This window comes from Magnolia sinica, chromosome 2 (assembly GCF_029962835.1).
Source record: "Magnolia sinica isolate HGM2019 chromosome 2, MsV1, whole genome shotgun sequence".
Lineage (NCBI taxonomy): Eukaryota > Viridiplantae > Streptophyta > Magnoliopsida > Magnoliales > Magnoliaceae > Magnolia > Magnolia sinica.
Window position 1 is genome coordinate 116,931,874 of NC_080574.1, and position 144,179 is coordinate 117,076,052.

The following is a 144,179-nucleotide window of genomic DNA, read 5'->3' on the forward strand; positions in this document are numbered from 1 at the left end:
AATAGGCAGCATCAGTGTACTTGGGTTTGATTGAAGGACTAGTTTTTCCATTCCATCATCATTTATTATCAATGTTTTAATTTTGTGTACTCTAGTAGACCGGAATGGTCCAGAAGCATGCACTCAAAACATGTTACTGGTCCAACTGTTCTACTTGTGGAGCCTAACTTACAACGACCACTGCGAAATGGTAATATCCTAAATAACTAATTGTTGGGCATCTAATGAGCAATTTAAATAAGACCAGTCAGTGGTAAGAATTCATCAAACTATTGTCTATTGATCGATGATTATTTTCGCTCAATTCATAAAATTGTATGATGGTCACTTATCTACAATGGATCCCACAATTTGAACGGTTTGATTTGAGTTTCATATAAGCTGCATCTAAAATTATGAGTGCAGGAGATGAACTTGATGAACTTGTCACACTCCACTAAAATACCAAAATCCTGACCAAACGGGAAGAGATGATGAGATACAATGGCTTTTTCAGAAATTATGTCACAATCAAATTTTCACCCACCGATATTAGAATGTATACCTATGCACCTTTTTACATGCGCACTCACGTGCATCTTTGCACACTTGTCCTGGGCATAAAATCTGAACTGGCTATGTGATGCGGAACCCCATGATCCTCACGAGAACCAACTCCCACCCTGATCTAAAACTCTAGTGGGCCGTAATAAAGAGAGAAGAAATCAAGGGAGAACACTATTTCCTTTTTTCATGGTTCATCAGAGTTTTGGATCAGGGTGGAAGTTGGGCTCAAAGGTTTCATGAGGTGCCGCATCATGTGGACGGTTCAGACTCTATGCTTGTATCAAGTGTTATAAGTTGCCTCGATTTCCCATGATAAGCCTGATGGTGAGCATTTCATCGAGTTGCCTCGCCAACATCCTTTCTCTGCCTCCCCAAACTCGCTTTACCAAACTACTACTATGTTGTCGGGGTGCTTATACGACCAAAATACCCTGCCTCATAATTTGCATCCTTTGTATTCACTTGCACCCAGCAAAACGTTTGAAATCATGTATATCAAAATATTCATTCTTTCCATTTATTTTCTTTATTAAATCTCTATTGAATCTCCATATATTATCATTGTACATTTGCCATCTTCCATCCTACTTAGGGTTAAGTTCATTGCCCTAAACTGGATGCATCCATAAACATATAATCTGAAAGGCTTTTCTCTGTAAATCATGTTTCACTTCAATGCACTCTTCTTCTTCTTCTTTAACACAGATTTCACTGATACGGCGGCTATGAGAAGTGAGGATATTTAAAATCTGAAGAATTTACGTAGAACTCGGGCGATTCCAACCGAGAAGTCAGCAAAATACTTGCTCAAATTCACCGGAATTTAAGTAACTCATGAATTTCTCAGTCAAATTTTCTGAGTTCTTAGTCAATTTAATAAATTTCTTGTTCATTTTCATGAAGTTCTCGGCCAATTTCACTCATTTTGCGGTCAATTTTGTGAATTTCTCGCTCAATTTCAATAAGTTGTCACTCAATTTCGATAAGTTTCTAATCAATTTCATAAACTTCTCGGTCATATTTGTGAAGTTCTTGGTCAATTTCACGAAGTTTCGCGGTCAATTTCATGAAGTTCCCGGTCAATTTAATGAGTTTCACAGTCAATTTAATGAGTTTCATAGTTAATTTCATGCACTTTTCAGTCAATTTCACGCAGTTATCCATCAACTTCAAGAAGTTCACAGTCAATTTCACAAAGTTTCGCGGTCAATTTTACCAAGTTCCTGTCAATTTAATGAATTTCTCGGTCAATTTCACGTAGTTATTGGTCAATTTCAAGAAGTTCGCGGTAAATTTCATCAAGTTTCGCGGTCAATTTCACAAAGTTCATAGTCAATTTAGTGAATTTCTCGGTCAATTTCATGCACTTCTCAATCAATTTCATACAGTTATCCATCAACTTCAAGAAGTTTGCGGTCAATTTTCATAAAGTTCTCGGTCAATTTAGTGAATTTTCCGGTCAATTTCATTGAGTTCTCGGTCAAATTCAACCGCTTAGAACTCAATTTCAATTAGTTTTCGGTCATTTTTGTTACGTTATCGGTCAATTTCACTAAGTTATTAGTCATTTTCAATAAGTTATCAGTCAATTTGGTGGTCGCTAAAATGCACTGATAAGTCAGCCATATTGACCGAGAACTTCATGAACTCTCTGTAATTGAATGATTGAGAACTTAGAAAATTTGACCAATAAGTCGGTCATATTTGACCTAGTACACTGGTGAATTTCCTACCACTCGGTCAATTCTACCTTATACGTGTGAACAGTAAACGAGTTATATCTTATGTGTATTGTGTTTGTTTTCAGAAAAATGGCTTCGAAAATCATCCTATGCTTATATGGTGGGGAGTTACTAAGCGAAAACAATCGATACACGTACAAGGGTGGAAAGTCGAAAACTATTGTTGTTAGCGTCGAGACTACGTATGAAGAGCTTTTATCTAAAATGTACAAGATTGTGAATAGTATAACAAAGGATTATGATATTAGGTTGAAAACATTGTACCCTTGCTCAAACCAATCAATCCCTTCTACTAAAATTGAAGACGACGAAGATGTGAGAGTATTCTTAGCAGAAGCATCCAGATAAATACATTCTTTTAATCATTGAGACGATGGAGCACGTTAATGAGACAATACTCAAAGACCTCGTGGCTTACAGTGGTGTCGAACATGACGCCCTAATAGTTGGAAGTTTGGGTGAGGAACATGCTGTGAAATATGAATATATGGCATCACCTTCACAAGTCCTCTAAGCAACACTCCACTACTCGAGTTAGTTCAGACATCAAACTTCATGACTGGTCAAGCGAGCTGAGCAGGTGACCTTATGCTCAGAAGTGAATATACGGCATCACCTTCATCTACAAGAGTAGATTTGCCTTCATCATCCAACACCAAATATGTATGGGGAAGCGACATTCCACTGCCCGAGCAGGCTCGAACATCAGACTTCATCACCGATCAAGTCATTGTGCCTTTTGAGGATACTGCATTCACCAATGCAGACCAGTCACTGTATTCATATCCATTGGATGATCCGATTGATATAGCCATTGGCCAAACGTTTAAGGATAAGAGCCTGTGTCAGTATGTTTTGAGCAAATTTACAATTATCAACAACTTCCAATACAGGGTATTATACTCATCACCCAAGAAATTCACCGTGGCGTGTTTCGAAGATAAGTGTGAATGGAGGGTACACGCATCTAGGGTGAATGATACAGGAATATTCAAGATAAGGACTTACATGTCGATACATATATGTGGCATGTCATATATGGACAGTGATCACTAGCAAGCAAACAGTAAGCTAGCCAGTGAACTAGTTGTCAGTCACATTGAGCAACGCCTAGGATTAAGGCCAGGGGACATTATCTTCGCAATGCAAGAGAAGTATAATATTCTTATTAGTTATAAGAAGGCATGGCGCGCTAAGGAGATCGCAATCAACTGCGTAATGGGGTCTTATGAAGACTCTTACAACAAACTGTTGATGTACTTGCAGCTGCGGAGAGCAAACACGGGGACGGTGACTGTCGTACTTGTTAATCCATAGACAAGCAGGTTCGAGATATGTTTTGTTGCACTCGGATAGTGCGTTAGAAGTTTTTAAATATCTCTGCGAAGGGTCTTGTCCATTGATGGCATGCATCTAAAAGGTAAGTGGAAGGGTGTTCTGTTCGTTGCTACAGCCTTGGATGGTGACAATCATATTTTTCCAGCAGCTTTTGGTATCGCAGAATCAGAGAACAGTAGCAGTTGGAACTGATTCCTTACCCACCTTCACTGTACATTAGGGGATATACCTAGTCTTGTGATCATATCAGACTAATATAAAGGTCTAATGAAAGAATTTTCCTAGGTCTTCTAAAATGCAATCCATGGCTACTGCGCCTACCATATATACCAAAACTTGGTGGACATGTTTAAAGACAAGTCGTTAGAAATCTACTATTGGTGAGCTGTAAAGACTTATAAGAAGGCTGAGTTCAAAAAGTTAATGCATGATATCGAACTTGCCAACTCCCCAGTACATTCATGGCTGAGAGAAATAAGGTACGAAAGGTGGGCATTTTCGTACTTTACAGGAAAAATATTCAACTTGGTCACTATAAAGATATCTAAGTGCGTTAATGCTCTATTCAAAGATGCACGAGAATACCCCGTGACTATATTATAGAGACGGTTAAATTTAAAATTCAAGAACTATTGTATAAGAGAAGAGAATCTTCATCATCATTTGTATGATCGTTGACACTGTGGGCCGAGAAACAATTAAATGAACTCATACCGAAGGCGTGAGATGTTCGTTGCCATGTAATTTCTCGCAATGAATACTATGTGGTGGGAGACTACAATGATACTATTAAGCTCGGTGAGCTTTCCTATATATGTTGCAAGTTTGACGTAAAAGGATTCCCTTATTTTCATGTTCTTTCAGCCTGTATAAACTATAATCTTCCTCATTATTCCTATTGTTCCCCATTGTACACGACGATTCCATGCACCTAGTACGTGATAAGAGCCAATGGAAAATATCACCTAAATTCAGGGAGTATTGTACGAGAATTAAGCTCCTATGATAGAGGAGGTTAGTAGGAAGACCGAAAAAGGTAAGAATTCTTTCCCGTGGAGAGGAATAAAAAAGGTAAAATACAAAAGATGCAAACAAACAGGGCATAATCATTGAAGTTGCAAATTTCCATTACCTTTGGAATAATGTAATTTGTAATGTGATAGTAAATGATATACATTGAATACGTTTATTATATTTTTTGAAATTGAGGTTTTACTATTACAATTCAGACTTTGAAAGAATAGTAATATCATGAAAAGGGATACTGACCCTGTAACACCCGGCCTAATCGGAGTAGTGTTCTGAGGCGTCTATGTATGAATTGATGCCGGACCGTACGATTTGATCACACGTGTGGATTTATTATCGATAAATTAATCCGGATTAAGCTACTAATGCGATTGAATCCAATTGCGTTCGGGCCGAACACGGGACGTAGAGCCGGTCAACCCTATTGTACTTGGTGACTGTCTATACGAGCCATACACCGCCCAAGGAAGGACAGAAATTTTCAAAACTTGGGGAGGCCATAGGCCTCACTAGGCTTGTGGTCCATTGCGGACGACAGACTCAGACAACACCCAAAAATGAACAAATCGCGTCGTCCAATCGACACTTGTAAAATGCAAGTCGCCCTAACTTTGGAACAAAAATCTGGAATTTTAAAGCAATTGGCCCTGCTACTTGAGTCAGTGAGTTAAGGCATTTTACCCGTCGGATTTCTTCTAAACTTACACCAAAGGCTGAAGATATATTCCTACACCCGTCCTCAAAATCTGACCCTTGATCGAGAATCGATAACTATTGATCGTAAACCGGACCATTGCGATAAAACCCTGCGTCCGTTTGCCATCAATCTTTACCCAGCCTTTCATCAGGCCATAGGGCACCTGTCCATGAATTAGATGGGCCAGGGGGCCGTCGGGGCAACCCCAACAGCTTGAAATAGGTCCCACAAGGCCGTTTTAAGAAATTAACGAAACCCAGGGCCAACTGATATAATTTCAGGGTATAAAACCCTTAAACCCCCTCTCTCACTCACTCCCACATAAATTCAATAGTTGAGAGAGAGAGAGAGAGGAGAGAGAAGAGACAAAAAGAGAGGGAGAGAGTGGTGTGTGGGTGCATGTTGTACTTGGGGACTGGAATTCCCCACACATTCATCTCCACATTGTGGGAAATCCTAACCCAATCACCATAGGGACAAGCTACGTCTGATCCAAGGTAAAATATGAACTCCCACCCATCTCTCCCTAGCTATAAACCACATGCATGCACCTTACCGCGAAATTCATATGACGTAGGGTTCCGACACATCAAGTTTACGGACCCGACGACGCTAGAGCGACTCCAAGGACCTCCAATCGACAATAGGTGCGGACCATTACCTTTAGGTGAACGATTATCGTGCATAGCATAGGTCATAGTGGATTTGGGTGGTGTATGAATATGCATGTTGCTGAAGTTTAGGCATTTCTTGACTTAGAACATTTGTGTATGATTTCCCTAAAATTGGGAGAGGGATTTAGGTCCCGAGAATTTCCTGATGTGTGGATTGTTAATTTATTGGTCCATTTAGGAAATTACGTATGCAATTCTCCAAAAATGTTGCCGATTTAGTATCTTGAACTTCACCACATGCAATTGCTAGGTGTAGATTGGGTGAATTGTTGTTTACATGTTGAAATGCTAAAATTGTTGCACTTGACAACAGTTATATTACTGAATTGTATGTTAAATGTTGGCATATATAAATTGAATTGATGTGAGTGGGTGTATTGTGACACCCCAAACTCGGAAACCGGGCTCACAAAATTCTCGATCGTCGAATCCGGCGTCGACAGCCTCCGTAGTACCCCATTCTCGGCTCCCGGCACCCATACACCAAGTTCCGATCCTAGGATCCTACAAAGAGGATTCAAATATGATTTTGATTCTGTACAAGCATAACCGTAAGCATAACCCATGAACAATAACCACAAGAACACCATCACAAAATCCATTATAATCAAAAACTTTAGGTACAAGGCGTATAAAAGGGAAAATACAATATAATGAAAGTAACAAAAACTTCAGAAGCTCGGTTGCACGCTCCAACTGCGGCAAGACTATGGTTGCGTCCTGGTGTCACCTGCACACATCAATCGTGCATAAGCTTATAGAAAGCTTAGAAGGTGGTGTAAGTGTGTGCGCAATATGAGCGTGCTCAGAATGCAAGGTTAGAGTAATGCGGAATCATGTTGATGAGTACATGAATGCAATCAGCCATACCAAGGCTATGCGGTGCAAGATATGAGTACTATCGGCCATAACACGGCCATACGATGCGAGATGCAACTCAAGCATGCCAATCCTTATCATATATTAGTACAGTTCTCATTTTGGATAATTACCGGGGTCTAGTACACTCTATGCCAGCTTGCTGCTCCTATCCGAACGCACAACTGGGAGAGTGGAAGAGACCTCACTATCTGTCTGCCAATATCAGGCCCGACTTGTAGATAGCGGACCTATTCCTCAAGCTGGTCAAACTCAACCTAGAAATTGTCCCCTCACTCAGGTGGGTAAGGTCACACCCCTTTCCAATCCACCACGATACAGTGAGAGACGCGGCCTACTGGTATACGACCCTCACGCGCTCGTATATCCACTCGGTCTCGACGTTGGAGTCATCCTTTGGTATTATCGAGTTTAGAAATTTTCACCCAGGGACATCTATGTTGCCCCGATGCTAAAAACAGTATTTTCGGTATCCAATCCAACCACCCACGATGTGTTTGTGGAGGCTATGGCCCTGATGTCGCTAGGACATACAATAATCACAATCACACAAATGTCAGTGCATGAATACCCTACCAGACATGCAACAATCATGCGCGTACCACGTGCTCATGTAGGGCAACTCCGCCTATCAGGGAGCCCATAAACAATCCACCCATAAGCATATGCTATGATCAGTCACTCCTCATATCAGGCATACATATGATGCGTATGATCATGAATCATGGATCTATACTAAACATGTTATATGGTGATGGGCTCTATCCATAACGAAGATGGGCCTAGACGGCCTACACACTACAAGTATGGGCCTATCAATGGGCTTTAGGGAGAGTGACAATGCGGACATTTAACCAACATTATCCTTACAATGTGGACGTCAAACCATTATTGCTTCCAAGGCATAGCCCGCTATAAAGGTCAACACATAAACCATGGTGGAATCACGTTATAATGGGCCTCATGTACATCCCATTGGGCCTCGACCCATGGGCCTCCAATACATCAAATGGGCCTCATGTACATGGGTCTTGTATATATTAAGATGGGCCCCAACGAATGGCCACAACTACATCAAGATGGGCCTAATCACATGGGCCTTATATCCGTCAAGTGGGCCGCACCAGTGGGCCTTGAATACGTCACAATGGACCCTCATATGGCAAGTGGGCCACATCACATGGGCCACACATATATCAAATGGGCCACACCCAAATGTAAGTGGTGATAATAATTTCCACTATTAAAATTCCCAAGGCCCGCCATAACATTTATTTCCCATCCAATCTGATCATAAGGTCCCAAAGGATGTCAATGGTAGCCGTTCAATCCTCACCGCACAGTGTGGTCCACTTGATAAATAAATCTGTCTTAATTTTGTCTCAAGCCTTAAAATTATTATTATTATTATTATTATTTATTTTCTTTTTTTAAATGGTTGGATGGTTTGGATGAAACTCATGCATCATGGTGGATCCCAAAGGGATGGAAAGGATGGACGGCATAGATGAGGTACATATCTCATGGTGGGGCCCACACTGATGGAAGATGTGGATTAAAATACATACATCAGTGGGTCCCATGTGGGGCCCAACATAGTGTTTATTTGCATCCAACCTATTTAGGAGGTCACATGGACCAGGGGCCCACCATAATGTTTATTTGCATCCAACCTGTTTATGAGGTCACACGGACTAGGGGCCCACCATAATGTTTATTTTCCTCCAATCTATTCATAAGGTCACGTGGACCTTTGGCCCACCGAAATATTTATCTACCATCCAAACTGTTCATAAGGTCACGTGGACCTGGATTGAGGAAAAATAAATTTCATATGCACGATGTCGATGATCGACACTCATCATGGTGGGGCCCACGGCTGGGACCGTGGGTCCCTGCTAGGCCGTTAGTCCGTCAGGTGCAGGCGCTGCCTTCTTTTTTTAAAAAAATCAGGTTTTCCTGTGGTTTTTCACAGGTGGGGCCCCCATCAAGGAAATCCGACCCAACCATTGAATCGTGCGGCTTAAGATCGACCAAATGAGTCCAATATGCGGCCTGTTTTTGGCGAGTAAAAGGATCCAGGTGGTTTTCAACGGTAGACACCACCATTTCCTATGGTATAGCCCGCCAAAAAATGGGATCAGCTTCATTTTTAGGCTCAACGCCTAAAATAAGCTGGGGAACGGAATGGATGGCTTGGATTATATACAAACATCAAGGTGGGGCCTACATGAGTGGCCCACCCCAAAAGTACTTTTTTTTGTTAGCTTGTAAGTACACACCCCTGTCAGTACACGCACTCCATGTTAGCCACGTGACTGCATGGATATAAAACAAGCACCATGGTGGGCTCCACGCACTGCCATGGTGGGGTCCACGTGGCGGCCCACCAAGGTTTGGATCAACTGATGTTTGTATTTTCCTTCATCCATGCTTGGACAGCAAGGTGGGCTCCACCAGTGGGTTGTAGTGTGGTCCACTAAATGGACAGCGTGGATGCAATATATATATCATTGGGTGGGCCATCAACAATGAAAGTGTGTGTGAGAGAGAGAGAGAGTAATAGAGAGAGACAGTGATGGAAAGGAGGGACCCCGCCACTATGGGCCCTCCATTGATACAACACATACATCAAAATGGGTCCCATCAACAAGTGGGCCCTCAAATCATGAAATAAATGGTAGAAACTCAAAGATCACCCACCTCTAGGCCTTCTCCTTGCTCCCTTAGGCTCCTAAGCTCCTTGCCTTCATCTTTGATGGAGGTTGATGGGGTTTTGATGGTGGGGATGAGAGATGAGAGGGTGGGCCACACTTGGCTTGGGAGAGAGTGTTGGACGTTGGAAATTTTGGGTTGCTTGGGAGATTTGAGAAATGAGAGAGAGAGTGAGGTGATGGGAATGATATGGATGGGGTGATGTAAGGAAGGAGATGGGAGGGTATGGTTTAGTTTGATTTTTTTGTAAAAGAGGTATGGTTGTGGTTGAAATTTTGTAAAGGGGAATGGTGAGGGGAGAGAGAGAGTTGACTTATGGGAAAGGAGGGATGGGTTGATGTACTTGAGGTATGGTTGTACTTGACATTGATTGATTGATTGATTGATGGGACATGTTGTAAAGATTCCCTCAAAATTCGTAACGCGTGGCGTTTCTTCAGAACGAACGCTGGCCCATATCTCCTGGCCTGGGCATCGGTTCAGTGCGTGAGTCGCAGCGTTGGAACCGCGGTGACGGTGTGGTTGCTATGATACAAGTTTCGATTCGAGCCGACTTCGGTAGGCGGGACCTGGCTTAGGATCATGCGCAAACATTGGATACGGGTCGAGGATTGCCGGAATTCGACCGAAAAGACCGTGGAAGCCAACGAAATGGTACGGACTAGGATACGGGCCTTACATGTATGGCTGTCCATTTTGCTGAATTGCTAGGATATTTTGAACTTGATCTCCTTTACTACTGATTTTGTAAAACTGATTTCTTCCTATGTAGATGTTTTGGTGGAATCTAGTGTATTGATGTCTATATTGTCGGGATTCTGAAACATGCTTGTCACTTGTTAAACTCGTCCTTAAAATTGTTGAACTCATGCTATCTACTTGTGCACATACCCCTTATGGATTAGTGTAAGACCCGTATCCTAGCTCGTACCGTTCTATAGGCTTCCTCAGTCCTCCCGGTCGAATTTCGGTGACCCGCGATCTGTTATCGACGTTTGTGCGCGATCTTGAGACGTATCTCGTATATCAGAGTCAGCTCGACCCGAAACTTATACCCTAGTGACCGCGCCGTCGCCACGGTTCCAACACCGTGTCTCACGCGCCGAGGCGATACCCGGGCCAGGGGATGTGGGCCCGCGTTCAATTAGAGGAAAACGCCGCGAGTTGTGAATTCTGAGAGAATCTCTACAATGTCTTATCAACTAATTAATTAAGTGTACACCATCTCTCAAGTACATCACTCATACCCCATGCCACCTCACCCCTCTTACAAGTCAACTCTCTCTCTCTCCCCACCTATACCTCCTTTACATAATTTTCAACCCAACCTATGCCTTTCCATTCCCATGCCTTACAATAACCATTCCACCCATCTCTCTCTCTTATACCTCTCTCTCTCTCTCTCATCTCTCTCTCTCTCTCTCTCTCTCTCTCTCTCATTTTCCTCCCAAGCAACCCACGTCCAATGCTCCATGAGAGAGCTAGGTGTGACCCACCTTCCTATCTCCCATCCTCACCCTTCAAAACCGATCTTGACCGTTGAATCATGTCCCATTGGAGCTATGATGAGGAGGAGCCCAAGAAGAAGCAAAAGGTGGGTGTTCTTAACCTTATATCGTGATTTTGTTGTAGGGCCCACTTATGGTGTGACCCACTTAATGTATGCTTTATATTGGGTGTAGGGAGGGCCCATAGTGGCGGGGTCCCTCCCCTTCACGCGTCTTTCTCTCTCTCTCTCCCTCTCCTTTATTTTATGGCGATGATAAAGCCTTGTGGCCCACCCGAAGGAACCCCACCATAAAATATGTGTTTTATTTGGGCCATCGGCCAAATGGGCCTACACCGATGGTGAAATCTTGCTACAGCGTGAGTGTGGTGGTATGTGTGTGTGGTGAAGACGTTGTAGCAGGCAGCGTCCAGTTACTTTAGTAGAGAGGGGAGTGTGGGACCCACAACAGGCCCCACTCATGATGCTTGTATTTAATCCACATCGTCCATCCCATTTTTTAGTTCATTTTAGGCGTTGAGCTGAAGAATGAAGCTGATCCAAAACTCTAGTAGGCCACACCGACTAGAACATTATTTAATAGTTAAAATTTATTAGGACCTGCTGTGATTTTCTGTGCGTTGAAAAATATCCAATATTGGGCTCGTTTGGTCTGTCTTGAGTCGAAAAATCCAATGGCTGGGGTGGATTTTGCTGATACGGGCCCCACCTAGGAAAATCCGTAAGAAAACTAATTTTCAAACCAAAAAAAACAAATCTATCAGCAACAGCAAACGTTGCTGCTGCTGCGCTGTGGACGAGCGGGCAGGGACCACGGGTCCCAGCCGTGGGCCCCACCGTGATGTGTGGGAATATCAACACTGTGCATTTTTATGGGGCCCCTTAGGGCAGTGGGCCCTCCAAAAATCAGCCGTATGTAAAACTCAGGTGATCCACACTACAGGGAACAATGGGATTGAACGACTGCCATTGAAACCCTTTTTGGGTTGTCACATAAGTTTTGAATCGATATGAAATTTGTTTTTCGTCTGCATCTAGGTCCGTGTGACCTTATTAAAAGATTGGATGGTAGATAAACGTTATGGTGGGCCCCACATGGGACCCGCCTATTGATTAGAAGCAGATTGGTTGGCGTACCTCACACCAGCAGGCGGTTGGTGTGATTGACGCAACAAGTTCTGGTGGGCCACACCTTGATGTACGTGGTGTAGTCCAGCAGATCTAGACGGTGGGCCACACCTTAATGTATTTATTATATCCACATCGTCCATCCCTGGACAGTGGGTACCCACCATGATGTATGCATTATAGGTCCAGCCATCCATCTGCTTTACCATGTGGGACGGTGGGTCCCAGCAGCATAGCTGCTGTACTGACGTCAGTCAGTGGGTTTGATCTGAGTTATGCGTTTTATTCAAACGTCCATCCATTTGGTAGGAGTGGCCCACCAGGATCCGCGCTTCGCTCACTTTTGAGACGGCAGCTGGGGCCCACGTTATGTACGTATTTCATCCACACCGTCCATAACATTTGGACGGTGCTGGATCGTGGTTGGACGATGCTGTGGACACTTGATGATGTATGTTTCATATCCGCACCGTCTAGCGTGTTTGGACAGTACTGTTAGTGTTTAGACAGTGCTGACAAATGTTTAGACAGTGTTGGATAATGTTTGGATGGTGGTGATTTACCTGGCAATGTTTGGACAGTGCTGATCCTCATTAGTGGGCCATATGCCCTATAGAATGATAATGTACAGTGATACACATGTTACACCTACCACCATTGAAATAATTTTTGGTGTGGTCCAAGTCCACTTGAGGCCCATTGGTGCGGCCCATCCATGGGACTCATCATGATGTATTTTTGGCCCATGTGTGAGGCCTACCTATTTGTATTTTTGGCCCACGTAATGGGGCCCACTTGTGTTGTATTTGAAGCCCATATGATGAGGCCTGCCTTAATGTATTTATGACCCATCCACGAGGCCCACCTCGATAGATTTGTAGCCCGTCCATAAGGCCCGACGTATTGCATATGAGGCCCATGTAATGCGGCCCACTTGATGGCTCATGTGGTGTATTTGAGGGACCATATGCTGGGCCCACCTGCTATATGTTTGTGGCCTCTTATCGAGGCCCACCTTGATGTGTATTACTGCGGCCCATTGATGCAGCCCACTTGTGATATATGAGGCCCATCGGTGTGGCCCATCATAAGGCCCATCATGATATATCTTTAGCCCATGAGCAGGGCCCACCCATTGCTTATTTATGGCCCATCGATGAGGCCCACTTGATGTATGTTGAGACCCATGGGTTGTAGCCTTTGTGATGCATTTGAGGCCCATGGGTCGTGGCCCTTGGTGTTGTATATTGGGCCCACATATGCGGCCCACCATGATGTATGTATTGTATATCTATGTTGTCCATTCGTGTGGCCCACCGTGTTGTATGCATTGTATATCTATGCCGTCCATTTGTGCGGCCCGCAGTGATGTATTTGTGGCCCATATGATGAGGCCCAATGTGGTATATTTGCAGCCCATTGAGGAGGCCCATTGTGATATATCCAGGGTCCATGGGACGTGGTCCATCCGATGTATATAGGCCCATGTGATGCAGCCCATATGATGTATATTTAGCCCATGAGACGCGACCCATTATATAGTTTGAGGCCCATTGTGGTGCATTTGAGGGCTAGGCTATGGAGCCCACTATGATGTATGTTAGACCCATGTGAAAAGCCCATTGTGATGTGTATTAAGCTCTTGAGTGAGGCCTATGGTATTGTATATTTGGCCCTTGAGTGAGGCCATGGGTCTACTATATGTTAGGCTCTATGAGGGCCATTCCTTGGGGGCAATGTTGGTTAAACGTCTACATTGTCGAGGCCGATTGTCGATACCGGTTATTGATACTGATTATGAGTATGTGACAGCATAACATCATGATACATGCCCATACGCATCATCTGCATGTTTATTGTGAGATGTGATTGATCATTGCATACGTCATAATACAGATGGTTTATGGGACTCCCTGATAGGTGGAGTTATCCCACATGAGCGCACGATATACGCAGGATTAATACATGACTGAACTACATGACTCATGCATCTTGTATTGTGTGATAGTGATTACTATACACCCTAATAACATCAGGGTTGTGACCTCCACAGGTATATCGTGGGTGACTAGATGGGACATCGAAAATATTTGGTTCAAGCATTTGGGCACTTTGGATATTTGTGGGTGGAAGTCCCTAAACCTTTGAGGCCAGGAGACACCCCAACATCGAGACCGAGTGAATACATGAGAGCCCGAGTGCCGAATACTAGGAGGCCGCGTCTTCCATTGTATTGTGGTCGGTTGGGAGGGGGTGTGGCCTTACCTGCCTGAGGGTAGGGGGCATAGCTAGGCTGAGTTTGACTAGCTGGTAAATGGGTCTGCTATCGACGTGCTGGGTAGATATTGGCTGACTACTGACCAGGCGGATAGTGAGTTCTCTTCCACTTGCATGGCCGCGCGTCAGTGGACGGCGATTTGTATGTAGAGTGTACTAGACCCCAATGATGATCCCAGAGATGTACAGTACTGATTTATGGAGCAGGAGCTGCATACTCATTCATTCATTCACTATCCACTCAGGCTGGTGGTGCGCAACTATTTGTTACGTGTACCTTCGCAATGGCTAGGATTTCGGTTGGGGCGAGCGACTAACCTGAGATCATGAGTTTATCATATTGAGTTTGACTATCCAAATTTAGGTATATGACTGGTTTGGATAGAAGTCCTTGTGGTGGACCCCGTAGCTTATGATACTACGTACTATCATCCCGACTTCACACTCCAGCATAGTCATTCCATTCGCACCGCATATTGTATTACATCCGCGGCATATAACATTTTGAGTTACCGTGTTTCTACATTTATATGGTCTAGATACGACTGACGATATTCGTAAACTCATCAGGAATTGTATATTGCATTGTATCCTCGGCATTTAATATTTGGCTCCTTATAACTCCTCATTTGCGTAGCTAATTTGTATTGAGTACTCTGATATTATTTGACTTATGGATTGTCAGTATTTCCACTTACTCTGATATCGTATGATTCATGATCTTACCAATATTTCTGATATTGTATGATTTTGGCATTATATTGAATACTTGGCACCTATCTTATGCACACACTTACACTACTCTCTAAGCTTTCTATAAGCTTATGCACGATAGATGAGTGCAGGTGATGTTAGGTTGTAGCAGCATGGAGCTTGGAGCATGTAGCTGACTTCTGGAGCTTTGATTTTGACATATGTATTTCCTTTTCAGTATTGTACTCAAATTATATTAGTGGATATGTGGTGATGATGTTGTTCTTATGATTTGGGTATACTTGTGGTTATGCTTCTTATGAGACAAATTCATGTTGAAAATCCTCCTTGTAGGATCCCAGGATTGGAATTTGGCGTGTGAGCGCCAAAGTCGAGAATGGGGTACTACGGAGGCTGTCGGCACCAGATTCGGCGATCGAAATTCTTGCGAATCCGATTTTCAGGTTTGGGGCATGACAATCGGTTAACTAATCGAAACCCCTTTTTGGGCAACCTTTCCGTTGGGTTAACCCACTGGCTAGTCTGGCCCGACTAGCCGAACCGCGAATTGTCGGCCGTAGTTAGACTACACGAGACGTTGTTCTCAGGTCGTACAGTATATAGTTCGTCTCGTGGGGGTATACTATCCCACTGGTTGGCCATCCTTATATGTTAACAATAATTGTACATGCTTGATTGAATCTAAGATACCCTGTGACCCTTGCACCTACTGATAACCATGATTTGTGGCCCATAAGACTCATGAGCCGGGGATGGTGGTATGGGACACTATACCCATGCTGTCGGCCTACGCTGGGGTGACGAGCCTCCCCATAGTGACTAGTGAGTACCAAAGACTTGTGAGCCGGGGATGATGGTATGGGAAACTCTGCCCGAGTTGTCGGCCTATGCTAGGGTGACGACCTCCCCATAGTGACCGCGAGCAGGACTTTAAAGTCCTAACTATTTTCATATGAGCTTGAAAGTTATGGGAATGACGAACCCACAAGGGCTAAGGATCACGAGAGTCATACGACCACGACCATAAGAGCCGCGTGATCGGATTAGGGCAATGTTCCATCGGGGAATCTTGGTTTCCCCAACTTGTGGATGAATGAACCTAATTAATCAACTCTGCTAACATGTGCACTACATGCATTGACTACTTTTGTGATTTGGCAATCGTGATCGCTTGTGGGAGTGTTGGTTCGCGAACGTTAGATGGTGTCACAAGAGGGAGTGTTGTGGTGAGAGGTATGCATCATTTCATTCAATCATGCATTGCATTAACCAGAGTATATAAGGTTCTGTGAATGTATGCTTTCCACTAAATTTACCCATGTGTATGATAATTTGTGTAACTTACTATTAATGGTATCACTGAGTTAGCTACTCACTCTCACTTTGGGACGGTGTTTTAAAACACCAAACAGAATCTCTCATAGATGTAGGGACAACGGAGCAGGATGTGCTGGAGGATACCGGTGAGGAGTGAGCATACTTCTAGACTTTCGGCGGATCTTACTAGTTCGGTTGGCGATCGCAGGATTGGGCCAGGGCCTTAGTCTTTTTGGGGTTATATGTATGGATGAGACTAGATCCCTGATTGGATATCGTTTTGGATATTTCAGATTTATGCTTAGATATTTACATTATTAGCAGCACTTAACTTTTCCGAATGAATTGTTGTTACTCTACGCTTGGTTTAATTCACCATTGTCCATAAGATACTTTATATACAATTACACACGAGGCTAGTTAGGGCATACGTGACACCTGGGAACTCAGGAGCCAAGTTCCTACTTAGCCCTTGAATTTCGGGCCGTTACAACTTGGTATCAGAGCATGGTTCGGATTAAGCTAAGCCTAGGGTGCCGGGTCTATCGTGATGCCTTTCAGACTTAGGAGGGAGCGATTGAACTTAGAGATATTAATAGGATCCCAAGATCATGCCATTTGGCAAGTCCAAAAACTGAATGCTAGCCTAGGGTTTGCGAATTAAAAATCCTAGGCTACTCAAAGTGATCCAAATCACTTCTAATTAGAAAGTCCGAATACTTGAATCGACCCGACCTCATGCAATCCCAACTGTCTAGTGTACAGGTCCGACGGTCTTACCTGACGTAGGATCCCCTTGAATTCTTGTTGGAGCGAGGCGGAACATCTCCGCCTCGAATCTAAAGGATTTCAGGCCCACCTTGGTTAACACTTAGAGGGTTCTTTGAGCCTGAGAGATCCTCACCAATGCGATGAAGCGATCTTTGGGCCGCGATGAGCAGACCCGATGATCGGGGGCCTAACAAGTACATAGAAGGGGGCCAACGAGGCCCTACGAGCTTCAAAAGGAGACCCGAGGGTGGCAAGCCATCGCTAGATTGGTGGCACACCATCAGACCCACCAGAGATTGGCGGTGGCACCGCTAGATCGGCGGCACGCCACCGCTGGGACCAAAAGACGGCACCACCGCTGCTGACTTGGCGGCGCACCACCAGTCCTACAGGCATGTGGGGCCCTCCCACATGTGGGGACCCCCTCTATTCCATTTTCACCCCTTTAAAATCTTGGGGACCCCTCCCCGAAGCCATTTCCTACCTCCTAAACCTCTCATAAACCCTTCTTCTCTTTCAAATCTCTATTTTCAAGCTCCTCAACCCATCTCTTTGCTTGCATGCACCACCTCCAACCTCTTTTAACCCCCAATCACCCCAAATCATCTTTGCACCCACTTAATCTTCACCATTTAAGCACAGACCCTCTCCACTAAGGGACCCACAACCCACATTTCCCCAAACCCATCACCTAGTGATCATTCTCACTAAGAGCTTTCATCCCATGACTTTTTTCAGGGTAGTAACATCCATCTTTTCCATCTCCATGCTCTTATTGCTCGCAGGGAAGAAATGGGCGGCCCCTGACGAAGCCGGGTCTAGCTGAGAGAGAAGATCTAAGAAAAAGCTAGACACCGATATGGGCCCAATCACCGAACGAAGGTCGAAATGAGATCTTGATCCCCTAGCCTCGCCTGCGAGATTGGCATCGCCGGGCATCGAGTACAGTTAGTTTAGATACCGTAAGTTCATTTTTAAGGCGCACGTGGACGAAAAACTATTTGGCGAACATTAACTCCTCGACTACCTTCTCAAGAATGGTTAGGGCCCGATGTCCAAAGGGAAGTATCGAGCTAATGTGGGTCTAGTGTGGACCTTTTATGGGCGCCTGCGGAAGCCTTCTCTCGAGCCGCTTGGATTCTCTGTGAGTCTTGGTAGACAGGAGGCTCGCATCGACGTGGATATAATTGTGCGCATCCTCGGGGTAGAGCGCGGAGTCGTTCATGCCAGTGAGGATAACATGTCACTTATGTGGCCAACTAAGGGACCGCTACACTTGCCACTTATGTGGCCAACTTGTTGAGTGGAGGCGTGATAACAACATCAAGTCGACATACCTGATCCTTGACTATCGCTTACTCCACCATATTTGCACTTACAACATGTATCAGAAGTCGAGTAACTGCACAGAATTCAACCGGTTCACTGAATTATCCCGCCACACCCCCCGGATAGTTGTTGATGAAGAAACATGTTCACACCCCAAGTATAGGGTTGTGATGCAGTAAAAAACTCTGTAAGACCTAGGTCGAATCCACAGGGACTGAACCTTGTACGTAATCTTAAAATACGTAATCTTAAAATAACTCAAAGTAGAACTAGGATAAGATGAAATCTAAATCAGAGAAAATTAGGAGAATAATTATGAATAGATTAATTAAAAACTAATAAAAATAAAGGTGGGAACTAGGGTGCAAGGATCCACTTGTAGCAATTGGGAAGCTACCTTACATTGATTCAAGGACACAATTGGAATCAGAGTCCTATCCTATCCAATTAGTAGGAAGAGATTTGTCAGATCTCCGAACTTCTCATGGATCTAATCATCAACAGATAAGAGTGGTTAAGAGTTGGAAGTGATTCCGTCACCTAACCATGCCCAGGAGACTATGACAAACAAGAGCAATTTACCAATCTCACAGGCAATCAGAAGAGAATTGTGAAAGTTAGGAAGGATTTTGTCACCCTACCATACCCATGGGACAATGGTGACCAATAGCACTGCCTAATTTCACAATCTCAATTCAAGAAGAAGATACTCAAAGCAATCGCAGATCCATTGTAATTTGAGTCACAATAAACCATTAAAAACTAAAAATATTCCTTCATAATCAAACTAGAATCCAAGAGAGTTCAATAAACATGAATTAAAGCAAAGCAATCATCCTAATCATGCTACAAGCTTCACCTCTTAGCCCTAGCTAAGAGGTTTAACCTATCATAGGCATGGACTAAATCTCATAAAAAAAAGGAAGGAAAAACCGAAGAAGGAAGAAGGATGGAGGGTGTGTCGACCGTCTCCACGTCTCTCTCTCTCTCTCTCTCTCTCTCTCTCTCTCTCTCTCTCTCCACGCCCCCAAGGTGCCTCCATGGCTGCCCAAGATGATTTCTCTCCCTTTTTTATCTCCTTTATATAGGTATGAAGGGGGTCAGTTTGTGGCTGGAGTCGGTGGGAAGGAGTTATGCAGCCAGCAATTACAAACCACGTGCGCATCGACAGTGAAACGTAAAAAATCTACGTTTAGATCCTGTTTTTGGCAAGAGGTGCATTAAAAAAACTAGTTTCTCTCCTTGGTTAGGGTCTTAGCCCTCTGGTGCATCGACTGAACGGTTTAGATCACCCAACTGATCAATGATTGTGGCCCACAACTCCCCGCAAATCCCAGACACGTCCGGACGTCCGTTTTAGAAAGCTATTACGTTGACGTGTTCAGTGGGACCTACAGTGATGTTTTCGGTGAAATCCATCACGTTCATTGAATACCTGATGAAATTTCAGTCGAAAAGGAGTAGTTTTGGTCAAGTTTTGGTGCGGTCCACTGTATAAAATCAATTCGTCATCCATCTTACGTTTGATGGCTGGGAACATGCGATCGTATGCATTAGGCCAAAATATTTTCATGCGTACGGTTTTCCCTACTCCCTAAATCTAATGGATGGTTCAGAACGTAGATTGGAACGATCGTATTGGGCCACTACACACCCCAGCGTCATACAGCGCTGGACGTTTCTAAAAGCTCCTTTAAAAAAAAAAAAGAATCGGTCAGCGCATGCTGACCAATCTTGTGGTTTTTTGGTGCATGGCTGGTGCATTCGCACTGTGCATATGCGCACCCTTAAGTGGGGTCCACTGTGACGTTTATGAGAAATTCGATCCGTCCATCCTCTCTCTCATCCGATTTAAGGGGTTAAGACCAAAATTAAAGCATATTTAGATACAAGGTGGGGCCCAGATTAGTATTTTAGGGGCTAATTTGTTTGTTGGGACCCTTTCACAGTGATCTAAGGGCTAAATTTTGACGTGTACGGTTAATGTAGGGTCCTCAGGCCAAATATAAAGTTTCGAGCCAAACAGGTGGTGAGAACCCTATCATCTTACATTCTGGATGGCTGTCAGACCCTTTTAATTTCAATCACGTAATTTTCTCGAATCTCTGGTAAGTAAATTCTTCGATCTCGGTCCTCTAAGCTCCATCTCTCACCTTGGTATTTTTTAGCATTAAATCCATGCTTTTAGCACCCTTTCTCAATCCAAGTTTCTAAATTCACCTTGCAATAAAAATACGATTAAAATAGAATGTTGAGCATTATCATGTACGTAAAATCAGGTAATTACTGGGGTCTAATATGCAATATTCGATCCTCAACATAACCCCCAACCAGCATTTTGCTAGTCCCGAGTAAAGTATGCGAAAAATAAGTTGAGAATACAGGATAATTTCTATAAACTCGAGTGTATTTTGTAAAATAATCCAAATACTAGAATTCTAAGATTCATGAATGTTGGGTATTACTTTCTCCTGGACTCAAGCACCCAGTAAACTTCATAGTCAAGTTCAAGGTATTAATCCACCAATTAGAAAACTTCTAAACATTAAGATCCATGGGTGTATAGTGTAATCTCGGCTTATCATCATTATGATTCACTTCTCTATTTCATGATATCATTAGTAACCAATAAGAGAATTCATGACAATCAAAACTTAAACCAAAACTTGCCTCACAGATCATCCTTTCATTCTACTAATCCTTTGATTTTTTTCCATTAAAATAACGCCAAGGAGGGGAATTAAATCCTCACCTATAAGAAGCAAACCTATGGTGAAGACTATTCGCCCAACCTTTTTCGAATGTTAACCTTGGAGAATCGAACCTTCACCTATAGGGAGCAAACCTATGATGATGACCATTTGCCCAACCCTTTCAATCCTTCTTTATAAACATGATAGTAAAATTTCTCAGGCTGGTTCCTTCATGCTTAGTGACTACCAGGTTGATAATTCAATATCGAACTAAAGCTTTAATGTGTAAGCTAGGCGTGATGTGTGAAATATCAATGTTTAGAACTTCTAATCATGAATTAATAATTCGAACTTACTGTGAAATCTAACAAATGGTTGAATCCAAGAGTGATAAATTATCAACATTATGTATCTTATAATTCTAAATGAAATATGGCCGTCAAAATCACCTCGACTTCACAAGAATTTTCAGAAAAACAACAATTTTTACTCAAGACTAAGAAAATACTGTTTAGGCGACCTAATCTCCCATCCCCAACCTCAAATCTACATTATCCTCAATGTAAAAGAAAAAGCATGCAATGCACATGGGATAATGAAAGTAAAAGAAAAGTGATGGAAAAATAGTACCTGATAAGGAAATTGAACGGCCTTTCCAAAGAGATATCAGCGTGAGAGCGGGTCAACACAAGAGTGAAACTAACGAAAACAACCTATCCTAAAACAACTTAGAAAGCAAACTAACCTAATGGCATAAAGCTAACTATCCTAGAACGGCATAAAGCAAACTACCCTAGTCCTATGAAAGCAGGGGAAAAGTTACTCGGTCATGCCGTAAGGTTTCTCCTCTGGTCAATATCGTGATAAATTTCTCAGTAGGTTTCTCAACAGGATCATCCAAAAACCCTTTTTACAATAGGCTTGGATGCCATGGAGCATGACTTTCCAGATAAATTTATATACCTCATCAAAAATTTATCGTTGATTCGCCTGAGGTATCTAAAGGATATATGATTCACCTGTGATAGAAAAAGTTTCAGAGTTAGTATCTCATGGTGAATCAAGATTACAGGTAGATAAAATTCAGAAAATTTTTCAAGAAGTGATGTATTCTCAACACATTCCGAAGTTTCAGACTTCGGTTCCATTGTCAGCTCCTCCTCCTTTAATCGTAAACATTCAAGATTTAGGGAAGTAGGGATTCAGAGTAAGGGTTCTCTCGGTTAGTAACGACTACCGAGATATTCTCTTCTGAGGCATCCACTATTTCTTTGATCATAGGTTCGTTTGAATGTGGAAAGTGTGCCAAGCAATCATCCAAAGAGTTGAAAAATTACACATTGAAATCTGTAATGAAACGCTCAAGGACTCCATCGTCTTTAAAAGTAGATGGAGGTACGCTCTCTTGCTCCAGCCTTACACAGACAGATTGAGGGTCAGTAGACGAAGTATTGATGTAAGGACTCTGTTCAATGAAGTTACTCAGAAGAGGCATTGAATCGTCAAAACTTGATAGCTCAGATGGTGGCCTTAACTGTGTGGTTTCAAATTCCAAAGTCAGATCGAGCGACTCGTCTATCTACCGAATCACATAATCATTCAATTCAGGAGAGTGGTCCAAACATGTCTCACAAGAGTTAGAAGGTTTAGGTAGAAGCGGTTCGTTCTCCAAGTTAAAATTAGTAATGTCAGATTGGTAGAGTAAATCACTATGGTTGACAACTTTCTGAACTTCTTAATCATTGATATGGGCCAAACTTGAGATTTAATCTCAATACTCATCATCATCCAATTCAGTGCAGTATACACTTGGGATGGGATCACATTCCTCACATTATTTTTTTAAATTGGGTTGAGGTTTGAATAAACTAACATCTTCCTCATCATTAAAATCAGGTATGTCATGTGAGTGAAGTGTGTTAATATCATTGTATTTGAAAGACACCCACATCTCTTGATCGTTCCTTTCGACCGTCATCGAGATCGACTCATCAGGGAATTAAACCATATGCTCATTAATACAATCCAACTCTTCATTCCAAATTCCAGAGTTTTCCAAAAGCGAGTTAGGGTCACTTTCCTCGCATTGTATTTCTGGATCGGGTTGAAGCTGGTATGAACTAGCCTCTTCCTCCTCATTAAGATACGACTGATGCTCTTGAATGGCGGTTTCAATCGCCTTTAATGATTTTATCATATGTACGATTACTTGTGTGACATATTCGTTGAATTGTTCTTAAGCAGCTATGTATTTTTGAATTGACTCCTCTTGGATTATTTCCGGTTGAGTCTCATAAGTAGGGAATCCAAGGGAGTAGTCGTTAAAATCAATTGGCGGTTCATCTCTCCAATGTTGATGTTTCTATTGATCATAGTCATATGGGTAATAAGGCGGGAGTTGATACGCATCATCATTCCAATAATCACGTAATATTTTCTTAACTCGTGGAATGCAATTATTTTCTAGCTGATAATCACCGAAGGACTTCTTAATCGGTGGAGCATCATATTTCGATTGGTTGAAGAAATTTTCAGAAAATATTTAAGGCATAAGCTGTTTCCCATCATAATCATCATACATCAAAAAACTTTCCTAAGATTTCTTGGCTATCTCAGTATACACACGTTCCAACTCTTGCATGGTAAAACCCTAACTCTGAATCTAATTCTAAAAATAAAAGAAAAACATTCCTACAGCAACATGGAAGGTAAGAGGATAAGTTAGAAAGAAGTTACCAGATTAGAGATTCCTAAGTTAAAACCTGAAAAATAAAACAAAACAGGTCAGTTTCTAAAAATAGAAAATGTTTAAAAGAAGGTTCTAAACCTAGAATTAGAAAGTAAGTTAACTTCTAAAAATAAAAGAAATCCTAGAATTAAGACTAGAAAAACCCTAATCTTAATCTAATTCTAAAACTAGTTAATCTCAGAAAAACGTAACTGTCAGTCCTCGGCAACAGCGCCAAAAACTTGTTCACACCCCAAGTATAGGGTTGTGATGTAGTAATAAACTCGGTAATACTGAGGTCGAATCCACAGGGACTGAACCTTGTACGTAATCTAAAAATAACTCGAACTAGAACTAGGATAAGATGAAATCTAAATCAGGAAAAATTAAGAGAATAATTATGAATAGATTAATTAAAAACTAATAAAAATAAAGGTTGGAACTAGGGTGCCAAGGAGCCACTTGTAGCAATTGGGAAGCTACCTTGCATTGATTCAAGGACACAATTGGAATCAGAGTCCCATCCTATCCAATTGGTAGGAAGAGATTTGTCAGATCTCTGAACTTTTCATGGATCTAATCATCAACAGATAAGAGTGGTGAAGAGTTGAAAGTGATTCCGTCACCTAACCATGCTCAGGAGACTATGGCAAACAATAACAATTTACCAATCTCACAGCCAATCATAAGAAAATTGTGAAAGTTAGGAAGGATTCCGTCACCCTACCATGCCCATGGGACGATGGTGACCAACAGGACTGCCTAATTTCACAATCTCAATTCAGGAAGAAGATACTCAAAGCAATCGCAGATCCATTATAATTTGAGTCACAACAAATCATTAAAAACTAAAAATATTCTTTTATAATCAAACTAGAATTCAGGAGAGTTCAATACACATGAATTAAAGCAAAGCAACCATCATAATTACGCTACAAGCTTCACCTCTTAGCCCTAGCTAAGAGGTTTAGCCTATCACAGACATGGTGTCACGCCCCAAACTCGAAAACCGATCTCACAAAATTTTGATCACCGAATCTGGTGTCGACAGCCTCCATAGTACCCCATTCTTGGCTCCCAGAGCACATACTCCAGATTCCGATCATGGGATTCTACAAGGAGGATTTTTCAACCTACATTTATCTCGTAATAAGCATAACCACAAGTATACCCAAATCACAAAGGCAACATCATCATCATCACATATCTACTAATATAAACAGTTGAATACAATGCTGAAGAGGAAATACATATATATTGAAAATTAAAGCTCCAGAAGATTGTTGTATGCTCTAAGCTCAACGTTGCTACAACCTAACGCCATTTGCACGCATCTATCGTGCATAAGCTTATAGAAAGCTTAGAGGGTGGTGTAAGCGTGTGCACAAGGTAAGTGTCAAGTATTCAATACAATGCCATAATTATACAATATCGAAAATGCTAGCAAGATCATGAATCATACCATTAAGAGTAAACAGAAACATGTTGGCAAGTTCATAAATACCATCAGCCTTATCCAGGCTATGCGATGCTAAAATATAAACTAATAACACATACCAGGGAAGCAATGTAAATCAGTTATGCAATGCGGAGACATAATAAGCCAAATATTAGATGCCGAGGATGCAATGCAATATGCGGTGCGAATGAAATGACCATGTAGGAGTGTGAAGTCGGGATGATAGTACGTAGTATCGCAGGCTATAGGGTCCATCACAAGAGACTTCTATCCAAACCAGTCCCATACCTAATTTGGATAGTCAGACTCAATGTGGTAAACTCCTAATCTCATGTTAGTCGCGCCCCCCAACCGAAATCCTGGCCATTACGAAGGTACACATAACAAATAGTTACGCACCACCAACCGGAGTTGATAGTGAATAAGTGAATGAATGAGTATGCAACTCCTCTCAATAAGTTCACATATCAGTACTGTACATCTCTGGGATCATCACCGGGATTTATTACACTCTACGCCAGCTTGCCGTCCCTATCCGAGCGCACAACTAGGTAAGTGGAAGAGACCTCACTATCCACCTGCTAATATCGGGCCCGACTCGTCGATAGCGGACCCATTCCTCAAGCTGGTCAAACTTAACCTAGATATTGCCCACTCACTCAGGTGGGTAAGGTCACACTCCCTCTCAACCAACCATGACATAGTGGGAGACGCGTCCTACAGGTATATATATAGCCCTCATGCGCTCATATATATCCACTTGGTTTAAACATTGGGGCGTCCTCTGGTACCAAGAGGGTTTAGAAATTTTCACCCAGGGCTATTTATGGCGGCTTGATGCTAGTAATAGATTTTTGATGTCCCATCTGGCCATTCACGATATGCCTGTGGAGGCTATGGCCTTGATATCGTTAGGGTGTATAGTAATCACAACACACAATGCAAGATGCATGAGTCATACAAACTAGTCATGCATCAATGTTACGCATACCGTGTGCTCATGTGAGACAATCTCCGCCTATCAGGAAGTCTCATAACAACATGCCCAATAACATATGCAATTGTCAACTACATCTCATAACAAACATGCAGATGATGCATATGAGCATGTATCATGATGCTATACTGTCACATACTCATAATCGGTATCAAGAATCGGCCTCAATAATTAGAATAGGCCTCAACAATCGGAATCGGCCTCGATAATCAGAATTGACCTCGATAATCGAAATCTGCCTCGATAATCAGAATTGACTTCAACAATCAGAATCAGCCTCGATAATCGGCCTCGTCAATTGAAATCAGCCTCAGCAATCAAAATCAGCCTCGATAATCGTAATCGGCCTCGATAATTGGAATCGACCTCGATATCACACACTCATAATCGGTATCGGTAACTAGCATCGATAATCAACATCAATAATCGATCTCGATAATTGGTCTCGATAATCAGCCTTGACAATTGGCCTCGATATCACATACTCATAATCACTATCGGTAACCAGCATTGATAATCAACATCAATAATCAGCCTCGATAATCAGAATTGACCTAACAAAGGGTCTAAGGGAAGGTCACAATGTGGACATTTAACCATCATCGCCCATCAATGTGAACATTTAACCAACATTGCTCCCAAGGCATGGCCATCAAAAACATTATTACATACATCATGGTGGAATCTCACATCGCAATGGGCCTCATATACACCACATTCGGCCCACATAAATGCCTCACTTACGTCTCATTGGGCCTCACTTATGGTCCTTATATATATTACATTGGGCCTCAACCCGTGGGCCTCAAATACAACAAGTGGGTTGCATCAATGGGCCGCACCAATGGGCCTCATATACATCAAGTGGACCGCATTAATGGGCCTCACATACACAACATGTGCGCCTACACATGGGCCTCAAATACATAACATGTGGGCCCTACACATGGGTCTTATATGCATCAAATGGGCCATGTATCTGGGCCTCGAATACATCAAATGGGTCATGCGTCATGGGCCAAAAATATGTCTCAATGCGCCTTACTAAATGGGTCGGAAATACATCAAAATGGGCCTCATCATATGGGCCTCAAATACATCACTATGGGCCTTGTCACATGGGCCATAAATGCATCACAATGAGCTTCATCGTCTAGGCCTCATATACATCAAGTGGGTCATATCAATGGGCCGCACTAATGGGCCTTATATACTTATCAGGTGGGCTCCATCACATGGTCCTCAAATGCACAATAGGTGGGCCCCACATAGGCAGCAAATGGGCCACGACATATGGGCAGCGTGGATATAACATACATCACGATGGGTCCCACTGTCCAAACAGGCCTAATGCACATCAGCACTGTCCAAACATTGTCCATGTACATCAGCACCGTCCAAACATTGTCCAGCACCGTCCAGCACAATCTGGATGGTGTGGATGAAATAATACATCATGGCAGTCCCATGTTAGCAAAACAAGTGGACAGCTTGGAGAAATACATGCATCACGGTGGACCCTTGAGATGGACGGCTGGAATGAAGCACATGCATCAAGGTGGGGTCTGCGTCCCTGGATAGATGGGCAGAATGGACATAGAGTAAATACATCAAGGTGGGACCCTATTTGCTACCAAAATAGATGAACGACTTGGATCAAAACACAGCTCAAAGTGGGTACCCACCGTCTAGACCTGCTGGACGGTGCAGGTAAAACCCATACATTAAGGTGGCCCCCACAGCATTTACTGACATCAACACATTAGCTAGGTAGTTGGTGTGAGGTACACTAGCCAATCCATCCAGCAGGTAGGTCCCACATGAGGCCCACCATATAACACAATATAGAATATTATATTATCATTATAATTATATTTATATAGCTGTAGTCTAGCGTTGAGCGTCCAGGTAGGCTGGATGGACGTCCTAGACATTATACAAATGTCAAGGTGGGGTCCACACGTCACATCACATGCATCACGTGGTTTCCACGTGTGTGGGGCCCACGCTACTGGGCAGCATAGATAAAACCCTTAGATCACGTGTGGGCCCCACAATGGACGGTGTGCATCAACACACATCACAATGGGATTTCCATTGCACCGTCCAGACATCTCTGGATGGTGGGGATATAAAATACATGTATAAAGGTGGGTCCCACCCACACGTGTGGGGTGGGCCACGCCCTAACAAATGGACGGGGTGGATACCAAACACATATCTCCTGATGGACCTACAGAACTTGTAGTGTCAATCTAACAGCTAGGAGGGCTGCTGGCCCATCGTCCAGGCCTGGATGTCCATTTGACGGATGGTTTGGATGGGTGCCTCGTCCAGGTGGCCCATGTTCAGGTAAAATGGATGGATGGTATGGATATACTCATACCTCAAGGTGGGACCTAAAACTTGCTGGCGTCAATATGGCAGCAATCTGCTACTCATCCAACAGATGGACGGAGCTGATAAAAAGCATGGTGGGTTCCACCCATCTCTGATGGATGGTGGTGATACACTACATCATGGTGCGTCCCACTTGAACGAACGGTGTGAATAAATTACATATAATATGGTGGGTCCACGTGTTAAGCTGATATTTATGATTTCCCTTCATCCAGATCGGGCAGTGGGGCTGACCCAATGGCTAGACGGTCTGAATCATGCATGCACATAATAGGTGGGCCACACCGACAAGGAAGGAGAGAGAGAGAGAGAGAGAGAGAGAGAGAGAGAGAAATTGGATGGTGGAGGGACCCCACCACTATGGGCCTCTCTATATAATGCATATATCCAGATGGGTCCCACCATATGTGAGCCCTCAAATCATAAAATCAAATAATAAAATCACCCACCTTTGATCTCATCTTTCTTCTTCCGCCAACGTGTCCTAGAGCTCCAAGGAATGTGATTCAATGGTGGAGATGATCTTTGGATGGTGGGATTGGGTGGTAGGGAGGTGGGCCACACTAGCTTCTCATCTCCTTAGAAAACCATGGACATTGGGTTGCTTGGGAGAATGAGAGAGAGAGAGATAAAAGAGAGAGGGTTGTAAGAGAGAGAGATGGGTGAGTGAAGGGTGTGAGATGAGTGATGGGTGATGGATGTGTACTTGGTTGTAAGAGAGAGTTGGCTTTGGGGAGGGTGGTTGTGATGAGAGTGATGGGTGTTCTTGACATTTGATGGGATTGATGGGATATATTCTCTTGGGATTTACAATGCGTGGTGTTTTCCTCGAACTGAATGCGGGCACACATCTCCTGGCCCAGGTATTGCCTCGGCTTGCGAGACACGGCGTCAGAACCGCGGTGATGGCATGGCCGTAAGGATATAAGTCTTGTGTCGAGACAACTCAGATTGATAGGATGCGACTCAGGGTCGCACGCAAATGTCGATTACAAATCAAGGATTACCGAAATTCGACCAGGAGGACCGCGGAAGCCTATGAAATGGTACGGGCTAAGATACGGGTCTCACACATGGACTAAATCTCATAAAAAAGGAAGGAAAAACTAAAGAAGAAGAAGGAAGAAGGATGGAGGGTGCGTTGGCCGTCTCCACGTCTCTCTCTCCACGCCCCCAAGGTGCCTCCATGGCTGCCCAAGATGATTTCTCTCTCTTTTTTTCTCCTTTATATAGGTATGAAGGGGGTCAGTTAGTGGGAAGGAGCTATGCAGCCAGCAATTACAAACCACGTGCACAGCGACAGTAAAATGCAAAAAATCTGCGTTTGGATCCTGTTTTTGGCAAGAGGTGCATTAAAAAAAACTAGTTTCTCTCCTTAGTTAGGGTCTTGGCCCTCTGGTGCATTGACTGAATGGTTTAGATCACCCAACTAATCAACGATCGTGGCCCCACAACTCCCTGCAAATCCCGGACACATCCAGACGTCCGTTTTAGAAAGCTATTACGCTAACGTGTTCGGTGGGCCTTATAGTGATGTTATTGGTGAAATCCACCCCGTTCATTAGATTCTTGGTGAAATTTTAGTCGGAAAGGAGTGGTTTTGGTTGAGTTTTGGTGCGGTCCACTGTATAAAATCAATTCGCCGTTCATCCTGTGTTTGACGGCTGGGAACATGCGATCGTATGCATGAGGCCAAAATATTTTCATGGGTACGGTTTTCCCTACGCCTTAGATCGAATGGACGGTTCAGATTGTCCATTAAAACGATTGTGGTGGGCCACTACACAGCCTAACGTCGAACAGCACTGGACGTTTCTAAAAACTATTTTTTTTTTTAAAAAAAAGAATCGGTCAGCGCACGCTGACTGGTCTTATGGTTTTATTGTGCGTGGCTGGTGCGTACACACTGTGCATATGCGCACCCTTAAGTGAGGTCCACTGTGATGTTTATGAGAAATTCGATCCGTCCATCCTCTCTCTCATTCGATTTAAGGGGTTGAGACCAAAATTAAAGCATATCCAAATAAAAGGTGGGCCGTAGATTAGTATTTTAGGGGCTGATCTGTCCGTTGGGCCACTTCCACAGTGATCTAAGGGCTAAATTTCCATGTGTATGGTTAATTTAGGGTTCTCAGGTTAGATATAAAGTTTCGAGCCAAACGGATGGTGGGAACCCTGTGATCTTGCATTCTGGATGACTGTCAGGCCCTTCTAACTTCAATCACGAGATTCTCTCGGATCTCTGGCATGTAAATTCTTCGATCTCGGTCCTCTAAGCTCCGTCCCTTGCCTTAGTATTTTTTAGCATTAAATCCATGCTTTTTGTGCCCTTTTTCAGTCCAAGCTCCTAAATTCACCTTGCAACAAAAATACGATTAAAATAAGACGTTAAGCATTATCATGTACGTAAAATCAGGTAATTACTGGGGTCTAATATGCAATATTCGACTCTCAACATGACCTAGTTGAGGCGCTTTGCTGAAGGACTAAGAGCCAGTATTCGCACCAAGATATGCTGTGCGAATATATGTACCTATGCCGAGCTAGTAGAGATGTCTTTGCGATCGGAACAGGATGGAGAGTGGGTCTCCCGAGCACGCCTCCAAGCTGATTCTTGAGGTAGGTCAGGAGGATAGTCTTCTTCCTCCTCATGAAGGAAGCCACGCTCGAGCTCGCCTCCTCACCATACACCTCCTTCGCCCACATATTCCCAACCCGATCGTATCTATGGGTACTGCAAGAGAGTAGGTCATTCAAAGGCCTTTTGCTTCTCTAGGATGAGGGACCATGGGTAAGCACCCCCTCAGCGTATCAACTGACCACCCTAACAAGCGTTTCCTATTTCCTCTCAGTGAGCCTCAGGTCTGGCCCAGTAGTCTCATAGGTCATCGACACCTCAGAATAGGTCGCCGCCATGGCCCACGCACTAGTCCAACAGACCGCAATAAGCTTGTGTGCACGCGCTAGCAGCAGAAGGCATGGATGTAGCCACGACCGTGCCCTTAGCATTTGAAGTGACAGCCCACATTCGAGGTATCCCTATTTTTCTTCTTGTGGACACTGGGTCCACAACGTCGTTCATATCATGCACAACTGTCAAGCATCTAGGGCTACCCACCACTTCCATGTCAGAAGTGAGGATCATAACAGCAACCAGAACTTTCACTAAAGCTACATTAGTGTGCCGAGGTTGCCCCATTGACTTGGGGGGAAAGAGGATACGTATGGACCTTACAGTCATGAGGGTCTTCCACTATGATGTCATTTTGGGCATGAATTGGCTCTCCACCATGAGAGCCAAGATTGATTGTGAAAACTGGAGATGACGATCCATAAAGTCGATAGCTCATCCTTTACATTCCCAGTTCAGGTTAGCTATCCACAACGAGTCCTATGTTATGCTTCATTAGAAGAGGGCAGTGAAGAACTTTCATTAACATGCACGCCCATTGTTTGGGACTACGTTGTTGTGTTCAAGCACATACTGGGACTCCCTCACCGAAGGGAGATTGATTTCACCATAGATTTGGTGCCGAGCACCACGCCCATCTCCCTTCCAATTTACCATATGCCTCTACATGAAATGGAGAAACTTTGAATCCAGATCAACGATCTACTAGACTCGAGTTTCATTCGACCAAGTATGTCACCATGGGGAACCCCAGTCATGTTTGTGAGGAAGAAAGACGGTACCTTACAATTATGTATTAATTACCAAAGATTGAACCAAGTCACTATGAGGAATAAATACCCTCTGCCTAGAATTGATGACCTATTCGATCAATTGAGAGGTGCCCAATACTTCTCGAATATTGACTTACAATCTGGATACCATCAACTACAGGTTAGGGCAGAAGATGTACCGAAAATGACATTCAGAACCAGCTTTAGACACTATGAGTTTCTAGTCATGCCTTTAGACTCACGAATGCGCCAGCTGTGTTCATGGAGTTAATGAACAGAGTTTTCAGACCCTTCCTATACCGGTTCGTCATCGTATTCATAGATGACATCCTAATATACTCTAAAGGTCATAGGGAACATGATGAACACTTGCGAGTAGTCTTGAAAATGCTCAAGCGGAACAAGTTACTCGCTCAATTTCGAAAGTGTGACTTCTGGAAGGAGGAAGTTAAATTCTTGGGCCACATGGTGTCTGAGGAAGGCATCTCCATGAACCTCGCTAAAGTGGCAGTGGTACAAGATTGGAAACGACTAGGCTTAGTTACTAAAGTCAGGAGTTTCCTGGGATTGGCGGGATATTACTGCCGGTTCATCAAGGATTTCTCGAAGATATCCTGACCTTTGTCCTAGCTCACTAGGAAGGATCTCAAGTTCTCCTGGAATAAAAAGGCAAAAGCGGCCTTCTTAGAATTGAAGGAGAAGTTGACCTCAGCTCTGGTACTCATTTTGCCTGAGCAAGGGGTCAAATACACTATCTACACAGATGCGTCCCGTGTGGGACTGGGTTGCGTCCTTATGCAGAAGGACAAGGTCATTACCTATGCCTCTCGGCAATTGAGAAAACATGAAGAGAATTACCCTACCCACGACCTTGAATTGGTGGCAGTTATTTTCGCATTAAAGTTATGGAGACACTACCTCTATGAGGAGGAATTTGAGCTCTTCTGCGATTATAAGAGTCTCAAATACATCTTTACCTAGAGAAACCTGAATATGAGACAACGTCATTGGATGGAGACATTGAAAGATTTTAAGTTTAAAGTCTCCTATCATCCTGACAAAGCCAATTTAGTGGCCGATGCATTGAGCTGAAAGAAGGCAGTGGAATTTGCAGGTCCATTGATGGTGGGAGAGTGGAGCATGGTGGAGTTTGTACGGGATTTTGAATTAAAATTGATGATGAAAGAACCGTATGAGGTCATCGCTCATGTTCACTCTCAGCCGATGATCGATAGTCAGATTATCGAGACCCAAAGGGGCAATGAATTGCTAAGAAAGATAGAAAATTTGCAAAAGTCTGGAGTGACTCAGAATGGAGGATCAGCTCTGATAGTGGCCTACGATTCCAAGGTTGCCTTTGTGTCCCAAACTACTCGGATTGAAATAAGAATTGTTAAATGATGCCCATAACTCCAAATTAGCGATGCATCTAGGGAGCACCAAAATGTATCGGGACCTTAAGCGGAATTATTGGTGGGATAACACGAAGAGGGAAATGGCCGACTACATGTCTTGATGCCTCACATGTCAGCAAGTCAAAGCCGAGCATCGCCAACCACTAGGCCTCTTGCAGCCCATGCCTCTTGTCGAATGGAAATGGGACTTTATATCTATGGACTTCATTTTGGGTTTGCACGAGACAAAGAAAGGACATAATTCAATTTGGGTGATTGTGGACCGATTGACAAAATCGGCTCATTTCCTTCTGATTTGAGCTTCTTACTTAGTCGACGATTTAGCCAGACTATATATTAAGAAAATAATATGGCTCCATGGCGTTCCTTTGGAGATCGTGTCAAATCGAGATATACGTTTCACTTCGATGTTCTGAACCTGAATACAGGAAGCTATGGGAGTAAAGTTGAAGTTCAGCACTACCTTCCACCCATAGATAGATGGGCAAACAGAACGAGTAAATCAGATAGTAAAAGATATGATGAGAGCATGTGCACTGGATTTACTAGATAGTTGGGATGAGCGCCTTCTTTATGCCGAGTTCATATACAACAATAGCTTTTAAGCTAGCATCGGTATGGCGCCTTATGAGGCTTTATTTGGGCGCCCATGTCGAACTCCTCATTGTTGAGTAGAGATTGGTGAGAAGAGCCTAATAGGGCCTGACTTGGTACGGACAACCATCAAGAAGATTGAAATCATTAGGAGTCATCTATTAATGGCCCAAAGTAGGCAGAAGAGCTATGCGAATACGAGACGAAGGGACCTGGAATTTGAAGCAGGAGACCATGTGTTTCTAAGAATTTCACCAATGAAAGGAGTCCTATGCTTTGGCAAAAAAGAGAAACTCGCCCTGCAATATATTAGGCCTTTCTGAATCTTTGATTGCATAGGGCCGATCACATATCGCTTGGCCTTACCCACTCCACTTGCCAGAATGCACAATGTATTCCACGTTTCCATGCTTAAGAAGTACGCCCCCGACCCTACTCACATCATCCAGTGGGAGCACATAGAGCTCAAGGATAACGCCATGTATATCCTCAAACCCACGTGAATTTTAGACAGGAAGGAGCAGGTGTTGCGGAACAAGGTGATCACGTTAGTTAACGTGTTATGGACGCATCACGGGGAAGAAGCAGCCATCTTGGAGACAGAAGCCAAAATCCACAAGCACTACCCAAACCTGCTCAAGCAATATGAACAGATACAAATTTTGAGGACAAAATTTATTTATAAGGGGGGTAGATTGTAACACCCGGCCCAATCGGAATAGTGTCCTGAGGTGTTTACGTGTGAATTGACATAGGACCGTACGATTCGATCGCACGTGTGGATTTATTACCGATAAATTAATCCAGATTAAGCTACTAATGCGATTGAATCCAATTACGTTCGAGCCGAACATGGGCCGTAGAGCTGGTCAGCCCTATTGTACTTAGCGACTGTCTGTATAGTCATACACCGCCCAAGGAAGGACACAAAATTCTAAAACTTGGGGAGGCCATGGGCTTCACTAGGCTTGTGGTCCATTGTGGATGACAGACTCGGACGACACCCGAAAATGGAAAAATCGAGTCGTCTAGTCAGCACTTGTAAAATGCAAGTCACCCTAACTTTGGAATAAAAATCTAAAATTTTAAAGCAATTGGCCCTGTTGCTTAAGTCAGTGAGTTAGGACATTTCAGCCGTCGGATTTCTTCCAAACTTACGCCAAAGGCTGAAGATATTTTCCTACACTCGTCCACAAAACCCGACCCTTGATCGAGAATCGGTGACCATTGATCGCAAACCGGACCATTGCGATAAAACCCCGCATTCATTTGCCATCAAACTTTATCCAACCTTTCATCAGGCCATGGGGCACCTATTCCATGAATTAGATGAGCCAGGGGGCCGTCAGGGCAGCTCCAAGAGCCTGAAATATTTCCCATAAGGCTGTTTAAAGAAATTAATGGAACTCAGGGCCAACTGATCTAATTTCAAGGTATAAAACCCTTAAACCCCCTCTCTCACTCACTCCCACAGAATTTCAGTAGCTAAGAGAGAGAGAGAGGAGAGAAAGAAAGAGGGAGAGAGTGGTGTGTGGGTACATGTTGTGCTTGGGGACCAGAATTCCCCACACATTCATCTCCACATTATCGGAAATCCCGACCCAATCACCGTAGGAATGAGCTACGTCCGATCCAAGGTAAAATATGAACTCTCATCTATCTCTCCCTAGCTATAAACCACATGGATGCACCTTACCGTGAAATTCATATGACGTAGGATTTCGGCACGTCAAGTTTACGGACCCGACGACACTAGAGCAACTCTAAGGACCTCCAATCAACAATAGGTGTGGACCATTACCAGGTGGACGATTATCGTGCCTAACGTAGACAATAATGGATTTGGGTGGTGTATGAATATACATGTTGCTGAATTTTAGGCATTTCTTGACTTAAAACATTTGTGTAGGATTTTCGTAAAATTGGGAGAGGGATTTAGGTCCCGAGAATTTTCTGATGTGTGAATTGTTGATTTGTTGGTCCATTTAGGAAATTACGTATGCAATTCTCCAAAAATGTTGCCGATTTGGTATCTTAAACTTCACCACATGCAATTGCTAGGCATAAATTTGGTGAATTGTTGTCTACATGTTGAAATGCTGAAATTGTTGCACTTGACTACCGCTATATTAATGAATTGTATGTTGAATGTTGGCACATGTAAATTGAATTGAAGTGAGTGGGTGTATGGCTGTCCATTTTGCTAATTTGATGGGATATGTTGAACTTGATCTCCTTTACTGCTGATTTTGTAAAACTGATTTCTTCCCATGCAGTTGTTTTGGTGGAATCTAGTGTATTGATGTCTATATTGTCGAGATTCTGAAACATGCTTGTCACTTGTTGAACTTGTCCTTAAAATTGTTGAACTCATGCTATCTACTTGTGCACATACCCCTTATGGATCGGCTAACTAACCGGAACCCCTTTTTGGGCAACCTTTCCATTGGGTTAACCCACGGGCAAGTCTAGCTCGACTAGCCGAACCACGAATTGTCGGCCGTAGTTAGACTACACGAGACATTGTTCTCATGACGTACAGTCTGTAGTTCATCTCGTGGGGGCATACTAGCCCACTGGTTGGCCATCCTTGTTTGTTAACCATGGTTGTACTCGCCTGATTGAATCTAAGGTACCCTCTGAGCCTTGCACCCATTGGTAACCATAATTTGCGGCCCACAAGACTCATGAGCTGGAGATGGTGGTATGAGACAATATGCCTGTGCTGTTGGGTTACACTAGAGTGACGAGCCTCCTCGTAATGACCAGTGAGCACCAAAGACTCATGAGCCGGGGATAATGGTATGGGACACTATGCCCGAGCTGTTAGCCTATAATGGGGTGACGACCTCCCCGTAGTGACTGCGAGCAAGACTCTAAAGTCTTAACTATTTTCGTATGAGTTTAAAAGTTATAGGAATGATGAACCCACAAGGGGTAAGGATCACAAGAGCAATACGACCACGGCCATTAGAGCCACATGATCGGATTAGGGCAATGTTCCATCGGGGAATCTTAGTTTCCCCAACCTGCTAGATGAATGAACCTATCAGCTAACATGTGCACTACATGCATTGGCTACTTTTGTGATTTGATAGTTGTGGTCGCTTATGGGAGTGTTGGTTCGCAAACATTAGATGGTTTTGCAAGCGGGAGTGTTGTGGTGAGCGGCATGCATCATTTCATTCAATCATGCATTACATAAACTAGAGTATCTAGGGTTCTGTGAATGTATGTTTTCCACTAAATTTACTCTTGTGTATGATAATTCGTGTAACTTACTGTTAGTGGTGCCACTGAGTTAGCTACTCACTCCCACTTTGGGACGATGTTTTAAAATACCAACCAGAACCTGTCATAGATGCAGGGACAATGGAGCAAGATGCGCTGGAGGATGCCGGTGAGGTGCGAGCATACTTCCAGACTTTTGACGGATCTTACTAGTTCGGTTGGCGATCGTGTGATTGGACTAGGGCCCTAGTCTTTTTGGGGTTATATGTATGGATGGGACTAGATCCCTGATTGGATATCGTTTTGGATATTTCATATTTATGCTTAGATGTTTACATTATTAGTAGCACTTAACTTTCTCGCATGAATTGTTGTTACTCTATGCTTAGTTTAATTCTCCATTGCCCATAGGATGCTTTATATACAATTATATATAAGGCCAGTTAGGGCATACGTGGCACTCGGGAATTCGGGAGTCGAGTTCCTACTACTTAGCCCTTGAATTTTGGGGTGTTACAGACCCTGAATATGATCGAAATGAATATGGTTAGTTCACTCAGTTATCGATCAGCTTACATACAATTTATACGCCTCTTCCATATCCATCACAACTCTCAATTGGCTTAATATATGATTAGCACGAGTTCATAGTTAATTAGCATGAGTTATCGATAAAGTGCAAACCTCCATTTCAAGCAGTCTCAATTTAAATACCAAAATAGTAAAGTGATTTGCTAACATCAACGAAAGAGTCTATTACACCATTATTGGTCAATTTCACTTAGTTATCGATGAATTTTACTAAGTTATCAGTGAACTTCACTTACTTCGTGGTCAACTTCACTCACTTCGCGGTCAATTGCAATCACTTTGCGCTCAATTTCACTCACTTCACAGTGAATTTCAGTCACTTCCCGGTGAACTTCACTCACTTCACGTTGAATTTTAGTCACTTTGCAGTCAATTTCAATCACTCCGCGATTAATTTCATTCACTTCGCGATGAACTTCACTCACGTTGCTGTTAACTTCACTCACTTCACGGTTAACTTCACTCACTTCGCGGTCAATTTCACTCAGGTCGCAGCGAACTTCACGCACTTCTCAGTCAATTTCACTCGGTTCGTGGTGAACTTCAATAAGTTCATAGTCAATTTCACTCACTTCGCGGAGAACTTCACTCACTTCACGGTCAATTTCACTCACTTTACGGTTAAATTCAATCACTTCATGGTCAATTTCAATCACTTCACAGTCATTTTCACTCACTTCGTGGTCAATTTTCCTAACTTCTTGGTCAAGATCACTCACTTCGTGGTCAATTTCACTCACTTCGTGGCTAATTTCACTCACTTTGTGGTCAATTTTAATCACTTCGCGGTCAATTTCACTCACTTCACGGTCAATATCACTTCATTCGCGTGAATTTCATCATCATCATCATCATCTAAGCCTTATCCCAATTAATTGGAATCATGGCCCTTACATAAGGATGGAAAAGAGGTGGATACCATGATGAAGAGTTGAGTTTTCTTGCTAGCTAGTCATTAACACTAATTAGCCTCAACAAAACTTCACCCTTTTGTTTCAAATCAAACATTTAAATCCCAAACCTTTTGCACTTAGAACTTTAGGATTTTGTGAAGGTATGGGAATTCAATACAGAAAGGATTGGATTTTATGGTAGGAGACAGGAACAAAAAGGATTGGTGACTACTAACTACTCATAAGTAAAATCGTGTTAAATACATTCCAAACATGTCACAAGTTCAACTCTCCTCCTCGGCATAACCCGATACATCATCATAAAAACACGAGACACTCATGCAATTTAGGTAACCCAAAAACATTTTCATTATGGCTAAAAAGACTTTTAATACACAAGTCACCACATCACTTGCAAACAGTTAAAGAAATTGAGTGTTGCTTACAAAAGAGAATATTACGTCCTAACTAATACGTGCATGAACCATTACATGTCAGAAAGTGGAAATAAGTCTAATTACTTCAAGTAAACATACGAGTGACTATCAATCAAATAGTAGGCCCCTCTTCCATATTCATCACAACTCCTTACTGTTTGACCGAGTTCGGTGAGGGAGGGGGCGCTCTCTCCTTTTGCACACAGCACAACACATCCTTTAACGTGCAGTGCATATTCCGCATCTTGTGCAACAGGTAGTGTTGATTCTTCTTAATCTCGGTCATACTAGCCTCGAGCGCCCTTAAACACTCCACTACGCCTGGAGGTGCAAGCGCCACCTCTTCACCTCCCTGGAATGGGGCTCCCGGCTCATCTGCATCCTCATCCTCTTCATCTTTAACTTATTCTCCTTTATCACCCTCTTCTACTTCTTCAGCTTAATCTTCTTCATCACCGTCTTCTTCTTTTTCTTCTTCATCTATCTCATCCCCAAATTCTTCCAACTGTTGCCTCTCTTGCTTGAGGCCACATTCCATGCGGGTTAATGTGTCTTCGGTTATCACCCTTTCTGACTCAATGGGGCCGCTAGATCCCTTGAACCCATACTATCAGGCTATCTTACAAATTAGGCAGCCAAATGGGAGGCCCAATTTACCTCTGTTTCACTTTGTGGCCTTCACTATCAGGTAAGGGACAATTGAGGGCAAGCACACATCCTCCCTACGCCCTACCTTGTACATTATCTCTGACATGTAGATGGAAATCTCCATACGGTTTCCCGTCCTTGGATATACATTATATGTGAAAATGTAGTGCAACAATCGGTAAATTGGTATCATGCTTGAGTTTTGGATACTACTACTTCTCTTGCACTCAACGAGTTCGCTGCACAAGCTCATGCTAAGTTCATTCATGTACTACCGCGTGTTCAAGGCCTTAGTGGTGATATAGACCATTGCCCATGGCATGCCAAGTATGTCTGCAATGGCTTTTACGTCAATGTGTCATACTTGGTCTTCGTATGAAATGTTAAATCCCAGTGGATTGAGATTTGGGTTGTTGATTCGAGAGTAGAAGAACCTTACATCATGCGCATTGGCTCGATAGTTGCCTTCAAAAGCTGGTCCCTAACTGGCGTGCAAGAGTTGAACTAGCATGTCGTTCTCGCCAAACAACTTGTCCCCCACCGTGGCTTCGAAGACGACTTTTTGACCCCAATATCGATGATTGCTTGCCTACAAGTGCAGAGGTTCGTAAGTAATATCCCGTGAATACAGGGTCGATCCCATCGGGAGATGAATTGTGAGAAGAAGAAAATCAAATGCAAAACAAACTAAGTAATAAAAACTAAATTGATGATTTGATTTTGGGAGTTTTGAATATATGAAATTCAATTAATTTGAAAACAACATCCAAGCTTCAAATTTCTAGACATGTTAATGTTCCAAAATCATAATAACTTAGATAACACAATTAGGATCTGAGCACTATGGTCGGCTTAATTGGAAAATAAAATATTTTAAATAAATTATATAAAAGATTAGAAAATCATAGATTTCCACCATTGATATATATATTCTCAAGCACTAGTGATTTTAAACATTCAATATCCATGAGATAATGAATCAAAGAAATGTAGCAGGTTGAGAACCTCTCCTATCTAGGAAATTTAATTGATCCAGGGTAAGCCTATCCATCAATGTGGATCTTATATGATAGAAACATATGAATCTCACATTACGATAAAAAAAAAACCTAAATAATAGATAATATGCATACACCATTCTTCTCATCCTTGAAATAATCAATCATCATAAATATGAAAACATTAAACCGATGTGCTTCTCTTCTAACTTGGGCTAGATGGAACTTAGAAAAACATAACTAGAATAGAAAAAGAAAGTAACAAAAAAGAAATAAATATAAATAGAAAAGATCTAAAAGAAAAAAATAATTTATAAAACTTTAATAAAATTGAAAACCCTCTAAAAACCCTAAATCTTGCTCTTTAATGCTTTGAATGATACTTGTGAATGCCTTGGGAAGCCCTATTTATAAGTGGGGAACTCCAACTTTCGTACAAAGTTAGAAAACTCTAGCTACCATCTCAAATTTACGTAGTTTTTTAAAATAGACTTCATGCTACGCAGTTTGTTAAAATAGACTTCATACTACGCAGTTTTTCAAAATAGACTTCAGAGTTTTAGAATACACTTTTTTAGGACGATTTTAAGATTCTTCACTTCAAATCTTCAATTCTTTTCATTTCTCACTTGGTTTTCTTGGATCTTTGGCATGTGAATTCTTCAATCCTGGTCTCCTAAGATCCATCCCTTGCCTTGGTGATTCTTAACTATCAAATCCATGTTTTTAGCACCCTTTTTCAATTCAAGCTCTTAAATTCACCTTGCAACACATATATGAGTAAAATAGAACATTAAGCTGATTCATGTTCATAAAACAAAGATATAAATGGGGAAAATTATGCATTATTTGAGTCTTAACAATTGATCCGCATCCAAAGGCCCCGCATCTCGATCATTAGCTTTCTTTGTTCTCCTTTCACGACGTTGTGGTGAAAGGCTTGCTGCATTGTCATTGGCCATCCTAACACTTCTTCGAATACATGGTGATAAAGGGCTCACTTCATTGTCAGCATCCATCCTCACCCTTTTTTCAATCCATGGTGATGAAGGGATCTCTTCATTGTCATTGTCTCTCCTCGACCTTGTTTCACGGCTCACCGCTTTCTTCCCCATTAAAGAAAGAATCACGGGGATGGAAAATAATGAGGAAAAGATTGTAATAAAGGTGTTGTGAAAGAAGGGTTTAGAAGAAGAAAATGGGTTTTATAAAGAAGGGTTTGGAAGAAGAAGTTGGATTTTAGAAAGAAGGGTTTGGAAGAAGGAAGATGGGTTGTGAAAGAAGTGTTTGGAGGAAGAAAAATGTTGTGAAAGAGCAGTTTGGAGGAAGAGAGAGGATTTTAGAAAGATGGGTTTGGAAGAGGGGTTGGAACAGGGGTTTGTGAGAGAATGGTGGAAGAGAAATGTTGTGAAAGAGGGGTTTGGAGGAAGAGAAAGGGTTTTAGAAAGATGGGTTTGGAAGATAGTTTGGAAGAGGGGTTTGTGAGAGAATGGTGTTAGAAAATGTGAAAAATGAGTTTAAGTAGACTTTAGATGGGACCCACCCAACAAATAGAGTGGATGTTACAAAGGTGGCGGCGGCACTGTCGCTTGGGCTCCCCGCATGTGGCGGCACTACAACAAACTAAGCGAGATTGACCATGAACTGAGTGAAATTGACCGTGAACTTAGTGAGATTAACCACGAACTAACTGAAATTGACCACGAACTAAGTGAAATTGACCATGAACTAATTGAAATTGACCAGAGACTAAGTGAAATTGATAGGGAACTAAGTGAAATTGACCGATATCTGCTTGAAATTGATATCTTGAACTAAGTTAAATTGACCGCGAACATCGTGAAATTGACTAAAGACTCGGTTAAATTGATCGTGAACATTGTGAAATTGACCGCAAAGTGAGTGAAATGATCGAGAACTCGCTTAAGTTTGTGAAATTGACCGATAACTGAGTGAAATTTACCGCAAACTTAGTGAAATTAACCGATAACTGAGTAAAATTGACCAATAAGTGAGTGAAATTGACCGAGAACTTGCCTAAGTAGTTATCAGTCAATTTCCGCAAGTTCTCGGTCAACAGATATCAATTTCAAGCAGTTATTGGTCAATTTGACTTGGTTCTCAGTCAATTTCACACAGTTCTCGGTCAAGATGTCAATTTCAAGCATTCCTCGGTCAATTTCACTTTGTCCTCGGTCAATTTCAATCAGTTCGCGGTCAATTTAACTCAGTTTGTAGTCAATTTAACTCAGTCCGCGGTCACTTTAACTTAGTTTGTGGTCAATTTAACTTAGTTTGCGGTCAATTTCAGTCAGTCCTCGATCTATTTCACTCAGTCTTCGTTCAATTTCACTTCGGTCTTCGTTCTTTTATTTTTTTTAAAAAAAAAGGCTTAATCTGGGCCATTTGAGCATTGAATTTGCCTCATTTTTTGGGTCATGCCCTAAAATGTTTAAATAAAATAACTGGATTGTGGATGGTGTGGATATATCATATAAAATACAGTAGGGTCCACATAATGAAGTCAAAACTTTGAAATATACCAGTCATTCGTAGCTTCTTTGATGGGGGCACCATTTTCATCCTATCTTGGGTAGGCAAAACTAAAAAATGACGTATGTGGCAAGTGTATTCTCGAGTAAAAAAAGAAATAGAACAAAATGAGGGTTTTACTGCTAGGGTGGACAATCACAAAAATGAGAGAAGAAATCAGAAAATGAGGGTCTTACTGCTATGGTGACAATCACAAAGAGGAGAGAAGAAATCAGAAAATGGGAGTTTTACTACTAGGGTGGACAATCACAAAAAGGAGAGAAGAAATTAGAAAATTGAGGTTTTACTGCTAAGGTTAAACCATGTGAGGATAACAATAGCTTTCAGAAATTGTGTTTCTGATAAAGTAGAGGCATTTTGGTCCGGTAAAAATGCGCCCGTACAGCAAGGTAATAGTTTGGTAAAGTAAGTTTAGAGGGGTAGAGAAAGGACGATGGCTTAAAGGTGAGGCATATAGCCAGAAAAAACTTGTGTGTGTGTGTGTAGATAGATAGATAGATATATATATATATATATATATATATATATATATATATATATATATAGAGAGAGAGAGAGAGAGAGAGAGAGAGAGAGAGAGGGAGAGGGATGCTCACCTAAGCACCTTCTTACGGAGCACCTTTGCATACACGTTGTGGGCAGGGAATCTGAACAGTCTATGTGTTGTGACACCCCTTGAAACTCTATGGGCCTAACTTTTAACCTTATAAAAATCTCTGGTGGGCCATGGAAAAAGAAAACAATTTTCTCCTTGCTCTGTATTTCTCTTTGTTGTGGCTCACTAGAGTTTTGGATCAGGCTCAAAATTGAGCCCATAAAGTTTTAAGGGGTGCCGCATAACATGGACTGTTCAAATTCTGTGCCCATGACATGTGTGCAAAGGTAAAGGTGCTCACGGGTGCTCATGTAAGAAGGTGAGCGGGTGAGCATTCCTCTCTCTATATACACCAGAACTTTTTCAAAACTCATCCACGTGATGTGGGCCAAAAAAGCTGATCCAAAATTTTGGTGGGCCAAGGAAAAAGGAAACAGTTTCTTTCCTCTCTCTCTCTCTCTCTATCTCTCTCTCCATGGCCCACCAAAGTTTTGGATAAGAGTAAGAGTCACGCCCGGGGTTTTATGAGGTGTTGCATCACATGGAGGTTATCGATTCTACTATCCTTCGAACTCCATCAAGATTATTAAGACTGAGAATGTCAAATTAGTCATTTCGGGCCACATTGGTATGAATCATGCAGTTGAGCTTGTAGTCACTGCAAATCACCACAATGAACCTCTTATATAGCCCACCAAGGAAATGAAAGTCATACTCAAGAGAGTGAGCCATTAAGAAGATTTGAAAGAGAAATGAGTCATGCGATTCCAAATGATTACATCGTATATCTGCAAGAGCATGAATGGAAAATGATCCTGAATTCTTTATATAAGCCAAACAAAGTGCCAGCCATTCTCGTTGGATTGATATTATGAATGATGAGTTAAAATCTATGAAGGATAATAAAGTATAAGATCTTGTTAAGTTACTCAAAGGAATAAAGCCGATTAGTTGTAAATAGGTATTTAAAACCAAACGAGACTCCCAGAGTAATGTCGAAATATATAAAGCCAGACTTGTTGTTGAGGGTTTTAACCAACATGAAACCATTAATTTTAAGGAGACCTTCTCACAAGTATTTAAGAAAGACTCATTCAGGATCATAATAGCTCTTGTGGCTCATATGGATTTAGAGATACCTCAGATGGATATAAAGACTACGTTTCTCAATGTAGATCTAAACGAGAACGCATATATGTTGAAATTTGAAGGTTTTACAACCGATGGCTTAGAGCGTATGGTTTGTAAACTAAAGAAATCCATTTATGGGTTGAAAAGGCATCACAACGGTAGTACCTGAAGTTTCATAAAGTGATTTCCTCATATGGCTTTGTACAAAACATTACAGATGAATGCACCTACGTTAAAATCAGTGAAGTTCTTCATATTGGTTTTGTATGTTGATGATATTCTGTTGGATAGCAATAACGTAAGAATATTAAGAGATACCAAGAAATTTATATCTCAAAAGTTTGAGATAAAGGATCTTAGTGATGCCTCTTATGTGATCAATATTGAGATCGTGACAAATTACGCGAGCTGCTTAACCCGTCATAGAGAGCCTATATTGATAGGGTACTCGAAAGGTATGGAATGCAAAACGGTGTTTTTAGATAATCACCCATTATAAAGGGTGATAAATTTGGGCAGTTCTATTGTCTTAAGAATGATTTGGAAAGGAATCGAATGAAGAATCTTCCATATGCATCAGTAGTATGGAGTATCATATATGATCAAGTCTGCACATGATCGGATATTGTTTTTGTCATTGGATTGTTTGGCAGGTATCTATCTGATCCAGGAATGCAGCATTGGATAGTTGCGAAGAAGGTGTTGCACTACCTGCAAAGAACAAAGGACTTCAGACTTACATACAGAAGGTCTGATCATTTAGATTTGGTTGGATACTCAGACACAGATTATGCTGGCTGCGTTAATACAAAGAAATCCACTTCAAGCTACATCTTCGTGATGGTTAGTGGGGCTGTGTCTTAGAAAAGCGTGAAAAATCATTCACAACCTCATCCACCATGGAAGATAAGTTCATATCATGTCATGAAGCATCAAATCGGGCACTGTGGTTACAAAGTTTTTTCTCAGGTTTGCGTGTATTAGAGCATATCCCGAAACTATTGAGAATCTTTTATGATAAATCAGTTGTGGTTTCCTTCTCTGGAAACAATAAGCATTCATTAAGGTCGAAGTATATCAACATCAAGTATTTTATTGTGAAGAAAAAAGTTCAGAATTGTCTAGTATATATAAAGTTCATTGGCACTAAGCATATGATTATGGATCCGCTCACTAAAGGGCTCCCTATCATGCCATTTCAGGAGCATGTAACATTTATGGGAGTCATTGATCCTACAGATATATTTAGTTAGTGGGAGTTGAGCATGTTTATTTTCATAGACATTAAAGAAATCTCATTAATAAAATTTTGGTGATTTTGATATAAAGTTAGTTTTTGCTTCTCTCTATATATCTGAGTAAGCAAAATTAAAGTTATGTCTCATTAAAGACATTTGAAAGCTCCAGAACCTTTTATGGATAGACACATATCATCACATTATGTATGTAATCCTTATATCATACTTCCTAGTTCATGATATATGTCATTAAGACTGGTAGTATTTGTGATCATGCTTAGTCTTACTTCATCAAGATTAAATGTTGTGATGGCTACCGCGATTCGATACTAGTGGTCTTGATGGACCAGGTTGTAATAGGCTGCCTGTATTATCCAACAATTATATTGGTTAACCATTTGGTTGTTTTTTTTAATATTAAAACATTTTTTCAAAATTAATCATTGACATGGATTAATGTAGCTCAAGTGGGAGAATGTAAGAATTCTATAAGGCGAACTTTATTGATCGACAATCTAGATTTCCCTAAGGGTTAGATAGTGTTATCAGGCATACCAGTGGACCCCACTTAGTTGTGATTCATCTAAAATCGTGTCAGGAGTGGTGAGTTACAATATGCACAGTGTTCTAGTTGAACTAGGATACTCAAATTCGTGTGGAGCTTGTAGGGAGAGGAATTTCAATGAGTTTCAAACTCCTCAACCCTCTAAGCTATATAAATAAGGTTGAGTCCCCAAGCCTATATACAATTGAAGCTTTTCATCTCATCATAGTGCTTCTCTAAGGGTGTAAGGTGAGGAAGATTACGGACATTTCCTACGACTATAACTTCTCAATTAGGTATGCCTCTTATACAGTTTATTTGATCTCCATATTCGATGCATAGCACGGTCCTTTGCAATTCCGCATATGTATTACAATAAAATCATCGAATATTTATCATTGTTACCCATCCACCAATGTAATGGTCATATAATTAAATAAGCATGATTATTTAACTGTCTGCTTACAATCCATCACAATATGCTATAAGTATGAAAGTTTTAATCCTATCTCTTAGGCGGTTCATCCGGGCCCACGCCAAAGAACTAGAGAGCATGATGTAAAGACATGAGATGGACTTGGATTAGCTGCTACCCCTCCTAGTATCGATCAGGAAGGAGCAAGGGCTCTGAGGGACAACCATGATGTATGAATTTTATCCACACCCTCCACCCATTTTAGCAAATTATTTTAGTATATAAGCCAAAAAATGAGACAAATCCAAGGCTCAGGTGGACCACACTATAGGAAGCAGCAATAATAATGAAACTCTCCATTGAAACCTTCCCAGGCTTACCATGACGGTTAATTGCCATCCAACCTGCTCATAAAGTAACATAGACATGAATGAAGGGAAAATACAAATATTAGCCTGATCCAAAACCTCCGTGGAGACAGCCCATAGATGACGATGGCCCCTTTAACTCGGACTGGTCACACCTCAATAGGAGGGTTCTTAAATCCTTGATGTGGACATGAATTCCCAGAGAACGCTAGTAAAGCTGAAGGTACATCTATAGTACTTTCCACCATATCAATAATACACATGGCAATCTATGATTAGAACAGTGATCAAGTGGACCACGACATCGTGAATTGTGGTCAAAAGGTATTATCAATCAACCTTACTACTGATTATTTTTTCTCTTGACTTTTTTCAGTGGTCCATTTGCATAAAATGATATGACAGCTGGACTCGTCGGATAGTGCAAAATCTTTTGATAAAATCATATAACTAATAAAATTCTAGCAGCCTGGTGTAAGTAGAGATGGTAGAAATGGGCCAAAAATCATCCATGGCCATGTCTCTCTCAAAGGAAAACAGAACTTTTTGTCTAGAAAGCTTGATAAAGATAAGTTTACTGGTGGGTGGGTCCCACGTGATTTTTTCTTCATGTGTTTGAATTTTAATTTCAAGGAGGATTGAGATATGAGAGAGATCCTTGTGATATAGATAAGTCTCACTTATGTCACTCTCATATCTCTTACTTTATATTTTAAAAAAAAGTGAAGTATTCGCTTGCAATCATTTCTTATTCGATAGAATAAAAGGAAAAATATCTATTTCCCTTTTGGTTAGCCTTTAAACAACATAAATCATGGATCATAACTCAGAACCTATATTAACCGTAGAATTAAATGAGTGATTCTATAGTAATTAGGTGGACTGCTAGATGTAGACAGTCTCTTTTTCAATTTTGTACGGAGGTCGTAAATGCTGTCTTCCAGTGGGCCCACCAATCTGGGCCATTCAACAAAATGGACCATTAAAAAAAGAGCTCCTACCCATAATTGGCTATTTTAGTTATGGCCATTTTCATGGTGAAAGATGAGTGGACTGGATCTCACATAGGCCTTCAAAACATTTTTTTTACCCTTTTAGTAGGGAACCATTTAAATGAGCCTTTTTTAATTGATGAAAAATGCTAATGTGTTGCATGATGTAGAAAAGTTCTATGCAGTTTAGGCGCTCACAGTAATGATGTGATGATCTAGACCATTGCTCAAGTGAGCTACTGCATGGATCAGTTACGGGTAGAAAAATACATCAATATAGCTTACTTTACATAGCAGATGATGTGAATTTAGGTGGACCACAGCTTTAACAGTTCCTTGAATAAGTCATGTATTGGATAGATGAGACAATTCACTTACCATGACTTTTAGGACATGGCCTGTCTACTTGATGGCCCACCTCAATAGCTACCATCACCACATGTTTGCCACCATAAATGCTTTACATGAGGGCTGTGAATGGGGGAGCGGATTAGGTGAGACCCCAGATCCACGACGTGGGTGGGACCCCTGACTGTGGGCCCCACTGTAATGTATGTGACAATATCCACTCGTCCATCCGTATGGAAAGCTCGTTTTGATGCAAAAAATGTAGTTACAAATCTCAGATGGACTATAATTCAGGAAAGAGTGGTGATTGACTGTTAAAAACTTCTTGTGAGCCACAGAAGCTTTGGATCAAGATGATATTTGTGTTGTCTCTTCATCCAGGTGTTTTTGACCTTATCAACGGGTTAGATGGAAAGTAAACATCCCAATGGAATCCATACAGTTTTTAATGGTGGAGATTCAATCATTACTGTTTTATGTGGTGTTGTCTACTTAAGATAATTTGAGTCAGTTTCATTTTTTGGTTCATATACTAAAACGAGCTTTCAAAATGGTTGGATGGTGTGGATTTAAGGAACATACATCACTGCGAGCCCCACAGACAAGGGTCCCACCCACCTTGGTGAATCCGCTCACGTCAATGGGTATTGAGACTTGCGTGTACTCGTCTCGATGGGCCCAACTCGACATTAATGACTCTGGATTTTTATTTTATTTTTTATTAATCCGTCAAGAAATTCATCCGGGTTCGGGTTTTGTCTTTTGGGGGCATTCAAGTTCATAGGTGTTGTCCATCAACTAGTACCATTTAAATTGAGAGTGAGAGGGAGTGGCTCTCCAATCCAACTAGTTGGACCACAAAGCAAGGTCCGCCAGCCAGATAGCTTCCAACCTATTTAGTGCAAGAAACATCCAACCCTTTCAATAGATTGGCTCCACCGTGAAGATCACCTAGTGCAAAAATCAGACCTATCTATTCATCAGGTGGACTACACTATAAAAAAATGTCTTGCCATTGATAAAAAATAAAATACAAGTTTGCTCTGCTGATATATCCATAAGGTGGTCTTTATAATAGGGCTACCCTATTGGACTGGTTGGATGTTTCATACACATGAAAAGTTCTAAGCTATTGTTAGGTAGACTGTAACTCAGCTAACTGGATGAACTTTGAGGTCTTCCCACACACACAAACAAAAGTATCTACTGATTATTCAAGCGACAGAATAAATTTCCGAAGGGGTCGTCTGGATGCCTGTACAGTCTTAGGTTTCAAAGGGATTAAGGTAATCCGATTACGGAGACTGTTTGGATGCATGTACTTACTTGTAAAGACTTTGTAGGTTATAAACATATTATAACTCTTAGTTGTAATCTAAAACCTAGAAAAAGCAAGTTTCACATTGCAGGTGAAGTCTTTATAATTAAAAAGACTTTATAATTAAAAAGACATTATACATAATAAAATATAATAATTAATATACGCTCGTGGTATGTGAGGCCCACCGTAATGTATATGGTTCATCCAATCTATATATCAGGTGCTTTCTTTGATGCTCTCCCATAGGCCTTAAAAACTACTTTCTTTTTCTTTTTCTTTTTTCTTTTTTAATAATTATCAAATGGATCACACGTAAAAAATAATAAAAATAAATTCAGATTGCTTTTTGGTGCCCACTGTGATGGGTGGAGGACATCCAATCCATCTAGTATATGCATGCTTTAATGATCTCTTAGGGCTCCTAAAAAAAAGTCAAGTCTTTGGCTCTATAATTCGGATTAAGTTTATCGTTGAATGAACTGCATTGCTGATATTGACTTCAAAAAAGAAATGGGAGGTACAATTAGTTATTAAATTTATAAATTTTGGAAGGTTTATTGCGCAACCTCTATGGTATGAATACCTACTTTATCCATTGTAAACACTTAACAAGCTAGGAAAAAATATAATTTGTTTACATGTAAACAGATTACCACTTAAGAACCAAATAGAATAGCATATAAATTGTTTACACCTGAAACTCTTTTCAGGTGTAATATGTTTACAACTTAAAACTTTACCGACATCCAAATGACCCCTAAGCCATATGTGAATGAGAGAGCCCATTTACATATCATGCATGTGTCTAAGTGGCACATATGTGTGCAATCCAAATTCACTCATCAAGTGGGCCTGACCATGTAAATGCCCGTATTTGATCCAAACTCAACCAGAAACCTAGATGGAAATACCTGATGAATTCCCAACAGGTACCCAAAATTGGTTCCGATCTCCAAGAATGAGACTCGGACTTGATTACTGTAGGATCACTGAGTCCGCACACTAGAGGATCCGACATAACTCAACAAATGTAAATATGACCCCACCATATAACTGTCACATGCATACCATGTAAAAAATCGTAGCGGGTCCATTATCTCCACAGCATTAATTGAGGGGTAGCACAAGGGATTTATATGGCATACCAGAGTCAGCCATTAATATGGCATACTTGAGTTAGCCATTAACACTGAGATGAAGCTCCACTAGAGAAGATGGTATTGACTCCTTTCTCGATTTTTCTGCTCCTAATCACCACTGATCGATGGGGCTTTCAAAATTTTTGGAACCGGTGAGAGGAGTGGGGATCGATGCTAACTTTATATCAACTAACGAGTGGTGGAGAAGTCTAGCCCATCCCTAACTCTCCATGGAAGCCTTCTCTCCCACAATTCTCTGTGAAAGAGAGAGACCATTACTAGTTAGGACTCTTAAGAAAATGGTTGTATGATTCTCTAAAAGTCTACCAAAGTTTGTACACGTCCCTCTTCTATGGGCCTTACCTTTTGACTATCTAAATCCAATTAATCAACCGTAGGAAGCCAACGAATCCGCCCGATCACTTAAACCTCGAGTTTAGTCTCGTGATTTGTTCATTTAGGGTCAAAATCTATCTGACTTATCACTAATTAATCAAGACAGCCACAACTAAATAACGACCTACGAACATTCGAAATAACTAGGGGCCGGATCTTAATTAACAAACCAAACTGACCCAGTTACTCCTTTAGCCTAAGAACTAACGGTTTAGAGTGATTAGAATTGAATTGTCATTTCTGCTAATTGCGAATAGGCCACACTATGAACTTAGTCAATCTAAACCTTAATCATCGGGCATAAGAAATCTTGATATCCAATTCATTCCAAAAATGCCCCGATTTTCTAAATAAGCTTTAGACTGTTCGTTAGTAGGCCATTAAACCTAAGACTTTAGAAAGATGTTCGTCTTAGTGGACTAGACGTCCATTATGGGACATGGAGCAAAGATTGCGTCTCGAATCACTCAACTTGAACTCACAAGAATAGTGCATGAGATGTGTGAATGTTTCTTATATTAATTAAGAACTTAAGTTAATTGTTTGTATCTGGTTTTTTTCAAAGTTGTGGCTTTCAGACCGTTAGATAATGACCAAATTTAAGGCACCGATCAAGATTACCTTGCTTACATTTGTATAGTTATAGACCCGATCAACACTCGGTGACCATCGATCTGAGTTAGGGCTTTCTCAATTGATCGGCACATCTGATCATCGAATAGTTGTGTCCAAACATAGATCGCTTGGTGGGACATTGATCTCATGCCTTAGATTGATCTGCACACCTCCCATTAGGTCACATTGGTTAGAAACATCCTCCCTTAAGATAAATATAATGAACAAATGGCCATTAGGGTCATATGTGAATAATCTGGCACTATAAATACCATTTCATTTCACATATCCTCTCCTCCATACGAATTTTCCCTAGAAATTAGGGAGAAAGAAAGAAAGAAAGAGAGGAAGGAAGAGAGAGAAGGGGTCATTAATGTTTACTTGCATCGGAATTCATTCGATGAAGCCCAAGCTATTACCATTTTCCTCTATCGAATTCACCCTCATGCACAATCGAAGGTAAGAAATGCTTCTTACCTCCTGGTAAAACTAGATTCTTTGAATGTTACTTAAGTTTCCTTTAATTTTATTAAAAATTTGTATTTTTTTCCTAAAATCCTAATTGTAGAGGTGCTAAGTTGGGTGAATCATTGCAAAGGTGCGGACCATTATTCCTACATTGCTTTTTTTATCGACCCTTGAGGGTCTCAGTTAATTATATATTCTTGTAGATAACTTGTTGTATATTAACATATCTATATTTCAATTTTGATTACAATACATGCTATTACTTACTTGCGTATGCTCACATATTCGATGAAACGCCTGAGTGATGGTATTATGTTATTGATGCTCACATGTTCGATGAAATGCTAGGTGGTTATGTTGTTAAATTTAGGCTTCATATGAAATCTTGTTATGATTTCCTCGTGAATTGTTAGTCCTTAATGATGTTTAGAATTACTTATGATGTTAGGTCAGTCGGTGAATCACCTTAACCAAGGGGTGGCCCGAGTTAAGCCTGCCACTTGTTCGATCAACCCAGTTTGAACATAGATGACTGACAATAGTTGGACTACATAGGATACTTGCACCCAATGCCGATTACGTTGAGGTTCTCCTAGGTCAATCAAATTAATTTAACAACAGATTGATCATGTATGTTTACAATGTATGACACGACCAAATCGAATATATGATACCCCGTTCCTGAGGGATGAATCTATTTATAATCGTTAGTATGATACGATCCCATAAAGACTCATGAGTCGGGCATAGTGATATGAGATACCTTATCCAAGTTATCGGCTTATGCTGGGGTGACATCATGTCACATAGGCAAAACATTAAGTGAAAGCTCTCTATATTGATAAAATATTGGGTGACGAGCCTTCCTGTAGTGACCCCTGAGCACTGATGGGGGTGATAGATTATTGTTCAAATGACCCCCGCCAAATACCCATCCGATGGTTCTGTACTGGAGTACCATTCGAACGACCCAGACGTGAATGGAATTGGGTGACAAGTCATTTTCTTCGTGGTGATTTGGTTTCATGTGATAAGAATGCACCTCTGAATTTAGTAATCATACTCGGTGTTTGGGTGATGATCCATCCCGAGTTGATCCTTATACATTTGGATATCATGTTGTCCCTTTGAAAGTGTTGATTTGTGAAATATAAAGGGTGATACCTAAATTTAGATCAAGGGATACTGGTGAGGAGCCACTTCGTGCCACACCTAGTCACGTGACCCAGATAATGACTCGTGATATAATGTCGGTATCCTAGCTTCGCCAACCTGCTATTTAATCTGGAAATAATAATTACTTGTCTAATCATGTATATCATTACATTGTTGGGTTGTGCTTCAAGCCAACTTTTGCACATATGTTGACGTCCTTGCTAGCAATAGTGTTGATGTGGAAAGTTTACGAATGCTGTATTCCCATGCATTCATCATACTAAATGTTGTTAGGTTATGCTGAGGGTCAACCATTGTGCATATCATCATGTTATCCATGCATTTAAATAATTAACTCAGGAATTGTTTGCTTTATAATGTTATCATTACCTGAGTTGATTGAGTCAATAACATGTGTAACTTAGAACTAATGGAACCACTGAGTTAACTGCTCATTTCCACCTAGGACGGTGTTTTAAAACGCCAACTAGACGATATTATCAATATAAGTACTATCGAGATCTCAGTCGGGTCAGCTTACATCGGCTTGTATCACCGCCGTTCGTTTTGAATGATTGGGTCAAAACTGAAAACTTCACACTTTAATCATTTTAGGTATATATATTATGACTTGAACAATCCTCATTTGGACAGGCACCACTATTGGAATTATACATTTTAAATATTAGTCATCTATTTCTAGGCTTAGTTATATCTGCTTAACTTTTGATGCCGCTAATTTAAAACTACTCTGCTCTGTGAACATTAACTTGACTGTACGGGCATGTGGGAACTCACCCACGTGCATTTTTGCTACGTTCACACCCAAAAACTCAGGATTAGAGTATTTGTACTCGGGTGTCAATTTTCAGGGCGTGACAGGTCCTATTATATCTATCAATAGATGCATATGCCTCAATAATAGCTAAACTCAATTGTTCATTTTACTTTATGCATGCATAATATATGTACTTTTGATAAACAAAAAATAAAATATGATTTGTCAATTAAACCTTAATTTATTAGAATGTGTATGCAACCTTAATTTATGTACTCCCACTTACCCTAAGCATCTTTTGAAAGAAGATACAATAATTAACAAGGGTTTACAAACTCCTGATGATTATAAATCATCCTCATTTTAAGGAACTTTAACATATGATCTTTTGTCCATGTCTTAATTCAAAGGAATGCAATACTGCAACGTTTAACACCTGCCTTCGTAATAAACATTAAAATTTTGTTCCAATATATAATATCTCAAGCACCCACATTATACTCTTTCATACAACGACATTTATGCCATGAAATGATATTTGAGAATGGACTTCCCACTAACGAGGCATTCAGTATAGTCCAAACTTGTTTATCCTTACCAATTCCACCCGACTGGTGTTACTGCACATGAGTAAAAAAACTTATCACCTTATCTGTTGCCTATTTATTGATCCCAACTTATATTCACAATCTCTCCCATATAATTAATTTCTTGATTTCTATAAGGCTGGGTGCAAGTCTTAAACTGTCACAACACTCAAAATTGACTTCCAGTGTTCCCTCTTTAATCACACGATTAGAGAGCATATATCTTTTTTTTATAGAATATTTAAGGTTGCATATTTTAGGATTCTCTAGGATTCGAAAGAAATGTCTCACTTTTTTTTTTTTTTTTTTTTTTTATATTAAACTTTCTCATAGATTTCTAGCATGATATCCTGAATGTCATTATAGGTACAGGTAGCTCAAAAATAACAACACTTTTTTTCTAGACTAGAAATCTTTGTACATATCACTTTTAAGGGTTAAACATATATATGACTTTTAGTTTTATTCTTGACTGTAAATAAGGTTGTCATTATTCACCTCCACATTTCATGCACGATTATAGTATTAAAGCCTAAGCCAACATTTGAATTTAAAAGAAAATAAAAAATATATATTTTATTTTATCATAAAATAAGAAAATATTACAAAAGATTCAAATATAAAATAATTTCTATATATAAAAGAAAGCTATCAGTCTCAATTTTCTATTTGGAAGTCATCCCTTAAATACATAGCGCTCCACATCACTGGGTCTATGCCTCCTCAGATGCCACTATAAAAAAATTCAATATGTAAGTATTGGCCTAAAATTGGACCGTATCATGCCAACTATGTATCAATTAAAGCATAAGATACTTCTAGACAAGAATTTTTACCTTTTACTGTTTTCTATTTTTCCTGAGCTAGGCTTTATATCCATGACATTGTTTCTTTAAGTGACTCTCCTGATCACAAAAGTAGCAAAGTCTAATCAACTTATTTTTATCCCACGACTCTATTACATTGCTTGTCACCTTGCCTTTATCCTTATTCCCCGATCCCCTCTTTCTTTTCTTTGGGTTATTCCCTTAAAAGGAGTACATGAGATGGGCAATCTCTGGTTGTTTCCACCTAAGTCTCTTTTTCTTTTACACATTGTGTGATATCAATTCAGTCAAGGTCCATTTTTCCTCCTGGGTGTTGGAATTGACCTTAAAAGTGCTAAAACTAAAAGGAAGAGAGATTAGTACAAAATAGATTACTAGGTTTTCTAGAGTGTCTTTAACTTAGTTGCAAGATCAAAAATCTTTATGATATACTCCCTAATTTCATCATTATTATACTTTAAAGAGATAAATTTAGTAATATTAATTGTTATAATTCATGCCTAATTGGATTTAGTAAACATTTTTTTCAATTTTTTCGATGAATCCTTTCACATTGTCTTTCTCAAGTATACTCTCATGAAAAGACTTATGAATGAAATATCTGATAATCTTTATACTTGGCTTATTCACCCATTCACACCTTTTATATTTGGCAATATCACAAACATACTGGATCGGTGAGTTTTGGAGGTTGATACTTATATAGGGCTAAGTCTAATTCCATACAACAAAAAATAGTTTTTAATACCTCCTTATATTTTGAGAAGTTGGTGTCGATAAGGGTAGGAATGCCTTGAAGTTGGGGGAGAATGAATCATATATTCATGACTGCATAATCACATTAGAAAAAACACCCCATTAAACCTTAAACAACAATAAAAGACACTTTATTGTATTGGACTTTATCTAATAAGTTAGGCAGTTGACTAAATTACCAAGGATGATAGGTCTAATCATCAAATCCTTGTGTGAAACCTAGTGCATGATATTCGACCCCTTCCTTTGGACTGATATCACAACACACAAGTAGTCTTCATAACATGAGACTAGCTGGATGTCAATAACATAAGTCCAAAATAATCCAACACCTTTGTGCCAAGATGGAACATTCAATCACAAGTTGTTAACACCATCCACCCCACTCCCATTTAACTCCAACTAAAAGATAAACTCCTTAGGGTCAAACATTGCATGTTGGAGACAATGTCATCTTATTGATCCTTAACGTATAACGCTTACATCATGCACTTTAATTTAGGATTCAATAGGCATCATTAGTCAGGACCACTTTGGTGGAACACATGGCTAAGGATATCCACTAATTCATACAAACTAGTATCCCACCTAATCCAATTGCCCCTAATGGATATTCTCAATGCCCCATAAATAAAGAGATGGATAAACCAGAGCATATCTGTGATTTTGTTGTTGTTTGTTTAGCCACTTTATTACACTTAGACCCTTAATTTTTTGGATAGGCGGGAGGCCCATAGATATATCCAAAACTCTTAGACTAGTATAGGTAAATTAGGCCTAAGTGACCACTATGAGTATTAATTTTACCCTAAAATAGGGATAATAAACATACTAAGCATTAGAATTCTTTTTAACTGTATACACACACTAATGGTGTTGATCATCTTTGGTAAACTTTATGTATAAATGGTGGATTAATCTAAATGACCCATAATGAAATATAATGTACAACGGAAATGTACCAAATCTTTTAGGCCATGAGCAGAGAACTGGATTAATTTAAACACCAAAAGACTCCACAATAGGCCTACTAATAGAAGAGCCCTATTAATGATACCATACACCAACAAGCCCGCTACACACTATAAATGTGAGCCTCCAACCATAGGGCTCTACTCTTATATGCTAAGAGTTCACTTAGCAAACTTAATGGTCATTTGAATGGAAACATATCATACAAGATAGGAAGGAAAGAAATGCTTGAATATACACTATAGATGCAAATATATGAATAAGCATATATGAGAATAACACATCTTTTCGTCAAAACTCAAAAGTCATGAGGCCAATTACCCAACTAGGTCTACTAGATGGCTAAGATTGATTCTAATAAATGACCCAACATAGACCCTAGATTTGGGTCAGATATATGATCCATCAATAAAGCTGATAAAGAATCATTAATCTCAATCCATCTACTTATAGTTGAATAACTTATGATTCAAACAACATATAATAATCACATAATCAATATATATTATGTTTGCAATTATCCAAAACATCGAGATTGAAATCATTTATTATTATAGACTTAAAAGAGAAAAAAGAGACTAGCAAAGCCATCTTCACAAAACAAATCTACATCAAGAATATAAGGATAATACAAGTAGGCTTTGCTAATGGGCCGGGCCTAGGTATGATGTAGATGCCATAGATAATGTTGTAGTCACCGCAAAAGATATCTCCATCAGGTGAGAGAACATGGAAATCCCATATGACCCAATATGTTTGACAAGTTGCAATATACGACAACCCAAACTCCATCTTCCCCTCCAGGACTTTGAAAAGGTACTTTGGGAACACCAATGGGCATTAAATTAAAGAAAATATAGGACGCTAGGTAGGCCCTACCATGAATGATATGTTGCTTGAAAATCAGGTTGGTCTAGACATCTAGTGGGTCATACTAGCATAATAAGACAAATAATGATAGATTTAAACTGACGATCAAATTTTAACCCTTTTACAATTACATCCATATGGTGGTGGTGGTCGCAGATCATTGTTGTCCAATGTAAGCATGTGAATGGGTCTTATATTGTGGACATATATTTCTCGTCAGACTACGTATGAACTAAACAACGAATGGGCCAGATGATCAAGGCCCAACACTCTGACCTAAAAAGCCATAAAGCCAAAACAAGTTATCTAAACACAATACACAAGCACATCTAGTTTCTCTTCTTTAAATAAATAAATAAATTAAAAAAAAGAAAAAAAAAAAAGAAGAGACCACAATCCAACAACGACGCTGCCACCACCATTTCTCCACTAGTCATGCTACACAATTTTTGATTGAATTCTAGCCAAGCACACTAAATTCCGACAATCACGAGGTCTATGATGGTGACCATAACAAGGTCAGCCAAAAAATAGAGAGAAATATTATAAAACTCGATTTTGACATTAAAGAACATTCAAAATACACACTGATAGATGCTGTTGTATCTCTAATACAAGGGATTTATAAGGCATACCCGAGTAAACCATTAATGCCAAGATGAAACTCCGCTGAAAAATTTAGTGTCAGTTCCTTTCTCGAGTCTTCCGCTCCTGATTACCACCGATCGATGGGACTTTCAAATCTTTTAGAATCAGTGAGAGGAGTGGGGACCAATGCTGATTTTATATCAACTGATGGGTGATCGAGAAGTCCGACCCATCATGGACTCTCCACGCAATCCATTTCTTCCACAACTCTTTGTGAGAGAGAGAGAGAGAGAGAGAGAGAGAGAGAGAGAGAGAGAGAGAGACCATTGCTAGTTACGACTCTTAGGGGTTGTTTGACACCATGGACTTGGGGGGATTTCAAATCCCTTAGTTGTTTGACACCATAAAGTAACTAGGGGTTTCAAATATAGGGGATTTCAAATCCCCTCTTTGAGGGGGTTTGAAATCCACTGTGAAAGCTTAGATTACATCTAAAATCCTTCCAAGAGTTGCATGTGTAACATGTGTGTCACTAGGCTATTACTCTATTGGGCACATGACCCACTAATGATATACCAAAACAATTAGATTATCAATTGCATCACTATAATTACTTTAATACGATGATCAATGTTGTCCAAACATTTTCCATGTAAATTAATGGTAAAAAATAGTTGGTTAGTCACTCGGACATGATCTTGTGCTTGTGGCCCATCTGAGAGTTGGAATTTCAACATTTTGGGGCAAAGCATATATTTTAACGGGCTTATTATAACTATTGCGTTAAACATTACATATAATTAAATATATTAAAGTTGATTTAATAATTAAATTCAAACCCTTGTAAATATACCATACATAGCTACTTTTGGACTAAAGTTGATTCCCAACTAAGGGTGCCAAACACAATAGGAGGATTTCAAATCCAGGGGGTTATGAATCTAGGGGGTTCCAAATCCACGCCTCAAAGCAGGCCTTAAGGAAAGGGTCATATGATACTTCAACTATCTATCAAAGTTTGTACACAACCCTCTTCTATGGGGCCCACCTGATGACCATCCAGATGATCCAAGCCATTCATAGCGTTGCCCACATCACTAATGCCACTGATTTCTTACATGCTATAGTTAGGGAATTCGTCATGGTTGCACAAATGTAAATGTCACTCCTTAAATTTGCTTAAAACTAAGGTTACAAAGTGTCACACAAAGGTAGGCTTATCTGTGTTGTTATTGTGCTTATCAAAAAAAAAAAAGTTCCTAGCTTGAAGACATCTGAAAATGCTCATGCAAACATTCATGTTTTACATTACATGGATTTGATTCAACTTGATATCCTCATCTCTTACCATCTCAATGCCTACTAGCTAATGTCTTAAAGCAACCAAATATAAGACTTTTATTAGGTGGACCACACATGAACAATAGTTCGGATGATCTAACTATTCAATCAATTCAGATACATAATGAGATAGTGCGCATAGACTACGTTATATATCTACAATACTTCACTTGCATGTGGACTCTATCTAGTGTGGAGACTCCTTAGAGAATAGTTGTAATTGGTTGAGCGACTCCAAACCCCCCTTCTATGAATACATGTCTTGCTTTCCACACCCACACATATAGAAAATTCAAGTCCCATTTAAAAGGGCTTTTAGAAGGGTGAAAGATATGGAAAGCTAAGCTCATCGATTCACATCCAAATAATTTATTGTTGTTAAGGTATGCATTTAAGATTCAATTATTCAATTTTATGATCATTATAATTGATGCGTAGACAATTCCATATTCCACAATATAGTTTTACACTAAATTGATCACATAATGGCATTTTTGGCAAGTTTCCAGTGGCCCACTTATCAAACATCCAATCCTCTATGGGATCCTTTGAATTTGGTAAATCCATAAACTTGTCAAATTCCTAGATTTTCTTTGGATTTAGATTTAGCAAATCCCAAAGTTGCTCGAATCAAACTACAAACCTATAGAAAGTGGATTGTGTCCTACCCGCTTGGACATTAATCAACCCAGCCAAGGGCTCCTGGGTCCACCATGATGTATAGAGAACTGCTTCAGTAATAAATGGTGTGGATCAAACCCATACAACATAATTTATTGCGTCTATAACTGTTAAAATGCAGAACGTCTACCATTGAGTCATGCATCAAGACCCCACCACCAAGACCCACTAATGAGATTGAATTCAGGTGTCACCACCTCAACACGCTCTCAGCTTCGCTAATCTATGCCAAAAAATGCTACATTTCACTATAACAAAATTTAAAAAAGGACCCATGTCATTTTCCTACAAATTAACTTAAAACACTCTTTACATTTTGTAGGTAAGCCAAACCATTGGACTTGATGGGAAGGTAACGCATGGTACAACTCCCTTAGATGTTGGTGACTTTTCATCTCATTCCCAGACACGTCCATCATCATCATTTAATAATTTAAAAAAAAATAAAAAAATAATCAACATAATTTATTTTACACCTTAGAGGAGAATTTTTTATTTTTTTATTTTTTTAAAATTAATTTTCTAAACAAGGCCATCTATCTACCAAAAAATCCAACCGTTATTTTCTTCCAAAATATCTTAACAATCCTTATAAAAAGACGACTGGTGAACAAAAATGCTTGCGTGACTTTTGTACAAACAGAGAAGGTGTTACGTTCGCCTGACGTGACGGACCGACTTCAAGTCGATGATATCGATGTTGGTACTAGACCTAAAAATTAGGCAAATGCAACACTTGGGTGGGCCACACCGTGGAAAACAGTTGACATGAAAAGTCCCATCATTAAAACCGTCCAAATTTCATGTGGGGTCCACTGTAGTCTATATATGTCATTTGACCTACTAATATAAATGGATTTTCTGAAAATCAGGACAATACAGGACTCGTGAGGAACCCCACATGAATTTACACTGTTTACTGTAGTGTCGCTGGAAGCGGATTGGCCACCACCTAACGTGGGTTGTACGACGGCTAAAAGGAGATCAAAATTACATGGGCCTCATAATGATGTATTTATTATATCCACACCGGTAATCCATTTGGAGAGATTATTTTAGATTATTAGTCAAAAAATGAATCATATCCAAATCTCAAATGGGCCACACCACATATAGCAGCTAAGATAATGATTTTCACCATTAAAACATTTCGTAGGCCCACCTTAACGTTTATTTTCCATCCAATATGTTCATAAGGTCACAAAGACCTGGATGAAGAGAAAAAACAAAACATCTTATTGATCCAAAACTTCTGTGACCTCAAAAGGGTTTCAATGGTAGACATTCAATCTCCCACTTCTGTTTTCAGCGTGGTCCACTTGATCTTTAGATCTGTCTTATTTTTCGGCTCAATGCTTATGAAGAGCTCTCCAAATGGATGGACGGTTTGGATATAACAAATACCTCATAATGGGACCCACAGAACATGCTGATGTTAATACACCAGCCATATAGCTGATGTATGGTACACCAGCCAATCCGCTTCCAGTGTGGCTCACCTAACATCTGGATTTGAATTCACGGTGAAAATACGGAGATGCAGATGATGGACAGGGTAGATCTGTTGCCTTTTTTGTCCTGCGTCAAATGAGCGCAGGTACAGTCAGGATAGTGCAGTCTCTTGTGAAAAGTATTGAAACCAATCAGCTTATTCGGTGGGCCATACCTATGAGTCAAGTTGGACCGTCTGACGGTGTGGCCCATCTAATGAGAGGACCCCTTTATCTTTTGCTGGGTGATTTTCATGGCCGGGCCCACCGTTTGAATGCTACTCATGAGGTGCACAAGTGCCATCTTGGTGACTCAGCTACTTATATGTTGCTGTGTGGGCTCCACCATGACGTATGTGTTTTATCCAAGCTGTCTATCTATTTTTTCAGTTTATTTTAAGGCATGAGCCTAAAAATGAGATTGATGCAAATCTCAGGTGGACGACACCATAGGAAATAGTGGTGATTAAACGTTGACCATTAAAAACTTCACGTAGGCTATAGAAGTTTAGGATCAAGCTGATGTTTATGTTTTCCCTTCGTCCACCATTTTTTTTTTTTTTTTTCCTGACATAATCAACAGGTTGGATGGCAAATAAATATTACAGTGGGCTCTGTGGAAGTGTTTAATGATAGAATTTTAATTACCATTGTTTTCATGTAGTGTGGTCCACTTGACTTTGTATCTGTCTCATTTTTCCGGTTCTTACCCTTAAAATAAAATAATGATCCAAAATGATTAGAGGGTGTGGATAAAACATATAAATCATTTTGAGACTCAAAGAGGCACCTTCCAGTAGCGAGGTCGCTGCTGGTAGTGTCAGAATGCAATCCGCATCCCGCCACCTCTATCCAGTGATGCTGACCGATTATTCTGACCGTGATAGAATGCATTCACGTGAAGGCCTACAATCTATGGTTCAGATGAATCGGGCCCACATGCGGAAGCATGCACGAGCCTGGCCCATGAGCTCAAGACATGAGTCGAACCTGAACCACCTCGGGCCTGATAGGGCCCATCAGCAAATTACTAAGCTCACCAAATGCAGGATAGTCAGGCCCGGATGCAGGAAACGGCACCTCAAGGCTCAGCTCAACCGGGCCAGGCCAGCAGGTCACCTGCTACCAGATGAACGAAATAGATCTCACGCACGTGACCATCATGGGCACGAGCGGGTAGAAGCGAGATAGGCGAGGCGAGTCGCGCAAATACGAGTGTGGGAGTGGTTCCGTATTTCCAAAGGACAAAAGTATCCCTGTCTACCGCACGTTACCTCATGTCCCATCCGTGTATTTTGCTTTCGTAGCAGACGTGAGATACGTGGCAAGATCCGACAGGCCTGCCCAATCATTACGTGGCAGCCTAAGCGACGGACACGCACTAACGCTAGGACGCTGACAGCCATGGGCAAGCCAAGTGGGCCCCACATCAGACAGCCATTTCAGTCCCTCTTTGCTCCCCTTACCTATTAAAACCGAAGAAAGTCTGAGCGCGCTAGGTCTAGTGCACACGCCTCAGCACGCGGAAAAGAGGTGTACACGTATGTGAAATCGGATCCGTTCTTCAGGCGATCATCACTGTGGATACGCCACTTACAAAAGAGCGGGTAAATACCACCTTCAGGTGGGCCAGACGAACGGTCAAGAAAAATTGACAAACGATGCTTAAACGATGATGACATGGGCCTGATTAGACGTAGTGTGGATGACCTGATCAGAAATGTGGTAACATCTACCACGTGTCAGTTGATCACACGTGCAAAGTACAGGTAAGCGAGTGGACACGTGTCTCAATCAAACTGCAGCTTACATCCCAGGGATAAAAAATGAAGCGACTCTGTTGCAGGCGAATCCGTACGGATGGTGATATGTAGTGGAGGAAGCAGCAGTCGATAAGTGGGCCCACTTAAGAGCCAATTATTACAGATCGCACGAACGTGTGTGGGTCCCACCTGCGGGACCCACCCCGGCTCGGCGCCGTCAGCCCCACCTCTCTCTCACATCTCTCTCTACGATGGAATAAAAGGGAGAAAAAAGAGGAAATCTGTTTTGGTTTGTTGGTCCCTTTAGAAAGAAGGAGGGTTTCTCAGCTCATCTCTGTCGCTCTCTCTCCAAACGCTTGCAATTCTGCTCCAATCTCTTGAATTTCAGAAAATCAGGTTCCGCTTCTGCTCTCCCTCTCTCTCTCTCTCTCTCTCTGTCTCTCTCTCTCTCTCTCTCTCTCCCCTTTCATGACCTTTTCTTTTTCGATTTCTTTTTTTTTTTTTTTTTTCCCTTTTTCTTTTCCTTTTGTTATTTCAGTTCTTTTTCTAGATCTCTGTTCAGCTCTTGTGGGTTTTCTTCGAATTTCTTTCTTTGGATTGCGTTTGGTTTAACTGCTTCTCTTTCTATCTTGGGGTGGTTCTCTTTTAAGGGGAATATATATATATATATATATATATATATATATATATATATATATTTTGTTGTTGTTTGGAATTGATATTTACAAATTCCCTCATTGGTTTCTTCACACCCATTTTTCTCACTTTGGGGGTTGAAATAGTACGAAAGTGTACTATTTCAACTCCCAAAATGGGGAAATGGGTGTAAGCAAGTATATGAGTGGAGTGTAAATAGGCTCCTTTCATCAAACGAGAAGCATATCGATCCATTTTGAATGATAGCTGAAAGAAAAAAAAATAAAAAAATGAAAGAACAAAAATGATTATTCTGTCGTGTTAATTTCATTAGTTTTATGAATTTTTCTTAATTTGGTTACTGTTTTGTTCTTCAAGTCGGAGTCTGCCGAAAGTATTTGATAATTGTGGTGGCTGCCTTTTGTGTACAAGTCTTTTTTTGGTTTTAAATTGTGAATCGTTTCAAATTCAGCTGTGGAAGTTGTTCTGTTTTCATTGTATCGATCTCTCTCCATGTGTGCTTACATGCATGTTTAAGGTATGGATTTCTTGGTGATGATTGATAGATCATGTGTAGGTTCAGGGTATTGATTTCTTTGTGACGATTCATAGATCATGTGTGGGTTCAAGGTGTGGATTTCTTGATGATGATTGATAGGTCATGCATGGGTTCAATCTCCTATGGCTGAGATTAGTTATCTTCTCCCTCATAAGATTGGATGACTTGAAGTAACAGTGTTGCTTTGAGATTAGCAAGTAGTAAGGGCTTGTTTGGAATTACTACCAATCAACATTTATGGCATGGTTTATGCGAAACCCATTGATTCCCGACATTTATGCGAAACGACCCCCATCTGTCCACCGTGAAAAGATCGAATACCCAAATGGGCCCGAAAGAAGTGAGGTAGGAAGACCCACTGGTTTTTGAGTTCAGAAGGTGTTTGTCTCTAGTTAGTGACTCATTTACCTACCTGGTCATTCCTTCTCTTGTGTGACACCCTATTTGAATTGAAGTGTGTTGTAAGGGCTGGGGTGTTGTTTTAGTCTGAGTTGCAGAAATTTTCTAGTGAGTTTAAGTCCAAAGAAGGCATGAGTATGTCCTCTCCTCATTGATAGTTTCATAATATCAAGAACATATATAGAAACTGGTAGTAGGATTAGTGTTTTAAATTTGCAAAACAAACAATGAGATTGGTCTGATTATTTATACCCATGACTTTTCATCATCATCATCTCATCCTTTCTCCTAGCATTTTGTGGTTGGCTTTTAAATGGTTCATCGGCAGAAATTTTATGATCAGCTGCTCACCAATAATCAACCTTCCTCTACTATGTGGGCTCTTGGAGCTTACCATGGTAGAGGTTCACATTGAATCATTGACATCCCAACATAGCTCCCCCTAGTCAAGGACTGAAAGTCAACTTTGGTGTACTGTATCACCACGGAAATAAGGTCATACTGCCCCATATTAGGCCGTTTTGTGCCAATATGTTCTGATATAGGATAGCTGTATTGTTCATGGAAGAAATTGGTTTGTATCGGGTGATACACTCATGCAAAACCCAAAAGCTACTTGAGTTAGCGTACCAACCAGTGACTTAAATATTGGTATCGATGCATGTATCGCACCCTTGTGATGTGGAAACATATCGGTATTGCATGTATAATAGAATGTATTGCCATTTTTGGAAAACACTGGGAAACATTTTGAATTTTTCAAAAAAACTTTAGGGGATGTTTAAAAAAGATATTATCGCACACTTAGAACCCAAAAGATCATAAAAAAACAAGTAAACATATTAAGTTTCCTTTTATAGGGTCCTAAACCATGCGTTGACATAAGTGATGCAATTATATCCAAAATGAGTTCTTTGAATGTATATAATATTTCTATAATTTTTATTTTTTTATTTTTTTAATGATGACAGTGTCCCCGCCCCTTCCGCCCCTTTTTAGGGAGAGACTAATCCATGTGGATGCATGCAATTACCTAAAAACCACGTGCATTAGGTAAAGCATGGGGAGGAGAATCGAACTTGCGTATATGGGGAGCAAACCCATGACGGTAGCCATTCGCCCAAACCCCAGGCAGGTTGTAATATTTCTATAATGCATATAATTTATCAGCACATTTTAATGTATTAATTAGTTGTACTAAATCTGTCCTACAATATACGCTGCATTTATTTTAAAAAATATATTTTTAAATTATTTTTATAGGAATTTAATTAAATTTATTTTTGAAAATAAATAAATGAGTTCGCGTGCTAAACACCTTAGGGCTATGGGCAAGGTTTATTGCGGATCTGTTGGTAGATTAGAGTAGATAGATGTTCTTAGAACTTGTGTCTGATTAAAACATAAGGTTGTGGGAAAGTAACGCAACTCCACCTCTTGATCCACAAAACACAATGAAATTGCAATAATACAACCATAATAATCTCAATTCTTCCAATTGATTAGTCCATCTCTAGGTGCGCTGATTTTTCTCCAGTCAATCTAATAGTCTGTATTGAAATAAGAAAATAACAGTAAATAATGATAAATATCCACAATATGTCCTAGGGAGTCACACCAAAAGGTTCTAGAAGAATCATTCTTGTAGGGCCTTGAATCCCTTCCCAGGAGACAAAGAAACTCAAAAGTTAATTAATAAAAAAGGTCTCATCATCATCATTGTCGTCATAATCATAATATCTCTATAATAAACCCATTTGTATGTATATATAGCCAAGTCGTAAAGTCTCCTACCAAAAAAATGAAAGAAGCCTATTGTTGGACTGCATGAATTGGTCACCCATTTTGTCTCAATTTGTTAAATAATTATAATATCCACAAAAGCCCTAGGGAGTCGTGCCAAAAGGTTCTAGAAGAATCATTCTTGTAGGGCCTTGAATCCCTTCTCAGGAGACAATTTAATTCATAAAAGGGTCTCATCATCATCATTGTGTCGTAGTCATAATATCTCTAGAATGAACCCATTTGTATGGATTTATAGCCAAGTTGTATAATCTCCTACCAAAAATGAAAGAAGCCTACTGTTGGACCACATGAATTGATCACCCACTTTGTCTCAATTTGTGATAAAGAAGCTAGCCAAATAAATACTTGAAGCCAGAATGCATAAAACTCTCATTTACCAACTGTATACGGTATATAAAGAAATCATATGGTTGTGTAGAGGTCCAAAAATGGCAAGTGACCGATTTCTTTTTGGGCCCAAAAGAGCATCCAGTTGGACCTGTGGGCCTGATGGTCTGACCAGATAGTTTTTCTTGCTAGTAGATTTACTCAGTGGGCCCCACAGATTGATTGTACTGTTGGATGGACCATTCAGTTGGAGAAATTAAAGAATGTCATGGAGGTTGGATGGACTGTCAGATGGGCCACCCTATATGTTAATTAAAGAGTGTGTGGAAGAAATTGGAGGGAGACTTGTTCTAATATTTTCTTTCTATAGGAATCTCATGTACTAGATTGGCATGTTGGAAACAATTTGGGTTCTATCAGTGGATGGTGAATTCTCCACTAGGAAATCTTCTGTAAGCTGCTTGTCCCAGATTCTTTAGAGAAGGCCCCGTGTTGTGAAGCTTGTAATCCCTTTCTTCCCCAATGAGTAGCAATTTTATGTTGGACGTGAGGACATAAGATACAATTTTAATTTTGGATCATCTTAAAAATTGTAACTTTTGCCTTTCTAACATTTATTCTGTGTTGGAGGGAGGAAGAGTCCGTCACCCTCGTTTCATTCCTTTTGGTCTTCTTCTTCAATCTTCTCGGAGTATCCTTGGTGTTGCCTAAATTAGTTGTGGAGCTGGTAGGAGGTTGGTTTGTTGGTGTAGTTAAACAAAGAGGAAGGTTGTTCTGGAGTTTAGTTTCTGTTTCCATAATGTGGATTCCATGGAAAGAGAGGAACAATTGGATCTTCAATAATTCGTGATCTTCGGAGAAAGTGGACATGCAGGGGTTTCTTTCTCATTCACTCTAATTTTACGAGGAACATTTGCCCTTTTTTCTTCAACCTTTTCGGTTTCTTGGTTGTTATGCAAATTAGTTTCTAACTTGGTAGAAGGTTGGTTTGCTGGTATAGTTTAACTTGGTTCTGGGTTCACCTTCTGTTGCCATAATGTCAATTCCATTGAAAGAGTGGAAAAATTGCATCTTCAGTAACTCATCATCTTCAGAGGATAGGGCAAGGGGAAAGGCCGAAGATACTTTTATTGAGTTGGTGCCTAGTATATGAGAAAATTAAGGGTGCCTCAATTGCAGATTTTTAAAGAGATTTGAAACCATCAATTGAGGTGGGTAGATGTCTACCAAAAAAGTCAGCTATGTGAGGTTGAGAATCCTATATTTCCTCACAAAAAACTTGGTATAGGATTTCTGGTTTGAGAAAGGATTGATGCTCTGTCAGGATGTGACCTTTCATACACTTGCACACCACTATTGTACCCTTGCCACATATTCATGTTAATCCAGACCATCCAAATCCTGGGACGTAGTATAGGTCGACTGAAGACCTAAACTTGGGTGTAACCTCCACTTAATGGACACGTTTTCCATTGAATATGGATTGTGGATCTTTTTTATTTTAACCATCTGTCTGATGGCCACCAACCAGATGCTATGATCATCTGTTGATCTTGTTTTCAAGGAGGAAAAACTGGATGTGTTCAAGGAACTTATTGTCATTTTGATTGAATTGTTTATAGCCGGTGTGGGGTAGGAATGAGGATCCTAAGGTGTGGAAGTGGATGTGTTAGATGGATGAAGAATTGGCACACCATCTTTTCCTCACTGCTTGGCCACAAGATATATTTGGGGTTGCTTCTAATGCTCCTTGGTGTTGATTGGGTTTTCCAGAGGAGATTGGGGGATTTCAAAGTTGATGTTGGGTCCCTTATAATAAGGGAGGGAGGATTTTGTGGTTCATGATTCCCTTTGCTTTATGTTGGGAGGTGTGGAAGTAGATGAATAGTTGCACACTTAAGAATAAGTCATTGATGGTTGATAAGGTCATTGAAATGATCAAGTCTAATGTTCACTAATGTGCCTCTATGTCATGCCAAGTTTCGTGGGTGATGTGAAAAATATTCTTAAAGATGCCTTTTGGTGGCTTGAAGCTTGATGATGACTTCCTTGAAAATTAAAAGCAATTGGAAAATTTGCTGACTAGGGTTGGGAAATTGAACTTTGATGGTTCCTCACATGTCATGTCAGCCCCAGGTGGCATGGGAAGAATGCTTAGGGATGATAGAGGCAATGCAGATTAATCCCTTTCTGGTCCTTGTGCCCGGGTGGACCAGTCTTGTGGGAGGCTCTTGCTCTTAGGGAATGGCTATATGTGAGAGAGTTTTGTGGTGCCATGATTGTTGAGGAGATTTTAAAAATATGATTTCTTCGGACTCATCCAATCTGTCGGGGCCATGATTGCTGGGTGAAAGACTATTGCATAGACCATTTGATGAGGTACTGATTATTGTCCCAGATGAACATTTTGTCTGTGAACTGGCAATCAGATGGCTAATTCTTTCAGCAAGGGACGGTGAGAGCTAGGAAACTCATTTCCTCTTCATTGATTTGGTCTCCTCCACCTTGTTGTAGCCAACTCATCACTGCCTCAGCCTTGTACAGGCTATTCGAGGTCAATTCATTCTGTCAATGGATTCTTGGATTCCTTTAAAAATAAAAATAAAAAAAATCATCCCATGTAAAGCTATGTTCTTGAGTAAAAAAGGAGGTCTCACAAAATTTTGGCCAAATTTCTTGCTTTAAGATTAAGGAAGGTACTCCACATTATATGTTAAAAACATAGGAGGCTTTTTTATGGGAGACAAATCCTAGATGGGGCCCTTCCCTTGTTGCTCATGTTGTATTAATTCAAGGTATATAAATGGAAAAAAACGGAATTATCTGCAAGCTTGATGTGTAAAAAGCATATGATCATGTGACTTAGATGTTTATGGAATACATGCTGGGAAGGATGGTGTTTAAGTTGAAATAGAGGTGCTGGTTGGAGGAATGTGTCAAATATAATCACTTCTCAGTGTTAGTGAAAGGATTTCCCAAAGGTGTTTTCTTGGTAGTGCAAACCCTTTGTCCCCTCTTCTTTTTGTTGTGATCTCGTCTTTAGTATGCCAATGTAAGCAGCCACATAGAAGTTTCTTACTTGAGGAAGATAGTGAAATGTTTTAAAACCATGTTAGGTTCTTGTGGAAAAAAAGTGAAACCTTGGGATCTGGATAGGAGAGGAAGTAGTCGTGGAGCTAGCATGGGTCTTTCTATGCAAGGCGAGAAAGCTGCCATCCACTTATTTAGTGTTACCTCTATCTATGGGGAAGCCAAGAAATGGCTGTGGGATTTGAAGTAAATATTTATTTCTTAACTCTCACTAAAGCGGCATTAGTCAGACCGATTTATTTTATGTTGCTTTTGTAATGTTCAATGAGAATCATGACAGGCTAGAGAGGTTGCATATCTCTAGAGGGGATGAGAGGAAAAGCATAAAGTTCATCTTATGGCTTGGAAGAAAATTGCAAGCCTTATGCCATGTTGGGAAACCATGGATTCTATGCCAAACAATGGAAAAGGGTTTTCCTTTTATGTGATGATTTGTGTTGTTTGGATGGTGGATTCCACCTAGTGATCATTACACTCTTCCATAATTTGGAATCTTGGCACAAGAAACTAGGTGAGTATTGTGAGAGGAATGTGAGATTTCCATTTGCCGTCCAAAACAGGAATTCAAAACTGGAGTCCATGTTTATTTATTTATTTTTAAATGGAATCCTTGTTTTAATAGTTCTTATGGAAATCATCATTGTATAACTAGTGTTTTTTCTCTCTTCCCTTGGATTCCACATATCCAAACATGCCCTTAGATTCAAGGAGTGGGTATTAGAAAGCTTGAAGTTATGAGTCGAGCTTTGATGGGAAGAGGTATGGGGATGAAGAAGTTTTATGGAGACAAATCAATTCCCACAAATATGGTTTGAGGTAGGATCAAGGTTTTAAATACTGTATGATGGGTGTATCGGCCAGCTCACTGACTGATATGATATGGGCCCATATAGGCCGTATCAGCTGGATTTTTTTTTTTTGTCCAAAAAAAAAAAAAGTTGGAATACTTGAAGTCTATGCTTTCTTGGTCTTGGATATGTATTTGATAGTGTAACGGGCCATTCTCTGGTAAGGATGCTGTTTATCAAGAAGTCTATTTAAAGTTGAGTGACTCATTCTTTGACTCTTAAGGGTTGCTTGGATGCCCGTAAAGTTTTTATTTGTAAACACTTTACACCTGAAAAGAGTTTCAAGTGTAAACGGTTTACATGTTATTCCATTTGGCTTTTAACTGGTAATCTGTTTACAGGTAAACAGATTATGTGTTTGACTAACTTGTAAAATCTTCACAATGGATAAAGTAGGTATTCATACCATAGTGCTTGGACAGTAAAACCTTCCAAAATCTGCAAATCGCATTAGGACGACTTGATCTTTTTTGGAATCCCAAGTGAACATTAAAGTATGCACACACTAGATGGATTGGATGTCCTCCACCCATCACAGTGGGCCCCAAATGCAATCTGGAAGTTTTTAATGGTGAAAATCCCATCCTTCGTGTCGTCCATTTGATAATCAATGAGTTGTTTTTTTTAGGGCTGTAGGAAAGCATCAAAGGAAGCACATGATGGACAAATTGGATGTACCATACACATTACGGTGGGCCCCACATATCATGATTGTATATCAACCATTGTATTCTACTATTTATAATGACTTTTTAGCTGTAAAAACTTTACCATTAATCTGAAACATAGCTTTTTACCAGGTTTTAGATTACATGTAAAAGTTGTAATGTGTTTACAACATGCAAAGCCTTTACAGGCTAATACAGGTATCGAAACAGCCCCTGTAATCTGATTACCTGTAATGCCTTTACAACTTAAGAATTTTACAGGCATCCAAACAACCCTTTAGATTCATGATAATATAATATAATATAATATTGTGTTCAAATGTGTAATATACTCATCTAGGTATCTAACAGTTAACAAATAGCAAGTAGCATCTTTAATTCTTAATTTTGTATATACTAAATATTCTAAATTGCTAATGTCGTGGCTTGGCATGGGGTGGATGTTGGCATGGAGACGAAGGCTTCATGGAGGTTATGTTTGCTAGCGGGGCTTTGGGCGATATGGGAAGAAAGAAATGGTCGGTGTTTTTGTAATGTATCCCATAATGTTGATTGCGTGATAGGGAGCGTGTGGGGTTTTGTTTCTGAATGGGGCTTGTGTAATGGTGGAGTGAATTTATCCTAGTTGCCGTCATGATGAAGCAGGGTGTTTGTTTTGTTTTTTGGCTTTTGGTTTTTGGTTTTCGCCTGTGGTCCCTTGTATTCTTTGCCACCTTTTGGCACTTGTCTATAAATTTTTTGTTAGTTCTCTTTTTTAAAAAAGAAGCTAATGTAATCTATATAATTTCACAAATCACAATACAATTCACAAGACAAGATAGTAAGAGTGTAAGCCAGAAATACATATGGTCGTATACCCATTACTTAGTGATCAGTCTAAAGTCATATGTCTCATGCGCCTTCAAATCTACATGGATGCTCTAGGGGGTTCTGTCTCCATATCCGCACTGACAATACTGAGGATAAGTCAGTAAATGGTTGTTTGCTTTGGTTGGTTGCTGTGCTAGTGGCTGATAATAAGGATATGGGTTTGGGTGCAAGTGTGACCATAAACCATGTATATGCATCTGATAGCTAGGCTGAGACTGGTTGCCATAAACCTGTGTCTTTTGACTACTACCATGACTATGTTCTCCACCCATGTTGCCGACTATCCTCCTTAATTGATGAACACATCTTTGTCATCTAGATCTCTGTGCATGGCGTATGATGTCATCATGGGAATAAGGATATGTGCTAGGTATAACTGTCTCACCACCAATTGCATCTGCGTCATCTCCACCACCACCGGATCGGCAATCCTCTTATTTGGTGGAGCATTGATATTATTACCTGCCTTCATGTCTTTAGCAATCATCCCAGGCAATGTTGTTAAATGCGACTGCATATTCGCATATGCGAATTCCCACATGCATATCGCATATGCTAAATGTGCGAGGATATGCGATCGCATACAACATATGCGATCGTATATCTGCCAACTGTTGGCACATTATTATTATTATTATTATTATTTGTTTTTTTTGCAAAAAAATAAAAATAAAAATAAAAATAAAAAATAAATTGAACTTTAGCAAGCTGTGTAACTTGTAACTGTAAGTTGTGTAACTACATTGTTGAATGTAACTTAGTGTTAGTGTAACTAAGTTGTAACTTGTAACTTGTAAGTAGTGTTAGTGTTAATGTTAGTGTTAGTGTGTAAATAATAAACATTAAGATGTAACTTCAAAATTGTATTTGTACAATACATAAGGTATTGATTGTTTTGTTACTTAACTATATTGTTGAATGTTGAATTTGATGTACTTCATTCATTTTTCTCACTAGTCACAAACTAATTATATATATGTAAAATTACTATATTAGTTATCTATTAACTTAGGGAAGTTTCTCCTAAGTTCTTATATTTTTCTACATTTTTTTTTTTCAATTTTCCCCTTATTTTTTTTTCGTCTTTTAAAATTTTCAAAATAAATAAATAAATAAATAAAAATATGTGATTGCATATGTGATTGTGCGATTGCATAGAACCGCATATGCAGTTTGATAACATTGATCCCAGGACAACCTTGAGGGTTGCGGGTAGTTTGACGCTGATTTGATCCTCACGGTCTTCTTTGATTTTCGTCACCCTTTATTCCAGCCAGAGTAGAAGTGTACCATCTTTGACAAACTATGTAGTCCTAGTTGATTGGATAACATTAGCCTTTTTTATTTTTTTGCTTTGATTCGCTACCCTCTTTGTATTCCTTAATCTTAATTTGACATTGTAGAACCTCATAAAAAAAATTGACATTGTAGTGTGTGTAGACCAACTTCTCTAATCTATGAGCCTTTAGTTTGTTTCTTTGCATCGTATAAATGATGGATAAACAACTCCCATTGCTTCAGCAGCTGAAGAATGAAGAGGTACGGCTAACAACTTTTACTGCAATTGATTTGAGGGCCTTTTCACTTTCTCCATGATTGACCCACCAATCAAATACATAAAAACAAATAAAAATATGATCAATACAGTTTCTCATTCCGAATCTATAAAATCATAATTTCGATTAAATCACACATCGCAGTATACTAGGCCTTCTAATTCCTTAAGGAGTTTATCTAAAAGACTCGCGATATAACTAGGAAGATGTTTCAAATACCACACACGAGTCACTGGACATGCCATTTTGATGTATCCCATTTGATATCTTTGTATATGAGAATTGACAAATTCGACTCCACATTGTTCACAAAATTTCAGGTCTTCTTTTTCATCTACGATCACTCGATAATTTCCACACACACAAATTCCACTTTTTATATCAGTATACAATATACAGGAGACGGGAATATAATTTGCACCAAAAGAATAGTTTACTTTCCATGTTCTAAAATTGACTTAGAAGGAAATTACAAAAGAAACAAAAGGGTTATGAGGGCCAAACTGCAGTACACCCCAATAACAACATGCGAGTCACACCCCAACCCAATCTTAACTTTACCCAATTCACTATAAAAAGAGTCTCCGAAAAACACCTTCCTTTGCCGGGGAGTTAGCCTCGTGTTTGCTTCTCTATTGATATGGGAGAAAGAGATTCGTATGAGTCTCCAAGACCCTATCTTCTGAAAAAAGTCTCTAAACAAAACCAGATTTGCATATGACCATGGGCAATGGCCAGATGTAGTGCACCTAATGGCATTTGCAGAATCACTTTCCATTATGAGCGACACAATATGATGGTTTACTACGGACTTAATGCCTTAAAGCATGGCTACTACTTCAAAAAAATTTTAAATCCTGATGAGCCCAAGAACGGTGCTATACATATCATCGTCATCGTCGTCATCATCTAAGCCTTATCACAACTAATTGGGGCAAGGACCATATCCTTTAGTTAAACCAGGTCATCAAGTCCTTTTCCTATTACCTCCAACCTTGTCCTTTTGAGGCTTCCCCTTGCTCTTTTTTATACCCTTCAACTTGAACCAACTCACTCCTAATTGGTGTGGTTTGGTCTCGTTGCACATGTTCAAACCATCTAAGTATACTTTTCCTCAATTTATTAACCCATTGATGCTACTCATAAGTTCCCCTGAACACATTCATTTCTAATTCTATCCTTCCTCTTCTTTCCACTCAACCATCTCAACATCCTCATTTCAACTACATATCCTATGGACATGTTGTTCCTTGATTGCTCAACATTTTGCCCCATAAATCACGTATGGTCTTATAGCTATCCTATAAAATCTCTCCTTTAGTTTGACTGGTATGCTACAATCACACAAAACTCTAGAGGAGAATCTCCATTTCATCCACATTACTCTAATTCTATGAGCAACATCCTTCTTATTTTCTCTGCTCTCATGAATTATTGACTGAAGATATTGAAAATGGTCATTTTGGGGTACTTTGATTTATCAATCTTGACTAATTTCTTGTTTTCACTCCTATTGTTACTAAAATTTCATTCAATATACTCTATTTTAGTTGGGCTGATTTTAAAACCTTTAGGTTCCAAAACATCCATCCATAGTTCTAGCTTTCTGTTTACCCTCCCTTGTCTTGCAAATCTAATTTGCAAACAACATACACCATATGATTCCTGTAAATGCCTCGTTAACTCATCAATGACCAATGCAAAAAAGATGCATGCTAATGCTGACCCCTAGTGTAAGCCTACAATAATTGGAAAATCACTTCTCTCCACTAGTGTTCCTTGCATTTGTTACCACTCTCTCATATGCATCCTTAGTCACGTCATTATATTATCTTGGGACTCCTTTCTCAACACCCACTAGATTATTTCTCTAGGGACTCTCTTATACTTTCTCTAGGTCAATAAAGACTCTGGGGATCCTAGATCCTTTCTCCGCTTGTATTTTTCCATCAGCTGTCTAAGTTGCTGTTCGACAAACTGAAAAATAAGCTTTGAAAATTAAGTTAGGTGCTGAATTGTAACTTTTGGATAATTTGAGGGATATTTTAGTCAAAAAGTGAAAAGAAATTTTAATGCACCACCACTTTTAGCATTCAACCTTCATCATTAAGTGAAGGGAGGGGAGCTGGAAAAAGACCTATATTTTCAGTGAAAATTAATTGAAGCACTTAATAATCTGGATTTGCCAAACGATATGAATCGTATAAGTGCTGAAAATAAGTTTTATCAAACGACACCTAAGTAAGAAAATAGCTTTAGTGGTTGACCTTGCATAAATCCAAACTGATTTTCTGACATTTAGTGAAGGGAGGGGAGCTGAAAAAAGACTCATATTTTCAGTGAAAATTAATTGAAGCACTTAATAATCTGGATTTGCCAAAATGATATGAATCGTATAAGTGCTGAAAAAAAGTTTTATCAAATGACACCTAAGTAGGAAAATAGCTTTAGTGGTTGACCTTGTATAAATCCAAACTGATTTTCTGACACATTCTTCTCGGTGCTTAATCTTTTGGTCAATCACTCTCCTAAAGTTTCATAGCATGAATCTTAAGTTTAATTCCATGATCGCTTGTGCAGCTTTTATTCTTACAAATAGGTACCACAATACTTTTCCTCCATTTGTTTGGCATTTTCTTTGATCTTATGATCTTGTTAAACATCCTTGTCAACTAAAATAAACGAAGATATTTTGTGCACTTCTATACCTCTATTGATGTACCATATGGTCCTAGGGCACCATTTTTGTCTCCATCTTTTTCAAAGCTTCTTTCACTTTAGGTACCCTAATCCTATGAAGGTGTCTATTGTCTTTGGCCTCATTTCAGTTTATGTTTCCTTCTATCCATCCATAATCTCTCAAAGTGGTTGTCATTTAACAAGTTTTGGAAATAGCTTCTCCACCTTTCGTTGGTCTCATCGTCCTTAACTAGTACCCGTTGGTCATTGCTCTTAATGCACCTAACATGATTTGGGTCTTTACCCTTCCTCTCTCTCATTTTTGTAAGTTTGAAGACATCTTTCTCACCTTTTCCTGTCTTTAATCTATTGTACAAATCATCATATGCCTTAAGTTATCCTCATTTACTACTTTTTTGGGTTTTTTTTTTTTTTTTTTTTTTTTTTTGTGCATTTCTAAGTTCTTCAAAATTTGTCTCATTTCTAATCCCTTTTCAGGCCTTGAAATATTATCGTTTCTCACTAATAGCCTTTTGGACATCGTCATTCCACCAAGTTCCCTTATATGACTGGCTTTTCCCTTTGGAAACTACAAAATCTTTTCTCTCTACTTTCCGAATGCACTAAGCCAGCTCATTTCAACCTTCTTCAACATTTGATTTCCCTTCTTCCATCCATTTGTTACTAAGGCCCCGTTTGTTAAATCCGAAGTCTAAAGACCGAATCTGAAGTCTGAAGCCTGAATCTGAAATCTGAAGTAAAAAAACTTGTTTGATAATTATGGTTGAAGTCTGACAATTAAGTACTGAAATTGAAACAACCTGTTTGTTAACAAACATCTTAAATGTCTAAAATATGTTAATTTGACACATTTGCCCCTATCTCTCGTTTGGAAATGTTTTACATTATGAAGAAATTATTTTTTATTAAATGAAAATAAAATCATTATATTTAATTCAAATAAACTAAAATACTTTATAGAAAACTAAAATATCATTATTCATGAGGCACTCAATTCCTCTTAGCGGGAAGATTGTCACTATGTGTTGTGTGTAGCGTTGAGCACCAGTAGCAACAAAACCTTCAAATAAGGCCCACCTTGATAGTTCGATGTCTTATTTTTCGTCTCAAGCCTTAATATGAGCTCGCCAAATGGATGGATGGTTTGGATATAACACATACCTCATGATGGGACCCACAGAACTTACTGACATCAATACATCAGCTATATAGCTGGTGTGAGGTACACCAACCAATCCGCATTCTACTTGGACGCGGATTAGCTACTGATGATGTATGTGCTTTATGTACACCGTCCATTTATTTGGAGATTTAATTTTAGGTCATGAGTTAAAGAATGAGGCAGATCCAAATATGTAGCCCAAAAAAAAAAAAAAAAAAAAAAAAAACAGTGGGGAGATTGATGCCTACCGTTAAAACCTTCCTAATGCTCACCGTGATTTTTATTTGAAATCCAATCTGTTCACATGTTAGCACAAACATGAAAGAAGGGAAAAAAACAAATATTAGCTTGATCAAAAAATTTTGTGGCCTATATAAGGTTTTAATGGTGGATGTCTGTCACACCCCAAACTCGGAAACCGGGCTCACAGGTTTCTCGATCGCCGAATCCGGCGTTGACAGCCTCCGTAGTACCCCATTCTCGACTTCCAGCACCCATACGCCAAATTCCGATCCTGAGATCCTACAATGAGGATTTTCAGTGTGATTTTTTTTTTTGTAGAGGAGCATAACCACAAGCATAACCAAGTCACAAACGACAACATCACCACATATCCACTATAATAAAAGAACTTTAGTGTACAATACATAAAGGGGGAATACAAGACAAATATTAAGGCTCCAGAAGCTCAGCCGCACGCTCCTTCCTCAACTCGACTGCGTCCTAGCGTCACCTGCACGCAACGATCATGCATAAGCTTATAGAAAGCTTAGAGGGTGGTGTAAGTGGGTGCGCAAGATAAGTGCCAAGTATGCAATATCAGAGTAATGCTGAAACATACTGGTAAATCCATGAATGCTATCAGCCGTGCCAAGGCTATGCAATGCAAAGCCTACATGGTCAATGTTATATGTGAGATACAACTCAAACATACTAATCCTCATCCGAATCCACATATCAATACAACTCAACTCTGGAATATCATTGGGGTCTACTACACTCTACACCAGATCGCTACCCACTGGACGCGCAACCATGCAAGTGGAAGAGACCACACTATCCGCCTGGCCAGTAGTCGGCCAATATCTACCCGGCACATCGATAGCGGACCCATTTATGAGCTATTCAAATTCAGCCTAGCTACGCCCCCTACCCTCGGGCGGATAAGGTCACATCTCCTTCCAACCGACCACGACACAGTGGGAGACGCAACCTAACGGTATACGACCCTCATGCGCTCATGTATTCACTCGGTCACGATGTTGGAGCAACCTCCTGATACCGTAAGGGTTTAGGGACTTCCACCCAGGGACACCCTTGCGCCCCAGTGCTAGAACCAAAATATTTCCGGTATCCAATCCTGCCATCCGTGATATGCCTGCAGAGGCCACAACCCTGATGTTATTAGGGCGTACAGTGATCATATCACACAATGCAAGATGCATGAGTCATACTATCTATTCATACATCAATCCTGCGTGTACTGCGCACTCATGTGGGGTAACTCCATCTATCAGGGAGTCTCATAAACAATTTGCCCAATGGCATATGCTATGATCAGTCGCTCCTCATATCAAGCATACATATGATGCACATGGGCATGTTTCATGATGCTATGCTAGCACAAACTTAGTGTGTCCTACTAGACTAAGTACACTAGCATGATTATCAAATATAGCAGGCGATGATCGGCCTTAACTGGTATGTCACTTACAACAGTAGGGGCTGAACGATATGCCCTATTAGACATATAGAAGTCTATATGGAATGGTCCATGTTAAACTATCATAACCTACTCTAGGTACTAGCATATCATATGTCCTAAGGCGGGGTCCACTGAAAGGACAGTGGGTTTAACCCATGCATTAAGGTAGTTTCCACATAGTGGATATACCAAATCTGATACCACGTATTCTTCCGTCTACGGTGAGGGGTGATGATGTACTAAACAATGGTTATAACAATTCTGATACCACATATTCTTCCGTCTACGGCAAGGGATAATGATGTACTAATGTCAAGGATGGACTTCACACTTGTCTCAACAAGGAGATGGACAGTGTGGATGATATGTACATGTCACGAGGTCCTAGCAAATGGGGTTCAAGGTTAAGATACATCTCTCATGGGGAGTGAAGTGGGTATACAACAAGGTGAGTTCACAGGGTGAGCTAACTGGGTGAACAATTGGGCTTCCTCAATCTCTTATCATGAATAAACTGGGCTTCCTTATGGGGCCCGTTACATACACAAAGTGGGCTTGGTGGAGTTCATACATCTAGGACGATGTGTCCTTTTAAGCGGATTGGGTAGCTCGTTCAACACCTAATTGGGCCTTAGGTATGGTCACTGAACTTGGGTAAAACATGTATCTAGGTGGGACACATTGCTATGGAGGGCCCGGTATGAACATAATGTGGGCTCCAAGGTTTAGACAATCCTACGGGGCATGGTGGGAAGGTACTAGCATCAATGGGGGGCCAACGGTTTGGGTTAGCCCAATAAGAGAATGTGGTTACCTCTACATCAATGGGGGCCCAATGATTTGGGTTAGCCCAATAAGGGAAGATGGGTTGAACATTGGGTATCACAGTGGGCCCTACAAGGTATGGTTTTCAACGGTGGACATTTAACCACCACTATTCCTATGGTGCGGTCCACTTGGGATTTGGATCTAACTCTCAATGGGGCCCATGGCCCTATGAGATCTGGAAGAGTGGATGAACAACGTATAAATAACACATATATTATGGTGGGCCTCATAAGGCAGCCCACGGTCCAGAAAATGGATGGACAGTGTACATATAACACATACATATGGTGGGACTCTACTCAAGGCTGGGGTAAAAGAGAGGATGGGGAGATGGGCTTCATGGTGGGCCCTAGGATGGTTCCGAACGGTGGACATTTAATCACCACTATTCCTTATGGTGTGGTCCATTTGGTATAGAAATCGGAATCACAACGGGGCCCTCGGCCCTCCAAATATCTAGAAAACAAGTAGACAGAGTGTGCACATTGCTCATGCATGGTGGGCCTCACACCTCAAAATTGGGCCTCCCACATTACAATGGCCTAACACATCACAATGGGCCTCACACAAGGGCCTTATATACATCACAATGGGCCTCATCACATGGGTCTTGTATACATCACAATGGGCCTCACACATGGGTCCCATATACATCACAATGGGCCTCATCACATGGGCCTTACACAAGGGTCTCATATACATCACATTGAAACTCACTCATGGGTCTCATATGCATTACATTGGGCCTCATGCAAGGGCCTTACATACATCACATTGGGCCTCACACATGGGCCTCATATACATCATATTGGGCCTCACACATGGGCCTCACATACATCACATTAGGCCTCATGGGGCAGCCCATAACCCAGGAAAAACGGATGGGTATCTTGGATATACAATAAGGTGGGCCTAGCACATGGCAGGTGGGCCCTGCATACAACTAGTGGGTCCTGCGTACAGCAAGTGGGTCCCGTTGGGTTGGATGGCGTGGATGAAACACATCACGGTGGGCCGCTGCCCTAGACGGCGTCCAACCAACGAATGGCGTGGATACAATACATCACGGTGGCTGCTGCCCTGGACAGCATCCAGCAGTTGGACGAAAGGGATGAAACATATACATCTGGTGGGTCCCATTCATCAAGGTAGGCCCCACCGTCCACGCATCTGGACGGTGTGGAGCAAAAACATCAATCATGGTGGGTCACACCGTCCAGGTGGATGTTGTAGATAGAACACATATCACGGTGGTCTCCACCGTCCAGACAGCTGGACGATAAGGATATAAAATACATGCATCACGTGTGGTTCCCACACAGATGGACGATTGGATATAACACATACCTCATGATCAGACCCACAGAACTTGCTGACGTCAATACAGCAGCTATATATCACGTGGGACCCACCATCCCTGTTGGACGGTGTGGGCACACCACATATATCAAGGTGGGCCGGGTGGATGGGGTCCACGTTCATGTACAGACGACATGGATATGAAACACAAACATCGTGGTGGGTTCCCACCATCCAAGGGCTGGACGATGTGGATATACATCATGTACATCAAGGTGGGTCCACACTTGTGGCCCACCAGCTTTAGGTAAAGCTGATATTTGTATTTTCCCTTTATCAGGGTCTATCCAAAACGGACGGCTAGGGTGGGCCGGTCCGCCGGACGTCAGCAAGGTGGGCCCGATCATGGACAGCATAGATAAAACTCATGCATCATGATGGTGGGCCATCAACAGAGAGAGAGAGAGAGAGAGAGAGAGAGAGAGACGTCTGATGGAGGGTTCCGCCACTATGAGCCCTCCTAGGATTACAAAACATACATCAAAGGGGTCCCACCTCATGTGGGCCCTCAAATCATAAAAAATCAATGGTGGAAATTCCTTTCCCACCCACAAGCTCAAGGTCTAGATGACCTTTTTACAATAGGAAAATAAACATCATGATGGGCTCCATGGAGAATGGCCCCATAATGGGATGAACATATGAATCATGGTGGGCCATCGGCCACACATAGGGTCCAAAGTGAGATCCATACCATCAATTGGTAGGCCCCACTTGGCCCATCATCAAAATCACAAATCTAGTCCTATAAACACCCACTGATTGCTAATCTTCTTAGTTCTATGGCTTCCTTAGCTCCTTGGCTTCTTCTTTGATGGAAGATGATGAAGATTGAAGGGTTGGGATGAGAGATTTGGGGTAGGAAGTAGGCCACACACTTGGCTCTTTTTCTCTCCTTGGAGCTTGGACGGTCACTCTCTTTGGGTTGCTTTGGATGGGTAAAGAATGAGAGAGAGAGGGTGGTTGTAAGGGAGATGGGTGTGAGGGACATGAGAGTTGACTTTGGGGAGGGTTGCTTGTTTTGGGGAGAAAGAAAGCATGGGTTGTGATGGGATGTGTACTTGATTGATTGATGTGATAGGTGGGTAGAGATTCTCTCGGGATTCGCAATGCACGGTGTTTTCTCGAAATATACGCGGGCCCACAACTCCTGGCCTAGGTATCGCATTGGTGCACAAGATGCGGCATTGGAACCGCAGCGATGACGCGGTCACTATGGTGCAAGTCTCGAGTTGAGTTGACTCAGATCTTCGGGATGCGACTTAGGGTCGCATGCAAACGCCGTCTACAGGTCACGGGTTGCCGGAATTCGACGGTGAGGATCACGGGAGTTGGTTGAACAATACGGAGTAGGACACGGGTCTTACAACGTCACTCTCTCCACTGTTTTCTGTGGTGAGGTCCATTGGAGCTTTGGATTTGACTCATTCCTTGGATCTTTACCTAAAATTATATTTCCAAATGGATGGACAACGTAGATACAAAACATACATCATGATGGGGCCCACATAACTTGGTGACGTCACTTCAATAGCAAGTCTCTCTACTCAACCTCTCGGTATCCCATCCGCGTTCGCGGAAACAGATGTATGTGTTTCATGCAACATGATGTATGTGTGGCCCCCACAATGATGTTTGTGTTTCATCCATGCCGTCCATCTATGTTTCTAGATCATTTTATGGTATGAGACCAAAAATGAGGTATATACCAATCTCAAGTGGACCACATTACAAGAAAACAATGTTGAATGAACGTCGACCATTAAAAACTTTTTGGGGGCCATAAAAGTTTTGGATCAAGCTGATCTTTGTTTTTTCCATTCATTTGGGTCTATATGACCTAACCAACAGATTGGATGTCAAATAAAAAGGTACATTGGGCCTTAGGAGAATTTTAATGGTGGATATCCAGTCATTATTGTTTTCCTGTGGTGTGGTCCACCTGAGATTTATATTCCTCTCATTTTTGGTATCAAGCCCTAAAATGATCTTTAAAAATGGATGAAACACATATGTCATGGTGGGCTCAGAGAAGTGCCCCATGTTAAAAGTTGGGATGTGTATAATGCAAGGGAGAAAATCTCTCTTGCAAAGGATAATTTTGGATTAAAAAAATAATAATCACAAAGTGCATTCTCCATTCCCCATTAAGCTAGACTCCCATCACGGAAAATTTTCAACGTAAAGGACTCCAATCACAGAAAATTTTCAACAGAAAATCGTGGAGCGCTTTCCTTCTTTTGCGTTAACAAACACCACTAAACATGGAATATTTTCGGAATTCCGTGTTAAGGACAAAAATTCAGTGTTAACAAACAGGCCCTAAGACTGTTTTCTCTCCTTTTAAATTCCATCATCTCATTTTTCGACACCTATTAGTTTGACTTCCTTGCTTCTATATCTTAATATCAACATACGTAGCCATTAACCTATGTTGCATGGTCAAGCTCTCTTCGTATAACTATGTGGTCTTTACATATTGATGGTTCTGTCATCTTAAGTGGAAAGAAGCTCATTTGGCTATTATATGATCCTCTTTTGAAAGTTATTAAATGTTCATTTCTCTTTTTAAACCCCCAACCACCCCTCCAAACCCATACCCTCCACATGCCATTTAATACAATGTAAATTTGTAAACTAGAAGTCGAATAAATAAGAGAAGTGAGAAGAAAGAGTTGTGAAAAGAAAGGAAAAGAGGATTATAGGGCTGGACGTTCCCTCCTCCTATTTATATTAATAATAAGCAAGTGGAAAAGACAGAAACACCCTTAAGTAATTAAAGAAAAATTCCCCCTTAAGCCCTAGGAGTCTTTGTCCAATTTAACTAAATAATAGATAAGAGAATGTGCCAATCTAGAGCATGGATGTTGCTGATGCTAGGTTTGGAGTATATGCATGTAGTTAACTATGAGGCAGAGCCTTGGTGAATACATTAGCAAGTTGATCCTGAGATATGTTTGGTTCATCCATGATAGATCGCATTGTTCGCAATGTGGGATGCTACCTAATTACCACAAAAAACTGCATAGGTAGATTCACCACAAACTTCATTTCCTGCAATAGTTTTTTGATTCACATTAGCTCATAGGCAGTGTGAGCCATAGCTCTATATTTTGCTTCAACGCTTGATCGGGCCATAAAACTTTTCTTCTTACACTTCCACATGACTAGATTTCCTCTCACAAACATATAATACCCACTAATAGACCACCTATTTGTCAAAGAACCTACCTAGTTTGCATCAAAATACCCAATGACCCGACGATGATTGTTCCGTTTGTACAAATTCCTTGACCAAATGCTCCTTGAAGATACCACAAAGTCCGAATGATTGCATCCACGTGAGGTACTTCTGGAGAGCTCATAAATTTGCTCACCACACTGACAACATAAGATATGTTTGGTTAAACAGATGAGTTTCCCAACTAATCTTCTATATTTCTCTGGGTCTTCAAATACATCTCCTTGATGAGAAATTTGTAATTTGGATCCATTGGTGTATCATCTAGCTTGGTGCTAAGAAGACATGTCTTTATGAGCAAATAAAAAACGTATTTCTATTGGGACAAATTAATTCCTTTGATTTGACAACTTCTATACCTGGAAAGTATCGAAGATGACATATCTCTTTTGTGAGAAAACACCCCTAAAGATACTTCTTCAACTCAATCCCTCTATCGTCACTTCCTATAACAACTATATCATTAACATATACCTTTAATACAATAAGACCTAAGGTGCCTTTTCGTACATAGACAAAATGATCTACATGGCTTAGAACAAAGCTACAATGCATTACAATTTTACTGAATTTGTCGAACTATGCATGTGGAAAATGCTTCAATCATAGATCACCTTTCTCAGCTTACACTCCTTGTTTGACTCCCCCTGGACAACGAATCAAAATGGTTGCTCCATATAGACCTCCTATGTGAAATCACCATGAAGAAATGCATTTTTAACATCCAGTTGGAAGAGAGGCCATACATGATTAATAATCACTGAAAGGATAACACGAATAGAGTTCAACCTGGCAACAAAAGCGAAGGTTTCAGTGTAATCAACGCTAAAGATCTGAATATATCCCTTAGTAACCAAGCGAGCCTTCAAACGTTGAATAGTGCGCTCAGGGTAAAACTTAATGGTGTATACCGACTTGGAACCAACAACACGCGTGCCGGCATGTAGACTGGTGAGCTCCGAAGTGTTATTTTGATAAAGAGCAGTCATTTTTCTCTTCCATTACCTACTTCCACTCCTTATGCAACAATGCTTCCTGATATAATTTAGTAATAAATGAGAGGACAATGATGACGCAAATATGTGAAAAGTTGGAGACAAGCATTGAGAGGAGACGTATTTGGAGATAGGATAATCAGTACATGCACGCTTACCTTTTCTTAAGGCAATAGGAACATCATAACTATTTGTAGAAGTCATTGGATCACTAGGTTTGAAAGAAGATATGGGTGATGGCACATCATGATTGGTTGCACTATCTGTCAGTTTTCATCGTAAGTAGACTTTTAGTTGGGCAATGAAATGGAGTCGATAGAGGTAGAAGATTGGATTGTCTTCTTCAATTACAATAGATACAAGCACAACTTCATCATCTTTTGGGAAGAACGGAGTGGACTAAAAAATATAACCTCTGCATATAGTCTTTGAAGTGGAGGATTGTAACAACGATAACCTCTTTGTGTCTGTGAGTACCCAAGGAAAATACATTTAATGGTTCTAGGATTCAATTCATCTTAGCTCCTTTCCAATTGGTGAACAAAACATACACTTCCAAAACTTTGGGAGGCAAAGAAAACAACGAAGTATCTGCAAGTAAAACTCCTTGAGGTGATTTAATCATTAAAACAGTCGAAGGCATTCAATTTATCAAAAAACACGCCATGAGTGCCACATCAATCCAATAACTTTTAGGAATATTCATTACGAATGAATAAAGCGTGAGTCACCTTAAGCAGGTGCCTATTTTTCTGTTCTGCAACACCATTTTGTTGTTGGATGTGGGAAAAATACAGACTAAAGGATTGATACATATATTTATTGGCATTATCTAAACAAAACACATACACTTTTGAGTTAAACTGGTTTTGTACTTCAATGTGAAAAGTCTTAAAAATGGAGAATAATTCAGATATGTCTTTCATTAAGTCATTCGCAAAGAAAACATCAACAAATGTAACAAATTACTTGTACCTTGACCTACTGGAAATTTTGACTAGTCCTCAAACATTTGAATTGACTAAAGAAAAGGGAACTAAACTACGTTTTTCTATTTGTGGTGGAAAAGGAACACGATGATGTTTACTCAATTCCCACACTTCCTTTGCAGTATAAAAAACATTAGGTTAACACTAATGGATGATTCCATACTATTCCACAACCATGTCATAATTTGAGCAATCTCCTGGATCCATTATTCACGTGCTATAACTCTTATAAGGTACCTCCGTGATCATGTACTTCAAATTTCCCTTTATTGTTAAAAATACTTGAACGGACTTAGACCATTGGAGATAGTTTGTTCCATTTAATTTAACAAAGGTTATCTGATCCCTTAAAATTTTAGATGGATTTATGAATCCAATTATTGAATCACTTCTCACTTCCATCTGGGATGAGGGACTAGAATATATACTGCAAGTTCATATGAACACGAGCTGACCTTTTGTGACTAACGGACACTCAACTTGTATGCTTCACACAGTATGACACTACACTTGAAGAGAATAACCAACCCATACGTCCACATGTTCCAACCAATCACAAGGGTTGATGATTATAAACATGACAAATGAGGAACGCAATCAATGCACATGTTTACACATCCCACGAGAGGCGATAATCACGAACACTCCATCCTCTTCTCACGCACAAACCATTATAAAGGCTCGAGACAACAAAAAGAAAAGAAGCCGTAGGTTTCTTAAAAGATTTTTGGCATGAAAGGGATGGGATTGCCCAAAGATAAAAGAAGGAAACAAGATATGGTAGATAGGAGAAAGATGGATTAGATCAGAAACAAGATTTCTCCGATACCATCTAGATTTGTAAACTAGAAGTAGAGGAAATAAGAGGAGAGGAGAGAGTTATGAAAAGAAAGGAAAAGATGATTGTAGTGTTGGACATTCCTCTCTTGCTATTTATATTAATGATAAGAAGTTAAAAAGGCAAAAAATCTTCTCAAGTCCTAACTAAGAGTCCTAATCCACTTTAACGAAAGAATAGACAAGAGAAGGTGCTAGGTGTTTTTCTCACGTGTTAACAATATGCTTTAGTGTCTTTTCCTACACGACCAGTTGAGTATCCTACAAATATTCTCTCTACTTTTGGAATTCCTTGCACTAATCCATTCACTTCCTCCAAGAATTGTCTCTTGATTCTGTCCTCTAGTCTTAACTGTAACACATATACATTAATACATTGATTGTCTCCTTGCCCAACACAAGCTTTATAAATAAAAGCCCATGACTTACTCTCTTAATATTTACAACTTCAAATCTTTGTTTACCACCATCCCTCTTGCATATCTATTGTTTTCCTTTCCTATAGATAATAATTTATATCCATCAATTTATCTATTTTTTGCTCCTTTTGCTTGGTCTCTTGTACACAAGCTATGCAACTCTTCCTCATTTCATCATATGCAGTAACTCTTCTATGGAAGTTGCTCCATCCACCCTTAATCCACCTTCTTGTCTTCATCTCCATTGTCTCTTATAATTGTGTAGATAGAAATACTAACTACAGGGCTGATTTAAGATCACTTGGCCACTCTAGATAATAAGTTTTTGGTACCAACCCATTCAATATGTTGCATGGCTCAGTGTTCTTTGATATGTGCTTGGGGGAGTACTATCTGCTAATTTCCTTCTTCAAATTCTTCATTTTGTCTGTGCGGATCTGGTTGTTCCCCGTACTTTCCTTCTGGATTCAGCTTTTGATTATCTTCCACGTGCACCTCCAATTCCTCACTAGCTTGGACTTGGTAGGCAATGGCACCGAGCCTAGAACATGTTCAGGAGGGTACCATATGAAGCTTCAAAAGAGGTGTGCAGATCAGCCGATGGAATTGTTATGTGCAAGTTCCATCATAAGTTCATGATCTCATTGGTGTTTCTCCCCTAAATATCTCAACAAATTTCCAAAACAATTACGAAAATGGGCCTTCACTATCAATTAGAGAACACGCCAAAGGTGAAACAAGGCGATGAATGAATGATTCATGTTACACCATTTCAAACTCACGGTCAATTTTTCTCCAGCTTGGGGAGAATCATGCAGGAGCGATGGGATTGCCTCATGTAATGAATCTCTATTGCCTTGAGGCTCACTTAGCATCAATCTTCTATGTTTAAATGGGTACATATATACAACATATGGTCTGGAATTAATTGGCTTGAAACATGGATGTTCAAGTGTTTGTTTTTATTTAGTTATAGTTATTAGGTTTAGAGGAAGTCAATTCATGTTGTGTTACTTCTTTGGGAAGGTTCGTTAGCATTTAGTCTCTTCTAGAATGCCTTACATGTAGGGCTTAATTCAATAATACATGATTTAATCTCAATGGTGGAGATTAGGTTAATGTTTCATTTATGATCTAATCTCAATGCTAGAGATTATATTAAGACTGCTTAGTATTCAAGCTATGAATTTCCTGTTTGACCTTCTTCAAAGGGCATGGTTCAATGACTGGACTACATCAACTTGCCACTTACAAAAGCTCCTAAAGTAACTGAAACTAAACTCCAAATTCCCAAACAACGCCCCAAGACCTTTAAATATTACCACTTAAGTATGAGGGATTACATTGTGCTAATCTTGAGGGCCTATGAGAAACTACAATGAGAAGAAGGAGAAGAAAGATGGAAGAGAGAAATAATGAGAGCGAGGAGAGAGATAGCAAGAACGTGAGATGCTTAGGGTCTATTGAAACCCCAACCATCTACTCTTATTTATAATAGTAAAAAATGTGAATGGAGCCTATGGGCCTTATTACGTGGACTTTGGCCCAATGGGCCTTATTCAACTATCAACCTTTCAATACTCCCCCTCAAGCTGGAGCATCCTAATGAGGCCCAGCTTGGACCAGGGCTAACATAATCAAACCAAAGAAAGAAAGGAATACTTCTCTAACAAAATTAAACCAAAGAATGAAATTCTTCTCTAACACCCTCTCTAAACTCAAGGTGTTTTGAAAAGAGAAACTTGAGTTTGGAGAGAAAAATAAAATATTTCGTAGAAGCAAAAAATGAAAAAGTAGCGCGGCTATGGAGATGAGTAGTGCTGGCTGTGACGAGAGGTGAACGAGTGGCTAAGAAGTGGAGGCAATGAGATCTCCAATGCTTTCAGGCGATCAACCACTTTTGCAACTTTAGTGATGTGAGCCATCGAAACAACCATCCAACACAAACGAGTTTGGATCAATTATTTAGCTCAACCAAGGCTAGGTCAACTGCCCAACAAAATCATATGTCCAAACTACTATCGAAACAAATAAGAATGGAACAACTGTTCAATATAAACAACAAGTTTAGATAAACTATCTAGCTTAACCAAGGCTGAGCCAACTGCCCAACACAATCGTAAGTCCCAAGCAACTATCCAGAACAAATAAGAATGAACCAACTATCCAATATAACAACGAGTTTGAGCCAATTGCTCAGAGTAAACAAGCCTAGTACAATCACAAGTCCGAGCCAAGGCTAGGACAATACCCAATCCAAACAAGCCCAATCTAACTGTCCAGTGCATAAATGGGTCCTGACCAACTACCAGATACATAAATGAGTTGGGCCAGTTGTCTTGAATAAATTCCTTTTACGTCACACATCTTGGCAAGTAGAGCCCAAAACGAAGCTGTTAAGTCGTTGAAGGAAGAGTTAGAGAATAGGTGAGCACACGTGACACAACAGGAGACAATCCAGTCAAATACCTCTAGCTAGATAGCGGAAATCATTAAGGGCTTCAGCCACACATCAAAGATGCTTCGAATCTAGCAACACATGAATCGGATCACCAAAAATTTAGCCGATCAACAAAGGGGCTTTAAATCTAACAACACATAATTGAAAATTCTAAAAATTCCAGCTGTAAACCACCCCCTCTCACGAATCACTATAAGTCGATAAGGAAAAGGCTTCATGACTCAAAAAAAATGAATGAAAAAGAATGAAGGATGAAGGGAAAAGGGTTGATAAGAAGTTGTTGATTTGTGGGAAGGAAAGAGGGAAACCACCGAGGATTAGGAAGGGAAACACAAAAAATACCAAAAAATCTGCTTTAATAGAAAAAAATTAGCAAACCCTAACGAAAGCAATATGAAAATCTACTCTCTCTCTCTCTCTCTCTCTCTCTCTCTTAAAGAATGACTTTCTTACGGCCAAAGCCAGAAACATAAAACAAAAACAAAGAAATGAAAAATATATACAAACCCCACCCAACAACCTACCAACATAGAGGCACTAGGCCATACAACTAGGAAAAAAAAAAAAACCACCTGAAAAACACTGCTACCTAGGCCTCAACGACGCCCATTCGGAGATGTAAGAGAGGATACAACTAAGAACACCCGAAGCAAAATGCTTCTCATCCTAAAAGGTCCAGTTGTTTCATTCGAGCTAAACTGACCAAAGGAATGCCAATAATGCAATCCTCCATCTACAGGGACCAAAAGAGCCTCCACTATCTCCTTGTCAGACCCCAAACAAGGACTCAATCAACCCCGACAACACCTAGGAGATATTCGCCCCTCCGAAAACTCTAGACCAAACTATCCTAGCAAACGCATAGTGAATGCATAGTGAATGAATAGGTGATCCATCATCTTCTCAGCCTCTAGACAAAGAATTTAGACATTTGGCAACACCATATTTCAATTTTGGAGATTATCAATCGTCAAAATCTTTATCTTCCCTGCCAACCATGCAAAAGCCAACACTTTTTGGAGGAGTAGGAGCAGTGTGCAGCCTCTCCTCTCTTTGCCCCTTTTGAGAAAGACGTCGAAATAAAGATTTAATAAAGAACTTGCCAGACTTTTCAAACCTCCATCTCAGCGAGTCAACTGCATCTTGAATCAACTCCACCTTACGCAAGTGAGACAACATACACACTAAGTCCTCAATTTCGAGATCAGTCAAATTTTTGTGACAGGGGGAGGGGGGCCAAACCCCTAATTAGACACGTAGCAAACCACAAAAATATTAACCGAAGGGCATAGATTAGCAAGGTTCAGAAAGGAGGACTAAAGTGAGGAATGCCCGCACCAAATATCCTCCTATAACCTAACTCTAGAACCATCCCCCACTCTAAAGCTGGAACCTTCCTCCACAGAGGGAGCCACTTTTGCTATCCCGTTCCATACAAAGGAGGCACGATATGGGGAAGACTGTTTGGTCCACCAGCCCATTGAGGAAAGACCATACTTTGCTGCTATTATTTCCCTCCATAAAGAACGATCTTCCACTCCGAATTTCCAAACCCATTTACCTAGGAGAGAAGAATTGACATGCAAAAGATCACGAATCCTGGCCTTAACCTCAACTTGAGGACAACACACCTCAACCTAAATGAGAAGGTGGAATTTGCCATTGGTAGACCCACCTTCCCATAGAAAGTCTCTCCTCAACTTATCGATGCGACTAATAACAAATTTGGGGCATCAGCATAAAGATGAGAAATATAAGGACAAATTAGAGAGCAATGATTTGGTCAAAGATAATCTACCCCCAAGAGAGAGAAGTTTACTTTTCCAAGGGCTAAGCTCATGCTCTAGGGAGACCCAATTGGTAGAAGGAGAAGATCCAATTCTACAATCAAAGATCTTTTCTGGTGCAAATGAATTCCCAACTTATCTGTTTTTGATAAATTAACTTCTAAGCCAGATACTACATCAATCCAACCGATTGTTAATCTCATATTAGCAACCATGGTTTCTTCAACTTGACAAAACAGAATCGCATCATTGGCAAATTGAAGATGAGTGATCGAATGGGGGGAATTTTTAACAGAAAAACCTTCGAAAAGGCCAGCCAATTGACCTTTGCCCAACAATCTACTCAAAGCTTTAGTAACAATTACAAAAAGAAGGGGATAGGGGATCCCCCTGCCGAAGCCCACAAGAAGAATTAAAAAAGTGTAAAGGGGAACCATTGATTAGCATAAAAACTCTGGTAGAGGAAACACAACATCAAATCTACTTTTTCCAAATAGACCCAAACCCATTCTGCTAAGAAGGTAGTCCAGAAATGACCAAACAACACGATCATATGCTTTTTCCATATCAAGCATCCAAACTATGCCTTTTGATCCTTGATCTTGCTTCAAAACAGGAATCGACAGATTCATGGGTGATTAGAGTGCTATCCAGGATCTGCTTCAACATGAAAAATCTAGCAAACTCTAGCCAACTCTAGCCAATGCAACACAAAATTTGCTTTAACAGAAAAATTCAGTAACCCTTAGCTAAGGCAACATGAAAATCTGCTTCAACAGGAAAAATCCAACAGACCCTAGTCAAAATAATACAAAAATTAGCAAGTTCTTCAGAAAAATTAAAAAAAGAAGAAGAAAAGAATTGAAGAATAAGAAGAAAAAACTAACGGAAAAGAAGAAGAAACCCCAGAAGAAGAAGAAGAAGTAGAAGAAACCCTAGGAGTACCTAGGCTCTGATACTATGTTAAACAACTACATTGTGCTAATTTTGAGGTTACAATGAGAGAGAGTAGTAAAAATGTGAATGGGGCCTATGGGCCTTATTTACATTGACTTGGGTCAAATGGGCTTTATTCAACTATCAACCTTTCAACACCACTACCAGGCAGCATCACTACTTTGAAACAAGTACTTCCCACTGAAGCACCCCTATCCACTTCCATTTCCCCTTGTGCTTTATGGAACTAAAAGACCGTACTCTTTTCAATTTCAAAGAAGCTGAGGACTTCCATGTTCCATGGACAAGGAGATCAACTGTAGTATGCGTTGATCAAAATCAAAGAAGTGGGACTTTGTGGAGGCTTGGGTTTTTTCCTTTTAATAGAGCCAAGCGCGTGTTTACCTCATCAATGGGAAGATGGTTGTTAGCTTAAGATGCCAAAGAGCTCATCTTCTCAAGCATGCACTTACTAATCAAGAGTAAGTTGTTAGCTTCAAGAAGGCAAAGTACCCCCTTCTAAAGATATTCTTTCAGCACAGCAACCACATCTCATGTCTGATGTCAAAATTTATCAACATGTCTGCATGTCTAAAAAACTACTAACAGGTTCTAGCCCATAAAAAAAAAAAAGAGGGGAAACAAGCAGCCAATGGAATTGATCAACTCAGCTAAGTCTCATCAACTCAAACAAGCAAGCAGCTAAGTTTCTCTGGTTTTCCAGCCATATGTTCACCAACTGCCCAATCTACCTTGAGTTGCATGGGATTCTTTCTAACAGTGGCCGGCAGTGGATCTCATCTACTTGATTGTGACTTTAAGTAAAGCTTGTGAACGGAAGCTCTTCAACAATAAACTGATAAACTAGGAATTATATCCAAGCAACTGGCAAGTGTCTTCCCAATACGGGCATCTGAAATTTGTTTTGAGCTGTGATGCATTTAACTCTGTTAACCTGTACTTTATCAAACTTCTATTTGTTATTTAGTACACATTTTATTCATTGTGTTAGACAGTGACAGTGTAGGGTTATAAACTATGGAAAAAATCTCAACAATTTTAACAGAGAATACGTGCACAAGCCTAAAACACCTTAATTTATTTACTTTAACAAAGAGAGAAAAAAAAATGACCTTTGTTGGGTGGGTTTATGTTAGGTGCTTGGAAACTTGGTTGTTTGATGTTTTATAATTTTAATGATGGTGGTCATTGAACAGCTAACGACAGTTTTTTTTTTTCCTCGCATTGGATAGGATTAATTGCTTTGGAAATTAGAAATCAGAATGTTTGGATTCTTCTAGAAACTGATTTATGTTGACAATGCCTGTTACTCACACGAGTTCTGGTGCTTGATTTCTTCTTGAGAGCATTGGCTAGCCCCACATGCACCCTTACAGACAGCACATGTTTTGACCTGGCAATTTTTGGGACATTTGAGCAGTGCATAATGTGTGGTCCGCATCACGAAGATGGACATGCAAAGATCAGGACATTCTACAATCAGCCGACTTTTTGCACATGGTCATCTTCTCCGTTGGGCCCCCCTTGCTAATATGATATATGATATACGATCCACACTTGCTAGGTTGACGTGTATGCTGTAGACAATCGTACATGCATTGTTTTAAATATCGACGATATCAACCGATATATCCCACTATATATCTTGTATCCTACCTGTCTGATGCGAAACACACAGGTAGTGCCAATAGATCCCATATATTCAATTCGGTGAGTATTTTCAGCTTCTAATCCATTTTTTTGGGTGTAATTATGTTAAATCAGTGTCAAATGGTTACAAATCCGGTTCTTCATGTTTTGCATGAAAAATCATAGAGTTGGAGCGTTGATTTCGATATCCATTAGTTCTTCATGTTTTCCATTTTTTTTTTCAAAAATTTCCTCCAACCAACTGTCAATTGAGACCAATGTTAAAGTATTTAGGACTATTTAATGAAATGATCATCACATACACTTGAATTTCGAAATTTGAGTGTAGGTGGTCCGATTTGGGGAGTTTTCAAAATTTCCTCAATTTCTCCCAAATTTCTTGCAATATTGCACTCCAAACATGAAGTCAAGCATGTATGAAGGCTGATCTACTGATTTGTTAAGTCCTCGTCAATTTTCGGAAAGTAAAAAATCATTTTGAATTAAAAATTAATAAAAAAAATTAATAAAAATATATATATATATATTTTCGAAACTTCCCTTCAACCAACTGTCAATTGAGACTAATTTCGAAGTATCTAAAAGTGTTTGATGAAATGATCATCACATACACTCTAAATGTTATGCATTCAATTTGAATAGCAATAGTTCACTCAGACAATGCATAGCTTAGGACCCTATGCAAAGGAAACCTATTATGTGCACTTCTTTTTTGAGATGTTATAATTTAAAAGTGTGTATTAAGGTCTTTTTTAACAATCCCTGAAGTTTCATTTAAAAATTCAACCATTTTCCCAATGTTTCTCCTTGTTTCCCAAAAATTGCGATAAATTACCTGATACAAACAATATATCCCATGCGATAACCGATATGTATCTGTATCCCAAGGGTGTGATACGTAATGTGATACCGATATTTCGAACGCTAGGTACATGTGTAGCTAGCCTACCTCATTTTCTTGCTCATTTTATTCTCCAAATTGGGAAATAAGATTCCTTTCTCATTCATGAAACTGAAATCTGTTGTCTTTCAAGTAATATATTATTAATCAATATGCACTCCTGGTAATGTTGCAGGAACGAGGCTTATCTTTGCCCATTGTCATGGTTCCACTTCAGATTACTATTGTATAAAGGGACTGTGTTCTCTTTCCATCGGGAACCGAGGCAACCAATTTTGTCCGAGGCTTTGAAAGTATTGCTGGTCATAATATGAAGCAAGAGGGTTTCATTAACCCAGTTGAAATGACTGATGGGCTTGAAAGCATTGTGAGTGTTGAGCAGTTGGTCTCTTTGATAGAGAAGGACAAATGTTCTATTACTAAAAGTACAGCTGAAGTAACACGGCGCTGGTCAACTGTTGCAAGCGTTTTAACTGCCACAAAGAATATTGACTGCTTGAGGCAATTTATAAAATTAGGTGGGGTGAGTTTTTTGGACAGTTGGCTTCAAGAAGCACAGAGGTGTAACATTGACGGCTCCGATAAGCTTGTGGAAGATCTGATAAGTGCAGTGTTACGTGCACTTGAAAAACTACCCATGGACCAGGAAGGGTTGAAGGCGTGTGGAATAGGTAATACTGTCAAGCACTTCCATTTTCACAGAAACATGGAGATTCAGGGAAAGGCAAAACTCTTATCTGATGTTTGGGAGAAACTTGCTGAAATGAAGATCGAAATGGGGAAGATTGAGAATGGAATCTGTTCTGATTATGGAAGCACAACTAAAACAGTGCCGGTAGAGGTAGCGGAACGTTCAAACTGTGACAGCACTAATACTTCTTTTCAAGGTTTTCTTGGAGAAGACTGTGGCAAAGAAGATGCCAGTTGTTGCAAATTGCAACACTCTGCTTCAAGTTCTGCCAATAGCAACAATAAAATTTCTAGCCTGAAGAAAGTTACAGGTGACAGAAGATCTTTTGGTTCTGAAGTGCCGAAACATTCTTCGGAAGGGATTGCTTCTATAGCAAACATTTCTGTCGAAAGTGGAATGAGTTTGGTAACTGGAAAATCTTCCAATCCTACAGAAAGTGAAGAGTTGGGTGTTTCAGAAAGAAAAAACTGTCAGAAGAAAACCAATGCAGCTGGTTCAATATCTATTGTGATGACTGATTTGAAAGATAGGCAACTCAGAACTGTGCCCTCATCTTCCTACTCAAAGACTGTTCCTTCTTCTGTTTCCTGTTCAAATGATGGCTGTCAGAAAGCATCTGTTGAAGATAACTCAAGCGCTATCAATAAGAAAAGCAACAAAGAGTGTACAGCCAAAAATGCATCGCTGGAAATGGCAGAGGATGGGTCATTGAACTACTGGAAGAATATCATGAAACAACAACCTGAGAAGCAAACTGATCCATACATTACTTCCCAGGTCACTAAAAATGTTTCTGTTCCATTCCGTGGCAAACTTGAAAACCTGGGTAAAACTTCCCAAGATGTGGAAAGTTGCAGAGCAGACAAAGTGGGGAAGGTGCTGAAATCTGGTTTCAGGACAGATGCGGAAGAAAAACCAGCAATCACAGAGAAGATTGAGTTTCCAATTCAAAAGTGGGGCCAGAAGAATGCAGAACTGCTGACTGGAAAGGACATGGAAATGGAGCTCACAATTGAGCTGGATGATGCATTGGAGGTGGCTCGACGGGTTGCAAAAGAAGTGGAGCGCGAGGTTGGAATTTACAGGGAGGCCTCAGGCAGCTCTTTGTCTGTAGAAGACAGGAATTATGAAACCATGCTTTTGAGCAATGCTGATTCTGCAGAACTCAAGCAAAGTGACTGCTTGAAGGAAATTGGTGACAGAAGTGAATCACACAGCTGCTGTTCTATGAAGGAAGAGATGGATGAAGAAACTTCGACTGGAAATGAACAGTTGTGTTCGGGGGTGAAAGATCCGTCTCAAGGGATGTCTGCAAAAGTTCCTGAAACTGATGATGGCTTGCACGAGCAGGAATCGTCTCAGCTGACAACAGTGCCTGAAGCACATCTGGCCTCGAATGAGCACAGATATCTTCCCAGCTTCGATTTGAACGAAGATGTTCAGACAGAGGAAGTTGAATGCACTGAGAAGTCAGTGACTACAACGCCTTCTTCATGCCATATGACAAATTTGTCAGCTCCAATTCCGGTGGTGGCTACTTCTAGAGGACCTGCTTGCTTACCTACAACACCACTACACTTTGAAGGGGAACTAGGCTGGAGAGGCTCTGCTGCAACTAGCGCATTCCGTCCAGCCAAGACTCATGATAAAGAGAAAGCAGGTTCTGTCGAAGAAAATGATTGTAGCTCCAAGGGCTTTCGTGGTATTGACCTGAATATAGCTGATGCTGGAGATGACTCGGTTGTGGAACTGTTCCCAAAGAAGCATGTACCGGGATCTTCAACTCTCCCATCTGGAGACTCTTCTGCTGAGGTTAACTCCAGAAAAGCAGAGCGGCTCAATCTGGATCTTAATCGTCTCAGTGATAATGATGATAATTGCCCGGATCTGTTGTCTGACTGGAGGACAGAATATAAACTTCATCCTGGCAGGAACAGGTCCCACAGCCCATCTCCATCATTGTCATCAAGGCCTTCTATTAGAGATTTTGACTTGAATGACAACCCGTCCTTCAGTGAAGCACATGATGTCCATAGACCAGTTCACAGCATCTGGCCTTCAAGAAACAGGGCATTAGATGATCGTGCTAGTTCTATTACTGGATCTACGATGTATCTGGAACCTAAGAATGTAAAATCTGCTTGTTGGGCGGATTTGGGTTCAGTTCAAGATTCTGGGCATGGTCATGGCAGGAAGGAATACCTGTATTCTGCCCAACCATTTCTGATGGCTGGGCCAAACGTTATCCCCTCTGTAGAACAGATGGGGAGAGTGGTCACTGCGCAACCTACTCTGCCTTATGCACAACCGCCTGCTTTATCCTATAATGGCTTTGGGATGGGCCCTGCATTCCCTCTTCCTTCTGCTGTATATCCTTCAGGTGTTGTACCTTACATGGTGGACTCACGTGGAGCCACCATCCTACCCCAAATATTGGGCCCTGGTACTCTCTCCAGTTTCCCTAGAGCATCATATCTAGATGTCGCTGGCACACCAGGCACAAATGATGTTGGTATCGTCAGGCCTAACTTCAACTTGAATGCGGGAGTAGCTTCCTTGGAGACCGAAGTTAGAGGAGGAAATGTTAGACACCTATTCTTTCCTGCAAATGGTAATTCATTAATGGAAGAGCAGACAAAGTCTTTTCAACAGGCAGCCATTACTGGCCCATCCATGAAGAGGAAAGAGCCAGAGTGTGGGTGGGAATCCTATCAGGTTGGCTACAAACAGATGACTTCATGGCACTAATTTTCTGCAGACTTGCAACAAATCTACTCAAGCTGTTCTGGTAAGATAGGCATTAGGTTATTAACTGGGATACGTTTTAGAAGGCCTCCTGCTCTAGCTTGAATTGTCTTTCTGGATTCGACTGCAGTTGTCCTGTTTGCAATTTTGTCTCCTCCGTGCTTCCCATCAAGTGATGATGCCATGCACTTCCTTGCCCGACCTCAGAATCCATTATTTCGGGACTAGTAGTTTCCCGGATTTACCTTCTACAGAATAAGATGCATCTGATGCTGTTCGTTACGGGAACTCGGCCGCTGATTGTTTGTTTGTTTGTTTGTTTGTTTCCCTTTTCCCCCTAAGTTGTATGCCTATTGCCTATCCAAATCTTGTTCTTGAACACTTTTGTACATGTTACTCACGTATTTATTTTAACAAGTATGAATTTCACCCTTAGCTACTAATCAGCTAATTACTGTCAAATCCTACAGTCATCGATCATGGCTCTAATGCAAGGTAAATTGGCCATTGCTCTTTTCTATTCTTATTTATTTATTTATTTATTTTATTTTTATTTTTCAACGAGGAATTATGCAGTGGAGCTTTTGATCTTTCAAGGCTGCTAATGCGCCTCCAAATTGTTGATTTTAGGGGTTGTGCAGGTAATTGCCTGATCTTTGTATGAACAATCAACTTCTAATCTACTGGAGATGATCTCATGGATTCTATCGTGTACCACCAAAAATGGAAAGAGGTTACTTCTATTCTGAAGATATCTTTTTGTGCTTTTACACTTTCTGCATTTTGTTCCTGTTCCTTTTTATAACCGATTTCTGTCATCAGAAATGTATTGGTAGATTGTTATTTTTAGATGCTTTTATGCTTTTGCGACGAACTTCCTTAGAGCTGGTGGATGCTGTTGGCCTGTCATTGTTTTATAGGAGATTAGAAATAATGAGATGGGTTACAATACCACTCATTGCCAATTCTATAGCCACTAACATGACTAGTTATGCAGAATGCTTGCGTCTTCTTCCCCTTGAATGAAATATGGTAAATGGTGGGACTTTTTAGATGGTAACAATTTAGGGACTAGATCTTCACTATAAATCTCCTTCAGCATTGACGTCAAAGGTTTCTAAGCATTTGCTTTATGTCTTTTGGAAAAGAGGACACACTGTAGATCACTTTATTTTTTTGGGCTTTCTTGGGTATTTCAAAGAATATTTATAAGTTGTCAGGGGGGATGGAAAGGAGGTCGATTTTATCGCATGGTGAATTTTTGGACAATGCTACCTCTGGCTTTAACACGAGGAAAATGAAAGGGGAGAGAATTTTCAACAACAAAGTGGAAGCTCCAACAAGGTAAAGGAGACGGACAAAATATTAGGTGGATAGAGTTTCAGGGTTTGTTGTTTGCTTAGCAAGTAACTGGAGGTGTCAGACTTAGAAAGGAATTAGACAACAGTGAAAGAAATTGAGAATAGAAATGTAAAAGTAACTCCAAGATGCAGTTTACCTTTTCCAGCCTTTGTGTTAAGATCAAGTGTAGCATCCATTCTTATCAGTTTAATATCTGATACATGGTAAACTCGGTCCACATGATATTAAATTATTTTTGTAGGGGAGGGCCCACCACAGTAGCTTGCTACTAGGGCCCTCAATCATCACCCATGCCTTGCCCTACTGCAAGACCCTAGTGACCCCTTGTAAAAGATTTCTTTCTTTCTTTCTTTCTTTTCTTTTTTTTTTTTTTAAAAAAAAAAAAAGAAAAAAGAAAAAAAAGAAAAGGAAACCGCCTCATGTGTTTCTCGTAAATTTAGTGAGAGGTCTTTGTATTGGTCATACGGTCTTAAATAGCCACAATCGGCTCCCTTATTCTGCTTTGTCCCTTTTTTGTTTTCCCTTCGAATTTCTATGGGTCAGGGATTGTTGTAGGGCCATTTCCAGTCAAATCTATAGCTATTTCGAAGATCAAAACAGGGTTTTTATGCGTCAAATTGAAGGACTGAACGCCAAGTATCCGATTTGGGAAAAATAGAAAAAAAGGTATAAAATAAAAACTACTTCTTCTTCACTCACACACACACACACATATATATATAGGCAAAAGGTTCTATGCAGTCGAGCTCATGGAACTTCCCATGAGGTCGAGCTATGTGGGCCCCACCATGATGTATGTCGAACATCAACACCGTGCATTTGATGGGTCCCCTTTAATTTAGGTGATATCCCAAAAATCAGCCGTATACAAAACTCATGTGGGCCGTACCATCTAAAATCATGTGAAGACATGGCTAAAACATATAAAAGCACTTGCTGGGGCCCACCTGAAATTTGAATATGTCTGAAACTTGGTCTGACCCCTCATCCAAGTGGGACAGACATAATGGATGGGCTGGATTTGTGAACCAGTTCTCAGTGGGCCTAACAAATGATTCTGAATGTTTTAATGGAGGGTAACCCCTCTCAAGTTTTATATGTGGTGTGGCCCAAACAAGTTACGGATTGACTTGATTTTTAAGCCCTAGGCCTACCACGGAATGGTGCATCTGACTGATGGGGTAGATGTTCGACATGCATCACAGTGGGCCCACACAGCTCGACCTCATGGGAAGTTCTCATGAGCTCAACCGCATAGAACCATTTCCCATATATATATATATATATATATATTCTTGTTGTAATCAAGTCAAATCAACATGATAACCCCAAATCGATCAAAACATGCTTGATTTGTGTTCGATTTGGGATTTTCTGCAATTTTTTTTTACTTTTCTCGTTCTACAGTGGTATTTTTTCAAACTTTCAGAATTTTTCTTTTTAATTTTTTTTTCAACTAATTATTATAATGATGCATGAAGAGTCTTTTGATACTATAGTTCTACAGATTTCACACATGCATTGCTTAAATATCTTTTTAAACCCTTTTTTTTTAATATTTCCAAGTTATTTTTTGGGCATTTTCTAATTTATTTTTTTTTTTCAAAATAATTTTAGGGAAATTAATCAAATGTTAGATCTAGGTAACTCTATGTTTTGAAAAAAAAAAATTGAATATTTGCTGCTAGATTTTAATTATTTTTGTATTTTCTGGCTATTTTTAGACATTTTCCATTTTGTTTTTCAAAATTTCTCTTGACAAATAATAATTGATGTTGTTTAAGTGTAGATCTAAGTTCTTTGAACGTTGATGTATTTTTAATGTGTTTTTGCCATTTTTGGCAAATTGTTTTTAAAAAAAAAAAAACTTCAAAATTCAGATTGGGGAAATAAAAAATAAAAAAAAAAATTATTGGTTTTCGAACACAGATCTACCATGTTTGAGCTCTAATTTTGTTTTTGAGTGTGTGTGTGTGTATTTTTTACGATTTATTTATTATTATTTTTTACAAGAATAAATTTCAGGAAATTAACATGTGGATGGAAGGGTTGATGAATGCATTCATTTTCATCGCTTTTTTTTTTTTTTTTTTTGGTTTTTTAAATTAATATTCATAAATTTTGCATTTTTTTTTTATGTAAAAGTTGAATGTTATCATTATATTTATTTTATTGCTTTTTATTGAATGTTAGCTGTTTTATGAGTTCATATATTTAGTTAATTAGTTTATTAAACAAGTTTGCAACACACTTTCCCTTGATCTTGGTCTTTTTGCAGAGCGGACTGTTGATTGCAAATGGTATCTGGTAGATTGGCAGTGGGCTATTACTGTGATGTATTAGTGTGGTGGGTACTTGTTCAGTGGAGTGTGGACTTGTTGTGTTTGTTGGGTAACTTGGGTTGGACTGTTGTCTATTGGATATTTGGGGTTGGTGCTTGGGCTTGATAGCTGACAGCTTGACACCGGAAAAATGGTTGGGAGTGAGGACGAAGATGTAGGGCGGCGGCACGGGGTAAAAAATAGGAGGGAGTGGACAACAAATTATTTGCGAGTACTATAATAGGAATGTGAGCGGGGGCGTGTCTCAATTAAAGCAACACTTGGCCTAACAAAAGGGTTAAGTTTCTAGGTGTCCAAGTGTATGGTAGTGAGGTGCATCGTTTTAAATATCGACGATATCGGCCGATATATCCCACAATATATCTTGTATCCCACATGTGCGATACGAAACTCACAAGTAGTGCAATATATCTAACATATTCGATCCGGTGAGCATTTTCGACTTTTGGTCCTTTTTTTATTCTTTCTATAATTCATGTTAAATCAGTGTCAAATTGTTACAAATCCATGGTTTTTCATGTTTTGCATGAAAAATCATGGATTAGGAGCTTCAATATCGAGATTTTGAGGAGATGGGCCGAGTTGCGGAAAATTGGAAAATAAAAAAATAAAATCAAAATTTCCCACTTTCTTGCAAATCGGTTGCAATCCTTGTGTCCAAACATAAAATCAAACATGTATATAACCTGATCTAGTTGCTTTTGAATGTATTGCTTGTGTTTCCATACATCTTTTTACATTAATAAATTATATGAATAGACTTTGAATATACTTGCATCAATTTAGTTGGACAACGCATAGATTAGGACCCCATACAAAGAAAACCTATTATGTGCACTTATTTTTTGTAATGTTATGATATATAAATGTGTGTTGATGTCTTTTTTAGCAATCACTGAAGTTTCATTGAAAAATTCAACCAATTTCCCCATGTTTCCAACAACAGCGATACATTACATGATACAACTGATATATCCCGTGTGATAATCGATACGTATCCGTATCCCAAGGGTGTGATACTTAATGCGATACCGATATTCGAACACTGGTGAGGTGTTATTTAGGGGTTTGTGTTGTGCCTTTAGCATGCGACGGCAAGAGCCATACCCACACGGTCGACATGGGGATTATTTGCAGCAACCCACCACTACAGCCGTCAACTGATGATGAGACATAGTTACATACTCGGCTATCTTACTCAATATTGTCAGTATAGATTTGGATGATATAGCGGCGTAGATGACAATGATGATGCTAAGTAACTTCGACAATCCTTTTGGGATTGATAAGTCTAAAACACTTGGACTTAATCTTTAACACGTGAATACAGGATAGTATGTATCAGTATAAGTTATATATGTTTTACTATTGTGATTTGAATCATTTGACAGTCCAATAGTTAATAGATAATTGTATGAGTAATATATGATATCAATTTTTGGTACATATCAACAATTTAAACTCAAAAGACTCAACATCACAACTTACAATTGGTCAACCTGACATACAATGTGCTTACAAAATAATGGTCTGATACACCATTAAATGCATGTTCAGAACACAATAAAGGGAAGAAAAAAAAGAAGAAGAAGAAGAAGAAGAAGAAGAATGCTAGTGATACATCACGCCGTATCATATCGCCTTTTGGCTGGGCTGATATGCCCGCCGATACCTATATTCAGAACCATGCCCTTGAACAATGCTAGTGTAGTGTGTTTTTTTTTTTTTTTTTTTTTTTTCCTTCTTATTATTATTAGTATTATTTTAATGTTTAATGATTACCATCTTTTATCCACTTCCAACACATTACCATCTTTTATCTTTTAGATATCTTTGCATATAATAATTATTTTTAGGTTTATTGTTATCTTTATTTTTTATTTTTAGATTATTCTACATATAATTAATTAGAATATAACTTGTGGATAGATTTAATAATTTCAAATATTTGCACAGATGTGTTGGCAAACATGATTTTGAAAGTAGCATCTCATACTTCTGTCCAACCCTATCATGTTAAAATTGCAAACGTATTAACCCAATTAGAGGTGGGCATCAATTCGAGTTGGACCGAGTTAGGTCCAACCCGACTCAATCTAGTTTTGAAAATTGCCTGACCCGAACTTGATCCGACTCGGTACTGAGTCCAGCATGCCCGACTCAATCCGAGTCCGGGTCTGGGCTCGGCTGATCTGAACCGAGTCCAACCCGGTCAGAAATACCAAGTCGGATTGAGTTGGCACCATTTCAGATGGACGGAGGGGATAAAATGGATGGACAAAGGAAATAAAATACATAAATCATAGCGGACCTCATAGAGTTTACTCAATACGCGTAACCCGCTTCCTTCCATCTCCACAATTTCCTGTGTGTGGTCCATCCTCTTAAAAAAAAAAAAAAAAAAAACCTCAAGGCAGACGGGATGGCCGATGGGTGCCGAACAGAAAGGGGTTGGGTTTTTCGGATCGGGGCGTGCGGCGGGTAGGGTAGAGAGGATTAGGAATTAGGTTTTTTAAAAATATATATACCATACCCGACAACTCAAGTCGAGTCAAGTTTCGGATCAAGTCGAGTCTGACAGATCAGATCGGGTTGGGTTGAGTTAGTGGGTAACTCAAACTCGACTCGGTTTGAGTTCGGATTGGGTGAAGCCTACTCGGTTCGACTCACCCATTCGGTTTGGGTCAAGTTAGGCAAGTCGAGTCAGTTTGTGCTCAAGTCTAAACCCAATAGTGGAAGGTCCTCCATCAAAATGTCATCATATGGACCTCCTTTGTCTAACCACTTCTGTTTTTTGGTAGTCAGTCCATGCAGACTTGGGCCTGAGTCTCCCCTCTTGAAGGGGCATGCAATAACCAACACAGCTAATGAGTTGGAGGTTTTGTATGCTACCGTTTACCCTGAAATATATGCGCAATCCTGGAGTTCGTCATTTACTTCTGACAAACTCCAGTTATCTTTGCCCTGAAACATCTCAGTATGGCCACATGCAAATTTGTCACCTGCGAAGGACATTTGAACCATGGATCAGGTGGGGCTGTAATATTAGACTTTCTATGTTTTTGTGCATGTCTGCCCTAACTGATCGTTGATTGGCCTGGTATTTTTGCTGAATGATACAGTGGGTCCAACTTTATTCTTGATCTTGTGCTTCCTTTTGTAAAATCTAAACTCAATTTAACTCTATAGCTCATCTCTAGGAATCTTGGTTAGAGGTTTGATGGCCCTACATACACCACCTCTACAAGTGGACATGGGTGCCTGAATGGATCATGTAATCTGATCTGAAGTAAACTTCCACTCAAAGCAAAGCAAACATAATCAGCAAACATAATCAAAAGGGCAAGGTCGCTGCTACAGAGAGCCATCTATGATCTCTGCTTGCACAGCAGAGTAACGGTGCAATATTTGAAACATAATTCTAATACTGACTCAACTCGACAGCTGAGTCTAAGATTTCGAGCTGAGTTTGCAGCCATTGAAATTTTGAGAACCATCATTTCCCGCACTCCAGTCCCCTCCTGCGCCGTCTTTCTGGAACAAGGTCTCAGGGTGATATATATATATATATATACATGGGTTGAAGTATATTGACTTGGTGAATCATTCTTAAGTTTGTCTGGTTAGGTTCACTAATTTTTATTTTGGATAGGAGATGCAGATATACACAGACCACTTGTGCGGGATATCACCATGGTCCTTCTCAGCATACTTTCAAGATCCAGCCCATTCATCTTGTGGTGCCAGCTCCCCAATCCCTCATCAGGTAGGCCACGTGCACATTGAATTTGATCTATTGTTCCTCTCTCTCTCTCTCTCTCTCTCTCTCTCTCTTAATATATTGCTCGTTTTTTTCTTTTTCTTTTTTCCTTCCTTTCTTTCTAGCTATTCAAATTTCTCATACAAGTGTGGCCTTCCTGATGAGTCAACTAGTCTGATCTTTTGGCATATGTATACTTGTAGTGCGGTCTACCTGATGAATGGCCCAGATCTTGCACATGCCTTGAAGCCCCAGATCCATTTCATCAAGCAAATATACTTAAGCATTAACACGACTTTCTATAACGCATGCAGCGTTATGTGACGATCCACATGTGGGTCCACATTCACAGGACAATCGTGTATCAATTGGGGTGTCTTCATAAATAAGGTAGGGGTGTCCAGAGAATTGGTTGGTAGCAGAGGCAGCAATGCTTCCTTGTAATAGGGACAAGTGATCCTTAATTGGATTGCCCCCCCGGGGTTTTGAAGATGTCTCCATGGGCCCCACCCTCTGTTGAAAACGAAATGCTCCATTGACGGTCTTGTAATACCTGTCAAAAGGCACTGAATTGATGTATACTCTTAATGCCAGTTGTTAGGTGTTCTGATCTGTGCACTCAATGAAATTTAAGAGTTGAAGTGGAGAGTACCTCTCTATCCTCTCAGTTTTGGAGGGTGGACTGTGGCCTCGTTCATTTTGCTAATTTGGATATGTACAATGCATGATACTTCACCTACAATACCACACAAGGTAATGTTTTTTCTGCATGGCCCAGCAACAAACACGTGGGGCGCACCTCTCAAATGATCAGGATAAAAGATTTGAAATCTGAAAACTCGACTCGATTCAATGTCTACCCAGAGACTTGATTGAGTTTTAGTTGACACGACTCTATTATGTAATTATTTATTAAATTTGCCACACTAGTGAATATTCAAATAATCTAACAGATAAAAGTATTAAAACATTGCACTCATATTAAAACAACACCATGCGTCTTGCTAGTTAGTGATTTGCACCTTCTTGCTGGATCTTGTTGAGTGAGATCCAATTCAATATCAGCAGCAAGTGTCACTGGGATGGCTCAAAATTTTGCTGAGTTGAGTTGACTTGGTTAGGAATTGAGTTGACTCTTCGAGTTTTAGAACTATGATCAGGATATTCATCCTGGTGGGCTCTATTATGGCTCTATTATGGATTGGACATGCCTCAACAATCTCCTCCATTGGATGGTTCTCAGCTGTTTTGAATCTCTTTGATTACTGGTTTGTAGACGGACAGCTTGGTCCACGCACTGCATTTAAAGGAACTTTATTGGACGGAGCTCTTTGGTGCATGGACTCCGTCACAAGGGAGCGACTTGGCTATGACACGGGCACAAGCAATGTTGATGGGACCCTGACCGTAGGGCCCACCTCAATGTATGCATTGTATATACAGTCTTTTTTTTTCTTTTCTTTGTTAAAGCTTATTAGGGCGTGGTCCAAAAAATGAAGCAGAAACAGATTTCAGGTGGACCCCACCACAGGAAATAGTGATCATTGAACGTACGCCATTAAAAACTTCCTAGGGTTCACCGAAATTTTTATTGACCATCCAGCCTACCTGGATGAAATGTTAAAAATTAAAAATTAAAAAAATCACCTTGATCCAAAACTTGTGGCCCACAGGAGGTTTTTAATGGTCGATAACTACTATCTTGTGCGGGGTCCACCTGAATTTTGTATCTGCTTCATGTTTGGGACCATGCCCTAAAATAAGCTGGCAAAACAGATGAAGAGCGTGGATATATAATGCAACATGGAGGTGGGCCCTACGGTCAGGGTCCCACTCCCACCCACATTTCAGGTTTTCGGTTCACAGCCGAGTCGCGCTCCAGTCACAATGGGGTTTGCGAGGTGTATGGTCTTTCGAAAGCCGCACTGATAGGAAAAAAAATCCTAGCCATTGCGTTTTTGCCTTCTTCCCTTTGCATTTTAGCATTCATTGGAAAACTAATACTTGGATGTGTAGGATCATCCTTTTTGTTCACGGATTGGTTATCCATGATAGGGCCCACTGGTTGGACGGTCCTGATTCACCGCATCTCCTGGCACATGTACCCGATGCTACCATATCCATATAAATGTTGAAAAACGAACAGTAGCACGTGGAATCTGACCACATGGGAGAAAGGGACGCGGATTGCGTGCTGAGTATATTCTTTGGGACCTACTGTGATGTATGTGTCTCATCCACGCCGTCCATCCATTTTTGCAGCTCATTTTAGGACATAAGCCCAAAATTAAAGTATATCGAAAGCTCAAGTGGACCACACCACAGGAAACAGTGGAAATTGAACGCTTACCGTTGAAAACTTATTACGGCCTCAGAAGTTTTGTATCAAACTGTTATTTGTGTTTTCCCTTCATCCATGTCTGGATGAACTTATGAACAGGTTGGATGAGAAATAAACATCACTGTGGGCCCTAGGAAGGTTTCAACGGTGGATGTCAGTCCCCACTATTTCCTGTGGTGTGATCCACTTGATCTTTAGATATGATTCAATTTTGGGCTCGTACCCTAAAATGAGCTGATAAAACGGATGGACAGCGTGGATAAGACACATACATCATGGTGGGCCCCCACTCATTACGCAATCGGCGTCCTGGAGAAAGCAACAGGAGCACCCTGATTGGTCCATCAAAACAAGTGGCCCACCTATACTTTTGCGTGGTACCTAGTTATACCTTGTTCAGGTGGACATGAGCATTCTCTTGGGCTCAGAAAAAGAGGAAAAGATAGATATAGCTTTCATTCAAAAAGCTACTTTTCCAGCTGAATGTAGAATGTTAGATGGAGACTGTGGAGGGCCAGGATGATTGCTTTGTAAGTGGGCCAACTTGCAATCGCGTTTACTGGAAAGAGGAAGGGTAGATAGAGAAAGGTGCACTGAAATGAAAAGCAGGTGATTGCACTATGAATTTTGGGATACCCGACCCCGGAGGCTTTATAATGTATAAGTGGCTCTGCAATTCTGACAAGTGGGGCCCATGGTTCCATAATCCAAAGCGCTGGTCCGTCGTCTCCTTCCATGGATGGGCCATGACTGAAAGATCTCCTTGACTGGATAATCACAACCTTTCTAGTCGTGGCCTACAAATACACGGTTAACAAGAGGAATACAGCAACGGCCCACATTCAACTTAAGAAAAGCTGCATACTGATGATGGCTAGGATCCCCTAATGCAGGATATTTTTTGGTACATGGTACATCCACTACGGAATGCATGAGAACAACGGTTTGGATAAAAGAAGAATAGGCCCCAGTTGTCATAATTGAAAAAAAAAAAAGACCCCTTGAGGAGGAAGTATGAATTGGTGACTAAATTCTACATAGGCATGCAATGTATGAGAGAGCAGCGGTAGAAATGAGAGAAATTTACCACTGTACGACCCATTTATAGCCCATTTACCCGTTGGAGCCCACCTCATTTTACCTTTCCAGCTGTACGGACGACTTGCCAAAGGTCGAAAATGCTCCTGCTTTTTCCTTCGAGCGGATCGGCTGGTGCTCGAAGACTAGCGCTGACGCGGTTCAAAAGAAATCAAAGTCACATGGCCACACAGTTATGTATTTGTTATAAAAGAAATCAAAGTTACATGGCCCCACAGTTATGTATTTGTTATATCCACAACGTTCATCCATATTTCGAAATCATTTCGGAGCATTATCAAAAAAAAAAAAAAAATCATATCCAAAGATCAACTGGACCACAACACAAAGAGTAGCAGGAAAATTGATTTTAACCGTTGAAACTTTTGTGGGGCCCACCATAACATTTATTTCCCATCCAATCTATTCATAAGATCACAAAGACCTGGATGAAGAGGAAAAACAAAATTTGTAATGATTCAAAACTTCCGTGACCCCTAAAAGGGTTTCAACCGTATACGTAAGCGGAATAATGAAGTCGTTTGCTACGGTCAGACATATGGCTACGAATTATAACCGTAGCGATAGATACACTAATCCGTAGCTATAGAAGGCTATCCGAGGTGGGCTCGCCAAACTAGCAGCCTAATCCGTAGCTATCTGGCGGGGCCACGCCCATCTGGGGGCCCCTATGGCTACGGATTATAACTGTAGCCATAAACAGACTATCGTGACAACAGTCTGTGCATTTTTTTAAAAGTTTTTTTTTTTTTAAATGGAGAACTTTATTCTACCTATAATTTTCACTAACGCAAATTTATATAAATATGTATGTATATGCATATAAATTTTTTTTCTCTCTTTTTTCATTTCTTTCTTTATTCATTTAACAAGAATATCTTCTAAACTAAAATTAGTTACTTGATGTACCCTATATGATTTTGGGTAAGAGAAGCTACTTTAACCAACCAACCTAGTTATTTTTCAAGATTCCATCAGGTCGATGGTCGAAAATCCATTTCATTCACTTAACGGTCAATTTCATTCATTTCATTTACTCTGTGATCAATTCCATGCATTTCACGGTCAATTCCCTTCACTTCACAGTCAGTTTTATGAATTTCACGGTCATTTCCCTACACTTCACAGTCATCATTTCACGATCAATCCCGGCGATTCCGTTTTGATTCACAGTCATTTCCATGCATTTCATGGTTAATTCGCTTCACTTCACGGTCATTTCCATGCATTTCACGGTCATTCCCGGCGATTCCGTGTTAATTCACGGTCATTTCCATGCATTTCACGGTCAATTCCCTTCACTTCACGGTCATTTCCACGCATTTCAAGGTCAATTCGCTTCACTTCACGGTCATTTCCATGCATTTCATGGTCATTCCCAGCAATTCCATGTTGATTCACGGTGATTTTCACGCATTTCACGGTCAATTCCCTTCACTTCATGGTCATTTCCATGCATTTCATGGTCAATTTACTTCACTTCACGGTCATTTCCATGCATTTCACGATCATTCTCGGTGATTCCGTGTTGATTCATGGTCATTTCCATGCACTTCACGGTCAATTCCCTTCACTTCACGGTTATTTCCACGCATTTCACGGTCAATTCGCTTAACTTTACGGTCATTTCCATGCATTTCACGGTTATTCTCGACGATTCCGTGTTGATTCACGGTCATTTCCACGCATTTCACGGTCAATTCCCCTCACTTCATGGTCATTTCCTCGCATTTCACGGTCAATTCGCTTCACTTCACGGTCATTTCCCTTCACTTCACGGTCATTTCCATGCATTTCACGGTCAATCTCGGTGATTCCATTTCATTTCACGGTCATTTCCATGCATTTCATGGTCATTTCCACGCATTTCACGGTCAATTCGCTTCACTTCACGGTCATTTCCATGCATTTCACGGTCATTCCCGGCGATTCCGTGTTGATTCACGGTCATTTCCACGCATTTCACGATCAATTCCCTTCACTTCACGGTCATTTCCACACAGTTCACGGTCATTTCCCTTCACTTCACGGTCATTTCCATGCATTTCATGGTCAATTCGCTTCACTTCACGGTCATTTCCATGCATTTCACAGTCATTTCCACGCATTTCACGGTCATTCCCGACGATTCCATGTTGATTCACGGTCATTTCCACGCATTTCATGGTCAATTCCCTTCACTTCATGGTCATTTCCACCCATTTCACGGTCATTCCTGGCATGGATATGACCGTTAATCAACACAAAATCGCCGAGAATGACCGTGAAATGCATGGAAATGACCGTGAATCAACATGGAATCGCTGGGAATAACCGTGAAATGCGTGGAAATGACTGTGAAGTGAAGGGAATTGACCGTGAAATGCGTGGAAATGACCGTGGAGTGAAGCAAATTGACCATGAAATGCGTGAAAATGACCGTGAAGTGAAGGGAATTGACCGTGAAATGCAAGGAAATGACCGTGAATCAACACAGAATCGCTGGGAATGACCGTGAAATGCATGGAAATGACCGTGAAGTGAAGCAAATTGACGGTGAAATGCGTGGAAATGACCGTGAAGTGAAGGGAATTGACCGTGAAATGCATGGAAATGACCGTGAATCAACACAGAATTGTCGGGAATGACAGTGAAAGCATGGAAATGACCGTGAAGTGAAGCGAATTGACCATGAAATGCGAGGAAATGACCGTGAAGTGAAGGGAATTGACCGTGAAATGCATGGAAATGACCGTGAAGTGAAGCGAATTGACCGTGAAATGCGTGGAAATGACCGTGAAGTGAAGGGAATTGACCGTGAAATGCATGGAAATGACCGTGAATCAACACGGAATCGCCGAGAATAACCATAAAATGCATGGAAATGACCTTAAAGTGAAGCAAATTGACCGTGAAATGCGAGGAAATGACCGTGAAATGCGTGGAAATGACCGTGAAATGCGTGGGAATGACCGTGAAATGCGTGGAAATGACCGTGAAGTGAAGCGGATTGACCGTGGAATGTGTGGAAATGACTGTGAAGTGAAGGGAATTGACCGTGAAATGCATGGAAATGACCGTGAATCTAAACAGAGTCGCCGGAATTGACCATGAAATGCATGAAAATGACCATGAAGTGAAGCAAATTGACCGTGAAATTCATGGAAATGATCGTGAAGTGAAAGGAATTGACCATGAAGTGCATCGAAATGACTGTGAATCAAAACGGAATCGCCGAAAATGACCGTGAAGTGAAGTGAATTGAACGTGAAATGCGTGGAAATGATTCATGGTCATTTCCATGCATTTCACGGTCAATTCCTTTCACTTCACGGTCATATCCATGCATTTCACGGTCATTTCCCTACACTTCACGGTCATTTCAATGCATTTCACAGTCAATCCCGGCGATTCCGTTTTGATTCCCACTCATTTCCATGCATTTCACAGTCAATTCCCTTCATTTCACAGTCATTTCCATGCATTTTACTGTTGAGGGTCAAATATTGCATATTAGACCCCAGTTACTACCTGGGTTTACGAACATGATACTGTTTAATGGCTTATTTTAATCGTGTTTGTACTGCAAGGTGAATTCTGAGCTTGAACTAAAAAAGGTACTAAAAGCATAGATTTAACGCTCAAGACACCTGAAGGAATAGACCCCAAGGGACCGAGATCGACCGATTTACATGCCAGAAATCCAAGAAAATTGAGAAACTCAAGCTTAAGTGGCCTGAAAGTCAACTAGAATGTAAGATCACAGTGTTTCCACCATCCGTTCGGCTCGAAACTTCATACATGGTCTGAGGGACATAAATTAACCATACAAGTCAAATTTGAGTCATTAGATCCCTATGAAAGTGGCCCAAAGGATAGATCAGACAATAAACCATTGCTTTTGGGCCCACTTGATCTCTGGATATGCTGAAAACTTGGGATCGACCCATTAACTTAGCTAGAAGAACAAATGGATGGATTGGATTTCTCAAAACCATCACGGTGGACTCTAATTGAGATTGTGTGTGTATCATGCACAGGGGTACTCGTTGTGCACCGGACCAGCCCGTTCGATCCAAGTCGGTTTGACCAACCATATCCAGAAACGGAAATTTCCATTTTCGTTGGCGTGAAACAGGGGTACCGTTGGATCATTAGTGGGCCTCCATCATGGCCCATGAAAAATATCTGAACCGTCCATCATGTAGAGGCGCTAGTTCTGGTCAGAACCATGCTTACTATTTTCAGCCATACACGCGCACGTGCCGGCCACAACAATCATAAGAAATTAATTTGCAGCCATTGGAGCAAGATCACTTCAGTGGGCCACATCTATAGACATTCAAAACTGACCATTCTCGACCGAAATTCCGAGGGGAATCCGGTGGACGGTGTGGATTTCTCTAAAAAAATTCTTAAGTGGGCCCCACCGAGAGTTCAGCGTCGGCTCGCGTACAGAGCCTGTGTCCATGAAAAAAGGGCAATTTCGGGACTTTATGGTCCACTGCCTTTGATCGATTCAACGATCTAGACTATCCAGAGGATGCAAAAGGTGTGGCCAACTCCATCCACGAAGCCAGCTTTCAACAATAGGCTGTACAACCATCCCGAAAATCAACAAAAACGCAAGGTATTTTTGAGTTTTTAAGCTGCGTACCAACTGTTGCTGCGAAAGCTCTCCTACCGCCCTTCATAGTTATAAAGAGAAAAGAAATGAGAGAGGAGGAGATCTGGGCTGGACGTTAAGCACAGAACGAGGGAGAGAGAGTAGAGTTATTTTTTTCTTTTTCTTTTTATTTTTCTTTTGTTTATTTTATTTTTGTTTAAGGGATTTAGCCTAATCATGTTGCTAGGCTAAACCTCTTAGCTAGGGCTAAGAGGTGAAGCTTGTAGCGTGATTGGGGTGTTAGTTTTGCTTTGATTCATGGTTATTGAACTCTTATGGATTCTAGTTTGATTATTAAGGAATACTTTTAGTTTTTAATGGTTTATTGTGACTCAAATTACAGTAGATCTGCAATAGCTTTGAGTATGTTCTTTTCATTATGAGATTGTGAACTTAGGAGGCCCTGTTGTTCGCCATCGTCTCATGGGCATGGTTGGGTGATGGAACCCTTCCTAACTTTCACAATTCTCTCATGATTGGCTGTGAGATTGGTAAATTGCTGTTGTTTGCCATAGTCTCCTGGGCATGGTTAGGTGACGGAATCACTTCCAAATCTTCACCAATCTTATCTGTTGATGATTAGATTCATGAGAAGTTTAGAGATCTGACAAATCTCTTCTTACCAACTGGATAAGATAGGACTCTGATTCCAGTTGTGTCCCTGAATCAGTGCAAGGTAACTTCCCAATTGCTACAAGTGGATCCTTGGCACCCTAGTTTCCTACCTCTGAATTCTTTAAGTTTTAGATTATTATTTCATCATTATTCCTCAAAATCATTCGATTTAGATTTTAGCTTATTCTAGTTCTAGTTCTATTTAGTTTCAGATTACGTAAAGGTTTCAGTCCTTTGGGATTCGACCTCGGTCTCACCGAGTTTATTACTACATCACAGCCCTATACTTGGGGAGTGAACAAGTTTTTGGATTCGACCTCGGTCTTACTGTTTTATAAGATTAATTAATTTTAGAATTAGGTTAAGATTAGGATTTTACTAGCTTTAGGTTGAAGTTTATTTTATTTTATTTTTATAAACTAATCTGTTTTCCTGTTTTGTAGGATCTTGACGTAAACTTCTAATTTGGTAATCCCTTACAAAATTCTCTACCTTTTCTAATTTCTATTTTTAGAATTAGGGTTTTATTTCTTTAGAAATTTTCTAATTATAAGCTTTCTTTTTTAGAAATTTTCTATTTTCTAATTTTAGATTTAGATTCTTCTTTTAAGTAACATTCTATTTTTTAGTTTTAGAAAATTTTTCCTTTTTTTTTTTAGAAACCAACTTTCTATTTTTAGTAAGTTTCTAATTCTGGAATTTCTTTCTTTTTTAGAAACTAACTCTTCTTCTTTGTTCTTTACAAAATTTCTAATTTTAGATTTTCTGTTTTTAGAAACTAACTTATTTTGTTTTCTTTTGAAGGATTCTAACATAGACCTCTAAATTGGTAACTTATTTCTAATTATCTTTCTTCCTATTTCTAGATTTCTTATTGCTGTAGGATTTTTCCTTTAGAATTAGATTTAAAATTAAGGCTCACCATGGAAGATTGGATACATGTCTATGCTGAGATGGATAAGCAGTTTTGCGGAATGCCTGAGGGTTTTGGAATTCAACGTATACCTCAATATTTTTCTCCATCGAGAACCAACTAGAACGTTATGCTCTATCGGTTAATAGGTCCATACGCGATCATAATTTTGGAACTGTGGATTATTATCAACCATCATATTCTTCCACATATGATCAGTATGACTATAACCAGTGGAAACATCAAAATTTAGAAGACGAACCAACAACAAGTTGTAATGATTATTCTCTTGGATACCCTACCTTTGAGAACCAACCAGAAACAATCCAAGAGAATTCATTTCAGCATAACATGGAGTGTTTTGCGAAAATTAGAAAAGCAATGGAGGCACTCAATTCGTGCCTCGATAGGATAGAGGAAGCTCGCTCATCCCAACTATAATCCAATCCAGAAATACAATGCGAGGAAAGTGATCCTCACTCGCTTTTGAAGAAATCTGGAATTTGGAATGAGGAGTTGGATTCCATTAATGAGCATATGGTTCAATTCCCCGATGAGTCGATCTCAATGACTGTTCAAAAGAATGGTGGAGATACATGGGTGTCTTTTAAATATAACGACGATGATATACTTCACTCACAGGATAATGATGATGATATACTTTACTCACAGGATACACTAGATTTCAATGATGAGGAAAAGGTTGGTTTATGTGAACCTCAACCCAATCTGGGATTAGAATAAGAGGAAAGTGATCCCATCCCAAATGTGCACTACACTGAACTAGAATATGATGAGTATTGGGATGACGATCATGAATGTGCAGCCCCAGTTCCCCTTAAATTAATCTCAAGTTTGGTCCAAGTCAATGATCAAGAAGTGCACGAAGTGAGTGGTCATAATGAGCTTCTCCACTCACCTGACATATCTGATTTAAAAGTGGATGAGCTCATTACAACCAACCCTTTTATCTCTTGTGAGACATGTTTGGACCACTCCCCTGAATTACATGATGATATGATTCGGGAGATGGACGAGTCATTCGATACGACTCTGGAATTTAAAACCACCCAGTTGAGGCCACCATCTGAACTATTGAATTTTGACGATTCACTACCTCTTCTGAATAGTATTAATGAACAGAGTCCGTACATCAATACTTCGTCATCGACCCTCTATCTGTTTTGCTGGAGCAAGAGAGCGTACCTCCGTTTACTTTCGAGACAATGGAATCATTGGGCAGATCATTACAAACTTTGATGTGGAAAATGAGCCATTCTCAAATGAATTTTCCAACTCTTTGGACGATTGCTTGGCACGCTTTTCAGAGTCAAATGATCCTATAATTAAAGAAATAGTAGATACCTCGCAAGAGAATATCTCGGTAGTTATTACTAACCAAAGGAACCCTTATTCTAAAACCCCTCTTCCCCCGATCCTAAATGCTTACCATTAAAGGAGGATGAGTTGACAATGGAACAGTCTGAAACTTTTGAATGTGTTGAGACTACATTACTTCTTGCGAAGTTTTCGAACTTTATTTACTTATAGTTTCGATTCACTATGGGATAATAACACCGAAACTTCTTCTGTCACAGGTGTCGTATATACTTTGGATACCTTAGGCAAATCGACAATAAATTTTTGATGAGGTACATAAGTTTCTGGGAAAGTCAAGCCCATCCAAGCCTATTGCAAAAAGAACTTTTGGATGATCTTGTTGAAAAATCTACCGAGAAACTTATCAAGATATTGGCGGAAGAGGAACCTTGCGGTATGATCAAGTATTTTTTCCTGTTTTCATAGGACTAGGGTGGTTTTCTTTATGTTGTTCTAGGATAGACGGTTTTATGCCATTAGGTTAATTTGCTTTCTACATTGTTTTAGGATAGCTTTCTTTTGTTGGTTTCTCTCTTGTGCTGACTTGCTTTCATGCTAAGATCTTTGTGTAAAAGCTTCTTGAATCCCTCGTTCAGGTACAATCTTCCCATCACTTCTCATTTACTTTCACTGTCCCATGTGCATAGCATGCTTATTTCCTTTACATTGAGGACAATGTAGATTTTAGGTTGGGGGTGGGAGATTAGATTACGTAATCAGTGTTTTCTTGGTCTTGAGCGAAATTTGTGAAAATTTTTCAACTTTTTCCAGACTTTCGTGTGAAATCGAGGTGATTTTGAAAGATAGTCGTGATTTAGGAAGTATAAGATACAGAATGTTGGTCATTTACAACTCTTAGATTTAGCTGTCTAACAGATTCCACGGTTGAGTTCGAATTATCAATCCATAATTAGAAGTTTTTAACATTGTTTGAATCATGAAGTCACATGTCACATCTCGCTTACACATTGAGGTTTCAGTCGATATTGAATGATTAACTTGGTAATCACTAAACATGAAAGGAACCAACCTGAGAAAATTGAATGGATTGGGTGAACAGTCTTCACCATAGTTTTGCTCCCTATAAGTAAGGATTCGATTCCCCATGGATGATATGTGAAAAAGGGTTGAGTGTACAGTCTTTACCATAGGTTTGCTCCCTATAGGTGAGGATTTGATTCCCCTTCTTGGCGTTACTTTTAATGAAAAAATCAAAAACTAAAAGAAAGAAAAGATGATCTGTGAGGCAAGTTTTGGTTATCATGAATTCTCCTATTGGTTACCAATGAGATCCTGAAATAGAGAAGTGAATTTTAATGTTGATAAGTCGAGATTAGACTATACATCCATGGAATTGAATGTTTAGAATTGTTTTAATTGATGGATTAATACTTTGAACTTAATTATGAAGTTTACCATGTGCTTGAGTCTAGGAGAGAATTATGCCCATCATTCATGAAACTTAAAATTCTAGTATTTGATTTGTTTTTTCAAAAATCACTCGAGTTCACATAAATTGTCTCTTAATTCTCAACTTATTTTTCGCATACTTTGCTTGGGACTAGCAAAATGCCGGTTAGGGGTTGTGTTGAGGGTCAAATATTGCATATTAGACCCCAGTTACTACCTGGGTTTACGAACATGATACTGTTTAATGGCTTATTTTAATCGTGTTTGTACTGCAAGGTGAATTTACAGGCTTGGACTGAAAAAAGGTACTAAAAGCATAGATTTAACGCTCTGAAGACACCAAGGAAAGGAACGGACCCCAAGGGACCGAGATCGACCGATTTACATGCCAGAAATCCAAGAAAATTGAGAAACTCAAGCTTAAGTGGCCTGAAAGTCAACTAGAATGTAAGATCACAGTGTTTCCACCATCCGTTCGGCTCGAAACTTCATACATGGTCTGAGGGACATAAATTAACCATACAAGTCAAATTTGAGTCATTGAATCCCTATGGAAGTGGCCCAAAAAATAGATAAGCCAATAAACCATTGCTTTTGGGCCCACTTGATCTCTGGATATGCTGAAAACTTGGGATCGACCCATTAACTTAGCTAGAAGAACAAATGGATGGATTGGATTTCTCAAAACCATCACGGTGGACTCTAATTGAGATTGTGTGTGTATCATGCACAGGGGTACTCGTTGTGCACCGGACCAGCCCGTTCGATCCAAGTCGGTTTGACCAACCATATCCAGAAACGGAAATTTCCATTTTCGTTGGCGTGAAACAGGGGTACCGTTGGATCATTAGTGGGCCTCCATCATGGCCCATGAAAAATATCTGAACCGTCCATCATGTAGAGGCGCTAGTTCTGGTCAGAACCATGCTTACTATTTTCAGCCATACACGCGCACGTGCCGGTCACAGCAATCACAAGAAATTCATTCGCAGCTGTTGAAGCAAGATCACTTCAGTGGGCCACATCTATGGACATTCAAAACTGACCATTCTCGACCGAAATTCCGAGGGGAATCCGGTGGACGGTGTGGATTTCTCTAAAAAAATTCTTAAGTGGGCCCCACCGAGAGTTCAGCGTCGGCTCGCGTACAGAGCCTGTGTCCATGAAAAAAGGGCAATTTCGGGACTTTATGGTCCACTGCCTTTGATCGATTCAACGATCTAGACTATCCAGAGGATGCAAAAGGTGTGGCCAACTCCATCCACGAAGCCAGATTTCAACAATAGGCTGTACAGCCATCCCGAAAATGCACCAAACGCAAGTTATTTTTGAGTTTTTAAGCTGCGTAAAACAGAGAGTGCGTAAACGCAAGCTGCCACCGACCCCTGCTCTTATAAAGGGAAGAAAGAAAAGAGGAGGAGAGATCTGGGCTGGACGTGAAGCACAGAACGAGGGAGAGAGAGTAGAGTTATTTTTTTCTTTTTCTTTTTATTTTTATTTTCTTTTTTTTTCAAGGGATTTAGCCTAATCATGTTGCTAGGTTAAACCTCTTAGCTAGGGCTAAGAGGTGAAACTTGTAACGTGATTGGGGTGTTAGTTTTGCTTTGATTCATAGTTATTGAACTCTTATGGATTCTAGTTTGATTATTAAGGAATACTTTTAGTTTTTAATGGTTTATTGTGACTCAAATTACAGTAGATCTGCAATAACTTTGAGTATGTTCTTTTCATTATGAGATTGTGAACTTAGGAGGCCCAGTTGTTCGCCATCGTCTCATGGGCATGGTTGTGTGATGGAACCCTTCCTAACTTTCACAATTCTCTCATGATTGGCTGTAAGATTGGTAAATTGCTGTTGTTTGCCATAGTCTCTTGGGCATGGTTAGGTGACGGAATCACTTCCAAATCTTCACCAATCTCATCTGTTGATGATTAGATTCGTGAGAAGTTCAGAGATCTGACAAATCTCTTCTTACCAACTGGATAAGATAGGACTCTGATTCCAGTTGTGTCCTTAAATCAGTGCAAGGTAACTTCCCAATTGCTACAAGTGGATCCTTGGCACCCTAGTTTCCTACCTCTGAATTCTTTAAGTTTTAGATTATTATTTCACTATTATTCCTCAAAATCATTCGATTTAGATTTTATCTTATTCTAGTTTTAGTTCTATTTAGTTTCAGATTACGTACAAGTTTCAGTCCCTTGGGATTCGACCTCGATATCACCGAGTTTATTACTACATCACAACCCTATACTTGGGGAGTGAACATTCACGGTCAATTCGCTTCACTTCACGGTTATTTCCATTCATTTCAGGGTCAATCCTGGCGATTCCGTTTTGATTTGTGGTCATTTTCATGCATTTCACGATCAATTCCCTTCATTTCATGGTCATTTCCATGCATTTCACGGTCAATCCCGACGATTTCGTTTTGATTCATGGTCATTTCCATGCATTTCACTGTCAATCCCAGTGATTCCGTTTTGATTCACGATCATTTCCATGTATTTCACGGTCAATTTCCTTCACTTCACGACTATTTCCATGCATTTCACGGTCAATCCCCTTCACTTCACAGTCATTTCCATGCATTTCACGGTTAATCCCAGTGATTCTGTTTCATTTCACGGTCATTTTCATGCATTTCACGGTCAATTCCCTTCACTTCATGGTTATTTCCATGCATTTCATTGTCAATCCCCTTCACTTCACGGTCATTTCCATGCATTTCATGGATAATATCCTTCACGTCACGTTTAATTCCACTCATTTCACAAACAATTTCCTTCACCTCATGGACAATTCCATGCATTTCAGGGTCAATCCCCTTCACTTAACGGTCAGTTACAGTCCTTAGACAAATCCACTCATAGTCAATTTCACGACATTCTTGGCCAAAATGCAACATATAACTCTGAAAATTGACCCATAACTTAGTGAAATTGGTTGTGAACTTGTTAAATTCCGCTTGGATTCACGGTCATTTCCATGCATTTCATGTTCAATTCCCTTCACTTCACGGTCATTTCCACGCATTTCACAGTCAATTTGCTTCACTCCACAGTCATTTACATGCATTTCACGGTCATTCCCGGCGTTTCTGTGTTGATTCACGGTCATTTCCATGCATTTCACGGTCATTTCCCTTCACTTCATGGTCATTTCCACGCATTTCACGGTTAGTTCGCTTCACTTCACGGTCATTTCCATGCATTTCACAGTCATTCCCGGCGATTCCGTGTTGACTCATAGTCATTTCCACGCATTTCATGGTCAATTCGCTTTACTTCGCGGTCATTTCGATGCATTTCACGGTCAATTCGCTTCACTTCATGGTCATTTCCATGCATTTCACGGTCATTCTCGGCGATTCCGCATTGATTCACGGTCATTTCCATGCATTTCATGGCCAATTTCCTTCACTTCACGCTCATTTCCATGCATTTCATGGTCAATTCGCTTCACTTCACGGTCATTTCCATGCATTTCACGGTCATTTCCCTTTACTTCATGGTCATTTCCACGCATTTCACGGTCAGTTCGCTTCACTTCACGGTCATTTCCATGGATTTCACGGTCATTCCCGGCGATTCCGCGTTGATTCACGATAATTTCCATGCATTTCACGATCATTCCCGGCGATTCCGCGTTGATTCACGATCATTTCCATGCATTTCACGGTCATTTCCACGCATTTCACGGTCATTTCGCTTCACTTCACGGTCATTTCTATGCATTTCTTGGTCATTCCCGGTGATTCCGTGTTGATTCACGGTCATTTCCATGCATTTCACGGTCAATTCCCTTCACTTCGCGGCCATTTCCATGTATTTCACGATCAATTCGCTTCTGAGATGGGATTAAAATTAACTCTATTGACTTTGGAAAATGAGTCTATCCCACAGATGATGAATTTTTACTTCATCCATGTTCAATCCAAATGCAGTGTAAAAGTAAATCCTAGGATTTACTTTTTAATATATACATTCCAAACTTGGTGTTCAAAAACATGGGATACACTCAATCCAAGGAGATAGGGACAATACCTTATACATGCATTTTTTGCAACTTTTACAATTCGAGTCACCTTAATCTCACCTAATGCAGCTGGTCAAACAGGCCTTTAGAGGGCAATTAAAATGCATTTATTTTTCATCCAATTTATTCATAAGGTCACAAAGACCTGGATGAATATAAAAAACAAATTTCATAATGATCCAAAACTTCTGTAACCCCTAAAAGGGTTTGAATGGTTGACATTCAAAGAAGCATGACAATGTTTTATGCTATGGTTAGACCTTTAGCTACGGATTATAACCGTAGCTACATAACTGTTCCGTAGCTATTGTGTCCTCACCCAATAATCAAACTCGAATCAGCCACTTGCTGGAGTGTCCGGCGGGGCCACTTCTAGTTGGTGGGGCCACACCGAGCTGGCCCTATAGCTACGGATTATAACTGTAGTTGAAGAGCACGGATCGTCGTGGATAAAAGAATGGACTGAAATTGAAAAAGAGGGGCATTTTCGACCTCTGGGAAGGCGTCCGTACATCGGGAGCTTATTCTGGTAAGGTAAAATGAGGTGGGCTTCGTCATAAATGGGTCGTACAGTCGTAAATTTCTCTAGAAATGAATATCCGTAAAATACAAGGACGAAAGTAGTGTGTGGTGGGAGGTCACAATCCCTGGGGAGTGTAAAGGTAGAAAAGGAGGTGGGCCAGGTGGGCCATCTGCATGTGGGTGCGGTTACACCTTACAAATACAAACAAGCAGCGCATCCACCAAACTCCAAAATAGAACATCACCCCTCCTGTATTCCATCTCCTTTTTCTTTTTTTTTTTTTAATTTTAAATACACTCCTCGCCCGAGGACATGTATAGTATACTCTGGTTTGGAGTTTCTGCGACTTCGGCCTGTAGTTCAGTGATCCGGACCGTTGGAATGTTCGGCCACGCCATGGATGGGGCATGATCTTAGGATCGTATCAAGAAAGTGATCCTAGCCTTTAAAAATGTGGTTGATAAGAGATATAGAAGCAATGGTTTACATTCATATGAAAAAAACAAAAATAATAAAAAAATCAAGGATCTGGAGAAATTGCCCGGGAATTGTATAAGTAGAGTGGGCCATTTTGGAAAAAGAATCTGGATCATCAAGAGGATGGCCGCTCATGTACAATTTGGAAAAAGCTAGTGTGGTGTCGGTATCCTGGGGTGGAGTACCATATAATCTAGTGCTAACACGTGCTGGGCCCCACCAACCTTCCCTCCCGTCTCTCTCCACTTCCACCCACCTCAATCATTGGCTGCTCCTGCTCTTCCTACCCAAAACACCAACCTCAGGAGCAATCATATCAATAATATAATGTAAGAAAGAAGGGCAACTCGTGATAGTGGTCCGCATGATCACCAATTTAGATGGTCCAATGGGCTCTCATTGGTTCAAAGGGATGGGTGGGACCCACAGGATTGTGTATATTAGTCGTGTGACCAAATAACTTAAGTGATGCTGTGGACCACCAAACTCGCTTGGAAATCATCCCGGGAATTTAAGGGGAGTTATCTGATACTCTGGCAGAGGATATACCTTGATACTTTTAGTATCAAGGCATTTAGAAATTGTCCACGTGGCATTTATTAAGTCAGTTTAAACAGACTGAATTATGGAAGCCACCGGCTGAGCAATCCTAACCCTTGATTTTTGGACACTTGTTCGTGGAAATAGGACCATGAAATTTTTTTAACCGTCCAATAAATGTACACCAATCGGATAGTCAGATTACTAAATAAATGTATTTTTTTTTGTTAATGATACATCTACATGTAGGCCCGTAATTTGGACAGTTTAATTTGAATTACGCGTATGCCACGTATGCAATTTACAAGTAATTTCTAAGTGACAGGTATCATTCATCAAAGTTTTCTCATTCAAGAAAGGTGAAACGAAAGGTACGCTGCTGGAGTACTGATTTAGTTACTCAACAGGTTTCTCTTGCTGGAAACGACACGCTCCGTAATGGGTGGGCCCCACCAGTTTTAGATTTGTCTCCCAGCTAAAAATAGAGGTGGGTCCCAATGGGATTTCCTAATTTAGTACGGTCGTGGATTACCAAATCGAATCAGGACCGTGCAATTAATGGGCATGATCTCCATCGTCAAAAAGGTCATTGTACAATAAGATCCATTTGATCTGATCAATGGCCATCTGAAGAATGGGAAGAAAAGGAAACAGTATATGGTTGACATTCAGCATAAAATAGGTAGCCACTTCCATGCATGCAGGATGCAAGCTGGATGTCTGCATGTGTACCTTCTACCTTAGTCTGCATCAATATCAGATAATTCATCCTTTAAACCTTCTCTTTTTCGGAAGCTGATTGAGATGTACCTGTGCCCGGGCCTGTGTAGGGCCCAGAGATGTCGATGACAAATCCACTCCGTCCATCTGTTTTGACAGATCAAAATAGAACAGAATTATGAAAATTAGACAGATCCAAATATCATATGGGCCAGACAAACGAAATAGTGGAAACAGAAACCTCCACCATTGAAATATTCCTGTAGCTAACCATTATGTTTATATGCCATCTAAACCGTTCATAGGTTTATTAGAACTCAGATAAACTGTACAGATATATTATCCTGAGAAAAAACTTCTGTCATCCCAGGCATTCAATCCCTACGGTTTCATCTGGTATGGCCTTCATGAGTTTTGGATATACCTTAATTTTAAAATCATCTCCTATTGTGGTCTTTCAAAACAGATGGACGGAGTGTATTTTTCACAGATATCTCTTTGGGCCCCACACAACCCACGGCACAGGAATATCTCTGTGTCCGGGGTGACACGCAAGAAATTTCTTACCGTATGACCCATATATGGGCAACCAACCTTTTTAGGCCCACTTGCTTTTTACCTCACAAGAATATGCCGCAGCTGTACGGCCCCATTTCTCAAGTCGAAATTGCCCCTGCTTTGCTTCCGGAAGCGGATCGCCCCGTTCTCAAGACGAGCGCTGACGCTCCTCGAACTCCGAGTTGTACGAACGGTTCAAATGAGATTTAAGTAACATGGCCCCACAGTTAGGGCCTGTTTGGCCGGACCGATCCCACGGTATTAGGTGGGATGGGATTCAAAAAACATCATTATTACCCATGGCAGGGACTGTTCCCTGTTACCATGGGATAAGCTTAATTCCCTTTTTTGTTTGTAACACGGTGGTACATTGAAAGGATATACCCACCATCATTTGAAACTCTTGACAATGACACACGTGTTATATCTAAACCGTTACATTTGTTTTGTAACCTCATTTTATGGCATGGGCCTAAAAATGAGGCAGATCCAAAACTTATGTGGCCCCAAAGAATTTTTCAACGGTAAGTATTCAATCCCCATTGCTTTCTATGGTGGGGTCCACTTGAGCTTTAGATCTACCTGATTTTTTGGCCCATGCTCTAAAATGATCTCGAAAAATGGGTGGACGGTGTGGATATAGCCCACACATCATGGTGGGACCTTCACAACTTGCTCACATTGAGTAATATTAGCACGGGACCAAAACGATTCTATCCAGCCTACTTCCAAGCTTTTCCACCCTTCCCAAACATGGAGTGGAATTGGCACCGGACCAGATGCAATTCCATCCCACCTAAGCCCAACTAATCCAGCCGGCCAAACAGGCCCTTATGTATTTATTATATCCACAACGTTCATCCATATTTCTGGATCATTTTGGAGCATTATAAAAATAAAAATCATATACAAAGATCAACTGGACCACGCCACAAAGAGCAGCAGGAAAATTGATTTTCACCCTTAAAAATTTTGTAGGGCCCACCATAACATTTATTTTCCATCCAATCTATTCATAAGGTCACAAAGACCAGGATGGAGAGGAAAACCAAATTTTATAATGATTCAAAACTTCTGTTACCCCTAAAAGGGTTTCAATGGTAGATGTTCAAAGAAGCATGGTGCTGTCTTATGCTATGGTCAGACCTATGGCTACGGATTATAACCGTAGCCATAGATACCATAATCCGTACTCATATATGCCTCTCCCAATAATCAAACCTGAATCGGGGTGGGCTCGCCGAATTGGTGGCCCCCCAGCCACTTATTGGCCTGTCCTGTCAAATGCACGGTGAGAAAACTTCCCCCTCTCCAACCACCCCCACTTTATATATATATATATATATATATATATATATATATATATATATATATATATATTTGTTTTCACACTACACTGTTAGTGCACACTTCACTGACATAGCAATATAAATGACATACATAACTAGACCGGATTTTGCAATGACTCAGCATACATTGCAATTTTTAATCCCCTTCATTTCATGGTCAATTTCCTTCACTTCACGGTCAATTCCATGCATTTCATGGTCAATTCCCTTCACTTCACGGTCAATTCCATGGTCAATTCTCTTCACTTCACAGTCAATTCCATGCATTTTACGGTCAATTCCCTTCACTTCACGGTAAATTCAATGCATTTCACGATCATTTTCGGTGATTCCCCTTCACTTCACGGTCAATTCCATGCATTTAACGGTCATTTTCGGCGATTCTCCTTCACTTCACGGTCAATTTCATGCATTTCACGATCAATTTCCTTCACTTCACGGTCAATTCCATGCATTTCACCATCAATCCCCTTCACTTCACGGTCATTTCCATTCATTTCACGGTCAATTCCCTTCACTTCACGGTCAATTCCATGCATTTTGCGGTCAATTCCCTTCACTTCACGGTCAATTTCCTTCATTTCACGGTCAATCCCCTTCACTTCACGGTCATGTCCATTCATTTCACGGTCAATTCCCTTCACTTCACGGTCAATTCCATGCATTTCACGGTCAATTCCCTTCACTTCACGATTATTTTCATTCATTTCACGGTCAATTCCCTTCACTTCAGGGTCAATTCTATACATTTCACGGTTAATTCCCTTCACTTCACGGTCATTTCCATTCATTTCACAGTCAATTCTCTTCACTTCACGGTCAATTCCATGCATTTTACGGTCAATCCCGGCGAACTTCTTGAAGTTTATTGGATAACTACATAAAATTGACTTAGCAATGCATGAAATTAACCACAAACTTCTAGGTAATTTCTTTAGAATTTAAACGTCCTTACCTCCCACAGTCGTCGTATCAGTGAAATCTGTGTTCGAGAAAAAGAATAAGAGTGCGTTGATTGAAACACGTTCTTCGAAGAAAAGCCTACAACATTTCACATTTATCAATGCATTCACATCCTCTCATAAAACAAATGAAGGTAGCCTTGAGTAGAATGGAATATGGAAGATGTAGTGTGATAGTAGAATGAAGATTTAATGAAGAAAATGGGTGAAAAGAAGGAATAGGGATGAAAGAGATGAGTTCGGACGTGTATTTGAGGGAATAGGGATGACAGAGTTGAGTTCGGACGTATATTTGAGTGTAAGGGAGTGAATGAAGTGAAATGCATGGAATTGACCATGAAGTGAAGGGAATTGACTGTGAAATGCACGGAATTGACCGTGAAATGCATGGAATTGATCGTGAAGTGAAGGGAATTGACTGTGAAATGAATTGAATTGACCGTGAAGTGAAGGGGAATCGCTGTAATTGACCGTGAAATGCATGGAATTGATCATGAAATGGAGGGAATTGACCATGAAGTGAAGGGAATTGACCATGAAATGAATGGAAATGACCGTGAAGTGAAGGGAATTGACCGTAAAATGCATGGAATTGATTGTGAAGTGAAGGAAATTGACGGTGAAATGCATTGAATTGACCATGAAGTCAAGGGAATTGACCGTGAAATGCATGGAATTTTCCGTGAAGTGAAGGGGAATCGCCAGAATTGACCGTGAAATGCATGGAATTGACTATGAAATGAAGTGAATTGACGGTGAAATGCATTGAATTGACCGTGAAGTAAAGGGAATTGACAGTGATATGCATGGAATTGACCGTGAAGTGAAGGGGAATCGCCGGAATTGATCGTGAAGTGAAGCGAATTGACCGTGAAATGCACGGAAATGACCACGAAGTGAAGGGAATTGACCGTGAAGTGAAGGGGAATTGCTAGAATTGACCGTGAAATGCATGGAATTGACCGTGAAGTGAATGGAATTAACCGTAAAATGAATTGAGTTGATCGTGAAGTGAAGGGAAATTGTCGGAATTGACCGTGAAATGCATGAAATTGACCATGAAGTGAAGGGATTTGACCGTAAAATGAATTGAATTGACCGTGAAGTGAAGGGGAATTGCCGAATTGACTGTGAATGCATGAAATTGACTGTGAAATGAAAGGAATTAACCGTGAAATGAATTGAATTGACCGTGAAGTGATGGGAATTGACCGTGAAATTAATTGAATTGACCGTGAAGTGAATGAGAATCGCTGGAATTGACAATGAAATGCATGGAATTGACTTTGAAATGAAGGGAATTAACCGTGAAATAAATTGAATGGACTGTGAAGTGAAGGGGAATCATCGGAATTGGCGTGAAATGCATGGAATTGACCGTGAAGTGAAGGGAATTGACTGCGAAATGCATGGAATTCACCGTGAAGTGAAAGGAATTGATCGTGAAGGGGAATCGCCGGAATTGACCGTGAAATGCATGGAATTGATCGTGAAATGAGGGGAATTGACCGTGAAGTGATTGAAATTGACTGTGAAGTGAATGAAATTGACCTTTAAGTTAATGAAATTCACCGTGAATTGATTGAAATTGAGCATAAAGTGAATGAAATTGAGCGTGAAGTGAATGAAATTGACCGCGTGGTGAATGAAATGGATTTTCGACCATCGACCTGATGGAATCTTAGAAAATAACGACGTTAGTTGGCTAAAGTAACTTCTCCTACCCCAAAATCACACATGGTACATCAAGTAACTAATTTTGGTTTAGAAGATATTTTTGTTAAATGAATAAAGAAAGAAATGAAAAAAAAAAAAGCAGAGAGAAAAAAAAATTTATATGTAATGGGTGACTGTCCACTGCGTTTATGGCTACGGTTATAACCCGTAGCTATAGGTAGCCCAAACTTCCATAAACCAGGGGCATTTTCGACCTGAGAAATGGGGCCGTACAGCAAGGGCTTCTTTTGGAAGTTAAAAGGCAAGTGGGCTTTAAAAGGTACGTGGGCCATATATGGGTCGTGCAATAGGAAAATTCTCCTTCTTTTTTCCACCCTTTTGGAAAGAGAACCTATTCAAACTACTTGATACTCTGGTACTGTACAATAGTCCATACAAAGGCATTCATAATCTGTAAACGTGACACCTACTAACTCAATTTAAAACGTCCAAATTACAAGATCCATGGTACCTATTGATTGGATTATACTAGCCTCTGATTAATTAGTACGCTTTCGTCCAATGAGAACTATTGATTTTGTTCATTTGGACCATCCATTACACGCCTACAAATATATCCAGACATGAAATTAAATTAGTACAATTTTGGTATTAAAAGGCATATAAATTAGGACCCATGATTTGGATGGTTGAAATTAAGGTGCTATTTAATAGTGACTGTGTATCAACCATCATACTCTACCAGAGTATTAAAGTTTTTTGAAGAATCATAGCCATAAAAATCATCCTCCTCCAAACGTCAACCAATCCATCAAAAATCCATAAAACCTCTCTCTTTGAGTGCTATCTGACGCATCTCATCCGACCCCACACAGATTCCCATTGATGCATGGACCACACACGTTCTAAATTACGAAAATACCCTTGATTCTGTATCTACAAAACCTCCACCTTTGATAGAGACTTGCAAGGCCCACATTGACACGTTCCTTGTCTCCGCATAGTCCACATGAATGAATTCCCACGTGTGGAGGTGGTCCAAAGATTTAATTTGAATGGCCCATTATCTAATGATTACAGAAATGTTGGTCTTGACTATTGACTTGTGGAGTTGATTGTGGGCCATTGAAAGCTTTCTTTTCAATGGTCCTCTTCAGCTACAAATATAGACGGTCTGGATCATCCATCCGTCATAACTTTCTGCATATATACTGGTTATGATATCACCCATAAAATGGACGGATCGGATCATCAGAATATCTCTACATGCGGGTCCCGTGAAGCTATTCGTGCTGGTAATCCTGTGTCGCGATGGATTTAGAGGAGACGCTACCGCACAGTATACCAGAGGTTTTCAGTTCTGAGAGGTGGGTCATGCTTCGGTAATCCAGACCGTTCTCACGTTGCATACCATCATAGATGGACTATTCTCGAGAAATCTCCTCAATGTGACAATTGAAGCCTTCCAATTAAGATAAGAATAAACCAACGGTTCATATCCAAATTAAACAACTCAAAAGATCGATGGCTAGGATCTTCCAATATGAGAGATTGACTGTCGAAGTATGGCCCTTCCAAGCTGATAAGCGACATAACGACGGTCTAGATTACTGAAACGTGGGCCTCAATTGCCAGAATCGAGACTCGTGTATACGGTTAAAAACCTCGGGTGATAGGGTCTTTCTGAATGTGATATGGGTCACTAAGTAGTTATTAGTTGATACACTGGCTGAGTATGAAATTCATAGGCATCTACAAATTGCACACGTGCCACAGCTTATCTAAATCTGAACCGTTGAAATTGTGGGATCCGATGCGGATGGACCATAACACAAAAACTAATACTAAGAAGGAGGCTTTGATTGTCCATTTTAGGTCCATATAGTGAACAGTCAAACCGAAAGTAGTCAACGGTCCAAATAGAAAAGCCAAATGCCTAGCTGATGTTATATCGTTCAATCTATCTGATTAAGGAAATTACCACATCGAAACAGGCAATCCACAAGAAAGTCCAAACACTTGATCCATTCCATCCACAATAGGGCTCCACAGATTAACGGTCTGGATCTTGCACAAGTGCACTCCTTTAAACTATATCCAACCCATGATAACTGCTAACTTGAGAGTTTTGGAAATCCAATCTGCACAATCCATGCCAATAATCAGGTGGGCCACACTGTTTAAATGTTGGCCCCAAAAGCAGGCTGTTTGGCACCTCAGGGGGACCGATGTACAAAACAAATGGGTGGGTAGGAAAAATAAAATAAAATAAAACAAATGCCGATTTGTTTTGTGGAAGGAGTCAAACAACCTGACATCCCATGGCAACAGATCTAACAGTGTGGCCCACCTGACAGAGAAAGCTCAAATAACAAGTGGGACCCACTTCATAATCTACAAGAAAATCTTCCAAACACTTCAAAATCATTAGGAGACTAACATCTCTCAAACACAAACAACAAACCATAGTAGAATTAAATCCAAACACAGTCCATAAAACACAGTAACACCTACCATAAACCATCATAAGACAGAGACACCTATAGCTGCTACAACTCTCCTAAAACAAACTCCTACTACCACTACCACTGTAGAAAACAAACCATGGTAGTCATGCAACACACAAACACCCTTAAAAACAAGGACTCTAAAACTGTTGTAGTTTCAAGAGTGACTCCTAAAGCTCCTGAATGGACTTTCAGTTTGTCCAAGTGACCCACGGTTTAGTGATCATGGTCTATTAGATTTAGGATCTGCCATGGATGTGGCCTATTGTAGATGGTCAAGAACAGAGAGAGAGAGAGAGAGAGAGAGAGAGAGAGAGAGAGAGAGAGAGACGATCTAGCCAGTGGACCGCACGACAGCGTTCAGGTAAAGACGATCTAGCCAGGGCGGGCGGACCACCAGCGAGGCATGACCAAACAGTGTGGGCCACCTATCCAGATCAGGCGGACCACCAGCAGGCAACGATAAGTGGCCCATGGCTGGCCGACGAGCCACGACCACACAGCGGTCCACCACAGCGAGCCATTGCTCCTAAAATCATTAAAAAAACTCATAAAATCATCTGATCGAGTGGCCGAGTGGGTCCTACCTTGAATGGAGAGACTTGAGTGGCTGGATCAGGATCAGGAGTGGCCTGATGAGTGTGCTGCGCTGCGGAGTGGAGTCTGGAGTGGCTAGATCAGGATTGAGATGGGCAAATGGCTACCTGCGTTCGGGTAGAGAGACCGGGTAGCGGGTAGGGATTTTGGAGATTTAGGGTTCGGCGGGTATTCGGGTGCAGGTAGAAAGGGTAGGGTAAAAACTAAAATTAGATTACACACACACACACACACACATACACCTTAGGGTAAAATAGTGAATAACTAAATATATATTAATAAAAATACTAGACCCGGTCTGGATCGGATCGGTCCGGATTAGTATGGATCCGAACTCGACCTGAAAAGCTTTCGGATCTGAATTGCCCTACTCGATCTGAACTGATCCAGGTCGTCGGATCGGGTCAGATCCACCGAATCAGGTCAGGATTGCCCAGCTCTAGGCCAGCATATGGACACTTCGATCCAGGTCCATATATGCTCATGAATATAATGATGCATTGATGCGATCATACTCTACCGTATTTTACATATTTTGGACATAGGTACCCAAAGTTGTATAAATTTCGCCATTGGTAATACCTCCACAATGTTGTCCTTCCATTTATTTATTTATTTATTTATTTACTTACGCCACATGTAGGCACTTAAACCCATGACCTTATATGTTGAAGAGTACTCTATCTACCTGTGAGTCATAGGTTGGCTCCCATGTCATCCATCATTCCTCTGGCGTGGCCCACTTAAGTTATAGATCACCTTAAATTTCAAGTTATAAAGTCTAATATAACTATGTCTATTAGATTCAGAGTTTGAATATCACACAAACATCATAATGGGACTTAGCTTGAAAGCATGCATAATAACAATGCACTTCTTTTTTCTTTAAAAATAAGCAAACTATTTTTATTTTTTTTATTACCAACCCGGCATGACAAAAAAAGATAAAAATAATTCCCACTTCATACCAAGGAAATAAGAAAAAGTCGCTTGTCTTTTCATTAAAAAAAAACCCATGAATCAGTAAAGAAAATCCATACAATCCCAAGGTAAAAAAAAAAAAAAACAAAAAACAAAAACCAAAAACCATACTCCCAAGTAAAAGAAATACCCGATGTAAGATAATACATGTGAGCTGTTAGTGAATGATGTATTGACATATTGGCCATGGGAAAATATATTAACAGAGACATTTTTATTGCTTTGAGGAGGTTTATGAATATTTTTGTTGAATATATATATATATATATATATATATATATATATATATATATATATATATATATATATTTTTTTTTTTTTAATTCTCAAAATTTATACACTTGATTCTCTTCTCTAATACCATATAAAACAATCAATCATTTAAAAACTTAAGTTATTAAAAGATCGTATTTCAATATTGGCTTAACACTCCAACAAACAGCTAAATATGCACATGCAGACACATGAGTTAAGAACAGCTCACTGACCTTTTACTATAATACATATGCCCGAGTACCTTAAATGTCAATGTCAAAAATAATTCCCTCAATAGCTTTAGAAGATGGAATAAAGCAGAAAAGGTCACAACACTTGTAAACAAGACCCGTGAATGCACAGTGGTGTCATCAAGTGCTTTTGACTTAAAATCAGTACACGTTGGATTATAATCATAGAATTAAAAAGGGTCTGATCCGAGTTGAGTCGGACTGAGTTAACTCGGGTTGGAACGTTGTAACTATGAGTCAACTCATCCAAAAGAGTCAGAGCAGTTTTGCACTTAAATCATATGCTTGTTTGCATGGGAATGTATAGCGGTACAAATGTTTTTATTTACCATGATACGTTTCTCATTCAAACATTTTTCCTACCGTCACTTTGAAAGACACGGCTCAGATGGCTAGGATCATCCTATCAAAGTTTGTTTTTGCCCATTTATTCCTCATAGTAGGGGAAAGGAAACTAGATGAACGGTCTTGATTGATGCATAATGCTACGACGTGTATTGTAGATACATGGCTTCATCTCCCTAATTCTAGCCATTTATTGATGCACAATGCTACCACGTACGTGTATTATAGAGGTGGTAGGTCCATATCTCTTTATACTACACGTGGCAGGGTTAATATTCAATCAGGACCATCCATATAGTTGGCCCCACTTAGGATGGCAAATGGTTGGAAATACATAAGTTTTAGATCAATTCTAGCTATCTGATCACCATTAAAATGGTACTTGAAAGTGAAGCAAACCAATGCGTAGAATTTGAACATGGATCATACATTGTAGGTTCCAACATATGGACGGTCCATATAGATACATCACTCCACCAAGTTCGATGTGGACAGATAGGTATGACATATCTGGTTGTGCTGTTTCTACCGCGTATAGCCACCTTGTACATCACCTCCGAATTAAGAAATGATGCTACTAAGTCTAGTGCATGTGATTGTACGAGTCCAATCGTAACGATCCTCCACAACGAAGTATGTGTTGCTGATACTCTTAAGTTTGGTTAAGGTATCCAATGATTCGTTCAAGGGAACGATGTCACTTGTAGTGATCTAAAGGTCACAAACGAATGGATATATGTCACACTGAAGTGTGGAGTTAGTGAGAGCTTCAACATCCAAGGAAAGGATTTCCTTCGAGAATCTTTGAACCCAATCGATAACATACATGGGTCCAACAACCATTGAGAAGTGATAGTAAGAGTTTATAAGAATAGGAAGTAAGAAAATTTGAGTGCGTAGGAGAGAAAGCACCAAAGAATCCTTTATATAGGCACTCAAAATGAATAGTCATACCTGAAGACGATGTGTCGTGATGGTTGAAGTATCCCATTAATCACATAAATCATTCCTTATGAAGAGGGAACGAACGAACGCACGGCTTCTTATGAAACTTCCATGTCATTAATACAATTTTGCCATGCAGAGAAAAAAAGTTAATTACTTTGGATAATACAAGACATGTGAAAGGAATATATCATGACTGATTGTATTAAAAATAAAAAAAATTATAGACCAACAACAGATAAGTACAGAGCAATCAGAATTCAAAAGATTGAAAAGAAGCAATCACTTCTCGAAGCTTTGATCGCTTGGCTTCTTGCCGATGGAAAGTAGCTCTGGTTTTAGCTTATGGGCGTGCTATTTCACTAATCAGTGGAGTGTACTCTTGCATATAGGCACTTAACTAATTGATTTCAAGCTTCTAACCGCGTGTGTCTGCACTCGATCAAGAATTTTTCTTCTTCTTTCGGCGATCTCAGTCTATCATGCATGGCCGAGTGTAACGACCTTGGAATTTTTGTGTTAATCTTTCCTTAAGTAGTTGTTTTGGAGTAATTAGCGCTTTACTCGATTGCTTGTGAAATCCGCATCAATCACTTTAAATTGTATCTGCATGGCTCTAAACGTGTAGATTAGTGAGCGCTACGTTACTCTGAAATCTGGGATCCATCGCTAAATCCAGTTGTTCTGGGAAATTTTTGGAAGATCTGGATCGGACCTGGACCGCGCGTCAGAAGTCCGATGGCGATGATCTTAGGCTGTTGCGGTCACCGAGTTGGGCTTGACTATCACCTCGAAAATCAAGTCCATATGATGTTCTGGGTCGATTTGCTTGAGCTCGGAGTGAAGAGTGTGAGAACGGTTGGAATTTATTAAGCTTTTTATGAAATCTGAGTCGTGTCGCTTGCGCGATGATTTTAAGCTATCTGACCGTTGGATTCTGACCCAATTTCACCCTCTAATCAGGATAGTTGGCCCAGGCATGTCCTAGTGCTTGTGGACCTGATCGAGATTCTGTGACCGTTGAATTGAGTGTGGTCCGCCACGGTTGATCTGAAGAGCCGGTCGGTATGAAAACTCAGCTTGACCTAGATCCATAGTCAATGAGTTTAAGTCCGACCTTTCGTGGTTATAGGCCCACCAGAAGTGCTTCGTTGGATCGAGAAAGGCTTACTTTGGTTATAACCTAAGTATACCTTGACCCTGGGGTTATTTTCATCAAATATAGGCCTATTTATAGTCCTTAAACCCTAGCTCTCTTTTCCATACGATTTTCTCTAACCCTAGCTTGGAAAGAGAGTGGAAAAGAGAGAGTAAGTGAGAGAGATAAGTTGGTGAATCATCTTGGTTTCTTCCTTGTTCTTCTTCATCTTCGAACCTTCACTTTGAATCGTTCTTCTGACGGTTCTGAGTTCTTTTGGGGTAAGTTAACCTAACCCTAACCTGTGTTAGAGCTTAGATTAGTTTTGGAGTTGTTGTATCTCATTTCTATCCTTGTTTTAGGGTATTCTAGCGCCGTTGACGAAGACAACTCGTCTAAATCAGTTCGGTGGTTCTTTCTTTGCTTAAGGTGCGGACTTTAAGTGTATAGGTTATGGTTTTCAAGGCTTTCAATCCCAGTTAGTGATTTATTCTTGTTATGGATGAGATTCTACATGCCAAATGTTGTGTTTACATTGTTTTCCTGATATGGATGTGTTATCTTGAGATTTGTGTATTCTATGTGTATTTATAAAGTACCGTATACGTATAAAATATGCACTTATGTTTGCCATGATTATTTGTCATGTATGTATGCTAGATGCATGTATGACAACTCCTTGGTAAAAGGAATTGTCTAAGTGCATGTATTTCAACATACATCATGTATGTTGTTCCATGTATGCTAAGTGTTTGTAGAAATGCATGAATGATCTAAGTGTAACTTATTACACTAATTGTGGGTGTTGAGAAGTGATTCTCAATACTCCTATTGATGCGCATGATTTCCTTTATGCAGTTACATTCCAAGTTATTTAAATTCAAGCATCTCCTATGCTTACATGTATGTTAAGTTGATATTCTTCAGATGCGTATGTACCATGATTTGAGTTGCTGTTCCATTACTGTTTTACATTCCATATGAGTATCTGTAGTAGTGTAAGATGTTTGGGACTATGCCTTAGTCCAGGAAATCAGTAATTGACCCTATGTTCGTGGTTGAGATTGCTTTCGCCACGTAGGACGTATTAGACGAACCCGAGCCGTATTAGAGTTGTCGGCAGTGGTTTGGCCATGCGGAGTGTTTGCGCACTCTATGTCGTTCAATTCAACGTACGCTCGTGCTAGTCAAGTTCGTCAAGTAACCCGATTGTCCGATGTACGTTTAACATGTATGGAAGCTATTGCTTGAATCTAGGGTACCGAACTTACCAGAGACATCCTATTAACTATGGTACTTGATCCGCTAAGACTCATGAGCCGGACATGGTGGTATGGGACACCGTGGTCGAGCTGTCGGCCTACGCTGGGGTGACGAGCCTCCCCGTAGTGACCAGTGAGCAACTCAACTCGTGAGCCGATTATGGTGGTATGGGACACTATATTCGTGCTGTCGGCTTACATTGATTGGTGACGAGCCCTTTGTAGTGACCTCGAGCATACCTGGATACCGCAATGAGGTGACGAGCCGAACTGTGGTAGTAAGGGCATGAAAGGCGTGCATTGATTGGTGACGAGCCCTTTGCTACGACCTCAAACATATGATCGTATGAGATGTCTAGGATTGACGACCCTAGTATGGATCACTGTTTGGATGGTGATATGAGGAAGGTATCTTAGCTTCCCAATCCTGCTGTGTGAAATGGACTAATAACAACTTGGTAATCACATCCATGCACCGCATTTGCATGTACTTTGTAGATGTGGCGCACTTTGAGACGATGTCATGCGTAACGTAAGATGAAGACGCTGAGGGTGTACGCGTGAGGGCACGCATTATTTTGCATACATCCTTGCATTAACAAGAGTACTTAGGATTTATTTAATTGTTCTGCTTTATCATTACTGTTTGATTGAACTGATAACATGTTAACCAGTGCCTTATTGTTCTACTGAGTTGATCACTCACTCCCACGTTTCTGGGGCGGTGTTAAACACCCACCAGACTCTGTCTTAGGCTCTGATGTTGCAAATGTGGATGCGACTTTTGAGGCAGAGCGGGAGCTGGATGATGACGAGGCTGCCTTCTCCTATATGCAGTTTTCAGACAGGTTCTAGCGAGCCTGGGTCTGATGCGCGGGATTATGGGATTATTTTTGGAAACTGAAATGATGTAATTTGATACTTACAATTTTGTTAAATAACACTTCCATACGATCTGGCTTGTATATGTAATTCAGGGGTTTACACTTGTACACATATTTTGCTATAAGTCTTCCGCTTGCTTTATTCACTTATCCCTGAATCATATCTGTGTTTTGGCTTAATCTATTCCATGTTTTATGCACTAATACAGTCAACATACATCCATCATTAAATATGTTGCATAAGTGATGTTTTGGAACTCAGGAGCTGAGTTATGCTCGACCCCCTAATTTCAGGGCGTTACACCGAGATTTGAGCTTTTAGATCGATTAAGGTTGCGTCCGACTCCTTCAGATTACTATATACAATAAGTTGTTCTCTAGCAGTTGCAATCTTTGTCATTCTAAGGGATAAAGTTGAATGCTCAACTTGAAGTCTATCGACCACAACAATTATATCATCATGCTCATGGATCAAGCTCGAAAATTCATAAAGTGTAGGAATTTTGGCCAACAGAGACTCATCCAATCGAGTGAGAGTTTGATACCTACGAATGAGAAAGTTAAGTCTCTCAATCATTCCTGATGCAATGATGTTAGTGGCACTGGAATGAATGAGAACTCGTAATTCCTCCTGCAGCTGTTGAATCTCAGATGAAGGTGCAGAGGATTTGGATACAAGGATATCACACGAGAAGGCTTAATCAAAAGATGATAAGATGTCTTCTATGGGAAGTGCAACATCTCAAATTTTCACAGCCAGAGTTTGTACTCGTGACCGAGAAAACTGGGTATTAATAATGTATAAATTGGATGCTTTAAAAATCACAGCTTATATATATAGGGAAAAGGTACTATGCGCTCGACCTCACGATAAGCTCCCATGAGGTCGAGCTGTGTGGGCCCCACCGTGATGTGTGTCGACCATCAACACCGTGCATTTGATGAGTCCCCTCTAAATTATGGGATATCCCAAAAATCAGCCGTAAACGGAACTCAGGTGGGCCATACCATCTAAAATCATGTGAAGACATGCCAAAAACATATAAAAGCACTTGGTGGGGCCCACTTGAGTTTTGAATGATGCTGAAACTTGGTTTGAACCCTCATCCAAGTGGTACACACATAATGGATGGGCTGGATTTGCAAACCACATCTCGATGGGCCCAAAAAATGATTATGAATGTTTTAATGGTGCACAACACCTCCCCACTTCTATATGTGGTGTGGCCCACACAAGTCACGGATTGACTTGATTTTTGAGACCTAGGACCACAATGGAATGGTGCATCTGACTGATGGGGTAGATGTTCGAAACGCATCACGGTGGGGCTCACACAACTCGACCTCATGGGACGTTCCCATCAGCTCGAGCGCATAGTACCTTTTCCCATATATATATATATATATATATATATATATATATATAATGATATGACATTTGATTATTTGTTGAATTTTTTTACTCTAATGAACTAATCAATATAGTTGATTTTATTCTCATGAATATTACCTTCATGAATGTAGCTGGAAGTGATATATATATATATATATAAACTTCCAGCTTCAAGTAATATTCATGAGAATAAAATCAACTATATTAATTAGTTCATTAAAGTAAAAAAATTCAACAAATAATCAAATGTCATATCAATGAAATCTCATTACATTTATCGAGTTCGCATCGGAAGTATAAAACTAAGTCATAAAACTACTTATTCTTTCAGCACAAGCTTCCATAGGGAAATGGTCATCTAGGTCTTCAATTTGTACATCACCTGCATCATTTATACAGTTGGATAGGGTCAATGCCTTACTCATAGTAATGGTTATTCTTTAATATTAACAGTGATTCAAGAGATTTATAAAGGAAATGTAAGGGTTATGATACGTCACGTACTCCACTACTACTAGAGGTATCAGCATGCGCAAACAACCTATATGAGATGCATGCCTAGCAAAGTGTGAGCGGCTCATCATACGTAGTGATCATCACCATGTGGAATATAATTCATAGAAAAACCCTAAATCGCCCCGTATTCTCACACTACGAAGATTCATCGGTATGTCCGACGCTATCGTGGATTTACGTGAACACCTCGAGGCAGCACAACACATGAGTCGGATGAATTATGTAACATGATTTGTTCATGGAGCGACTATTTGCAATATCCAATCTTAGAAGTGACATGACACGCATTGCGATTTACTTACATCGATTTGTGCACCACTACCCAAAATCCATGGAATTACGCGTCGACCAAAATGGGCTCTACCCAGAGCGCATTACGTCCATGATAAATATTTGAATCACTAGTTGTGATACCTCTTAACACATCACTTACACTTATAGAAGGATAAATTGAATTATGAGGGTTTTGGAATATCAAGACACATACCCAAGTCTTAAAGGTAAATAGCACAAGGCTAACAAAATAAAGAGAAGAGTGGCAATGGCCAACTCAGCAAATCGAAAAGTGGCAAGGACCAACTTAACAAAGAGGGGATTAGCAATGGCTAACTCAACAAAAGGGGAGTAGCAATGAACAACTCAATAAAGAGAAGAGTGGTAATGACCAACTCAATAAAGAGAAAAGTGGTAAAGGCCAACTCAACAAAGAGATGAGTAGCAAATGCTAACTCAACGAAATTGGTAAAGGCAAGGGCAAGGGCAAGGCTTGTATCCATCGCCCCACATAAATTCATAAAGATCACTTGTAATTAGCATCATATTATAATTTCCAAAAGGGTAGACAAT

The 144,179-nt window shown here is 40.2% G+C and overlaps 1 protein-coding gene and 1 non-coding gene across 4 annotated transcripts; both read left to right on the forward strand.

The window, feature by feature from the left end:
• The first annotated feature begins 65,515 nt into the window (after positions 1 to 65,515).
• On the forward strand, positions 65,516 to 102,257 carry LOC131237452 (uncharacterized). Of its 3 annotated transcripts, XR_009167246.1 has the most exons (4): positions 65,516 to 65,758; positions 98,288 to 101,591; positions 102,019 to 102,043; positions 102,190 to 102,257. XR_009167246.1 is itself a non-coding variant. In XM_058235220.1 (3 exons), the coding sequence occupies exon 2, from the start codon at positions 98,423 to 98,425 to the stop codon at positions 101,549 to 101,551; it is 3,129 nt and encodes a 1,042-aa protein (XP_058091203.1). In that variant the 5' UTR covers positions 65,517 to 65,758; positions 98,288 to 98,422; the 3' UTR covers positions 101,552 to 101,591; positions 101,679 to 101,983. The 3 variants fall into 3 exon arrangements, 2 of the variants coding, with proteins under 2 accessions (XP_058091203.1, XP_058091202.1); XM_058235220.1 differs by lacking the exons at positions 102,019 to 102,043; positions 102,190 to 102,257 and adding an exon at positions 101,679 to 101,983 and having other exon boundaries at positions 65,517 to 65,758; XM_058235219.1 differs by lacking the exons at positions 102,019 to 102,043; positions 102,190 to 102,257 and having other exon boundaries at positions 65,519 to 65,758; positions 98,288 to 101,983.
• Positions 102,258 to 103,042: 785 nt separating this feature from the next.
• LOC131238055 (U2 spliceosomal RNA) lies at positions 103,043 to 103,237 on the forward strand. The gene has a single exon (XR_009167477.1). It is a non-coding gene; the product is annotated as a U2 spliceosomal RNA (small nuclear RNA).
• Positions 103,238 to 144,179: the final 40,942 nt, after the last annotated feature.

Coding starts and splice junctions, on each gene's coding strand:
- LOC131237452 (XM_058235220.1), top strand. CDS start 98,423: ATGAAGCAAGAGGGTTTCATTAACCCAGTTGAAATGACTGATGGGCTT.